Here is a 142,263-nt window from a genome sequence, read left to right as displayed (position 1 = left end):
TTGAAATGCTTATTAGTGTAATGCTTTACTATTTAATGCTTGTAGAATTATAAAAAAATATTAGAAAAGCAGATAGCTGTAATCCACTCAGCTCTGATGGGTAATTTGCTATAATCCACTCAGCTCTGATGGGTAATTTGCTATAATCCACCCAGCTCTGATGGGTACCTTGCTATAATCCACCCAGCTCTGATGGGTACCTTGCTATAATCCACCCAGCTCTGATGGGTACCTCGTTATAATCCACCCAGCTCTGATGGGTAGGTTGCTATAATCCACCCAGCTCTAATGGGTAGCTTGCTATAATCCACCCAGCTCTAATGGGTAGCTTGCTATAATCCACCCAGCTCTGATGGGTAGCTTGCTATAATCCACCCAGCTCTGATGGGTAGGTTGCTATAATCCACCCAGCTCTAATGGGTAGCTTGCTATAATCCACCCAGCTCTGATGGGTAGCTTGCTATAATCCACCCAGCTCTGATGGGTAGCTTGCTATAATCCACCCAGCTCTGATAGGTAGCTTGCTATAATCCACCCAGCTCTGATGGGTACCTAGTTATAATCCACCCAGCTCTGATGGGTAGGTTGCTATAACCCACCCAGCTCTGATTGGAACTAGTCTTTAGGAAGTAGGGAAACGTAAAGTTGTTTTAAAAATATAACCTCTCTGTTAAGATAACAGATAAACTATTCTTTCAGACGGTTACCATGGCGACCAATCAGATGCTACCCCCTCAGCGGTTACCATGGCTACTAACCAGATGCTACCCAATCAGGCGGTTACCGTGGCGACCAATCAGTTGCTACCCTTTCAGACGGTTACTATGGCGACCAATCAGATGCAACCCCCTCAGGCAGTTACCATGGCGACCAATCAGTTGCTACCCCCTCAGGCGGTTACCATGGCGACCAATCAGATGCTACCCCCTCAGGCGGTTACCATGGCGACCAATCAGATGCTACCCCCTCAGCGGTTACCATGGCTACTAACCAGATGCTACCCAATCAGGCGGTTACCATGGCGACCAATCAGTTGCTACACTCTCAGACGGTTACCATGGCGACCAATCAGATGCTACCCCCTCAGGCGGTTACCATGGCGACCAATCAGTTGCTACCCCCTCAGGCGGTTACCATGGCGACCAATCAGATGCAACCTTCTCAGGCGGTTACCATGGCGACCAATCAGATGCAACCCTTTCAGACGGTTACCATGGCGACCAATCAGATGCTACCCCATCAGACGGGTACCATGGCGACCAATCAGATGCAACCCCCTCAGACGGTTACCATGTCGACCAATCAGATGCTACCCCATCAGACGGGTACCATGGCGACCAATCAGTTGTTACCCCCTCAGACGGTTACCATGGCGACCAACCAGATGCTACCCCATCAGACGGTTACCATGGCGACCAACCAGACGCCACGTCCACGATTTAGCAGGTCGGAATACATTTTTGAATTGCACAACTGTGTGGATCTGGCGACATTTGTCTGGGCATCAACCGAAGATACTTCCGACGGAAGAATAAATATCATTCACTACGACTTGAACATTCCACTGCAAGTAACTGTATCGCCTTGTAAGTTTGACCAATGTCGACCATTGACTCTTCCTAAATGAGTATTAATCTGATAGTATTGTAATCTAAAGTTTAATTGTATGGTTAGAAATAATGGTTAGCGCTATGGAAGACAAGGGTTTGTGGTTAGGGAGAGGGATAGCATTAACATTAGCTAATCATATGGGTATTTAGTGAACGATCAGTAATCTAACACCCCTTTTTACCTACTCGTATATACGATGTATAGAGAAAGTCTCGTAATCGTGCAAAAAAAAAATCGAGTTTTTTGTAAATCTCGACGTTTTACAGCTCCCTGAGTCGGAAAAACATAGTTTTGCAATCTTGTCCGTATGTCTCTCTGTCTCTCTCTGTATGTCTATGTGTGCGTGTCTGTGTGTCTGTAAACACGATAACTTGAGTACCGTTACAGCTAGGTTGATGAAGTTTCATATAGATCTATAAGTATTATGTCAAATCGTAGATCCATATAAACTTTTGAGCGATTTTCGATAACCAGAAGTGGAACTTTTTCTACTTTCAATTTTTCAAAAGCCTGTAACTTGAGTACTATTTAAGATAGAGGAATGAAATTTCACAGGTAAGTAAAAAATCTAATTCTCTGCCTTCTGTCAAATTTTGAGTAATTTCCGTTGACCGGAAGTAGTAATTTTTACTATTTCCGATTGTTCAAAAAACTCATGTGAATTTATAAAGTACTAATAATATTCCACACTATTATGCACATTTTATTTGGCATTCACTTGGTGTGCAATTCTTTTCTACGAGATTTTCTTCTATTTTAAAAAGTTTAAGTATTTAAAATGGATTTAAATTCATATCTATATTCCGAGTTGCCATCCTCTGTTGTTACATATAACGTACCTTGAACAAACGAGAACCTAACGTTTGATTTAACCTTCTTATCCAAATATGAACAGTTAACAATGCTAAATGAGATTAGATGATTTTATAAACTACACACATCTTTGTTTGAGATTCATATTTTCAGCCTCGTCACTAACTACGTTTTCTTTTTTTTTTTTTTTTTTTTTTGGAATTACCCCTAGTGGCAAAAGATGAGACATCATTTGGAGTTTATTTCTTTTACGTTTCCAAACCTCAAGAGTACGGACACTTTTATAAACTCGGAGGACCCAACTTAGAAGAGACAACAGTTATTAGGTTTAAAGTCACTGTGAGTCAGCTGTTTTATTATCAACTAACTCATGCCTACATAATAATCGATATACTTAGAATACACACTTATTAAAACAGCATATTTTGTTAAAAAATAGTAGTCTAACTTAAACCTTCGTTAAAAATTATTTTTTTTCTGCAGTATTTATCATATTTCCCCGTTCGTATCTAAGACAAATTGGGCAGATGAAGTAGAGTTCATCTGTTTCAATGGATATGTCTTACATGGGGATAGTGTGGTCAGCACTATGTCCAGCCACCTAAGTGGTCAGCACTATGTCCAGCCAACTAAGTGGTCAGCACTATGTCCAGCCAACTAAGTGGTCAGCACTATGTCCAGCTACCTAAGTGGTCAGCACTATGTCCAGCCACCTAAGTGGTCAGCACTATGTCCAGCCACCTAAGTGGTCAGCCTTATGTCCAGCTACCTAAGTGGTCAGCACTATGTCCAGCCACCTAAGTGGTCAGCACTATGTCCAGCCACCTAAGTGGTCAGCCTTATGTCCAGCTACCTAAGTGGTCAGCACTATGTCCAGCCACCTAAGTGGTCAGCACTATGTCCAGCCACCTAAGTGGTCAGCCTTATGTCCAGCTACCTAAGTGGTCAGCACTATGTCCAGCCACCGAAGTGGTCAGCACTATGTCCAGCCACCTAAGTGGTCAGCACTATGTCCAGCCACCTAAGAGGTCAGCACTATGTCCAGCCACCTAAGTGGTCAGCACTATGTCCAGCCACCTAAGTGGTCAGCACTATGTCCAGCCACCTAAGTGGTCAGCACTATGTCCAGCCACCTAAGTGGTCAGCACTATGTCCAGCCACCTAAGTGGTCAGCACTATGTCCAGCCACCTAAGTGGTCAGCCTTATGTCCAGCTACCTAAGTGGTCAGCACTATGTCCAGCCAACTAAGTGGTCAGCACTATGTCCAGCCACCTAAGTGGTCAGCACTATGTCCAGCCACCTAAGTGGTCAGCACTATGTCCAGCCACCTAAGTGGTCAGCACTATGTCCAGCCAACTAAGTGGTCAGCACTATGTCCAGCCAACTAAGTGGTCAGCACTATGTCCAGCTACCTAAGTGGTCAGCACTATGTCCAGCCACCTAAGTGGTCAGCACTATGTCCAGCCACCTAAGTGGTCAGCCTTATGTCCAGCTACCTAAGTGGTCAGCACTATGTCCAGCCACCTAAGTGGTCAGCACTATGTCCAGCCACCTAAGTGGTCAGCCTTATGTCCAGCTACCTAAGTGGTCAGCACTATGTCCAGCCACCGAAGTGGTCAGCACTATGTCCAGCCACCTAAGTGGTCAGCACTATGTCCAGCCACCTAAGTGGTCAGCACTATGTCCAGCCACCTAAGTGGTCAGCCTTATGTCCAGCTACCTAAGTGGTCAGCACTATGTCCAGCCACCTAAGTGGTCAGCACTATGTCCAGCCACCTAAGTGGTCAGCCTTATGTCCAGCTACCTAAGTGGTCAGCACTATGTCCAGCCACCGAAGTGGTCAGCACTATGTCCAGCCACCTAAGTGGTCAGCACTATGTCCAGCCAACTAAGTGGTCAGCACTATGTCCAGCCACCTAAGTAGTCAGCACTATGTCCAGCCACCTAAGTGGTCAGCACTATGTCCAGCCACCTAAGTGGTCAGCACTATGTCCAGCCACCTAAGTGGTCAGCCTTATGTCCAGCCAACTAAGTGGTCAGCACTATGTCCAGCCACCTAAGTGGTCAACACTATATCCAGCCACCTAACTTAACGTGAGTCAGGTACCCATCAGACCTGGATGATTTCTGAGACTTCTATATGTTCATGCTGGGGATAACTCTAGACTTTCTTCTAGCAGTCTTGAGCATACCTTCCGTTAACAACATTAGCTAGACATTAAAAAAAAACATTTTTTTAAATTAACTAATACATTTTATTATAGCATATTAATTAGAAATAGTTGTTTGTCATACGTATAATTCAATATTAATTATTATCAATAATCAACAATAATACGGTTTTAAATGCAGTATTGAACTGTCCTTTTCTTTTTCATGAAGACATTTGCAACCGCATTATATTATACATATTGTATAATGGATGTCAACATAGTGGCAGAAGCGTAGCGATGGAGGGGCAGGGGGATACATATGTCCCCGGGCGCCGACCTTAGGGGGCGCCGAAATGGGTTGTAAAAACAAATTAAAATGTCATTTTAGCTGCATTTTTGCATTATAAATAGTTTGAGGGGGTGCAAATCGTAAGGTTTACGGGGGGGGGGGAGGGTGCAAATCGAAAATTTGCTCCCGAGGAGGGCGCCAAAATGAAAGTTTGTCCCCGGGCGCCGGGAAGGGTCGCTACGCCTCTGCATAGTGGTGCTTAGAAACACTAAACGGTGGTTATTTACGAATATGTGTTTGGATAAGGTTCGAGTTTGGTTTTATCTTTACATTCAGTTTCTTGTTACGCTCTATGATTAAGCTCAGATTGTGGATTACTGATAAGAATTAGTATCGAATAAGGGACAGAAAGACTGCGAAACATACAGCCAAACGAATGTGGTAGCGAATTTATAATAAAAAGTAGATAGAAAAACCAACCACACTCAGTGTTATATATGAGCAAAATATCTGTCGTTTGCTTCTCTACAACAAAGCACGGCCTAGCCAGTGTTTCTTCCAGACTTTTTTCTCCTGGGGGGCACTTGAAATCTTCGGGGGGGGGGCGGTAAACTTTCTTCGGGGGGCGGACACTGTTAAAAGTATATATTTTCTATATAAATTATATAAATTTCATTTCGTTCGGGGGGGGGGCGGTAAAAATTTTTAGGGGGGGCTTTGCCCCCCCGAAGAGATGCCTGGAAGAAACTCTGGGCCTAGCCCAGCTTAAACATAACATTACAAAAGCTGTTTCAACTAAATTTCTGCATATTAGGAGAAAATATCATTTCGTTCGGGGGGGGGGGGGGGGGCGGAGGTAGATTTTTTTCGGGGGTGGGGGGCTTAGCCCCTCCCCACCCCCTCCCCCCGAAGAGATGCCTGGAAGAAACTCTGGTATTATATTAAGAACCCTTTTCTGTATGCGTCATTATATTCAGCTTAGTTTCAATACGCAACATTTTTAGGGCTAAGCTTAGCTCACATACGTTCATTGTAAGAGCCAATGTATGCTTTCGTTAACCAAAACAAAGATCATTAAATTGTTTTGATAATTTACCGTTGTTAAAAAGATCTCTTTTTTTTTCAAAGATTGGAATCTTCGTTAAACTCAGGATCGTAAATGTTATCTAAAATATATTTATTTTCTAGGCGAGTGACGGGACATTAACTCGTTCAGCCTTGGTGACCTTTAAGAATTCGAAAAGACAGTGGTGTAAAGTGGAATACAGTGACGTAAAGCAGAACTCTTTAGCACAGATTGTCTGTCTATATACTGAGTTTGCGGTTACAATAGCTAATACAATAGTGTTTGGATCCAGCATTGATGGTTCGTAGTATTATTTTATATCTATTATTACTATTAAGTATTTAGGCCTAAATGAATTTATATATCAACACTTATTTAAAAATTATTTTTTTGTTAAATTAAAATCCAACATGATATTATTTATTAATATGCATACACATGTTTTTGTGTTACTCGTTTTATCGAATGAGTTATGCACAATAAAATAAATCTTGCAGACTACATCGTCGTTACAAAAGATGGAAAAATATCAACAAAAGAAAATATCGAAACGCTTGCGGCTGGGAAGTATAATTTCACCGTCCAAGTAAACTTTATCGTTCAGAGTCTTGGATATTTTGTATCGAACGTCACGGTTCAACTCGAAAGATCATCGAGCTCAGCGACAGTCTCAGATACTTTGTCCAAAGACACAAAAACCGCAACAACAATAACTCTTTCAGACATATCTCAGAATCACTCATTGACAGCATCCACAACTCAATCTACTGCAACAACACTCGCAATTTTCCCCTTGATTTCGACCAAGTCTCACATTGCATCCATCAGAACATCCAGCATTATTTTATCTGGATCAAAAACAGCTCCTCCCACACCAACCATCAAAACGTCCACTGTTTCTAATTCAGCAACCACACATTCTACATCAAACAACAATACATCCATGGTTTCTGATTCAATAACCACAAAACCTTCCACACCAACCATCAAAACGTCCACTGTTTCTAATTCAACAACTTCACCTTCCATATCAAACAACAATACATCCACTGTTTCTAATTCAGCAACCACACCTTCCACATCAAACAACAATACATCCTCGGTTTCTGATTCAATAACCATAAACCTTAAACACTAACCATCAAAACGTCCACTGTTTCTAATTCAACAACTTCACCTTCCATATCAAACAACAATACATCCACTGTTTCTAATTCAGCAACCACACCTTCCACATCAAACAACAATACATCCACGGTTTCTGATTCAATAACCACAAAACCTTCCACACCAACCATCAAAACGTCCACTGTTTCTATTTCAACAACTTCACCTTCCACATCAAACAACAATACATCTACGGTTTCTGATTCAATAACCACAAAACCTTCAAAACCAACCATAAAAAAGTCCACTGTTTCTGAATTAACAACTACAAAACCTTCCACATTAACCATCAAAACGTCCAATGTTTCTGATTCAACAACAGCATCTTCCACATCAACCATCAATACATCCACTGTTTCTGATGCAACAAACACAGAATATTCCACATCAACCATGAATACATCCACTGTTTCTAATTCAGCAACCACACCTTCCACATCAAACAACAATACATCCACGGTTTCTGATTCATTAACCACAAATTCTTCTACACCAACCACCAAAAGTTCCACTGTTTCTAATTCAACAACTTCACCTTCCACATCAAACAACAATACATCCACTGTTTCTAATTCAGCAACCACACCTTCCACATCAAACAACAATACATCCACGGTTTCTGATTCAATAACCACAAAACCTTCCACACCAACCATAAAAAAGTCCACTGTTTCTGAATTAACAACTACAAAACCTTCCACATCAGCCATCAATACATCCACTGTTAAGACGTCCACTCTTATTGAATCAAAAACAGCACTTTCCACATCAACCATCAATACAACCACCGCACCTCCCACAACATTCAAGTACTTCACTGAAACTTCCACAACACCTGCCAATACATATTTTGTCCTAGGTAAGTTATTAAGATCACAATTTGCTTTTTTGATTGATTATATTCTTTTCATTTATACCATTGGATACATTGTTGCTTACCTTTTAGCAGTGACTGATACTAACAAATATAAGTGTGTTACTTATGTTATTGTTAAAATATAAAAGTTTATATGTAGGCTCAAGTTTGTATTCATGAAAACATATTCATACAGGACAAAACATGTCTATAAAACAAAGCTGAAACGTAACAGAATTGACAGAAAATAAATATTGTATTTAATATCCATTGTATGTGGTGTTCATTGTCTTCCATTCAGAGTCTCTTCCAGGCATCTCTTCGGGGCGGCAAAGCCCCCCCCCCCGAAATTTTTTTACCGCCCCCCCCCCCCCCCCCCGAACGAAATGAAATGTATATAATTTATATAGAAAATATATACTTTTAACAGTGTCCGCCCCCCCCCCGAAGAAAGTTTACCGCCCCCCCCCCCCCCCCGAAAATTTCAAGTGCCCCCCCCCCCCGGAGAAAAAATTCTGGAAGAAACACTGCTTCCATTACATGGGCAATGTTAGGGTTGATTTTAAAACATATCAGACAATATGAATCTACTCCTGTAAGAGTTCATATTGCATTAATTTAATGAGAATATCATGCAATTAAAAGTTCAGGATGCGAGAGATAAATTGCCATTTTGTAGGATAGCGTATTTTTACTGCAAAAATTATTTCCGTCTTTCAATTACTAGTCCAGCAATGATTCGCCTTGCAAGATTGTCTTCTTTAACATCATCTAGTATAACATTATCTTTTCCAGCTGCATCTTGTATATCGCTACATGCACTTTTACAATATAATTTCCTATAACTATATATATATATATATATGCGTGCACTAACGTTTAACGTTGCTTTCCAGGTACAACAAAAACAGTTTTAATTGTCATCTTTTGCCTCATTGCAAATTGTTTGATTATTTACTTACTGTGTTGGTAGGTTTTAATGTTTGTTAAACTTTTTAAAATCTCACACACCTTAAGCATTCGTAATCAGTTACATTTTTTTAAAATCTATCTATCTATCTATATATATAATTCTCTCCTGTGAGCCGTTAGAAAACAAGCTGCAAGCGCCTCCTTGCAGTCCCCTCTCTTTCTCTCTATCACTATCACTACCACCCCACCCCACACATTTTCTGGTGAGCTGTGGTCACGCTTTTTGTTTACAAAGCTAAATGTTTACAAATCGTAGAGCCGTAGAGACGGGTTTCTATTAGGCCTTAGGGGCAGATAATTTAGTTCGATTTTAAACTTACAGGAGGTAACTAAGAAATAACTAAGAGGAGGCTGCTTTCACGGGGGGGGGGGGGGGGTGTAGGGTCGGGGTTAGGGGAAAGGGGGGGGGGTTAGTGTTTTAAAGCAAATATTTTCAGCGGCAGCATTGGTACTGTCGAATTCACAAATTATTAATTACTGAAAAGTAGAAAATAAAACAACTAAATAGCGGCGTATGATACGCTGCGGGTCGGCTCGTATATATAATTCTCTTCTGGGAGACGCTAGAAAACAAGCTGTAAATTCGCTCCCTACCACCCCCACCCCTACATGGTCTTAGTGAGCTGTGTTCACTCTAAATGTTTACAAGCAGAGCCGGGTTTAGTGACGACTATTAGGGGCAGATAATTTAGTTTGAAACGATTTTAAACGTAGGGGGGAGGGGGGGGAAGGAAGGGGGGAGGAAGGGGGGGTTATGGTCCTTAACATGCTACTTATAGTGTTTTAAAGAAATATTTTCAGTGGCAGCGTTGGTACCGTCGAATTCACAAATTATGAATTACTGAAAAGTAGAAAAAAAAAACAACTAAATAGTGGCGTATGTTATGCCGCGGGCCGGCTTGTACTAAATAAAGAGGAAGGGAGTTCCAATGACGTTTCTTTTATATTCTTATAGAGCAGTAACGGTTTTGAAGGCGTTTTCTGAAATATAGATTTTTGTTAGGAAAAAAAAACCTCTTTGTTGGAGAAAACAAATAAAGACGAAATATTCTTAGAACATGAGAACTTAATTATCGCATTTATGAGTATTTTGAAAAATCGAAATTAAAGTAACCTTTCCGTTTAACACAAATCTCTCAAAAGAGGACATAAATCTACGTTCAGCAGTTAATACCTAGTCTATATATTAAATTCCGTCCACTTTAGTCAGTTTTGATGCCATTGAACTAACGTAATAATTTTTCTCTTCATCAGTTGTCGAGTCAAGTGTTTGTTTCTTCCCGGCTCTAGGGAACGATCTGACAGTTCTAATGCTAGTGAGACAGGTGTAGCAAGAATAGAAATGGAAACACATATTTAAAGCTGAACAATTTATAGAAAGCTGTTTAAATAAAAGCAAAACTAACCAAAATTATTATAAGAAAATATGGATCAAGCCTAAATGAAATTTTAAATGTGTTATTAATTCGTTACAAATATATATAGGCACAAATACAACAGACCCGAGAATGTGTTAACAATTTGAGCGTATTTGTAGTATAGTAAATTCTACATCTACATTTGTATATCGTCAGTCAAATTGATGGTCATTTGCCTAATATTATGACATATGTCTTATTAGGCAGTTTAAAATTGAAATTGGGACATTTGTTCAATTTATTTTGAAATTGTTTGATTTGTTTTCGGAAAAATCTTTTTTGATATAAATACAGTTAGTGCATAATTTAGAACCTGATCAAATAAAATTACCTTTTCATCTTTTATTTGTGTATTTCGCACACACTCACTCACACACACACACACACACACACACACACACACACACATATATATATATATATATATATATATATATATATATATATATATATATATATATATATATATATATATATATATATATATATATATATATATATAATATGATGTAGGCCTACTTTAGTAAGAAATAACTACCACTAGTAGTCACCAACCAGGCGGTCTTAGGTGCTTTGACCATAGGTGCTTAGACCATAGAGGGTTTGACCATAGGGAGTTTGACCACAGAGGGGCTTTGAACATAGGGGATTTGGCCACAGCGGCCAACAGTATTTGTTGTTTAAGTGTTGGATTTTTAAACTAAAAATTATAAAAAATAATTGTAAACATTTTGAAATTTAGATTACAATTTAAAAAAAAAACAATAGCAACTATTGTAAAAACAAGGAAAACATTAATGTTATAAAGCTTGTTCGCTTTTTAAATATCACATTTTGCATCATGTTATAATATTACTAAAAGCATTAATTAAAATAAGTGACTTGATAAGTTAAAAATGTACAAAATTTGAAAGAAAAAAATCTATAGCGGTTCAATTATGCTAAAGATAGAAAATGAACTACTAGAAAAAAAAAGATTAGTAGGGGCCTATCTGATATTTTTTGTGTCGTTTTTATTTAATTTATATTCCTATGTGTACTTGTGTCTTTGCTTGAACTTATGTTTGCGCGTGTGTATTTAATACTGCAATTGGTAAATAAGATTTTTAAATTTCTATTCAAATATTGGTTTTAATCAATAATAGATTTCAATTTTGCGACTTTATAGGCGAATCGAAGATGAATGTTCATTTTGAAATGCTGCATGATTTCTGAAACTCTGTTACCTACAAGATTGTACAATAAAATTGTTTTAAAAAAAATTAAACTTTTAAAATACAGCATAATTATGCGAACATTTAGAATACAGAAAAGTTAACTAGTCACTAAAGAATTCGACACAAATATTAAAATTAAAGTATTTTATAAAAACAAACTCATGCAAAACAAAAATATTTAATGCATCAGACACACTGATTCAAACAAACCACGGTTGATGCATGTTTTTTTTAATTTAAAAATTTATTGATAACCATAAAAGGCATAATCAGCCGGAAAATTTGAAGCATAAACTGTGTTATTTACAAAGTATAAAACATAATAAAAGCCAGCGGTTTTTTTTTTTTTTAATACCGTACTTTATGGTTAGAAAATTTTAGTATAGTAACTTATTATTTTAGATAATTTTTTTTTGTATTTATTGTTGATAAAGTGTTTAATTATTTTTAAAAGTGAAGCCAATCATCGCAAGTGCGATTATAACAATTAACATATAAAGTAAGAATTAACTATAGTTTAAATTCAGGCGGCGCTATTCTTCCCACAGCTTTCATTGTTTCTTAGAACTTGACTAAAACATACGTGTAGCTAGACCAATGGCAAATACAGCTCCCATGTGTACAGACATTGAATCTGTTTTAGACATAAATAAAATAAGTGTCAATACAAATTTTTGATGTTCTTGGTGATGTCACTTGTCAAAAATAGATTACTGTTATGTACGAAAGCCTGGATCTTTAGGTTTGAACGCGGAGCTTTACTAAGCATTAATAATATCATTTTAATTGCACATCTTGAATTTTAAATTAAAATTATACACGTATTGTTATGGCTAGTGGAAGGCACACACAATTTTTTACTGGCTCGTGTATACTGGCTCGTGTATACTGGCTCGTGTATACAAACCAGTGGCGTAGCCAGGATCGTCTCATAGGGGAGGTGTTCAAATTTGTTCTAGCATTATATATATATATATATATATATATATATATATATATATATATATATATATATATATATATATATATATATATATATATATATATATATATATATATATATATATACTAGCTGTATGTCATTGCTTCGCTATGATGTAAAATAAATTGAAAGTAGTACTCTGAAGAAATAAGAATAAAAAACACAATGTAGGCCGTCAAAACAAAACAATTTATCACTCTAAACAAAACAAAACAATATATATATATACACAATACAACCAAAAACAACTTACGCAACATAATCTGTTTTGTAATCCATGTAAAAAAAACAATTTGACATAATGATTCCTAGAATATTAATAAAGACAAGCGAACTAGGGGAAATAATAACTCTCTTAAATATGTATATTTCTACAAATGTAATAGTAAATGTCAAAACAGATCAATAATTACTTAAGTATGTAATATAGTAGCTTTACAGTAGGCTATTCGTTTTTACAAAAAAAAATGTTGTCTACAATGAGAATTAAACATATTGTTATCATAAAGGCTAAAATATTACAGCGTAATGAAAGTTTTTGAAATCACAGTTTTTATAAAATCAAACTTTTCTATCTCTAAAAAAACTAAATCTAATAGGTAGAATATATAATAGTTAACGTAAAACTAAATTATTGGTCTTGTAGTTCCGATCACTCATTTTTATAATTAGCTACTGTATGTTGTGTTCTTTAAAGATCATTTTTAACATGATGATATGGTATGGGTTAGATTACTGTATTGATCACACACCTCTTTAATGGTAATTGCAAAAACAATATTTACAGAGTTTTATCTGTTTTAAAAGCTATGATTCTTGAGGCATGGTACTTTGGTACCTCATTACGCGATTTCCCAAATGTACTTAACAGATCAGTTCGGGTGGGCTTGGGGGGGGGGTGAACTTCAATCACCACTGTCCAGCCACTTTAGGTGAATTAACCTAACCAGCGTATACCTAGGTGTGACATTAATGTCGCTCTACACAATTGTGGTGGTGAGGTGGGGGGGGGGGGGGAATAACCTACTTAGAGTTATTATTGGTATTATGACAGTAAACATTTTTTACAGAGGGGTCCATGATGTGTGTGTGTGGGGGGGGGGTTTAACCCCCTAACCCCCACCCACCTGCCTACGCCACTGATACAAACAGTAATAGACTATCAGTTCTAGGTTGCTAGAGTTCATAGCAATATTTATTCTTATTAAAATAATAGAAAAATGAACAAGCTAAAAGGTATTACCTGCACGTAGGAGAGGGTTACCGTTTTTCGATGAAAAATGGCTATTCGGATCGAGGCTATCATAATAAGTAGGATTCCAGTCAGCTGTCAATATATATATATATATATATATATATATATATATATATATATATATATATATATATATATATATATATATATATATATATATATATATATAGATATATATATATATATATATATATATATATATATATATATATATATATATATATATATATATATATATATATATATATAGATATATATATATATATATAGATATATATATATATATATATAGATATATATATATAAATAAATAAATAAATAAATAAATATATATATATATATATATATATATATATATATATATATATATATATATATATATATATATATATATATATAATGTGTTTGTATGTGTATATATGTATGTATATACAATGTTTAAGCAAAATCTTTAATACAACCGTCACAGATTAACAAATACAAAATGATGAGATTTGTTACAACTATTTTAACCCCAGAGTTTATTTTAATCAAGGCGAAAGTGGGTTTCTATTTAATCAAGGCGAAAGTGGGTTTTTGTTCAATCAAGGCGAAAGTGGGTTTCTATTCAATCATGGCGAAAGTTAGTTTCTGTTCAATCAAGGCGAAAGTGGGTTTCTATTCAATCATGGCGAAAAGTGTGTTTTTGTTCAATCAAGGCGAAAGTGGGTTTCTATTCAATCATGGCGAAAGTTAGTTTGTGTTCAATCAAGGCGAAATTGGGTTTCTATTCAATCATGGCGAAAGTGGGTTTCTATTCAATAAAGGCGAAAGTGGGTTTCTATTTTATCATGGCGAAAGTTAGTTTCTGTTCAATCAAGGCGAAAAAGGGTTTCTATTCAATCATGGCGAAAGTGGGTTTCTGTTCAATCAAGGCGAAAGTGGGTTTCTATTCAATCGTGGCGAAAGTGTGTTTTTGTCCAATCAAGGCGAAAGTGTGTTTCTATTCAATCATGGCGAAAGTGGGTTTCTGTTCAATCAAGGCAAAAGTGGGTTTCTATTCAATCATGGCGAAAAAGGGTTACTATTCAATCAAGGCGAAAGTGGGTTTCTATTCAATCATGGCGAAAGTGTGTTTTTGTTCAATCAAGGCAAAAGTGGGTTTCTTCTCAATTATGTCGAAAGTGGGTTTCTGTTCCATTAAAGGCGAAAGTGGGTTTCTATTCAATCATGGAGAAAGTTTGTTTCTGTTCAATCAAGGCGAAAGTGGGTTTCTATTCAATAATGGCGAAAGTGGGTTTCTGTTCAAGCAAGGCGAAAGTGGTTTTCTATTCAATCATGGCGAAAGTGGGTTTCTATGTAATCAAGGCGAAAGTGGGTTTCTATTCAATCATTGCGAAAGTGGGTTTCTGTTCAATCAAGGTGAAAGTGGGATTGTATTCAATCATGGCGAAAGTGGGTTTCTGTTCAATTAAGGCGAAAGTGGGTTTCCATTCAAACATGGCAAAAGTGGGTTTTTGTTCCATTAAAGGCGAAAGTGGGTTTCTATTCAATCATGGCAAAAGTGGGTTTCTATTCAATCATGGCAAAAGTGGGTTTCTGTTCAATCAAGGCGAAAGTGGGTTTCTGTTCTATGAAGGCGAAAGTAGGTTTCTATTCAATCATGGCGAAAGTGGGTTTCTGTTCAATCAAGGCGAAAGTGGGTTTCCATTCAATCTAGGCGAAAGTGGGTTTCTGTTCAATCAAGGCGAAAGTGGGTTTCTATTCAATCATGGCGAAAGTGTGTTTCTGTTCATTCAAGGCGAAAGTGGGTTTCTATTCAATCGTTTAGTTATTTTATCGATAAGCAAAATCTTTGCTTTTAAACTATTTTTTATTTCTTGTTAAAGCATGCATGCATGATATTAATCCGTATTTAGGGATTAGGGAGAGTGTTAGGGAGAGTGTTAGGGAGAGTGTTAGGGATAGGAATAGGGATACATTTAATTCAAAAGGCAAGTCAGGGGCGTATACGGGTTTTTGGTTTAGGGGAGTCAAGCAAAAGCACTCTATCAGTGCTTTGCTATGGTCTAAAAAATTTAAGTGGTACTCTTTGAATAATAGAAAATAAGAAAACACAAATAATAAAGAACATTAAACGATACATCAGTCTATACAAAGTACAACACTAGACACACGAAACACAACACACAAAAAAAATAAACACCAAAAAGCAAACACAACCTGCCCTGTAATCTTCGTTAAAATATATGTACCTGCATATACTAATTATTACAATTTAATATTGATATGATTTTAAGAAAAGCTAATTGTTTTTGAAATTATCACTGTTTTATACAGATCTATGTAAAAATATAATTTTATCTTTCAAATTCTATTACATTAATAATTGGTTACCAAATATATTATAAAATAGTGTCTGCAATTACATTTTACACATTGTTCAATCAAAAACCAAAATATTATTTATTATTTACTAAATGCTAAAATATCAAAGCAATGTAGACATATGCATTGGTATAAAAATCCTTTGTATATATTTTAGGATGTATCGTTGTTCTAATTGGCTGAATGCATATTTGAAAATAAAGGAATAAATACAAGTCTCACTGCATACTTCTTATTTAAATTTTAAACGTGATCTTGTCTATCAGAACAGTATCGCATTTAACGTAGGAGTTTTAACTTTTGCATTCTTTGGAGATTGGGGTCTAACTACATAAGAGCTAAATCATTACGTTGTTTTCGCACCTCTTTATAATACTGACGGCTGCAAAAACAAATTTCAGAGTATCACCAACTCCAATGGTTTTGGTTTCTGATTGTAAAAATATTTTTTAGTTAGTTTTCACATTTTCCCCCCAATTTACTCTACTGTTTTAACTAAATCTACCCCATGTATTTTTATCTGAGATCACCTCTCCTCTTACTAACCACCTTTCATCCTCCAACAACAATAGTTTTAAATAAAGTGAATTGGGATTTACCTGGGCGACTCTTGAGGTCATAGACGTTGCTTAACGCAATTATTTCATCCGGTTTGTAATAGCCTTCGGCTAAAAAAGCCAAACGAAAGAAATAATTCCGTAGCCAGTCTTTGATAAAAGGATTCACCACAATGGTGTATGGAGAACCTTTCTTGCAATTACAGTAATATCCGTTGGGACAGAACTCTTCTCTCGGACAGACAGACCACATATTACACATCTGAAAGAGATGTGTTTGTCACTAAATACGTATTGCACATCTTTGCTATACCTTAAAGGAATAAGCAACATCACTACTCACATTTCGTGTTCAAAAAACTGATACACGTTCAAAATAGATAAAACAACTTGTATGTGATGGCTTCATGGGATCTCAAAATAAAATAACACAACTTGTCAGTGATGGTTTCATGGGATCTCAAAATAAAATAACACAACTTGTCAGTGATGGTTTCATGGGATCTCAAAATAAAATATCACAACTTGTCAGTGATGGTTTCATGGGATCTCAAAATAAAATAACACAACTTGTCAGTGATGGTTTCATGGGATCTCAAAATAAAATATCACAACTTGTCAGTGATGGTTTCATGGGATCTCAAAATAAAATAACACAACTTGTCAGTGATGGTTTCATGGGATCTCAAAATAAAATAACACAACTTGTCAGTGATGGTTTCATGGGATCTCAAAATAAAATAAAACAACTTGTATGTGATGGCTTCATGGGATCTCAAAATAAAATAACACAACTTGTCAGTGATGGTTTCATGGGATCTCAAAATAAAATAACACAACTTGTCAGTGATGGTTTCATGGGATCTCAAAATAAAATAACACAACTTGTCAGTGATGGTTTCATGGGATCTCAAAATAAAATATCACAACTTGTCAGTGATGGTTTCATGGGATCTCAAAATAAAATAACACAACTTGTCAGTGATGGTTTCATGGGATCTCAAAATAAAATAACACAACTTGTCAGTGATGGTTTCATGGGATCTCAAAATAAAATAACACAACTTGTCAGTGATGGTTTCATGGGATCTCAAAATAAAATAACACAACTTGTCAGTGATGGTTTCATGGGATCTCAAAATTAAATAACACAACTTGTCAGTGATGGTTTCATGGGATCTCAAAATAAAATATCACAACTTGTCAGTGATGGTTTCATGGGATCTCAAAATAAAATATCACAACTTGTCAGTGATGGTTTCATGGGATCTCAAAATAAAATAACACAACTTGTCAGTGATGGTTTCATGGGATCTCAAAATAAAATAACACAACTTGTCAGTGATGGTTTCATGGGATCTCAAAATAAAATATCACAACTTGTCAGTGATGGTTTCATGGGATCTCAAAATAAAATAACACAACTTGTCAGTGATGGTTTCATGGGATCTCAAAATAAAATATCACAACTTGTCAGTGATGGTTTCATGGGATCTCAAAATAAAATATCACAACTTGTCAGTGATGGTTTCATGGGATCTCAAAATAAAATAACACAACTTGTCAGTGATGGTTTCATGGGATCTCAAAATAAAATAACACAACTTGTCAGTGATGGTTTCATGGGATCTCAAAATAAAATAACACAACTTGTCAGTGATGGTTTCATGGGATCTCAAAATAAAATATCACAACTTGTCAGTGATGGTTTCATGGGATCTCAAAATAAAATAACACAACTTGTCAGTGATGGTTTCATGGGATCTCAAAATAAAATAACACAACTTGTCAGTGATGGTTTCATGGGATCTCAAAATTAAATAACACAACTTGTCAGTGATGGTTTCATGGGATCTCAAAATAAAATATCACAACTTGTCAGTGATGGTTTCATGGGATCTCAAAATAAAATAACACAACTTGTCAGTGATGGTTTCATGGGATCTCAAAATAAAATAAAACAACTTGTATGTGATGGCTTCATGGGATCTCAAAATAAAATATCACAACTTGTCAGTGATGGTTTCATGGGATCTCAAAATAAAATATCACAACTTGTCAGTGATGGTTTCATGGGATCTCAAAATAAAATAACACAACTTGTCAGTGATGGTTTCATGGGATCTCAAAATAAAATAACACAACTTGTCAGTGATGGTTTCATGGGATCTCAAAATTAAATAACACAACTTGTCAGTGATGGTTTCATGGGATCTCAAAATAAAATATCACAACTTGTCAGTGATGGTTTCATGGGATCTCAAAATAAAATAACACAACTTGTCAGTGATGGTTTCATGGGATCTCAAAATAAAATAACACAACTTGTCAGTGATGGTTTCATGGGATCTCAAAATTAAATAACACAACTTGTCAGTGATGGTTTCATGGGATCTCAAAATAAAATATCACAACTTGTCAGTGATGGTTTCATGGGATCTCAAAATAAAATATCACAACTTGTCAGTGATGGTTTCATGGGATCTCAAAATAAAATAACACAACTTGTCAGTGATGGTTTCATGGGATCTCAAAATAAAATAACACAACTTGTCAGTGATGGTTTCATGGGATCTCAAAATAAAATATCACAACTTGTCAGTGATGGTTTCATGGGATCTCAAAATAAAATAACACAACTTGTCAGTGATGGTTTCATGGGATCTCAAAATAAAATATCACAATTTGTCAGTGATGGTTTCATGGGATCTCAAAATAAAATAACACAACTTGTCAGTGATGGTTTCATGGGATCTCAAAATAAAATAACACAACTTGTCAGTGATGGTTTCATGGGATCTCAAAATAAAATAACACAACTTGTCAGTGATGGTTTCATGGGATCTCAAAATAAAATATCACAACTTGTCAGTGATGGTTTCATGGGATCTCAAAATAAAATAACACAACTTGTCAGTGATGGTTTCATGGGATCTCAAAATAAAATAACACAACTTGTCAGTGATGGTTTCATGGGATCTCAAAATTAAATAACACAACTTGTCAGTGATGGTTTCATGGGATCTCAAAATAAAATATCACAACTTGTCAGTGATGGTTTCATGGGATCTCAAAATAAAATAACACAACTTGTCAGTGATGGTTTCATGGGATCTCAAAATAAAATAAAACAACTTGTATGTGATGGCTTCATGGGATCTCAAAATAAAATATCACAACTTGTCAGTGATGGTTTCATGGGATCTCAAAATAAAATATCACAACTTGTCAGTGATGGTTTCATGGGATCTCAAAATAAAATAACACAACTTGTCAGTGATGGTTTCATGGGATCTCAAAATAAAATAACACAACTTGTCAGTGATGGTTTCATGGGATCTCAAAATTAAATAACACAACTTGTCAGTGATGGTTTCATGGGATCTCAAAATAAAATATCACAACTTGTCAGTGATGGTTTCATGGGATCTCAAAATAAAATAACACAACTTGTCAGTGATGGTTTCATGGGATCTCAAAATAAAATAACACAACTTGTCAGTGATGGTTTCATGGGATCTCAAAATTAAATAACACAACTTGTCAGTGATGGTTTCATGGGATCTCAAAATAAAATATCACAACTTGTCAGTGATGGTTTCATGGGATCTCAAAATAAAATAACACAACTTGTCAGTGATGGTTTCATGGGATCTCAAAATAAAATAAAACAACTTGTATGTGATGGCTTCATGGGATCTCAAAATAAAATATCACAACTTGTCAGTGATGGTTTCATGGGATCTCAAAATAAAATATCACAACTTGTCAGTGATGGTTTCATGGGATCTCAAAATAAAATAACACAACTTGTCAGTGATGGTTTCATGGGATCTCAAAATAAAATAACACAACTTGTCAGTGATGGTTTCATGGGATCTCAAAATTAAATAACACAACTTGTCAGTGATGGTTTCATGGGATCTCAAAATAAAATATCACAACTTGTCAGTGATGGTTTCATGGGATCTCAAAATAAAATAACACAACTTGTCAGTGATGGTTTCATGGGATTTCTACACGTGTTGACACAAAACCAGTTAATGAATTATACCAGTGTAGTGCCTCATGATCCCTTTATTCTAACACTAACAGCGCCAGCAGTATTTCTTCCAGACTTTTTTCTCCGAGAGAGGGGGGGGGGGGGGCGACGACGGACACTTGAAATTTTCGAAGGGAGGGGAGCGGACTAAAATAAAATTTTCGGAATATAAATTCCATTTCGTTCAGGGGGGGAGGGGTAGACTCTCTTCGGGGGGGGGGGGGCTGCGCCTTCCCCCGAAGAGATGCCTGGAAGAAACATTGAGCGCCAGTGTAATAGTTATCTTATTCCATGGAGTACATCCTGGTCGCTAATCCTAACCCTAATCCTAATCCTAACCCTAATCCTAACCTCACGTACATCTAATGACAATCACGTAACACTGTCACCCACAATCTCCGTCGCGTTCTTCCATTCGTCTCCATTGTACCCCTCTCAGCAGCACATGCGTAAGTGTAAGTACGAAATTCAGATTTTTATATTGTGAGCGCAGTTGGGCCTAGGCCTATATTGTCACTCCCATTCGGAATAACAGAAGTATTTAAACTGTTTCCAAAATTGATTACAAGATACTATGAAGACTTACCCATCTCCAATATTCTGGGTCTTCATTACATTCATCAAGAGTTTTTAACTGGCAATACTGAACTTGTAGAGTGACGCACGGTTTTATCTTCACAGCCGGGGGTAAGAACTTATAAGGATGCCAAAAATGGCCAGTCAAGTTCCCCGTGTAGCGGCAATAATAATTGATACAGTCCCTTTCCAGGCCCAGCATTACTGCTACAAACGAATTATTCTCACATGAGATGTCTGTAGAAGTCATGTAAACAAGAGCGTAAGAAATAGGCATACAGTGTTGGGATAAGATTTTTATCTGTAGAGGATTCCACCAGTAGCGTAGCGAGGGGGGGGGGGGGTACGGGGGGGACATATGTCCCCGGGCTCCGACCTTAGGGGGCGCCAAAATGGGTTGGAAAAATAAATTGAAATGTTGAGGGGGGGGGGGTGGAAGTCGAAAGTTTGAGGGGGGGGGGGTGAAAATCGAAATCGAGGTGGGGGGGGGGGGGTGCAAATCGAAATCTTGAAGGGGGGTGGGTGCAAATCGAAAAGTTTGTCCCCGGGCGCCGGGAAGAGTCGCTACGCCTCTGGGTTCCACACAGGAACCACCATTTCAGGTAAGCCAGAGAGAGAGAGAGAGAGAGAGAGAGAGAGAGAGAGAGAGAGAGAGAGAGAGAGAGAGGAAATTTTTGAAGTTAATTTCTGTTTAATAAAACCTGGTCAGTTTAAAAATTGCAACATCTTTTCTTTTAAACAATTTTACCCGTTGTACCCTCAACATAACACATGAAAAACTGAGTTTAGTTGAATGGAAGAGGCAAAATTTAAACCCGCATATGAAGATATCTGAGGTACAAAAAGCTTGATTTAAAAACGACTTCGTTATATCGTAATACAATATTGAAATGATGTTCACATATTAAAAGTAATGGTGTAAGTACAATAACACATCAGGAGAGAAATAAACGAAACAACTGAGGCAACAACTTACCAGGAAGAAATAGCAGACAAGCCAACAAGGGCAGCAGCCTCATATTGGACATGTCGATAATTTTGGCCTCTTGGTTGTGCTATCTGCGACAAAAATATAATCACTTAAATAAGCTTATTTTATCATTACATATTTGCCTTGTCTAACATATTGTTTATGTCCTGTAGACGTCTTAGTAAGCCGATCTAGATTCTAGCTAAACCTACCAACAAAATTATAAACCTACATTTAAGACTTTTGTTCGTTTGAGACGCTCGTAGAACAAAAACTAAAACGAAACTGGACTGGATCTAGATTCTAGATCTAGATTTAGATTTAGATTCCAGATATAGAATCTAGATCTAGATCTAGATAATTAGTAGTAGATCTACCTTCATTCTAAGTGTGAAGTACTTTGTTTTTTATTTAAAATAAATGCTTTAAAAAAACCTTTCACAGTTTACAATATAAGAGCCTACCGCTGGGTTGCCATGTCTACATTAGCAGCTCTTAACTAAATTTTCTTGTTGTACTACAGTACAGATGAACCGAATTTTACTGTAGTTCAATGGCAACAAAACTAACAATTTTCTAGGAGTTTAAAATTGGGAATTCTCGCGAACGATTTGGCGCGCATTTACACAACGCGAAGATTTATTGTTTTAATTTCTAAAAGATGTAGCTTTTCATGAATGCAGTGGCAGATAATGTTTTGGGCATCAACATGTCTTCGCTTCTTTTTGAGCATTCAAATTTCGGCGTTACACATATGTTTATTCAGGAGAAAACATGGTGTTGATAATAGTAATTAAAGTGGCATTAGATTTAAATGAATTAGTTAAATCCTTGCTTTTATTTGGAACATATGCTGCAACAAAACTCAGCCATGCCTCACATAAAAGATGTAAAAATGTGATATAATTATTTATATTGCATTTTAACTAAAAACGTTAGATAATGCTTTCTCGTTGTTTTTCTATAGTTAGGGGTCATCCATAAATGACGTCACGCTTTTTTGACGATTTTTACTTCCCCCCTCCCCTCCGTCACACGTCGTCACAAAAAGCCAGATCCCCCCTAAAATGACGTCACACCTCAACCTACAATCCCCCTCAAAATTGCAGTTGAATTTTTTTTAAACGTCGATATTTTTCCTAAATCTTGTCTAAACTATTACAATTTATTAAAAAAGTTATCTAAAACGCGAATAACGTCTAAAATTCGTTTTCTAACATTGCTTTTTTATAATGCAAAAATGTGACGCCGCAACAGCTGAACCCCCCCCCCCTCCCCCTCATCACACATCGTCACAAAATTACGGACCCCCCTCCCCCCTACGAGTTTGACGTCATTTATGGATGACCCCTTAGAATTGTAATGATATTTTTAAAGGAAAAAATACATTACTAATTATAAATTGCTTTTTTATGTTTGATCATCATCATCATCATACCTAATTTGGGTCGTTCGGGTTACAGTTCACCTAATAATTCACCCCGTTAAATCCTTGATGTCAGGAACCCATTCAGTGACGTCATTTTCTTCCCCTTCTTCTCCTTTCTGGCACAGTGCGTTTCAATACTGATTTGGATCAGTGTTTCTTTCAGACTTTTTTCTCCGAGGGGGGTGGGAGGCAGCACTTAAAAGTTTCAGGGGGAGGGCGGACACTGGTTAAAGTATATATGTTCTACATAAATTATATTTCTTTCGGGGATGTGGGGGTGCGGAGCTCCCCTAAAAAGATGCCTGAAAGAAACTCTATTTTGAATTGACCGTTAGTTCGTGTGTCATGCCCAATACAAACTCAATTTTCTTGTTTTGACTAGGCTGATTAGTTATGCGATCTCTTGTTTTAATGTTTATATTGTTTTAATTGCCAGATAAAATCTATTTTCAAAATTTGTGTCCGTTCAAAACACTTAACTTTGGGGAATTAAAACTGGTGTTTTGAACGGACACAAATTTTGAAAATTCATAAAAAATTAGTTTGAAGATATGCACTTAAAATTTTTAGCTGAGTGCCCCAAAATATGGAAGAAGATTATGAATTGATTGTTTATTGGGCTTAAAATGTAATATTTTATGAATGGTGGAAAACCTACGAAGGGGTTAATTTTTCAAGATGGCCGCCGTTGTCATAGTTACCATGATTTTTCTACCAATTTTTTTTTTTAGTGGAAATGCATATGCGGATGTATCTTAACAAAGCTGTAAAAATATAACTGTTTTCTAACGAGTATTAAAAGAGTTTTTTTTTCCGGAGCCTTCCCTTTTAAACCATTTAGCCTATTTTATTGCAAAGTAGCCTATATCTATATATATAAAGCAAAGTGGTCAAGTGCCCGATAGGGCACTTCCCGGCGCCGCAGGCGCGTCAAATTTGGCACGATGGTGCCTTCGGGCAATAGAACACGAAGGCCGGTGACGGTTGGCCGAAAAGTCTACGGAGAAGGGGTCAAAACTAGCTCGACTGACCGGCGCCTTATATGGGCTATATTACGAAAAAAAATTTCCTCCGACGACCCCCCTTGAAATTTTGTGAGATGGTAGGAGAACACCTTGGGGTGTCACAAAAAACTCGCCATGTCCGGGAAAAATCGGGAAATGGGTCAAAACTGACCAGTCGTATTTCCCTATATAATCTTTGTATTTTATGGGAAAAACAGAGGGTCATTTCAAAACGGATTTTAGGGCACTTACCCTGTTTACATCTGGCTAATTTTTGACATGTTTATAGGTAAATGGCTTGACCGTAGGGCTGACCTGTCGGTCTTACTCAAAGCCCTCGACGAGGGCTAAAAAGTGACCGCGAGTGAAATTCTCTTTATATGAGCTCTATTACGAAAAAAATTTTCCTCCGACGACCCCCCTTGATATTTTGTGAGGTGGTAGGAGAACGCCTTGGGGTGTCACAAAAAAACTCGCCATGTCCGGGAAAAATCGGGAAATGGGTAAAAACTGACCAGTCGTATTTCCCTATATAATCTTTGTATTTTATGGGAAAAACGGAGGGTCATTTCAAAACGGATTTTAGGGCACTTACCCTCTTTACATCTGGCTAATTTTTGGCATGTTTATAGGAAAATGGCTTGACCGTAGGGCAGACCTGTCGGTCTCACTCAAAGCCCTCGACGAGGGCTAAAAAGTGACCGCGAGTGAAATTCTCTTTATATGAGCTCTATTACGAAAAAAAATTTCCTCCGACGACCCCCCTTGATATTTTGTGAGGTGGTAGGAGAACGCCTTAGGGTGTCACAAAAAACTCGGCATATCTGGGAAAACTTCGTAAAGGGGTCAAAACTGACCAGTTGTATTTCCCTATATAATCTTTGTATTTTATGGGAAAAACAGAGGGTCATTTCAACGCAGACTTTAGGGTACTTAATCTCAGTATATCTGGCTAATTTTTTGCATGCTTCTAGGTCAATGGCTTGACCTTTAGGGAAAACTGTCGGTTACACTCAAAGCCCTCGAAGAGGGCTAAAAAGTGACCGCGAGTGAAATTCTCTTTATATGAGCTCTATTACGAAAAAAATTTTCCTCCGACGACCCCCTTTGATATTTTGTGAGGTGGTAGAAGAACACCTAGGAGTGTCACAAAAAACTCGGCATATCTGGGAAAACTTCGGAAAGCGGTCAAAACTGACCAGTTGTATTTCCCTATATAATCTTTGTATTTTATGGGAAAAACAGAGGGTCATTTCAACACAGACTTTAGGGTACTTAAGCTCAGTATATCTGGCTAATTTTTTGCATGCTCCTAGGACAATGGCTTGACCTTTAGGGAAAACTGTCGGTTACACTCAAAGCCCTCGAAGAGGGCTAAAAAGTGACCGCGAGTGAAATTCTCTTTATATGAGCTCTATTACGAAAAAAATTTTCCTCCGACGACCCCCCTTGATATTTTGTGAGGTGGTAGAAGAACACCTAGGAGTGTCACAAAAAACTCGGCATATCTGGGAAAACTTCGGAAAGCGGTCAAAACTGACCAGTTGTATTTCCCTATATAATCTTTGTATTTTATGGGAAAAACAGAGGGTCATTTCAACGCAGACTTTAGGGTACTTAAGCTCAGTATATCTGGCTAATTTTTTGCATGCTCCTTGGTCAATGGCTTGACCTTTAGGGAAAACTGTCGGTTACACTCAAAGCCCTCGAAGAGGGCTAAAAAGTGACCGCGAGTGAAATTCTCTTTATATGAGCTCTATTACGAAAAAAATTTTCCTCCGACGACCCCCCTTGATATTTTGTGAGGTGGTAGAAGAACACCTAGGAGTGTCACAAAAAACTCGGCATATCTGGGAAAACTTCGGAAAGCGGTCAAAACTGACCAGTTGTATTTCCCTATATAATCTTTGTATTTTATGGGAAAAACAGAGGGTCATTTCAACGCAGACTTTAGGGTACTTAAGCTCAGTATATCTGGCTAATTTTTTGCATGCTCCTTGGTCAATGGCTTGACCTTTAGGGAAAACTGTCGGTTACACTCAAAGCCCTCGAAGAGGGCTAAAAAGTGACCGCGAGTGAAATTCTCTTTATATGAGCTCTATTACGAAAAAATTTTTCCTCCGACGACCCCCCTTGATATTTTGTGAGGTGGTAGAAGAACACCTAGGAGTGTCACAAAAAACTCGGCATATCTGGGAAAACTTCGGAAAGCGGTCAAAACTGACCAGTTGTACTTCCCTATATAATCTTTGTATTTTATGGGAAAAACAGAGGGTCATTTCAACGCAGACTTTAGGGTACTTAATCTCAGTATATCTGGCTAATTTTTTGCATGCTCCTTGGTCAATGGCTTGACCTTTAGGGAAAACTGTCGGTTACACTCAAAGCCCTCGACGAGGGCTAAAAAGTGACCGCGAGTGAAATTCTCTTTATATGAGCTCTATTACGAAAAAAAATTTCCTCCGACGACCCCCCTTGATATTTTGTGAGGTGGTAGAAGAACACCTAGGAGTGTCACAAAAAACTCGGCATATCTGGGAAAACTTCGGAAAGCGGTCAAAACTGACCAGTTGTATTTCCCTATATAATCTTTGTATTTTATGGGAAAAACAGAGGGTCATTTCAACGCAGACTTTAGGGTACTTAAGCTCAGTATATCTGGCTAATTTTTTGCATGCTCCTAGGACAATGGCTTGACCTTTAGGGAAAACTGTCGGTTACACTCAAAGCCCTCGAAGAGGGCTAAAAAGTGACCGCGAGTGAAATTCTCTTTATATGAGCTCTATTACGAAAAAAATTTTCCTCCGACGACCCCCCTTGATATTTTGTGAGGTGGTAGAAGAACACCTAGGAGTGTCACAAAAAACTCGGCATATCTGGGAAAACTTCGGAAAGCGGTCAAAACTGACCAGTTGTATTTCCCTATATAATCTTTGTATTTTATGGGAAAAACAGAGGGTCATTTCAACGCAGACTTTAGGGTACTTAAGCTCAGTATATCTGGCTAATTTTTTGCATGCTCCTTGGTCAATGGCTTGACCTTTAGGGAAAACTGTCGGTTACACTCAAAGCCCTCGAAGAGGGCTAAAAAGTGACCGCGAGTGAAATTCTCTTTATATGAGCTCTATTACGAAAAAAATTTTCCTCCGACGACCCCCCTTGATATTTTGTGAGGTGGTAGAAGAACACCTAGGAGTGTCACAAAAAACTCGGCATATCTGGGAAAACTTCGGAAAGCGGTCAAAACTGACCAGTTGTACTTCCCTATATAATCTTTGTATTTTATGGGAAAAACAGAGGGTCATTTCAACGCAGACTTTAGGGTACTTAATCTCAGTATATCTGGCTAATTTTTTGCATGCTCCTTGGTCAATGGCTTGACCTTTAGGGAAAACTGTCGGTTACACTCAAAGCCCTCGACGAGGGCTAAAAAGTGACCGCGAGTGAAATTCTCTTTATATGAGCTCTATTACGAAAAAAAATTTCCTCCGACGACCCCCCCTTGATATTTTGTGAGGTGGTAGAAGAACACCTAGGAGTGTCACAAAAAACTCGGCATATCTGGGAAAACTTCGGAAAGCGGTCAAAACTGACCAGTTGTATTTCCCTATATAATCTTTGTATTTTATGGGAAAAACAGAGGGTCATTTCAACGCAGACTTTAGGGTACTTAAGCTCAGTATATCTGGCTAATTTTTTGCATGCTCCTTGGTCAATGGCTTGACCTTTAGGGAAAACTGTCGGTTACACTCAAAGCCCTCGACGAGGGCTAAAAAGTGACCGCGAGTGAAATTCTCTTTATATGAGCTCTATTACGAAAAAAAATTTCCTCCGACGACCCCCCTTGATATTTTGTGAGGTGGTAGAAGAACACCTAGGGGTTTCATAAAAAACTCGGCAATTCTGGGAAAACTTCGTAAAGCGGTCAAAACTGACCAGTTGTATTTCCCTATATAATCTTTGTATTTTATGGGAAAAACAGGGAAATTTTAACACAATTTTTAGGTTACTTAATGTCTGTACATCATGCTAAGTTTTTGCATACACTACTATAGATGACTAGGCCGTATGGAAAAACTGTTGGTCAGACTCAAAGCCCTCGACGAGGGCTAAAAGATGATCTTGAGTGAAATTCTCCTTATATGAGATATATATATATATATATATATATATATATATATATATATATATAAATAAATTGACGAACGATCCCCTTAATATTATGTGACGTCGTAGACCGACCATGGAGGGTAACAAAAAAACTTTATTCCCGTCGGAAACAGCTATTATAGTCGTTAAATAAGTTCATATAACGTAATTTCTTATATAAGCAAACAATATAAGTAAACAATGACATACGTCATACGTTCAGTTTTCAAGGGAGGTAACGTTTTTAAAATTATTATTTTTCAAATAATTGTATACTATTTTAAACAGAAACAGAAAATGACGAAGTATAGCATTTGTTTTAGTACAAAATTAAGTTGTTAATTAAGTTAAGTATGTTAATTAAATTAATTAATTAATTTCAAAAGGCAATGTAATATAAACTATGAGATATACTGTTCATGAAACCTGTGTAGTTTTAATTCCATTTTAGTTATACATTGCGTACTTTCCTAAAATTCGCTACGAATCTACATATAAATGACTAACAAAAACATTTTTTCTAAAGTTAGCATTACTGTTTAAATTAAACTTATTAAACTTATTAAAGCACTCCACACCCAATCCATCGCTAAATAATTAAGTATTCAAATTCTCAAATGCCTTTTAAAAACCTAAGCGAAGCTAGGCAGTATGCCTAGTCCACCATAAAACAGGGTATGCAACTATAGGCTCTCCGCCCAGTACCGGCGCCAGGTTATTTAGCGCCCTAGTCAAAACTTTTAAAACGCCCCCCCCCCCCCCCGCAATTTTTTTGGCTCCCAAATTATATATATATATATATATATATAATAGGGCCTATATATTTTAAACCATTTAGCTTATTTAATTGCAAAGTATATCCACCATAAAACAACACAGATATAGGCTGAAACTCATTTCTGGTCTGAAATAATCTAGTTTTGAAGTATCTCATTTATGTGTGTCGAAAATTGATCAATAATGTCATGCTAGTGGTTTAAAGGTTTGCCTATTTTTCGTATACAACTTGTGTAGTTTTTTTTCTCTACTCAACAGTGTGTGTTAGTTACTGTAGAACAATCGCTACTGTAGCTCTATTTGTTTTATGTTTTCACAAAACCACTAGTCCAGTGGTTCCCAACCTTTTTCGAGTGGCGACCCCCTTTTATAAAAATTAAGTGACCCGCGACCCCCATAGAATTAAAAAGCTGAAATTAGTATGGAAATTAATAAGCTAAAATAAGATTTTCTAGTAGACTTTCAATATGAACTACTCTTGATAACTGTTTTATAGCATGAGTAAAATTGCATACTATTCACTAAATCTTCATTATAATTTTCTTAATTTTGCTTTTAATCGAAGAATAGTAATGAAAATAAATATATTCTCGAAAAGTCAATCAATTTTACGCTTGGGTATGAATGGTGAATACTACACAAAAATTGTGTCTACAGTTTTTCATCTTACACGGAATCATTCTGCAAATCAAAGAATTCAAATTGTAATTCATCGGGAATGCTGGCAACATCAAGGGAAGAAGAGAATGGGTAATGCGTAAATGCAGATTCTTCTTTTTTCAGCTCAGAGAAATAGCGATGCAGTTCGTTTTCAAGAGATTCAAGATGCCCAGAAATCGCTTCTTTCAAAATTGTAATTATCTCACAATCAGATTCATCTACCACACCGCAGAGTTTCTCAAATTTACAGTATTTCCAAGATTTGTTTTTTTACCGATTTTGCAGCTTTGATAAAAATGCCCCGAGATTATCATGGAAAGTGATAATATTCGTTCATTTTCCCTGAAGCTTCAGATTAATCTTATCTTGATGTTCGAACACATCTGCTAGGTATGATACTCTCTCCAACCACTCTATGTCGTTTTAAGTATGCCAAAATGTCTTGTTTCCTTTGCACTTCCAAGAACAATTGGATTTCAGATTTCAATTCAAAAACACGATTCACAACATTTCGTTTGACAGCCAGCGTACTGTTGTGTAGAAGAGCAGAACCTCGTGATCTATATTAATGTTTTTGCTCAGTTCTTTGAAGGCTCCAGATTTTTTATAATTTACGACTTATACTAGTAATGGACTCTTGATGTCGATTGGTTAGGGCAGTGGTTAGGGAGCTAAATCTTTTCTGTTTTCTGAAAGCCCGATTTTGAGCTAAACATAGATGGCGCACCATCCGTACAAACCCCCACAGCCGTTCTAACCCAATTTAATCATCCAGTTTCAAAAAAGATATTTATCTTCTCCATGCTATCTTCACAAAAGAGCAACTCTTTTATCTTTGCTATCATCCGCGTGAATATAGACACAGACCAGCAACTGCGAACACGAACTCACGTCTGTTGATTTATCATCTTGAAAAGCAAACAATGGTGAAAGCTTAATTTCAATAAAAATGTTATTTAACATTTACGTACATGTAGCGTTTGATGGGATTCTCTCCTATTGTTTTTTTTTTTTTGTTTTTTTTTTGCTTGGCATTTTCTATCGCGACTTCATTTGATGCTTGCACTAATGCTGGTGAAAACTTCTTGTTCGATCAAGTCTCTGGCGTTTGCAACTAGCTTATTACCGACGAAAGAACTCCATATATTTTTTGGTGTGTTCCGAATGACTCGTCTCAAATGACGTTTTAGTTTTGAATCTTAGATTCGTGACTGAGAACAACTTTGTACAGTGCGCTGTGTTTCTTCTCTATTACATTTCCAGTGATGTTAATGAAGCCGAATTTCAAAAATTCTTCTAAATATTTATGTTTTGTTTCAAATTACTAAGGTTTAGTATACCAGTTGGCGACCCCCCAGAAAGACCTTCGCGACCCCCAGGGGGGTCGCGACCCCCAGGTTGGGAACCCGTGCACTAGTCTATCAAGGTACAAAAAATGTATTTTTTTGTGTCTGAAAATCTAAATCTCTCCCTGTCCAACGAGATTTCTAATTCAGAGTGAGAAAAAACGAGACTTACAAGCTCTATTAAAAATCAAAATTGCTCGTGTTTTACAACGTCGCGTCATGCGCTAGAGCGATCACTAAATCAACATCAAAATTAGATAATCATCTGAAATGTTCGGAATTAAAAGATTTAGATTAAACACACACATTTTTCTCATTATATTTACAGAGGAGTGGCTAGATGAGGGCATGGGGGGGGGGGGGGGCACCGACCTAAAGGGGCGCCAAACGTGGTAGATAAAAATATAAAAAAAAATCTCCTTACTGAATTATACATAGTCGAAATAAAGAATGTTAACTGCTACTTCGTATTACGGACTTGTTTAATTATTTTCGACATCAATTGTGTGACACCAAAATAAAAAAAAGCAAAGAGACTGGTGAAAATTGCCCCAAATGAGGGAGGTGGGGGCGCATTTTCTCCATCCCGAGCAACTATATTAAATAGGCCTAATTTGGCGCAAAATTGATAGTTCATCTTGGGCACTGAAATAGATTAATATTAAATGTTTTTTTTATTCGCTCCCATTAATTCCTTTTTTTTACTATTACTCACATAAAGGAAAAGTAAAATTCATTTGACAATGATTACAGGTAGATGGTATTATTAGTACAAATGTTACTTTAAGCTAGATATAGGGTATTTTTTTCTATTAGCAATCTTAATTATAAAAAAAAAACCCAGATATTTTGTCAGGTATTGTCAATTAGCATGTCTATCTTAACAAGAAATAAGAACAATGATATCAGCTGTAGTGGGTTATTCATTGTTTGTATTCATATTTACAAAATGCATCGTCATGATAAATTAATAAATAGTTACAATAGTTACATTTTGTACACTACTGAGTTTAAAAAGTGTAAAATAATATAAACAGTCCTAGCTACAATAACTGTAACAAATATCACTACCATAAGTGCAGTTTCACAACGTCACACAGCTAACTTACTCAAGCAGATATCTCATGTCATCTACCTCACACTAACACATCATTACTGTAGATACTAGTATTACTAGTGACAATATCAAGTCATCCAGGCATTACACCTTCATTCAAGTCATCTACACAGTGAAGTAAAAGTAAAGTACCCTTTTGAATCCATGTAGCAGGTGAAGTAGAGTTCACCAGTTTTAGTGATCTGATACTGGGATACTGTGATCACCAAAATGCCCAGTTACCTTCCTTGCCCTAATGGGATTCAGGTACCCTCTAGAGCTAGGTGGCTCAGGTACCCTCTAGAGCTAGGTGGCTCAGGTACCCTCTAGAGCTAGGTGGCTCAGGTACCCTCTAGAGCTAGGTGGCTCAGGTACCCTCTAGAGCTAGGTGGCTCAGGTACCCTCTAGAGCTAGGTGGCTCAGGTACCCTCTAGAGCTAGGTGGCTCAGGTACCCTCTAGAGCTAGGTGGCTCAGGTACCATCTAGAGCTAGGTGGCTCAGGTACCCTCTACAGCTAGGTGGCTCAGGGATGTTCTACTGACTCAAGGCCGGGATCTGAACCCAAGACTTTCAGCCACACCACCCCATCTACACAAAACCTCACATGTAAGTCATGAGTGCAGTACATCAGCTTACAAACAGTCTGTGATGCACAGAACCTAAAATTGCTTACATTTATTGATTTAATAGTAACATAAAAGCAAAATATTTATTTCCTGAAAAGGCACTTAAAAATGAAATTTTATAAATAGAAATAATTCTAGTATGTGTAACAATGAGAGAAAAGATAAACTACATATACAATGCAGTCACTTGAAGGCTAAATAGGTCAACTGTAGGTCAGACAGGTCCATTAGGTCAAATGTGGGCTGACCAGGTCCGACAGACCCATTAAATCAGATGTAGATGTATTGAATGTTGAACAGGTCAGCCGTAGGTCCAGTAGGTCAGCTGTAGGTCCAGTAGGTTAGGTGTAGGTCCAGTAGGTTAGGTGTAGGTCCAGTAGGTTAGGTGTAGGTCCCAGAGGTCAGCTGTAGGTCCAGTAGGTCAACTGTAAAAGGTCCCCGCTGGAAGTTTGACCCCCTGTCTCTGAAGGGCCTTTAAAACTTCCAGTATTGAGTCCAGTTCAGCTCGAAACACCTGCAGCTGTCAAACAATTAGAGTATCTGGGTTATCTGGCTTCAAATAAAATCATCAGGTTTTCTTTATCTTGTTTAAAACAAAATATTTATTTGGCTTATCTAGCTGAAAACAAAATATCTATTTGGCTTATCTAGCTGAAAACAAAATATCTATTTGGCTTATCTAGCTGAAAACAAAATTGGTCTAGCTGAAAATGAAATATCTACTTTGTCTAATCTAGTTTTAAAAAATATCTATATGTCTATCTACTTTAAAATAAACTATCAATTCATCTTCTCTAGTTTGTTACCTGCTGGTTCTTAGAGTCCACCAGATGTTTCCATTTCTCCACTTCCTCCTCCACCTCAGCCCTGCACAACTTCTGGTTTTGTTGCATCACAGCCTCCAGCTCCGCCTCCCTCTTGTGCTGGCGCTGAACCAACTCTGTCAGTTTCTGCTCCAGCGACTCAAAATGGCGCATCTCCTGTTGACAGCAGCCATATATTGTTTTATACATACTTTATAAATTAAATAAAACAATCACTTGACCTGCTAACCCAAAAGTCTCGAGTTCAGATCTCTGTTCTGACTTGAGCCTGTAGGACCACCCAGCTCTAATGGGTACCTGAATCATGTTGGGGAAAGTAAAGTCCACCGGAAATAGTGCCATCCACAACATCTCTTCATATGGGGAGGTCAAGAAACATGAACTCTAATTCATATGCCCTATCAATTCTTAGGTCGAAAAGGAGAACTTTACTACTTATGACAATTTATTTATAAAATGAAGTAAATGTAATGTAAAATACAGCCAGTCTGGCAAAAGATATTTTGTATTTCTGGCCAAATAATGCAGCTAAACAGTTCCAGTTAGGGCTATAATCATCATCTGTCAATGCCTAAGACACATGGGGCTGATAAAGTAAAGTTGATCTGTTTCAATGACTTTGTCTAGAATACCAAAATTATTTTTATAAGTCCTGCCAGCTATCAAAGAGGTCCCCAGAAAACTATGTGTTGAACTTACAGGTGCTTGACCCAGTTTGGCCGCCCTCAGTTTCTCCTCCAGTAGTTCCACCTGTGCCATGAGCTGGGCCTCGCTTGCCTTCAGCTTAGGGATCCTCTCCACCTCCAGGGATGTCTTGTGGAGTTGGGCCTGTAGGTGCCGGATCATCACCTGCACAATAGACATGGGTTTGTCACTAGTTCTTAAACAGCAATCCACAATGGGGGGATCCTAACAAAATACTAAGGCAGCATTTTATGAAGATTTTTCTTCTCTACCAGTATCAGGGTTAGGGTAAAGTAAGAGCTGAGGCCAGTTTAAATTAGGAATATGATGTTCTAAAGATGTTCCCTGTCATGTGTCTAGTTAACATGTCCTACAAATAGTCTGCTCATCCTGTGTGACTAATGAACATGACCCCCCCCCCAGGATGTTCCCTATCCTGTAGGTGACTAATAAACATGACCCCCAAGGTGTTCGCAATCCAGTGCCTTGCCTCCTGTGTGTCACATTTACTCTGCTCACCTCCCACGTGTCACATTTACTCTGCTCACCTCCCACGTGTCACATTTACTCTGCTCACCTCCTGTGTGTCACATTTACTCTGCTCACCTCCTGTGTGTCACATTTACTCTGCAGCTCTGTGACCCTGGATGTGGATGACTGAAGCGCCTGCTCTGACAGAACTCTCTGCATTTCTTTCTCGTGGCTGCTTCTCAGAGCCTCAATCTGAAACAAGCACAAGTCAACATTTATACACCATCCACAGTCAACATTTATACACCATCCACAGTCAACATTTCATACACCATCCAGTCAACATTTATACACCATCCACTGTCAACATTTATACAGTTGTATGGGTCAACATTTATACAGTTGTATGGGTCAACATTTATACAGTTGTATGGGTCAACATTTATACAGTTGTATGGGTCAACATTTATACAGTTGTATGGGTCCACATTTATACAGTTGTATGGGTCAACATTTATACAGTTGTATGGGTCAACATTTATACAGTTGTATGGGTCAACATTTATACAGTTGTATGGGTCAACATTTATACAGTTGTATGGGTCAACATTTATACAGTTGTATGGGTCAACATTTATACAGCTGTATGGGTCAACATTTATACAGTTGTATGGGTCAACATTTATACAGTTGTATGGGTCAACATTTATACAGTTTTATGGGTCCACATTTATACAGTTATATGGGTCCACATTTATAAAGTTGAATGGGTCCACATTTATACAGTTGTATAGGTCAACATTAGTATTGTGACTTTTAGGGTCACTGACCTGGTTCTCCAGCCTCTCTCTGGTCTGTCTGGCGCCAGACTCTGTCTCAGCCAGAGACCTCCTCAGGTCAACTCTCTGCTGGTCAAGTTCCAACTGTAGCTGGTCAATCTGTGGACAAGTTAGCTAGACTCATGGACAATTGGTGGACTCATGGACAACTGGTGGACACATGGACAAGATAGGTGAACACATGGACAAAATAGGTGGACACATGGACAATTGGTGGACACATGGACAATTGGTGGACACATGGACAATTGGTGGACACATGGACAATTGGTGGACACATGGACAATTGGTGGACACATGGACAAGATAGGTGGACACATGGACAAGATAGGTGGACACATGGACAATTGGTGGACACATGGACAATTGGTGGACACATGGACAATTAGAGGACACATGGACAATTGGAGGACACATGGACAATTGGTGGACTCAAGGACAATTGGTGGACTCATGGACAATTGGTGGACACATGGACAAGATAGGTGGACACATGGACAATTGGTGGACACATGGACAATTGGTGGACACATGGACAATTGGTGGACTCATGGACAATTGGTGGACTCATGGACAATTGGTGGACTCATGGACAATTGGTGGACACATGGACAAGATAGGTGGACACATGGACAATTGGTGGACACATGGACAATTGGTGGACACATGGACAATTGGTGGACACATGGACAATTGGTGGACACATGGACAATTGGTGGACACATGGACAATTGGTGGACACATGGTCAATTGGTGGACACATGGTCAATTGGTGGACACATGGACAAGATAGGTGGACACATGGACAATTGGTGGACACATGGACAATTGGTGGACACATGGACAATTGGTGGACACATGGACAATTGGATGACACATGGACAATTGGTGGACACATGGACAATTGGTGGACACATGGACAATTGGTGGACACATGGACAATTGGTGGACACATGGACAATTGGTGGACACATGGACAATTGGTGGACACATGGACAATTGGAGGACACATGGACAAGATAGGTGGATACTAATGTAGTATTACACTAAACCTTAACCCTTAGTCACAGGTAAAATAAGTATTTCCATCATAAGCAACAACTGACCTTTGACCTCAAGACCTGGTTTTCCTGTATTAAAGCTGACTTGTCGCTGTCAGCAAAAACATCAGGCTTGTACTCCTTGTTGTTTGAATGTGTAGGGAAGGATAACTCTGTCTCTGTGTTTACTTTCTGGCTGCCATTTTTCTTACCTCCTAAAGACATGTGACTTTGTTTTATTGCTTCATGAAATGGATGATATTTCAAGTGTGGAAATGGTCTAAATAAGGGATGGTATTTTAAGTGGATATGTATTATGTGGTGGTGTGAATAAAAAGGTATGGATGGTATGCTGGTATGGAATGGATAGTGCTAATGTTAATTTTCTTACAAACATCACCATTCAGGTTCAACCATAAAGCTGACCCTTCCATGTACCTGATTTAGCTCTCATTCTGTCCAGAGCCTGCTGCAGTATCTGGACATCATGTTCCCTGTCTTTGAGCTCTCTCTGTAGTGCCAGGATCTGTTGCTTCCACTCCACCTCAGACTGACGAGCATCATTTCTCATCATATCTGTACATGAGAAAATTTACTCATTTCTCAACATACCTCTACAATATGTTTTTTTCCAAAACAGTCTTTTGAAGTTTTACCAAACTTTTAACTTCTAAGCATCACATATAATTTAAAAATTGAAATAATTTACTAATTTATATTCTCATTTCATCAGTTAAAAAAAATATATTTAGCAAAGAAAGTAAAAATTGATCTGGCTCACTCTCTTGGTTCTTCTTGACCTTGTTCAGCTCTGCTGTCAGCCTGTCTGTCTCAGCCTGCATCTCGGCCACCTGTTTCCTGCACCTGTCCTTCACATTGTCCAGCTCCCTCTCCAGGGCCACCGCGTGGCTGTGTGGGTGGTCCCTGAATGTGGGTCCCTCGCCTGACGACCTGCAGTACAGTGACAGCTGCTGCTCCAGGTCTGAAATTCTTTCTTCAAACTGAAACTATACAAAGGGTGGGGTTGGTCAGTAAAAAGATTTAATATACATGGTTGGTTATTTATAAAAAAGATTAAATAGGAATATGGTTTTTTTGGGGTGTTTAAATAGACATATATTTATAAACATGACTTATTAAAAAACAAGTAATTAAAAAAAGTCTAGTGACAATTTTAGCGCAATTTCCGTGTGTTATCTAAAAATAGCTCTGTCGTAGCGTAAATCAAGAGCAGGGTTAGTAAAACCATTGGTTAGTTATTAAAACGTTTTTTATTAATTTTTTTTTCAGTATTTTACATGTTTTATTTACAATAGAGTAACATGACTAAAAACCATTGCGCGCCCAGCTACCGAACGTGACGTCGCAGCCATTGAACGTGATGACGCGTGTGGTGTGGTTGCATAAAATGCCTACTAATTCGGTCCAAATTTTAATTAATTAAAAAAAAATTTGTGACCAAACGAAAGGATATTTTTGAAAACTTTCTTCGGCAATATTGTTCTAAATTATGGCAGGAATCGATTGGTACATGTTTCAAGTCGCTAAGTGGTCTGGTTGCCGAGATATGGGCCAAAAACTGCATTTTTTCGAGGTTTTTTGGCTTTTCCGGGAAATCCATGAGAGAAACCCGGAATTTTTATGGCCTATGTTCATCCTCGTAACTTGCTAAACATAATTGCTTTTGGAACTAGTCCTCGATATTGCTTCGTTGAGGAGGAGATACGACTTAAAGCTGCGGACACACATCCATCCATTCATCCATCCATTCCCAGAAAAGACGAGTTAATAAACGCAATTCTCCAGAATGGAAATTGCGCTAAAAAGACTGTAAAGTACTATACTTTTGCTCCACTACTTTTATCTTGTATACTCCACCTTTCCATGACCTTGTTTTGCCCATGTTACCTTGACCTTTACCCCATCATACCTTTAAATTAATTGTACTTTCATCTTGTTTACCCACTCTTACCTTGACCTTGTTTACCCTATCTCACCTTGACTTTGTTTATCCCATTGTACCTTGAGCTTGATCAGCCCATCTTACCTTGACCTTGTTTACCCCATGTTACCATGACCTTGATGACCCCCAATCTTACAGTGACCTTGTTCACCCCCCCCCCCATGTTACCATGACCTCGATGAGCCCATCTTACCATGACCTTGTTTACCCTGTTACCTTGACCTTGTTTACACCATATTACCATGACCTTGATGACCCCCCATCTTACTTTGACCTTGTTTACCCCCATGTTACCATGACCTTGTTTACCCCCATGTTACCATGACCTTGATGACCCCCCATCTTACCTTGACCTGGTTGTACTTTTGTTCCATGGCCCTCAAGTCCTGCTGTGCCATCTCATCTTTAGTCTCCAGCTCCCTCTCCAGCTTCCTCACCCTGTTCTCCAGGACCTCGACACTGCGACCTTTAACCTGCGGCTGGTCCAGCGCAGAGTCAGGCACATTGGCCGCAACCATCATCATGGCAGGCAGGGAGTTGGGGTGACGCCTGCGTATGACCTGCTCCATTTCTTTCACCTGAATGCAAGGTATTTTATTATGGTTAAGTGCGTAACAACCCTCTATGGTATGGTGCTAATATGCTACCCGTTAGTATATGGCAGTACATAGGTCGGGTGAAGTAAAGTTAATCTGTTTCTGTGACATAAACATATAAAGGAATAATGTGGTCTGTTCAATTTCCAGGACCCTTAAAATTGCCTAACATAAGTCAGGTACCCATGACAGTTGGGTGAAGATGAGCTCAGAATTTGAACCTGAGACGTTCAAGATGGTAGTTGTGAGCTCTAACACCCAACTAAACCATCACATAATAGTATGTGATCAAGTGATAAGCCAACAATTGCTAACAGAAAATTATTAAAATACTAAATCTCAGTTCTCAGGTCAATATTTGAGTCTTGAAAAGTGTACACAGATCACCTAGATATAGTGATAAGTAGAGGAACTCTACTTTATCTACACTGTAAGGGCTACTTTACTTTTTATTTTCCCCATATACTCAACTTTACAGTGGAAACTTCTTTAAATAATTCAGTAAAAAAAAAGCCAGTACCTGTCTCTCCAAGTCTTGTATTCTCTTAGCATCAGCAGCTTTTTCCTTGGCCCTGAGTTTGTTTTCTTCAAGTTTTCTGCCAGCCTGAAACGGTTATTTACAATCATTTTACTTTTATTTTTTTATTTAGACCTTTACATTTTATATTGGAATTTTCTGCTACCTAGGTTTCCTTGGGCATAAAGCTAACAACATTATCCCCTTGTATGCTGAGGTAATTGAAACAGATGTGTCTAGGGCACGAACAGTCAGAAATGATGATGAAGTGCTTGTACTGTTGCTTTTACATTTTGTGACCTATAGCAACATTTTAGAATTAAAATAACTGGAAGTTGAGAGGGAAACTTTGCTACACCATTAGGTTGTACTCATGTTTCCTTAATAATGAATTTTCAAAGTGAAAACAGGCAAGACTTATCAAGCTGGTCTGGTCACATGTAGAATGGCAACATTGCCTTGAAAGAGTTCTAAAAATTAGAAGCTAACCAAAATAAATGCCAGCTGGATTGTGAGCCTAATAACAAGATGAAAACTAATGAGACCTCACTTAATACATTAATTGACTAGGGACCTACATAACAAGATGAAAACCAATGAGACCTCACTGAATAAATTCATAGACTAGGGACCTACATAACAAGATGAAAACCAATTTGATCTCACCTCAGACTTGAAGTCTTCCAGCCTCATCTTGAGTCTGTGAATCTCGTCATCTTTCAGCCTCAGCTTGGCGCTGCTCTTGTCCAAGAGTTCCTGGTTTTCTGCGTACCATTTGATTTTTTTCTCCAGTTTGTCAAGGTCCTCCCTGTGTTTCACCTCAATGGCCTGAGAATTTGTACACATTAACAGAAGACTAACTATAGCTTTACACAGTACTGTCTGTGACTATACATATTACCACATTACTAGACCATAAACCTTAGCTTTACATAGTACCATCTGAAACTACACACAAAGCACATAATGTAACAAGACATTATAGGAGCCTCGACCACTATGTAGACTACTTCAAAATACAAAAAACCTGTCTAATTTGTCTAAATTAATCAGCTGATGATCTTTATTTTTGTTTGATTACACATGTCTAGTTTTTATTAAATTAATATAGATAGACATTCACTAAATCAACAATCACACAACTTGTCATGGATGTTAAAGACAAATAAAATATTCTACTGGTCAACAATAACACACTAAAATACTAACACACTTAGACATTCACAAGACACAAGTCTTGACCCAATCAGTTATAAACAGGACCATATAAGTAAACGATGCAAATACTAGGCTTAACAAACCTAATACAACTAGACACATACACGACACATAACCTAGTCAGATAGATAATCTTGCCAGAACCACATACAACCAGACACAAACACCACATACAACTAGACACAAACATCCCATACAACTAGACACAAACACCACATACAACTAGACACAAACACCACATACAAGTAGAAACAAACACCACATACAACTAGATACAAACACCACATACAACTAGACACAAACACCACATACAACTAGACACAAACACCACATACAACTAGACACAAACACCACATACAACTAGACACATACAACTAGACACATACACCACATACTACTAGACACATACACCACATACAACTAGACACAAACACCACATACAACTAGACACAAACACCACATACAACTAGACACAAACACCACATACAACTAGACACATACAACTAGACACATACACCACATACTACTAGACACATACACCACATACAACTAGACACAAACACCACAAACAACTAGACACAAACACCACATACAACTAGACACAAACACCACATACAACTAGACACATACACCACATGCAACTAGACACAAACACCACATACAACTAGACACAAACACCACATACAACTAGACTACTAGACACTTACACCACATACAACTAGACACATACACCACATACAACTAGACACATACACCACATACAACTAGACACAAACACCACATACAACTAGACACAAACACCACATACAACTAGACACAAACACCACATACAACTAGACACAAACACCACATACAACTAGACACAAAAACCACATACAACTAGACACATACACCACATGCAACTAGACACAAACACCACATACAACTAGACACAAACACCACATACAACTAGACTACTAGACACTTACACCACATACAACTAGACACATACACCACATACAACTAGACTACTAGACACACCACATACAACTAGACACAAACACCACATACAACTAGACACATACACCACATACAACTAGACACATACACCACATACAACTAGACACATACACCACATACAACTAGACAGATACACCACATACAACTAGACACAAACACCACATACAACTAGACACGTACACCACATACAACTAGACTACTAGACACACCACATACAACTAGACACAAACACCACATACAACTAGACAGATACACCACATACAACTAGACACAAACACCACATACAACTAGACACAAACACCACATACAACTAGACACATACACCACATACAACAGGACACATACACCACATACAACTAGACTACTAGACACAAACACCACATATAACTAGACACATACACCACATACAACTAGACTACTAGACACACCACATACAACTAGACACAAATACCACATACAACTAGACACAAACACCACATACAACTAGACACATACACCACATACAACTAGACACAAACACCACATACAACTAGACACGTACACCACATACAACTAGACACAAACACCACATACAACTAGACACAAACACCACATACAACTAGACACATACACCACATACAACAGGACACATACACCACATACAACTAGACTACTAGACACAAACACCACATATAACTAGACACATACACCACATATAACTAGACTACTAGACACACCACATACAACTAGACACATACACCACATACAACTAGACACAAACACCACATACAACTAGACACGTACACCACATACAACTAGACACAAACACCACATACAACTAGACACAAACACCACATACAACTAGACACATACACCACATACAACAGGACACATACACCACATACAACTAGACTACTAGACACAAACACCACATATAACTAGACACATACACCACATATAACTAGACTACTAGACACACCACATACAACTAGACACAAACACCACATACAACTAGACACGTACACCACATACAACTAGACACATACATCACATACAACTAGACACAAACACCACATACAACTAGACACATACACCACATACAACAGGACACATACACCACATACAACTAGACTACTAGACACAAACACCACATATAACTAGACACATACACCACATATAACTAGACTACTAGACACACCACATACAACTAGACACAAACACCATTTACAACTAGACACATACACCACATACAACTAGACACATACATCACATACAACTAGACACAAACACCACATACAACTAGACACATACACCACATACAACAGGACACATACACCACATACAACTAGACTACTAGACACAAACACCACATATAACTAGACACATACACCACATATAACTAGACTACTAGACACACCACATACAACTAGACACATACACCACATACAACTAGACACAAACACCACATACAACTAGACACGTACACCACATACAACTAGACACAAACACCACATACAACTAGACACAAACACCACATACAACTAGACACATACACCACATACAACAGGACACATACACCACATACAACTAGACTACTAGACACAAACACCACATATAACTAGACACATACACCACATATAACTAGACTACTAGACACACCACATACAACTAGACACATACACCACATACAACTAGACACATACACCACATACAACTAGACACATACACCACATACAACTAGACACAAACACCACATACAACTAGACACGTACACCACATACAACTAGACACATACATCACATACAACTAGACACAAACACCACATACAACTAGACACATACACCACATACAACAGGACACATACACCACATACAACTAGACTACTAGACACAAACACCACATATAACTAGACACATACACCACATATAACTAGACTACTAGACACACCACATACAACTAGACACAAACACCACATACAACTAGACACGTACACCACATACAACTAGACACATACATCACATACAACTAGACACAAACACCACATACAACTAGACACATACACCACATACAACAGGACACATACACCACATACAACTAGACTACTAGACACAAACACCACATATAACTAGACACATACACCACATATAACTAGACTACTAGACACACCACATACAACTAGACACAAACACCATTTACAACTAGACACATACACCACATACAACTAGACACATACATCACATACAACTAGACACAAACACCACATACAACTAGACACATACACCACATACAACAGGACACATACACCACATACAACTAGACTACTAGACACAAACACCACATATAACTAGACACATACACCACATATAACTAGACTACTAGACACACCACATACAACTAGACACAAACACCACATACAACTAGACACGTACACCACATACAACTAGACACATACATCACATACAACTAGACACAAACACCACATACAACTAGACACATACACCACATACAACAGGACACATACACCACATACAACTAGACTACTAGACACAAACACCACATATAACTAGACACATACACCACATATAACTAGACTACTAGACACACCACATACAACTAGACACAAACACCATTTACAACTAGACACATACACCACATACAACTAGACACATACATCACATACAACTAGACACAAACACCACATACAACTAGACACATACACCACATACAACAGGACACATACACCACATACAACTAGACTACTAGACACAAACACCACATATAACTAGACACATACACCACATATAACTAGACTACTAGACACACCACATACAACTAGACACATACACCACATACAACTAGACACAAACACCACATACAACTAGACACGTACACCACATACAACTAGACACAAACACCACATACAACTAGACACAAACACCACATACAACTAGACACATACACCACATACAACAGGACACATACACCACATACAACTAGACTACTAGACACAAACACCACATATAACTAGACACATACACCACATATAACTAGACTACTAGACACACCACATACAACTAGACACATACACCACATACAACTAGACACATACACCACATACAACTAGACACATACACCACATACAACTAGACACAAACACCACATACAACTAGACACGTACACCACATACAACTAGACACATACATCACATACAACTAGACACAAACACCACATACAACTAGACACATACACCACATACAACAGGACACATACACCACATACAACTAGACTACTAGACACAAACACCACATATAACTAGACACATACACCACATATAACTAGACTACTAGACACACCACATACAACTAGACACAAACACCACATACAACTAGACACGTACACCACATACAACTAGACACATACATCACATACAACTAGACACAAACACCACATACAACTAGACACATACACCACATACAACAGGACACATACACCACATACAACTAGACTACTAGACACAAACACCACATATAACTAGACACATACACCACATATAACTAGACTACTAGACACACCACATACAACTAGACACAAACACCATTTACAACTAGACACATACACCACATACAACTAGACACATACATCACATACAACTAGACACAAACACCACATACAACTAGACACATACACCACATACAACAGGACACATACACCACATACAACTAGACTACTAGACACAAACACCACATATAACTAGACACATACACCACATATAACTAGACTACTAGACACACCACATACAACTAGACACAAACACCATTTACAACTAGACACATACACCACATATAACCTACCTTAGCCTGGTCAGCAGTCAGGGAATCTGCCAACTGTCTGGCCAGTGATTCCTTCTCTTTCAACATGGCCTCCAAATGTCTTTCTAGCTCAAACCTGTTTTGTTGAGCCATCTTTAGCTCTTTGCCCAGATTTTCTTGAACTCTCTGCCAGAATACAATTATTCATTTAACCAGTGTGGAAACTATCAACACAATTCGACCTTCCAAAAAATTATCCTTAAAAAATTCAATTCTTAATAAATAGATGAACAAACGTATTAGAATCATTAATTATTGTATTCAACCCTCAAGGTTAAGCTTGGTGTTAGGTTTGAGGTTTAATTAATGACATAAAAACTAAAAACTGCAACAAAAATAAAAAGCTGCATACATTAATAGATACAAAAACAATTCACAGCCTTACTTTAGCCTCAGTAAGCTCCCCTTCTAAGTGTGCAATGCGTGTAGCTCCTATCATGGCTTCTGTGTTGCCTGCTGCTATTTGTTGCTGGACTGCCATGCTTGTGATGATCCCCTTGTTCTGTAGCTCTGTGTTCTTCAGTTCCAGCTCTTGTCTGTGGACACATAAGAAAATTCTTATAAAGTGGAAATGACAGATCCTCAAAATAAGATGGCCAGACAAAATATCAAACAAAGACCTGTGGCAAAAGACAAAACAACAGCCAATAGATAAGGACATCAAAGCCCGTAAATGGGGATGGATTGGACATACCATGAGAAGGGAAGAAGATAATATTGCAAAGAAAGCTATGGATTGGAATCTCCAAGAGATCATGGAGGAGAATGTTAAAAGAAGAGGCAAAGGGCATTGGGCTCACCAGGGCACAGATAAGGAGAACAGCCCAAAACAGAGTCCGATGGAGAGGTGTAACTGCTGCCCTTTCCTCCCCAGGAGCCACTAAGGATTATGTCAAAGAGTAAACTATTTAAAAATTTACTTAAAAATTTCAAAAGATACGTAAAGCTGCTGATTATCTGCTTAATTAATGTTGATGCAGAAATCTTTAACTGATAAAAAAAAAATTTGAGGAAGATATCTCCATAAATACTATCAAAGTTTATGGAAAACAAAAAATCTAATTTATTTGAACATGTGTTTCTTATGACAAAAATTATGTCAAATGTTTTAATAGACCTTGCCGTAAATAACATTGGTGTTCTTTTACGCTTGTCACTTGATGCAAAAAGGCCTAACATCTAGAAAAACAAATCTGGTCAGCATATAAACAAACAGCTGGACCCACATGTAATCAAACAGCTGGACCCACAAGTAACCACCAACTTGTATCACCCACCTGACATTGCTTAGTTCTGTGGTCAGCCTCTGGTTTTCCTTGAACATGCTGCTCTCCGTGGCCTTGGCCTGGCGCTGGACGGCCTTGACCTCCTCGTACAACCTCTTGTTCTCAGCCTGGTACCCGGCCAGCAGGTTCTCTTGCTCCTGCACCTCCCTCTCCAGCTTGCTCACACGACCTATAAATAGATTACAGTATTTATATTTTAACAGCTTGCTCACACGACCTATAAATAGATTACAGTATTTATATTTTAACAGCTTGCTCACACAACCTATAAATAGATTATAGTATTTATATTTTACAGTTTGCTCACACGACCTATAAATATATTACAGTATTTATATTTTAACTGCTCGCTCACTCACTCACACGACCTATAAATGGAGTGTAGAATTTATATCCTTACTCAATGTTTTAATCTTTCTTCATAGATTTTTATTTTTATTTTCTTTCGTTTACGTAAATTATGAACTTACTTTCTTCAGATCACAACAAAGGATGTGACCAACAAAATATGAAAGTGATGTGTGATTATAAAGGGTTAGAATGTAATCACAGATTATGACAGTAATATGTGATCATAGAAGCAGAAAAAGTGATAACAAAATACTAAAGTGATGTGTAATGAGAAAAAAAAACATACTCTCAGCAGGATCGCCAGCCTCTGTCTCAGTGTCTGATTTCTTCAATCTGATGTCTTCCATCTCTTTCAACTTAAGACAAAAAATATTTTTTTTTAAATCTTTATGTCTTAGACAACAAACAAAATGTATTAAATAATAAATTATTATCAATCTATAACAATACATACACTTCTTAATTACTTAGTAAGTACTAACAACAAATTTTGGTTTATTAAAAATGCAAATTACATAGCCATCCAGTGTTTAACAAAACAATTTTTACCTTGGCAGTGAGGACAAAGTTATCTTGCTTGACAGCAAAGATCTCATCTTCAAATCTCATTTTTTGGGACTCCAGTTTTTTCTGGAAATCTTTTTCTTGGGCCAGGATATCAGCTGGAAGAAAAATAGTTCCAGAATTTGGTAACATAAAATATTTAATCTGAAGTTCATCATTTCTTTACACAGCGTAACCAACTGAAGAAAAGCTAGACAGATGAGAACTAGATACAAAGAAAATCCATTCTTTCATCCCAGGAACTAACCTGACTTCATCAACCTACAGATTCCAAACCTAATCCTAACTTATGACCTTATGTATGGAAGCAGACATGTTCTAGCATGTCAAACATTTCAAATTTTTTAACTAAACTAGTTACATATGTTAGTGTTTACCAGAGTCATTCATTAAAAAAAGCGAAAACATGCACTATGAGAAAAATATTTCACCTTTCAATTGGGCATTTATAATTTTCTCCGCGCTCAACTCTTCGTTTGTTTCTTTTAGTGCCAACATTAGAGCTGTCTCCCTCTCATGTCCAGATTTAGCAGGCAGCTCTTCCTTTTTCCTCTGGTCACCACTGTCATTTACCTGAAGCAAGTTTTACAAAGTTATCAAAACTTTGTACTGGAACAAAAATTTATTGATCACAAATTTTACTACAAAATATCTGACAAATGCCACATATATTTTGCAGTTCATGGTAATCATTTCCTTAGAATTTATGAAAAATGTGTACTGAAACTTTTTAAAAAACTTCTAGTTATTATGACAACATTTGCGAAACAAACTTGACAACCTGAGCAGCACTGGCAAAGTGTTCAGTCAGATATTTGGCAAAAACTTCCATGGAGTTCACAGAGTATCTGGCACTGTCTAAACCTTTGTCCACAGCTTTTTTCTTAAAAACACCAGGAGAGGTTTCAGCTTCTGAAGTTAAAACAAATTGTATTAGTATTTATGATAATAGTTTCTAGCTTTCAATAGTAAATTGTACATAATTAAGGCAAATTTTTTCTTTATGAATTTTTCGGTACCCAGCCACAAACTTATTGGAAATAAAACCCCAGTATAAGGATAAAAACTATAACACTGGCAAGAAAAAAATTTGTCTAGGTTTTTTGTCATGCTGGGTTTTTGTCCCTGAATTTGGCTAAAAACCAATCTATATATATTTCTCTTCTTGGAGACGTTAGAAAACACCAAGCTGTAAGCGCTCCTTGCAGTCCCCTCTCTTCCTCTCTAGGAAGTCTGGTGAGCTGTGGTTCACGCTAAATGTTTACAATCGTAGAGCCGGGTTTAGTGACGCCTTTTAGGGGCATATAATTTAGTTTGAAATGATTTTAAACTTAGGGGAGGTAACTAAGAGGAGGCTGCTTTCACGGGGGGGGGGGGGGTTTGGGGGAAAGGAGGGTTTTAGTGATTTAAAGCAAAAAATTTCAGTGACAGCATTGGTACTGTCGAATTCACAAATTATGAATTACTGAACAGTAGAAAATAAAACTAAATAGCAGCGTGTGATACGCCGCGGGTCAGCTCGTTTTTTATAATACAAAAACAATATTTGTTATAATAATTACACTTTCAATACAAATGGGAAAATAATTTTCTTTCAATGATAAAATAAAGCTAGTATCAAAGAATATTTTGTTAAGTCCCTTACTTTTTGTCAGCACTGCAGCGCCATCTGCCTGAGATGACCTCTGACCTTTTGGTGGAGATTTCCCCGCAGAGGCTGACCTGTGTTTTCTGCTGGCTGGTGGGGAGGTCGACCTGCCATAACCAGAGCTCTGGATGTGGGAGAACCTGTCCCTTGCTGGTGCAACTGCAACAACAAAAGGTAGCAACATTCAAGGATACAACTACAACAACAAAGGTAGCAACATCTTTTTCAAGGATACAACTTTGACAATAAAAGATGTAACATTCAAGTATACATCTTCAACAACAAAAGTTGCAACAATCAAGTATACAAATTCACAAGAACCCTAACTTCTTTAACACCAAAAGCTGCAACATTTAAGTTTCAGTATATGCTATATTAAGTAAACACAAAGATTTCCCAGAACTTACTTTTATCTATATTTTCTGGAACAGACACTGTCCTTGCCTCTTTCTTGTTGTTTTTTTTCTCCAACCTTTTTCTGTCCTTTACGCTCTGAATATTTTATATAGAAAGTATACTGGCTTTTGTAAAACTATATACTTAATAAGTTTGGGCTTTATCAATTAGCTATACCCCCATAGATAAAAATATTCAAACCTTAAGGTTAGTCATAAAGCTAGAGATAGTGTTAGATTAGGGCTAATCAACTTTACACATGTGGCTAATAAACAAGTACTCATGTGTAGCAGATGTGCACAGTTTCAGTGAATTAAAGGTTAATCTACTGGACAGAGAACTAAGAAGTAAAGGAGGACAACCTCATACTATCATTGTGAGTTGTGACAATACAATGTAAACAAATGATCTTTATAATGTTTAGAAGCTAATTCAAACTAAGCAGTTCAGAAGTGAGTGGCCAGGAAAGCTCTTGTCTGAAGCCTGTGTCTTAGAGGGGTGGCAGGCTAACTACTGTTATAAACTTAGGGTAGTTTATGAAAAAACTACAACACATATACTGAAGCAAGAAACTATAATTTTAAACAGGTTGATGGCAATGACAGACTAAACAGAATACTATGGGAGTTTAGAAATAATGTATGCACATAAATGCATTGATGTTTTTTATGATTATTTTAGACTTTTTTCAAAGCTCAACTTACGGCAGATGTAACTGGTCGGTAAATTTCTGTGTCTTCAGTGTGGGAATTGTCAAAACTGTCTGCGTCATAGGATGGTTTGCGGTGTAAGGCTGCTGTGTTAGACATGGAGACATTGTTACAATTAGCTCTAATAATACATTTTTGTATGGGGAAACATGTCCCACATCAAATGAAAGACGTAAAAGAAACTACATACAAGGAAAAATCAAGTTAAAATTTAGAAAAATAATTACCATATATAACCCTAATTCTACATGAGGTACAACAAATATTTTTAAGTACCATTTTTTTTAAATGGATTTCATATATATCGATACACATTGAGGTTCAAGCCAAAGATAAAATAGCCCCTCACCCCCTATAATGTCTATGAAAGTTTAAACCAGTCTCACCTTGGGAGCGTGGACTTTTATAATCAGATCTCAACTGGACATCTGCCTCACCCATGTCAATTCCTCTCCTCTCTATAGCGTCCATCTCTTTCAGAATGTCCCCAACACTCCTGGCCACTAAAGTAAAACAGTATCACAAACTGTCACAATAAAACAGTATCACAAACTGTCACAATAAAACAGTATCACAAACTGTCACAATAAATCAGTATCACAAACTGTCACAATAAATCAGTATCACAAACTGTCACAATAAAACAGTATCACAATTAACTGTCACAATAAAACAACATGTTACATCACAATTGAAATGCTCCATTCCACACAATAAAACAGTACACAATTAACCCTATAAGACAGCTGTACCTAATTTTGTGCCAATATAGAGCTAGCAGCTAATTTTCACCTTTTGACTTGTAAATGATGAGCCAATCATGGACAAACCTCATAGTTAACCATGGCAAAGGTTTTAATGTGATAAGCTTATTTAAAGCCAAAATGAAACAAAGCTCATCCGAGGATGAAATACCGAAGCCAGAAGAAAGGTAAAAACCTATTTTCTCCGATTCTCAGTTCCATCTTAGTTTAACCATTAGTTAGCATAGAACTAACATTTTTCAATATGTTTTTTTTTCTTCTATTTAATGCTCAGAGGCCCAGAAATATAGTGATCAGTTAGGTTCAGCTTATCAGGACTGATAGGCTTGAATTGAAAACAATATGACAATTAAAAATGAAACAGTACCACAAGCAAACTGCCCCACCTCCTAAGAATAAATCAGTACCATAATCAAAATGTACCATCCCCTCATTATGAAAAAATATCAAAATCATCATAAAATGTGAATAAAAATACAACTGTCCCATCACAGAATGAGGCCATGCCAAGTACTTCATCAGAGATTGACCACATATAAGAAATTAACCCAACTGTTTGTTGTGTACAACTCACCAGGTCTCTCCTCATTGAGTGGTGTGGAAGACATATTGGCAGCTTTAGCTGTAGAGGGTCTGGAGTCGATGCCATACAAGGTGGGAGACATCTCCGCCTCCTGCAGCACTCGCTGTAGTGCCTCCATTTCTCTGCTAGTGTTGGTGCCAATCTGGCCTGATGTTTTAATACACAACAGTGAATAATTTTAGACATTTAAATCACATTTTTTCATCTAAATATTTTAAATGTTTTTAATAAGATGAATATAAAAATAAAATCTCGACTGATTGATGACATAAATGAACATAAACTTGCCAGATAAGCCAGGGTATTTGAATGAATCGGGCAGTGTCTGGCCTAAGTGATCCGAGGTGGCTAATTGAGGGGAGGTTGCTGTGTTGAATGTTGACTCAAGGGAGTCCAGCAGTGCCACTATTTTGTGTGAAACAATTTTCAAACTAGTTATTCACTTTTTAATTTTAAAAAATATATATGGAATTAAAATATAAATATGTAACTTAAGAAAAATATGTTCACAATACTGCTATGAAACTGAAAACTGCTATAAACCTATATAATCTAAACACGATTTTTAAAATATATTCACCTCTTGAAAGCATACTTGGTTTTTGTTGAGGAGTCTCCTATAAAAAAAATGAATGTTGATATTTCTTATGTTTTTCTAAAATTGGATGTTTTCTTCACAAAATTTCTAGAAAATCTGGCCATTCAATGTTAAAAGAAAACAATTTTAAAATTACTAAGAAGCAAATCTGGCCAAGTCAAATGTTTATAGAAAATAATTTTAAAATTATTTCTGGTACTTTTTTTTTAATTGGTTCTTTTCTTTACACAATTTCTAGGGGCAAGACTGTCCATTCAAATGTTTACAAATGTTTAAAGAAAACAATTTTAAAATAACTAGGTTCAAATCTGGCCATTCAAAAGTTTAAAGAAAATAATTTTAAAAATGATCCTGACTCACTGGTGTATCTGCAACAGCTACTTTTGCTGGAGTCTCTGTGTCTTCTGATAACACTGAGGTATCAGCTGGGGTGTTGCCCAGATTAACAGCAGGTGAAGGCAGGGAGGTGGCGCCTGTTTGCATGGCAGGTGAAGGCAGGGAGGTGGCGCCTGACTGGACAGCAGGTGACAGCAGAGAGGTTCCACCTGTCTGACTGAGTTCCTGGTTTAGACGGCCGTAGTCTACAGTCCCATCTACATCCTTCTCTAGATTCTACAGCGACAAGACAAAAACAAAGCGATTGAACAATCGTCAACATTAATAAGTCAAGCTAATGTGAATAACTAATCAAATATATAATACAGGCCTACACAACTCATGCGGAATGTAGAGAAGTCACCTGGAAAAAGTGTTGTTTATCAGCAAGTTCATCAAGTGTGTCGAATCCAAGATTATCTTTGCTAAGGTTGGACTTGGCATGGTCATGATCATAGCTTGCTGTCAGTAAGGAAAATAAATACTGGTTGAATTGGGTACAAAATATAATGCTTAATTCCAAAATCACACACCATTTTTGCTATACTACTGTGTAAATTTGAATAGTTCAATCAACCATATAAAATGTGAATATCTTTTGTTTCAGACACAACTAACAATTACACCACACAAGACACTATTTAACTGAGAGAGTTTCAGTATAAACTAAATAATTTTTAGTTTGATACCAGTGGTAAAAGAGAGAATCTTACCTGTCCCTGAAGTGTCTAAACTTGAATCATTTACGGAGATCTTAACAGGAGAACTGTAAGACAAATGCAATATCATCTTAAGATAAACTACTTAAGATGAGTAGGGTCAAGCCTACATAGTAAGTTTAGGTAAGCCAACAACACAGACCATTACACTGTTACACCCAAATTTTATTTTACAGTTTTATATAGTTACAAGATGGACTAAACTACCTGACCATGACAACTTACACTGGTTTTCCTTTCCCTTGGCGATGGGAATCTATCTCCTCAGTTCTTTCTGATACTAAAAAAATGAACATTGTTTATTTTCATTGAGCATGTGCCTTTTTTTTAATTCTGTAGTTTTAAATAAAATGCTATTTATAATTGAATGTTTCATTTTTAAAAAAAGGTATAGATTAGTCAAAAATACTGGTTCATTTTCTTACAAAAGTAAAGTAAGCTCCCTTTTTGAACCTGGTGGCCCATGGGGAAAGTGAAGTAGAGTTTATGTGATCTAAGCATATGAAGGGATAGTGTGGTCAGCACTATGCGTAGCCACCTTTACCTTCCCTGATGTGAGTTAGGTACCTATCAGAGCTGGATGGAATCAGGGGCGTTCAACTGACTTGAACCAGGATTCGAACTCGAGATTTAGCAGTCTAGCACTCTACAGCTAGGTCACTTTCTTGCAAGTTTGAACCGATTTGTTGCCAATTTAATTTAAGAACAGTGTTGTATTTTTATAACATAAAGCCCAGATTTTTAAAAAAAATAGATTACAATATTTATTATATGCTATATTTATATTTTAAAATTTTTTATCCCTCAACAAGCACATCAACAATGATCAATGATTTTCTGTTTAACTAAACCCACCAACACTGTAGGCTACACAAGCATACCTTGTGAGCACAATTTAAATAGACCAACAATAATTTTTAGACATGTTCTGATGTCCACCCTACAGTCCTACAATACACAGAGACTTACTGTCTTCCAAGCTATCTTTACTCATGGCTACATCATTCTTGGATTTGGTAGTTCTTGTTTTAGCTGAGCTGGTCTATATTTTAAAAACATAAGTGTTTATTTAAGTTATCATATTCAGGTAATGTCTAAACATAAACAAAAACATAGGGTTATCCAATTGTACAGAACGTATGTTCTGGTTCATATAAAAGATACCTGTGATTTTAATTTCTGTTCATCTTTTTTGGTGAACTTTTTGTTGATAACCACTTGCTTGCTAGCATTGGCAGGTTTCACTGCTGTATTTTTTCCTTTCACATTCTGTTTGGTTTCAATTTTGTTCGTGCTAGACTTGGACCTCACAGGCGACTCTAAAGATTTCTTGGTTTTTATAAAACTTTTGCTTTTTTCTGAGAAAGGGATAGGCAAATTTAAACCTCAATATGTTTAACCCATTGAATGAAGTACATAATTTGAATGTCAAAATGAATAATTTTTTAGCTTATAATTTGAAGAAAATTTTAAAAAAAGTAAATTAAAGTTTAAAAAAAAATTGATACATTTTTCAAAAAAAGTATCTCAGAAAATAGATTTCATCTGTTTCTTAACCTTGCAGTACAGAGAAATAATGTGGTCAGCACTACAAGCAGCCACTTTTACTGTCAGTCAAAGACTAAATTTAAAAAAAATAGATTTACATAAAAGCAACAAATCCATGAGAAATACGACAAAAATCGCATAACACACCTTTGACATAGCTGTCATCCTCATCCAAGTCATTGGCCCACCACAAACTGCTAGAACTGGAATCTGCTTTCTTGGCCGGGTTTTTCAACAGCTGATTGATCTTCTCTGTATCATCCCCAGAAGAGACAGACTAAGTAGTGAAACAGATTGTGAAATCAACAATGAGAGATTTGTGTTCTCAAGGTAGGCAATGTTTATATTTTTAGAATAAATTGCAGCAAAAATGGCTCAGTCATTCTTAATATTATAACAACTTTATCAATCAAACAAACAAGATTTTTAAACTAAGTTTGATGATGGACATGCACATACAAAAAACAGATAACACATGAATTGAATTTAAACACATTAATCCTCACTAAATCAAACGTAACACAAGAGGACCATCATTTATCCTCAACTAATTTATTGACATGACTAGCTTAATCAAACTAAATATCATAACATACGATTTTTAGAAATTCTTCAAAAGTACTGTCCAATTCTTCTTTAGACCAGCGCTTGGATTTTGCCATTTCCTGAAAAAGAAAACGATGAATTATTAATTACAGTTAAAAAGAAATAGCAGTGACCCTATTGGCTGAGAGAAATCTGTTCACTACTGTTGACATGGAATAAAAAGTATTTTAAAACATTATGTCTTCTCACAGCCTTAAAAAAATATTTAAATATAAAAATTATTATTATTAGGAAGGACTGTTATAAGAGAGAACTGCCCGACATTTTAATCTGATGTTTTGCTTTTCTAAGGCAAACTTGATTGACTATTGTTTAATTAAGACTTAAGACTACCATTATTTTTGTTTTATAAACTGCCTTTCTCCTAGTAAAATGTTTTTAATGACATTTGTAAGAATTGTTAACACATCATGTTTTTAGGTGTTCTAATGCAATTAAAAAACTAAAACTTTGTGCATATTAATTGTACTTCCCTGTAATTAAAGAAGTTCAATATCATGAAGTGAAGAGAGCAAAAAAGAAAGAAATTTTTGGTCAAATTTTGATTAGTTACCAAAAAAAATTGTAACAAATTTCCCTTCTCTAGAAAATAATATTAATACAAAATCTATTCTAGAGACATTTACTATGTTGTTATGAACACAGAACTGCAAGTTAATAGTAAAAGTAAAACTACTTTATGATGGTGAAGCTCGTCAGATGATTTAAATTTAATTGCAATTAAATGGTCAAAACTTGTTTAAGTTTCTCCCATATAGATCTAGATCTAAATATTTAATATTAACCATGTTTAGTTTTTAGGTGTTTCAGCCATTGGCTGCATAATTTAAAATTTTGTTTTTTAGAAGTTAAACAGCTTTTTATTTTGGCTGATTCTAGCCGGAATAAGATACGCATGCCATAATGCCATACGCATGCGCAATGGAGAGAAACTAAGACTTGCCTTAGCGGCGATGTTTTCGATGGTACTGCGCATGCGTGTGTTTACAACCGCAGAACCCTAACACCAACCCTAATCCTATCCTTCCTATACCTAACCCTATCCCTATCCATATCCCTAATCCTACCCCTAACCCTCATTCTAGCCCTAACCCTAGCCATAGGTGACTGCGCATGCGCAGAGCTATCTTTTGCCGACTAAGTGGAGACGTTGGGGAGAAAAATCTTCTTCAGAGTAGACACTTCGTTTTATTTATTTAGGATTAGATTATCATTAGATAAACAGATCTAGGTATGATTTTTAATTGATGTACTACTCTATTTTGTTTACATTTTAACAGTATTTTAGCTTTACTCTTGTTATACTGCCCCTCCCCCCTCCCCTAACTAAAAATTCCCAATTCAACCAAAGAAAGCCAAAGCGCTGAAAAAATATTTTTAAAATTCATAAAATAAAAGATAATTTAAACATATATTTAAATATATAGGCCTATACCTTACAACTAATCTATGTAGTAAAACATTTCATTGTACTTTTGAAAACAGGTTGAATTTACTATATTATTCTATAAATTTCTGCGTTCTACATAAAATATTGGTTTCAGCATGTCACATATCCGCCATTTTTATACAAAACAACGGTGTATGGTAACTGAATAGCTCTAGATTTAGGTGAAGACAGTCTTTTCACTCCCATAAAATCTATCTCATACTTTTTATAAATTAATAAACACAGGCAAACAATATAAAAATAATTAGATCAACCTTATATGTTTCAGGCATATATGTGCGTATTTGCACTTTTTTTCTAGGTCCTTTACCAAAAGAAAGATTTAAGAGCCTATTTTCACTTAAAGTGTAGGCTTAGGTCAGCGTGAAGCCCATAAACTCAATCTGCGTATTATATAATCAAGCTCTTCAAAAGCACCCAGATTATATGATTTGTTTACTTTTTTAAACTTAAGAAATAAAATTAAAATACTGATTGAATGCAAGTAAGTTGCCATCTATATAGATCAAATTCCTAAATGGGAAAGGGCTCGGACCTATTCTGTTCATCCAATAATTCACAAATGTATAGTCGGGGAGGGGGGGGGGGAAGAAGAGAGAGAACGTGTAGTAATATCAGTTGTTGCTTTTTAGATAGTTAGTTTCTAACAGAATGTTAGCATTTAATTTGTCTGGGTAGAATATCGTTTGTCGTCATTTTTGGTAGGGGGTTTTGGCGTTTGTTGGAGGGACTAGAATGATGGAATAAATATTATATACATTTGGGGGTTTTATAAATAATTTCATATATATCTTATTAGGCCTATCATTTAGCATTTTTATGCTTTTGGGTATGTTAAGTTAAATAATATTATAAGAGTCCGAAATGTCTTATAAACCCTAAACAAAGGGCAATTTTCAATTTATATCTGTCTGTTGTACTATGTAGGCTAATTTTATATGTTTTTTGGTCAGTAAACTGCTGCATTTATTTATTCACTTTATTTCCTGTAGGCCTAGTCTATATACTAATATAGATCATACTAGATCTATATTGAATTGATGAGCCAATCAAAAGACGGGTATTGTTACTAGTATAATTAAGGGTTAACATTTTTAAAAACATTCTTAAATTCCATGACGTCATTTCCGTAAACAATATTGATCACCTCTTTGTTTACATTCAGGGTCATTCCAGATTATTCCTTATTGCTCATCGATATTCAGTTTCAGTTTGCTGGCAATCACTATAATTAAAAATGTAAAACACCTAAAACATTAGTAAGTACATTAGTGAGCTTTTAAAAAATTCTATTCACATAAAAATACCAAAATAGCGTTCTAGTTTAATTGTCGAGTACAAGCGTTGTTTTGAAGTTTTGTAGGTCAGCTGTTTCAGTTTGTGTCTGTTGCCAGTTGCATTTTTTACAGCCGATTAAAAAAAAATCTTTATTGTATATTAGCAATGCCAGCTTGATCGAAGTCGAGATCTTGACTCTAGATATAGATCTAGTTTTGGTCAAGTGAATAGTATACCTAATCTTAATCTAATTTTATAGTGATAAACAAATGGAAGGGAGGGTCTACTCAAGTCTACTGTGTCGAATTCACAACTAGTTGAACTAGCTCTAAGTTCTAGACTCTAGAATATCTAGATACTCTAGAATGCTCTAGAATAATAATACTTTATTTCTAGATCTATGAAGTACTGAAAATGAAAAGTAGAAAATAAAACAACTAATAAATTATGCAGCGGGTCAGCTCCTAATAATACAAATTTTTATATTTTAAAAATGTAGGCCTATGTGTTAATTATTTTTTTATGCTGCTGTAGACTAATTAAACATTTTTAAATATTAAATACCATAACATGATTTTTTTTTTTAAATGTTTCAGATCACCACATCTCCATTGTTCGTCCACATTTCACCCACAACAGAGCACATGCAAGCAAACAACTTTGTGACCTAAGAAATATTCAGGGACCCATATATATTCATATATTTAAAAAAACAACCACTTGTATCTGGGTTAAACAAAATGTCTGAACCCAACAAAGATGACAAGAAGTCCAACCCACCAACTGTTCCAATAGATGCTGGACCCCCATCATCCCCTAGATTGCCCAGCATTCCAGATGAGCTTCTCAACATGGTTGGAGGTAAATTAAATTGTACAAGTTACAATACATAAAAGATTCCTTTTCTAATATTAACACAATATACAACTTATCTTAAAATATGATTTTAAACTGCATAGTTAAGTTGTGGATAGCTCAAGACTACTATTCTTATCTTGATTCTTCACTAGTTCAATGTTTTATATTAGCTTGTACTGACAGTATTCTGTCTGGCAAGTTACTAAAACAAAATTCACTGACTTCTCACAGCACTCTTATGGGGCAATGCATTGAGAAAAACAACAGCTACTCTAGTTTCTAGACTAATTCACAGGGTTTCTTAAAATGTGTGACTAGCATCTTAGCATGCTTGAGCAGAAAAAAATGCATTAACACATCTCCACCCAACCATTTTGAATGCTTTTGGGCTCAATATAAACTAATAATCGTTAATGTTAATAATGTTGTTAAATTTGTATTGTAAAATATAGTTAATTTTTAAAGAAATATATAAAGGAGACTAAATATAAATATTTTATCTACAGCATCACCTCCAAGATTTGTGAATTTCGACCAGCTAATGTCAGCAGCAGATGGCATTAAAAATATGAAACTTGCTCATGAAATCGCAGTCAACAATGATTTTGAAATTCATAAAGAGGAGGTTCCATCAAATAGGTAGGATGTACTTTAAATTCATCCAAAGGTTGTTGTAAAATATAATTTTTTTTTAAAGCCATCAAGTATTATATGATCTATTTATGTTTTGAACACACTTAACATGTAATTATTATAAAAATATTTTTTAAACAGTATTGAAAAACAAGTTGCAGAGACTGTTAAACGAGCATTCTGGGATGCCTTCAAAGCAAAAATGGACCAAGATCCCCCTGACTACAGCATGGCTTATGCTACAATCAAAGAAGCCAAAGAGGTTTGACTTGCCACATTTGCATTACAGATTCAATGTTTGCACTATTGCTATCTGTTACATTTTTGTGTTATTTTATTAAAAATTGAGTTAATGTATTGATTATATTTTAATTTTACAGACTCTTTTAGGTATCCTCCTGCCTCAGCACCTGCGTCTTAAAGATCAGATTAATGAGGTTCTAGATTTGGATTTAATACATCAGCAAATGACAAATGGGGCATTTAACTTTGAATACTACTGCAAGTATGTGACAGACACTATGGCAAGGTTGTGTGCCCCAGCTAGAGATGAAAAAATTGCAGAGATCAGAGCCATCACTGATGTTGTGCCCAAGTTTAAGTAAGTCTTTTAAGTTTGTATCATATTTCTGAAGACGTAAATTTTAAAAGAATTCTTTGTACTGCAATTTAGCAAGTGGGAGTATAACTTCCTAGATCTTCCTTAATTGCGGATGTAGTTAAGTGGTAATCTTCCAATGATATCAGAACTCTATAGAAGAGACTTTTTTCAAGCACCATCCAAGTCCCATTTTGTACATTTTGGATGAATGATAAAAATGTAATGAAGAGAAGAAACTTAAAGATTTGAACCTTTTTTTAATAAAGCGTGTTAGCATTCTGGACAAGCCGATTAAAATCATAACTATGTTTAATTCTAAAGAAAATCATAATGAAATCTGATTTCAGTATAAAATGGACTTCAGCAGTCATTTTTTAAGCAATGCTTGCCAATTCGCTCATTTCATTTGCACTGTAATCATTTAGACATAGTAATAAAAAAATATTCCTGGGCAAATTTAGTGATAGGGGGGGGGGAGACAGAGAAGGAGGGAGAGAAATAGAATTATGTAGTTTGAATATGTTTGAGGTTTGATTTGTGCTAGATTTTGTTCTAATTATGTTAGTGCTATGGGGAGGTGAAGTTTGGGGGGGGGGGGGGGGGGTGTGGACAACTGTAACATTCAATTCCACCCAACCAGCAAAAAGTGCATTGAGATTTAAAGTGTTCTTGTTTGTACTCCAAATTTACTTTATTCACAATTTAAAACCAGCATAGTCTGTGAAAACTACTGTGGATGAAGATGTGGATTAATTTCCCTACTTTCAGGGCCATCATGGAAACACTGGAGTTGATGAGGAGAGACATGGCCAACTTCACCATCAAGCAGATCCGACCCTACATCCAACAAAACTCCATCGAATATGAGAGGAAAAAATTTTCTGAGTATTTTGAGACACAAAAAGGTAATTGTTTTGTATTTTTTAAAGTTGGATTTTCAACTGCATACACAGTATTTTTTTTTTTTTGAATTCTGGATATTTTGAGACCATAAAGGTAATTTCCTGTAATAAAAAAAATTGTATGTTTAATTGAATTGCCATGTTGTAGAAATTTTTTTTTTTTGTTCCTATGTATGTCTGTAGTTTATCACTTTCTCCACTTTATATCCAGCCATGGGTGTTAATGCCCTGCAGTATACAGAAGTCTGGTTGAAAAGAAACTATGATAAAATGGTCCTGAATGGAACAGCTCCCGGTGCTTCTGGTGCTAGTTCTGTGCCCACCCCCGCTAACATCATGAGCGAAGCTTACATGGAAGTATTTGACTGGCCTGATCCTAATAACTTCCCTGAGGTATTTTGTGGTTTTTATCAGTAAGGTGTTAAAACTGCATTTTAAGTATATTGTTGTGTACTTTTAAATATTTATGTGGATTTTAAAATTTGAAAAAAAAAAAAAACTAATAAGTTTGCTCTTTAGTTTGTTAAACATTATGTAAGAAATTTATCTTATTTATAGATTACGCTTAAATAATTATTATAAAGATATTTTATATTAATTCTAAGTGTTGCTCAACATGAATAGTAGGTTATATAATTCATCAAAGTAAAAAAGTACTTTTAACTACAGCAGTATAAGCTTAAAGAAGAGATACTGTAAGAAATGCCTCTCAAGTACTTTAATATGATGCATTGATGAAATGTCCAAAGAGTTAGTAACCAAACACTGAGCAACAATGTTGGTACTCAATCTAGACCATTATGATGGACCAGCTGTTTCATATATTGATGTTGGTACTCTATATAGACCCTTATGATAGACCAGCTGTTTCATATATTGATGTTGATATTCTATCTAGACCCTTATGATGGACCAGCTGTTTCATATATTGATGTTGATATTCTATCTAGACCCTTATGATAGACCAGCTGTTTCATATATTGATGTTGTTATTCTATCTAGACCCTTATGATAGACCAGCTGTTTCATTTATTGATGTTGTTATTCTATCTAGACCCTTATGATAGACCAGCTGTTTCATTTATTGATGTTGTTATTCTATCTAGACCCTTATGATAGACCAGCTGTTTCATATATTGATGTTGTTATTCTATCTAGACCCTTATGATGGACCAGCTGTTTCATATATTGATGTTGTTATTCTATCTAGACCCTTATGATAGACCAGCTGTTTCATATATTGATGTTGTTATTCTATCTAGACCCTTATGATAGACCAGCTGTTTCATTTATTGATGTTGTTATTCTATCTAGACCCTTATGATAGACCAGCTGTTTCATTTATTGATGTTGTTATTCTATCTAGACCCTTATGATAGACCAGCTGTTTCATATATTGATGTTGTTATTCTATCTAGACCCTTATGATGGACCAGCTCCGTTTCATGGCTCTGAGAGACAAGCTTCACACCCTGGCCTTGATAACCTCAGTCCAGCTGCTGACCTACAGTGTGGTGGGGCCGTCCATTGAAGGCGTGGAAGATCTCAAGCGACAGATGAAGGAACACGTGGAGCTGCTGCTACAGGATGTGGGACAGAAGTAAGTACAGAAGATGATCTGAGCCTTCATCTGGCCAATGATTGGGGTTATGCCATAAGGAGTTCTGTCTTGGTTGTCAATGAATAAATATTTTAAGAAAAATAGAATATATGAACAAGTTAAACTTTGAGCAAAAAAAAAAAATTTTTTAAACTTTTTTTCTATCAATTTGTAACATTAAGTTAGATTTGAAAATTTTAAATGTTGCGGCTATAGGTAGTTCATAGTTAAAACAGCTGTTATAGGTAAAAACTATTAAGTATCACAGCACCCATCAAGAATTATTAAACAAACTTGCTTGACATGCTTGCTTCTCAAGTATCTCTAGGGGAAAGGCTTAAAAAGGGCGGCATTATTCATTACTTTGATTTGTCGGTGTACTGATAGATTTTGATTATCTGATTGGCCAGTGCACAAATAGCCTTGGACAGCCGCTGAAGCTGTTCAAAGTTCTGTACAAATAGCCATCAGAAGGCTTTTCATAGCGAACTACTAATACACTAATATAATTTTTGTACAATGTCTATGATTTTTTAAAAATCTATTTAGTTATTGTAAAATGTCTATAATTTTTGTGTATCATCTATAATTTTTGTAAAAAAAAATTTGTTTATAAATTTAAAAAAAAATCTATTATTTATGTATCTACTGTAATTTTTGTACTTCAGGGGCATCAAGCCAGTGCTAGAGTCTATAGCAGAGCAGGTGGTGAAAGATGTGGGCACTAGCCTGGCTAATCGTAGCTTACCTCCCCTGCCAGAGTCCTCAAAACAGGCCTTGAAAGGACAGATAATGAGCCTTGGCTCAAGGGACAACACTGTCAGAAAAATTATGAGTAAGTCAAATCTTTTTTAACAATTTCTCGTCAAGGGACAACACTCTCAGTAAAGTAATGACCAACAATGCGAGATGATTTCATGTTGGTTCAAATTTCTCATTTTAAAGAGTATGTGAAAAACTTCTTCTAAATTTGAACCAATCTTCTAATTTGTCAAATATTTTATTCTCAAAATAAGCTGAAATGAACCTTGGATTTTTTTTTTTTTTTTGCTGACCCTTTAGTATAGCTGGTTTTGTTTGCTCTTCCTGTTATCTAATAAAAGTAACACTAGCAATCTCTTATTTATTCATAGTTGACATTTTCAAGCTTAAGTATATTTGGGTTAGTTGGTTATAGAAAATTTTGCTGATCTTACATGGTCCACTGACATCTATTGTGATGGTATAACCTAACTGCTTAGTTTTCTTCTTTAAATGCTTTCTTAGAGTTGTTTTATTTTTTAATTCATAATTTCTTTTTAATTAACAAAATGTCTTTTTCAAAACCTTTCTTAGATCTTCTTGATATTTAATAAAGAACAAACTGTTTTTTAATGTGATGACATTGTCTAGTGGTAAAAAAGTGTTGTTTGAATCACTAAGTTCAATCTGATGGACTTAACTGATTCAACCCAGAACTGATGGGTACCTGACCCGAGTTTGTGAAAGTAAATATGTCTGGGTATATATTGCTGACCTCTGTCTCTGTCCTGAGCTCAGAAATACAGATGAGCTCTGCTTCATCTGCCCTATGGATAAAATTGCTTAAACTAAAAAGGCAATGTCTCTACTTAATTTATTAATTGTTTGAATAAATGTTTTATTAAAGTGAACTCTGAACTACGTAAATAAATTTCAGGCACTCGGCTTATGGAGTTTATCCGAGATGGGATGCTGGGTAAACACGTCAACAACCTGAGGGTCCCCAAAGGGTGCACGGCTGTACAGCAGGAGCTCTCCCAGATCCTGGGAAACTTCCTGCGACTCACGTCCCACAACCGCTCAGTATTTGGAGAACAGTACTCTCAGATTCTGGAGAAATTCATGCACAGGGCCGGCAATGGAATCTCTCCCAGTGTTAGCCCAAGGGACATTGATGCCTAGGTGATCAGGCAGCATCATGTCAGCTATCCTAGTGGCATGTGCAGGGTAAGTTGTGGCAGCTTAACATTGTCATACAGCAGTCATCCAGTGGCCAGATTAAATTCTAAATAAATTGCCAAAATGGCATATTTAATCATTTCCACATTATTTTATGCCCTGGATAGAAGAAAAATTTGAAATCCCTCTTTTTTAAGAAACCTCCTGTGCATGATTACTTAAATTTCAATTTACATGTAAATTTTAATTATTCTTTAAAAAAAAAGCTGCTTGCATTTGTTTTATGACTTACAGCAATGTGAATCTACTGCTAAATGATACTGTTGGCAATCTCTTTCTAACTGTAAATTTATTACACTAAAATATTTTATTTTAACTTAAGCTGAGTTAAATTTAAAGACTGAATTTTTTGCCAAATTTTTAAAACAGTCACTAAGAAGGTCATCATATAATTTGTATGACTTAATATATATGTTTGTTTTAGATTTGAATACTTCACATGGGCATCTTATGTTGTGCAAATTGTTTTCACAAAGATATGATTAAAGTTATTTGAAATCTCATTTTTTATTGCAAATATTTTAACCAATCATAATTTTTTATTGCATTTGTTGCTTTACTTTAAAACAGAAAAGTCTTGGTTTTTATAACACCAAAACCTATGTGCTTTCTCTATGTAAAGTTGCATTGTTAATGTTTGTACAAAGATTTTTGCAAGTTTTGCAAAAATATAGCTTTAACTGTATCAGTTTCTATAAAAATGACTGCTTCAATGAAACCCCTATACCAAGTGATAAATTAAACCAAACATAAAAACTTGTAACACCGCCATTCTTTCATCTTCTTCAACCAAGTGGCGTTGGTTTAATCCCCAATAAAACTTGTGACGTTTTGTATTTTTCATTTTTAAAAAAGAAATGGTATAATCGTCAAATGTTGTAAAAGTCAAAGAATGGTGTCAGGTGAAAGGACAGCATCAAATGTTGTTAAAGAACAGCATTATTATAAAGTTATTGCATTTCAGTCCTTGCAAATAATTCAGAATTTTCAAAGAAATTAACATTTTGCAACTGTGTATTTGTTATGTCTATTTACAAATCAGATGTATATTATAATCTTCATGTTTTTAAGTATAAGTTCATGGTAAGAAATATAGCCAGCAATAATGAAAACAAATTGATATAAAAATCTGCCATTGAAATGCATTTTAAGTTGTTTTTTTTCACCTACATGTCTTTTAGATGGTTGGATAACATTCTAAATGTAGTCATGTTACATTTTTCAGTTTTAGTCATTACTGTATTGTTCTTAAATTCATTTCTGGTAAAATTTCTTAAGTTTGGCATTTTAAAATTTTATTTAAATACAGTAAACCATAAAATTAACCACTAATGGCAGTCTAACCACTAATAACAAGTGTGTGAAAAGGACATTACAAATGAACAGTTTGTTAACCACATAAGAAAGCCTTTTATTAGCTGCTGATTTACATTGATAATTGAACATTGTATCAAGTTAAAGGGAAACAATTGTAGTAGCTTTATAGGCCAAAATCTTTTTAAAAATTTGTGAATATAAAAATGTCTTATGGCACCTAACTAAATTTGTGTTTATATAGGGGCATATATTATATGTATCAATATGTTATAAACAAGATGACTAAAATTTAATTTTCAATTCATATATTTCAGTATTTGTTATATTTTAAGTTTTTTCTCTTGTAAAAAACTGTATTCTGATTTATAACATGATCATTAATTTTTACATACACTATTTTTTTTTCAAACACCCACCAATGTTACAAAATGGTGTTTTTTTGTTTTATAAACAGTTAAAGAAGTTATTTATCCCACTCAGGAAGATTATATCCAATTTAAGAAATTTTTAAGTCTATTATTTAATTTTTTTTTTAATTCTAAAAGCTGGCCATTTTTATTCTCATTCTAAAGTGGCCATTTTATTCAAATTGGCCACTTAACTCTAAAGCTAGTCAGCTGAGGCTAGCCTATGTAAGGAACATAGTTCAGCCATACACATACGTCCACTATTGTTTAATACAACATTTATTTATGTATCTATAGGTCCTACATAAAGCCATTTTTTTCTTGTATTTATTTTTTTAAAGACCAACTATGCCTCCTATTGAAAGAAAATTTTGTTAATGCTTCTCTTTATATCAATCATTAGTTCCCATTGTAGTTTTTTTTTTTTTTTTTGCTTCTAGCATTACACTCTAGAATATAGATAAATGGAAAACCAGAGCAGTAAAAATTTTAACTATTTTCCTTGAGATCAAATTGTTAGGTTTCTTAAAGTCAAGCACTGGCACACTACATCATCATCATAATTTTAAGAGAAAAGTGCAACGGTTTTAAAATAAAATGTAAATTAGTTTATAAAACCCATTGACCAACGTTATTTTTTTAGAAGATGTTTCGGTGATTGTGTAAATATAGTTTGTGTTGTGTGTGGTTAGGATTTAATTATTAGATTGTTGTATTCACTAATTGCTATCACATTACAATGGCTTGATGCTTACTCATAATTAATGATTTCCCATAATGAAATGTATAATTGTCATTAAAACCAGAGGACTTGAGCTATTATTTACTTTTCAGTCAATGAAACAATGAGTTGAAATACTTTATGTAGTTGGGAGAATGTTCTTTATACTTGTTTTGTACTAATGTGCATGGGTTGAAGTATATAATTAAGATTGAATGTCAATGTCATATCAAACAACCAATTCTGAACTATCATAATTTTTAAAACTAGACCTTGACCTACTAACTGTTTCAGACTGTGATATTCCTATTCAAATATCCTTTTTAAAATTAAAATAAACAAAAAATTATTTTCCTGGCCTATGTTTGTTTTGATATGCTAAAAGTTATTTTCTTGTCCAATGTTTGTTTTGTTTTTATAGTGGCTACAGTTGATTGGTTTCTTGTTACTTTCTTATATACAAGGCCGGCGCTACCTATAAGGCAAACTAGGCGGTCGCCTAGGGCGCCATCCCTAGAGGGGGAGCGTAAAAGCTTTAATCGCTATTATCAGAAAGTACCTAATAATTAATAACTGATTATTTTTTTATAAACTATGGATGGTAGCAATCTATTTCGGCGCCCAGGACGAACTATCGATTTTGCACCGCCACCTCAATAGTAGGTCTATATATGCCTATATTTATTAGCGATGGCGTAAATGCAACCCCACCTCACTAAATTGGAAAGGTTGGGGAGCTTTGTTTTTAATTTTGTTTTGATGTCTCATAATTGATGTAAAACCGATAAAATAAGTTTGTAACATTAGATGATTTCAATTCAGTAAGGAACACATTACTAAGAAAGGTAGGCATTCTCTAGCTGAAAAATCTTTAGTTTTTTTTAGGAATCTAGATCTATATTACCATGCTTAAAGTATTAATATATAATATTATTTAGGCTGGAATTTATAACCAACTGTAAACATTGTTTTTTCAAATTAAAATTTTTTCATATAGGCGTCCGCAAAAATTTTGTCGAATAATCTCTTCAATGGTAGTAAATATATAATGATTAAAGTATGTCATCAAAATTGACTAGAAGTATGTTATAATAAAGCTACCGTGTTGAGACTTTCAAACAAAACCTGCAGTTAAGTATTCAATTATTAAAATATATTGTTTTGACACGGTAACGTAGCTAATATAAAAGATTTGTTTTAATTATTACGTAATGAAATTTAAAGCGTTTTATCGTGGTTTTTTTTCACGCATGTCTTAGTTACACTTGGTTAATTTAGCTATTCTTGTGAAAGTTATTTCCCTTTGATAAAATTTTGATATTTGGATTTCCAAATGGGAGATAATTCGTTGCTTAGCTTTACATTCCTTTCAAATTCCTGCACATTAGTTTGACCGCTTACTTATAAATACAACTTTCAGTTATTATTTGCTATTGTAAAAATTATATAGAGCAGAAGTTCAAAACAAAAAAGTTTGGTAGGTTTTTTAGCCTTATCAAGTTGAAAAACAAATACATTAGTATTGCGATACATAATGTTAGTAGACATACATTATGAAAACCAATGCGTCAAATCATGCAACAAATGCGTCTAAAATCGTCTAAGTCGCAAATTAATCATCCAATTAACCCAGTATCTTTTTCATATTTTTCACCCTCTTCTAAAGGATTCAAATGTAACAATTGTAGGCTGGAATCTATAACTATAATTTATAACCTTTTATTTATCAAAAAAAAAATTCGTTACATAATCACACAATATAGACATTTTTCAGTCAAGCTTAAAACAGGTAAGTTCCGTTCTGGAACTCACCTTGTGAGGTCTGCGGAGAGCCCAACACCACACGAACTGTGGGGTGTTTTTTTCAGTGTTTTTTTTTTTTTTCCAGACTTTTTTCTCCCGGGAGTGGGGGAGAGGGGGGGGGGGGTTGTAATCACTTGAAATTTTTCTCGTGGACTTGGCATCAATTTCAATAGAATGTGATTACGCTTGCAAACTGGCATTGAAGAAAGTAGTACAAACTTTTGCGACGAAGGAGGCAAGTAAAATTTGATTTTGATGTCTACTTATAACATGTATGCAAATGATAATAATTAATATTTCACTTTTAATGAATTGTTTTCTTATACATATGTTTTAGTAATTAATTTCTGTGAAAGGGGGCGTTTTAATAAGTTTTGTCTAGGGCGCTCAATAACCTGGCGCCGGCACTGCGCGTATACGGAGTATAGAGAAAGTATTGTAATTGTGAGAAAAAAAAAATCGAGATTTTTGCAAAACGCGACGTTTTACACTTCCCTGGGTCGGAAAAACATAGTTTTGCAATCTTGTCCGTATGTCTGTGTGTGTATGTGTCTGTGAACACGATAACTGCAGTACCGTTACAGCTATGTTGAAGACATTTCATATATAAGTATTATATCGAATTTGTAGATCTGTTTCAACTTTTCAGCGATATCCGATAACCGGAAATGGAACTTTTTCTATTTTCAATTTTTATCAAATTTTGAGTAATTTCCATTGACCAGAAGTAGTAATTTACGCTATTTCCGATTTCTCAAAAAACGCATGTGAATTTATAAAGTACTAATAATACTCCGCACTATTATAGACATTTTGTTTGGCTTTCACTTGGTGTGCAATTCTTTTTTTCTACGAGATTTATTCTATTTTTAAAAGTTTAAGTAATTAAAAATGGATTAGAAATATTGTTTATATCCCGAGTTGCCTTCCCCCGTAGTGTTATATAAGAATAAGTCTAGGGGAGATAACTCCCGGTTTATTTTTAATTTTGGGTACGAATGTGTTTTTGTACTCAGCAATGGTTACTGTTATAGGATGTCTTGTTTTCACTTGGCTATTTTTACGGTAGACAACATCCTGTTTCTCTACGTGCTATGTGCACGAGATAACATTGGAGGGTTAACATTTTAAATGTAAAATTGAGCTTAATAAAAAAAATCGCCTAAATGTAAAAAAGAAAATACACACTTTCATTTTACACACTATCCTCCGTTCATCAACACTAAATATGTGTATTTATTAAGGGGGCATCCATAAATGAGGTCACATTTAGCAAGGGGGGGGGGGGTCCTAACTTTGTGGAGAGTTCGGATTGTGTTATTTTGCGTTAAAGAAAATTGTTTTGATAAATTGTTATAGAAATTGATTAAAATACTCTATGTGACGGAGCCCAATCAGTATTTTAGAAAGAAATCGATGGTAAATAAACCGGGAGTGATCTCCCCTAAACTTTCTCGAATATTCTTATATAAAATAACAGTGGATGGGAACTCGGGCTATAGACATGATTTTTAATCCATTTTAAATACTTAAAGTTTTAAAAATAGAATAAAACCTCGTAGACAAATTGATTGCACGCCAAGTGAACGCCAAATAAAAAATGCGCATAATAGTGCGCAATATTATTAGTACTTTTAAAATTTACATTAGTTTTTGAGAAATCGGAAGTAGCGTAAATTACTACTTCCAGTAAAGGGAAATTACTCAAAATTTCACAGAAGGTAGAGAATTAGATTTTTTACTTACATGTGAAATTTCATTTATCTATTTGAAATAGTACTCAAGTTATAGGCCTTTGAAAAATTCAAAGTAGGAAAAGTACCACTTCCGGTTATCGGAAATCGCTCAAAAGTTGATACGGATCTACGATTTTGATAAAATACTTATATATGAAATTTCATCAACCAAGCTGTAACGGTACTCAAGTTATCGTGTTTACACACGGACAGACAGACAGACAGACAGACAGACAGACAGACAGACAGACACACAGACATACGGACAAAATTACAAAATTATGTTTTTCCGTATCAGTGAGGTGTAAAACGTCGAGATTTGTAAAAATCTCGATTTTTGTTTTTTGCACGATTACAAGACTTTCTCTATACTTCGTATATACGAGAAAGTAAAAAATGCGAAGCTGCAATTTTGAGATGGGTTGTAGGCTGAGGTCATTTTAGAGTGGGGGATTTGGTTGGCTTTTGGTGATAATGTCTGTGAGGGAGGTGGGAGGTTCTGTGAGGGAGGTGGGAGGTTCTGTGAGGGAGGTGGGAGGTTCTGTGAGGGAGGTGGGAGGTAAAAGTCGTCAAAAAAGAGTGAAGTAAAAAGGATTGCGTAGACTAAACACAGATCCTGGACCAGAGTATCGGGCCTTACCAAGTCAAGATCCAGCCCTGTCTATACCATAGACATGACTGCATTTGAATCACAACACGTCCATCGGAACGAGTTGTTTAAACACCCAAACACACCTGCACCGGACAAATTTACGCCTGTAGGTGTTGTAGAATTTTTTACTCATCGTCACGTAGATGACGAAATTGATGGAAGCGTTGACGACGTACAACAGATCGTTGACGATCTCTAACAAAATGGCGATATTCTTCAACGTGCCATCAGGGTTGATTGAACTCTCGGGGTACACGTAGTACATGATATAAGGAACTGATAGTGGAATCCCGATGACGGCATAAACTGACGTCACAACCAATAGCATTTTGACGACTCTGACGTCACGGTTGCTGCGGGGTAAACTTTGACCTTTTGACATTTTTCTTGTCGTTATGTAGAGTCGGAAAGAAATGGCGAGAGAGCTGATGATGATGAGGGACACGGATACCGGACCTCTGATAACGGCTAGCGTGACGTTTAGTATGTTGAAACTTTCAGGGTCTTTGCTGATGAAGTCAGCTAAAACTATAGTAGGTAGCGTCAAGTTCGACGCGGGGTCTTGCATCCATTCGATGCTGTACAGCGCGAAGAACGGCCCCGATAACAAAGCCCAAAATAGAAACAAGGAAACCACAGCGGATAGCGTCCTTCCGGGTGTGATGATTCTCGAGACACGCAAGGGAAAATGTACAGCGATGAATCGTTCAAGGGAAATAAACGTGACGAGACCGGATGAAACTAGACCACAGAATCGATTCGGCATCCAGATAGATGTCGTCACGTAGGAGTTTAACACCAGGGACTGGTAGAGGTCGAATTTAGACAGGATGCAGACGAATCTTTTGGGGATGCTGGTGACGAGAAAAACGAGGTCAACAGACGACATGGCGAGAAGGAGGATGTTGGTGCTGTCGCCGAAGCCGTGGTGGGACAAAACGATGACGTTGATGACGTTTCCGATGGAGCCGAGTACGGCGAGCACATTGACGAGAACACAGGAGAACAGCGTGTCGATGATGGTCAGCGTTGACTTGTCTATGATGGTCAGTTCTGCCTTGTCAATGACGGTCAACGTTGCTTGGTCAATGACGGTCAACGTGTTTAAGGTGGTCAGCACCACCGTGTTGAAAGTCTCCGCTGTGGTGTCGCTTAGAGAACTACTTTCATCCGTCAAGTTCATCATTGTGTAGTTTATACATATGTGGCTAACGACTGGTCTGAGTTCTCTGTAATTGTATAAATAATGTTAATTAACTTATTGGTATCTTAAACACGTGACCGACCGCTGAATCTGGATAAATCGTGAATCTGGTAAAAGGTACACTAAATACATTTTAAGTTTAACTTACTAAAAAAACATTATTTCTTAGCAAAATTATTCAGCATAACAGAATGTGCAAGACTGAAGTGAACCGAAAGAAGGGAATATTTACCCTACAATTTTTTTATGGTCAAACAATAAACATCTCATCCTAAATATTTTCTCGTTCGTTATACAACCTCATTGCTGGATATAACTACAGAAAGAACGGAACACTACGCCATTTAGCCTTACTTATTTAAAAAACCTTAGGCATATCTAGCCGCGTTCAACAAAAAAACCCACTGAGAATCACTAAATTCAACCGGGTTTAGCGTGTATGGCTGTAAACAAGAAAATATAAACAAACAAGCCACAATGACTTTTTAATGGTCTTCGACACAGTGTGGTAAAGAAACACTTAAAAAACTGAGTAGTTATTAACCTGGGTTCGATTGAACCCCGGGGTTCGATGAGTCAGTCTCAAGGCTTGGCGGAGGTCAAGACACATCAGACGATTCACGATCAGATTTTTGTCAGTGCAGACGATACAACTATTACAAGGGTTCGCTTGGATGCGCATTTAAAACTGCTGGGGTTCGGTACCTCCAACTGGACTAACAACTTTAATAAAGTAACGACCATTTAAAAATAGATTGAAATCAGAATTATTTTTTTTTTTGCATTAAAATAAGACTCATAACCATACAATATCCGCAAGAAAAAAAATGTTTAGCTTTTTATATTTACATTTTAAGTTTATAACCTAGTTAATTAAAGCATCTATGACTTCTGATCAACTCTACTTCAAATGTGTAATGCGATGTATTTATTAAAAGCTAATCGATTATAGTCTATTTTTATTAAAGCAATGACTTCACAAATTGTAACATAGCTATAATTAGACAGTATTCATCTTTTCAAATAAAGAAGTTTTTACTAACGTTACCGTGTAATTGACTTGGGTTAAAATTACATGGGTATCAAATCCCGCGACACGGTATTTACCTTAAAAGCAAGGTCTTTGACTTGCGACTACATCTGTAGTTTAAAAATTCTGAAGCTATTATTTAGTTACTTAAACAGCTTATCTTGCTGCCTTGTTGATCAAAGGGTTTGATGTATAATTATGGTAGACTCGGTAAAATTACACATTGGCTCCTATCTCTGTCTTTGACTATTTAGTTCTATATGCCTACGGCCTAGTGAAACATTTTGTAGGTTAAAGTTTGTAGGGGAAAATGAAGTCTTTTACGGTCACCAAACACTTGATAAGAGATCAAACGGTCTACTAACCTACCGTTTATTGAACATTTGTTTAAGTTCAGAGTAAGGAAATACGAGATGTTTTTGTTTTAAATCTTTAACGGGGCCAATAACTTGTATGTGAACAAAAAATCGTCTACAATCGTTAAGATTAGCTAAGGGATATGTTTAGGGAGAGAATCTGTTTTATATATATATATATATATATATATATATATATATATATATATATATATATATATATATATATTGGCCACATATTAAAAGAAGATATGACATTTTTTTTAATATTAAAAAGCTCAACTCTTATTCAAAGGTGAGTATTTATTTTGTTTTTTGGGAGTAGTTTCAAAATAAAATAATTTCATAGCTGAATGGTGAAACAAAGTTTACCTCAGTCTAAGCAGTAATTAAATTCTTTACTAGTTTAAACTATTACCATGTTTTTTAGGAGCATCATACTGAGATGACACCTTTCCAAAAACAAAACTTGACTGGTAGCTATTTTCTTCACCTCTAGTCGTGTCATCCATCTTCCCCTACTTCCTACTCAAAATATCTCCCTCAAATATTATCTATTTCATCTTCCCCTTTGAGGGTGTATTCATTCCTGTGTTTGCATACTTATGTTCTTTTGGCTTTTCCTGTAGTCTGCACTATCCATACCAACACTTTCTCAGAGTGTCCTTTTATTTTAACAAACTGTAAATTGTTGCACAGCATTAAAAAAATTTACTTTAAGAAAATGTGGAGATCGCTTTAGTGTTGTTTTTAAAATCCAAGTAGAGAAGTTTAAAAATCATATTAGAACTGTCACTAAAAATAGAAATATCAGGTACAAAGAATTCACTTTGGCCTACTAATGCATTTTGTAGAAGTTATAGGCCCCATTAAGATAACGAAATATTGTAAAAGAAAATTACATAAGTTAATGCATCGTTTAAAAGGATATTCTATTTCTGTGAAAAATAAAATATTTAAATAATTTAACAGCAGACAGTATAGTTTCAAAGTTTCAGGCAATTTATTACAAAATCGTAAAGGCAACTCAGATTAGAACAATTCAATGAAAAACAAGACATTATACATTAGTATGTTAACATTTCTCATATAACATGGTGTATATGTACATTTTTTTTCCTTTAAAAATGGTGGTATATGGGAACAGGGGAGCAAGTTGCACAGGTGAATAGTGCAACGGTTTTAAGACCAGTGTGTGTGTGTGTGTGTGTGTAGTGTGTGTGTGTGTCATATTGGTGAGGTAAATGTATCAATGTCAGTGACACTGTCAGTGTGTCGGTGAGTCACGTGTGTCAACGTCAGTGAGACAACGTCATTGTGTCACTGAGATATACAGTAATGTCATTAATACTGTGTCAAGACACGATGTTATGCCAATAGAAAGGTAGTAGTTTTAGGATAGTGTGGTTTTAGAAACATAGTTAAAGAATGTGGCTTTGGTATCAAACACGATACATAGTGACAAACAGATATCTTGGCAAGGATACAAGTCATTGTGATAGAATACAAAATGATAAAATTTACCTTTCTGTATTACAGCGTTTAATAGTTTCAAAACATAAATAAATAATTTGGTTTTTAGCTTGAGAATGTGGAGGTAACCGGCTCTGTGGTATGGGAGGGCGTAAGTCCGTCCTGAACGAACCTCTATTCATGTGACCGTTTTGTCCGTAATGAACTTTAAGTACACTGAAACACTGAAATGGTACCCAGCATTCTTTAACAGCAACCTGCACCATGCAATCTTCACCCTGCATATTGCACCCTGCAATGAGCACCCTGTAACCAGCACACTGCATCCCTGCATACAACACCCTTGAAATCAGCACACCTTGGATATGTCCCATCTTAGCCTAACATATTTATGTACTTCTGACACTGGGCGTGTTTTGGAGCTTTGATCTCCGTGATCGAGGTGTGTTGTATTTGCTGAGGTTAAATTTGTGTCCGCTGCTTCGTTTGGGCTGGGGTCGGCCTATGTTGAAGTCGTACAGTCTGATGGTGTGGTCACTAGAGGCACTGGCGATACACAGGTCGTCCACGTGCAGGTTGTTGATTGGTTCGCTGTGGGCTCGGTACGTTTGGACGCTCTCCTCCCTGGGGAGGGGACATGGATTTAGTGTGGGTATTAGATGTTTAGATGAGTCAGATACTTGACTTATAGGTCCAGTGAGAAACTTGGCAAGTCGGTCAAGTGAGATATACTTGACTTATAGGTTAAGTCAGATACTCGGCATATAGGTCAAGTCAGATATACTTGACAAATAGGTTAAGTCAGATACGTGGCATACCACTTTATCGGTTGGTGTGAGACTTGATGTATAGATTCGAGACCAGCCATCAGAGGCGTAGAAGGGGGTGGGGGCGGGGTACATATGTCCCCGGGCGCCGACCCTAGCGGGCGCCAAAATGACTTGGAAAAAAATTAAAAGCTCAATTTAGCTGCAGTTTTGAATTATAAATATAAAAAATATATGGGGGGGGGGGAGGGGCGCCAAATTGAAAGTTTGTCCCCGGGGTGGGGGGGGGGGGGGGGGCGCCAAATTGAAAGTTTGTCCCCGGGCGCCGGGAAGGGTCGCTACGCCTCTGCTAGCCATTTGGTTTGGTAAGAATGTGTTGAGGCGACCCAGGACCTGGTGCTTGAGACAGGTAGCAACAAGACCTGGTGCTTGAGACAGGTGGCTACAACACCTGGTGCGTTAAACAGGTGCTGCGACTTACTGTTGAATGTTCCAGTACTTGATGAGACCGTCTTGTCCGGCAGTGACGAAATAACCTTCACCTTTCTCAGGGTCTGTTATCTTTAGCTTCACACTTTCCACTCTAGAACAGACATTTGACAACAGACATTTGACAATAGACATTTGGAAACAGACATTCAACAAAGGACATTTGAAAACAGACATTCGAAAACAGACAATTGAAAACAGATATTTAGCAACAGACATTTGAAAACAGAAATTTGAAAACAGAGATTTGAAAACAGACATTCAACAACGGACATTTGAAAACTGACATTTGGCAACAAACATTTGGCAACAGACGTTTGAAAACAGACATTTGAAAAGAGAAATTTGGTAACATACATTTGAAAACAGACTTGTGAAAACAGACATTTAAAAACAGACATTTGACAACAGAAATTCTACAACAGTCATTCGACAATAAACATTTGATCATAGACATTTGAGACCATATAGTTAAGAACAAACTTTGATATATCACACATAAATGTAAGATAATTCAGCAACACGAGACGTATTACAGATACCATGACCATGCTCGACCCACCGAATACCCACTCTAGTTGTATGGTTCTATCCCTAATGTTACCTTTTCCTGTGTTCCTCGAATGTTCCCAGCAGGTTCCCGTCCTTGTACAAGCAGACGAAGCGATCATAAGCGCAGACGAAGTACCTGTGGCTGTAGCTGACCGACATGATGGAGTGCTTGAGGTCGACCCACACGCTTTTCATCGACTGCCCAGTCGCTCTGTTCCACAGCCGGACAGACTGAACAGTTAACACATGGTTAATTAAAGAATTGCTTGTGTTGGGGGTAAACAGAGCAATTTATTAGCATAGTCTACAACAGAGGCGTAGCGACCCTTCCCGGCGCCCGGGGACAAACTTTCGAGTTGCACCCCCCTCGAACTTTTGATTTGCACCCCTCCCTCAAACTTTCGATTTGCACCTACCCCCTCGAACTTTTCATTTGCACCCCCCCCCGCCCTCAAACATTCAATTTGTTTTTCCAACCCATTTTGGCGCCATCCCCTAAGGTCGGCGCCCGGGGACATATCGCCCCCCTCGCTACGCCTCTGGTCTACAAAGTAGTTAGATTTAGTGAAATCAATCTGATTCTACACAATCCTTCGTTCATTACGACCGAGCAGACAGTTTGTCTGCCTCATAATACTCCATATGGGATGACGTGGCCTATCAGTAGAGCGCTAGACTGATAACCCGAACGTCTCGAGTTCGAATCCGTTAAAAGTCAGTACACCTCGGTTAGGAAAATGTAATGGCGGCTGGGCATAGTGCTGGCCACACTGTCCCTTCATATGCCGATGTCACAGAAACAGGTGAACTCTACTTCACTTGCCCCATGAACCGTCCGGTTTCGAAAATAGAATTTTAACATACACCAAGCTAGTCCTTAATTCTCAGATCAAGTTTGTTTACGCACAGGTTAAACTGTTGAAAACTAGTCATGGGGTCGTGGGTCATAGCAGTTTCAGCGAAATTCATTCCCACCCCCCCCCCCCCCCCCACCTTTTTGAAGATTCTATGATGGTAATTATTTTACTCTAATAAAATGCTTTTTTGTATCGCAATTAAGTAAAAGTTTATGGTTCAACTATTTGCGCTATTTTGAAAACACTACGGCCCTTTAATTAAACACCATATCCCGGTGTTTAGTTTAATGATCATCCTCTAAAATTTACCCCATCCCCAGATGACGTGATGACGATTTGACTGTCCTCTGAGATATCCACACCAAATACGACACCGCTGTGGCCTTTAAAGGTCTGAAGCAACAAACTCCTCCCAATGTTCCATAGCTTGGCCTGTACAGGGGGAAACGGAGTTATTTAAACGAACGGATGAAAACAAATAGAATAAAACTAAAGGACATTTTAAAATTATTTTTAAATGCGTTGAAAGATTTTATTTTGTCAGTCGGCTGTTGAAAATTGTGTTTGCGTTTAGAAATAAAATAATGTCCCGAATGAAACGTACCTATCATGTTTTTTTTTAAAAAATCACCTTAACTTCTCTCCCCCCCCCACCCCCGAAAACAGAAAAAAAAACATGTAATGGCGTTGGTCATGTGATGTAGTTCCAGACTAACCGTCTTGTCTTGAGACCCGGATGCTAGCAGGTTGCCTCGTACTTTCAGGCACCAAATCTGGTTGTCATGGGCGAGAATTGTACGAGTAGCTTCCCCTGTTCTCAGGTTCCAGATCTAAACATATAAATCTATCTTTATATACATACGTATATGTTTAGATATAGGCATTATATATATATATATATATATATATATATATATATATATATATATATATATATATATATATATATATATCTAATATATAAAGCTCAATTCTGTATGTAAAAATAAGATTGTTTGTCGTTGACATACTTCCATGGATTTAAGTGTTAGACTATTATCGTGCTCATAGTCTAAATTTATGAGTTAAAAAATTACTATTGAAAGTGTTGGGAAATAATTTTCATTTTTCAAACTGATAGTAATAATTGTCGGCATGTTCATTAAACACAATTTTAAAAAAATAACAAAAATTCTAATTATGTCTGAAAATTATTTATATTTAGTCCTTTAGCACTTACTTCCCTTTGATAAATTAGGAAAACACAATTACTTCCCTTTATAAAACCATTGCATTAGTGGAAAAGAATTTACTTTTTATTACTTTGTTTTGGTGTTGGGAAAAAAAAATAATTACATAATTAGCGGGGATTGATCAAGTGCAAATGTTGTAGGTATTTTACAGATAAGCTTGGAGTATTATAATTGTTCATTAAATTGAAACAGGCGCGTTCGTTTAAGTGAGTGCAAAGACTATGAATAAGTTGGGGTACAAAAGTCGTTCATTAAGCTAAAACAGGTGATTCCGCCCCGGGCGTTTATGTTCGCGTTAGTGTTTTCTTTGTGTTTAGGTGGGTTTGCGTTAGTGGTTGCGTTTTGATTTGGTTCGTTTTTGTTCTTTCTTTTTTCGTTTTTGTTTGTGTTTTTATCTTTGGGTTTGTATTTGTGTTTTTGGTTGGTTTTGCGTTTGGATTTGGTTTGTTTTCGTTTGCTTTTTCGTTGTTTTTTTGTGTTGGTATTGGTGTTTGTGGTTGTGGTTGGGTTTGTTGTTAGGTTTTTGTTTTCGTTTGCTTTTTTGTTTGTTTTTTCTTTGTGTTTGTATTGGTGTTTGTGGTTGTGGTTGGGTTTGTTGTTAAGTTTTTGTTTTCGTTTGTATTTGTAATTGTGTTAGCGTTATGTTTGCGTTTTGTTGTTTTGGTTTTGGTTGGTTGTGGTTTGGGTGGGCAATGCCGGGTTTATTATGATTACTAAACACACAGGTAATGGTCTTTAACAGAAAGGTTTTTCACAGAAGCCAGAGCAGGGCCTGGCCGGGACGGCTAGTATATATATATATATATATATATATATATATATATATATATATATATATATATATATATATATATATATATATATATATATATATATATATAATGTGTGTCTGTGTTTGTGTATGGGGGTATGTATTACTAAGAATGTTGGTATTCGACATTTCTGTTGGAAATAAGCTAAATATAAAGCACTTGGTAGTGACGGCGTGGTCTAGTGGTAGAGCGCTCGTCTGCTATCCCGAAGATCTCGACTTCAAATCCTGGTTCAAGTCAGTAAAACGTCCCTGAATCCACCGAGCTCTGATGGGCACCTAACTCACGGTAGGGACAAAAAGGCGGCTGGGCATAGTGCTGACCACACTATCCCTTCACTATAACTCTACTTCATCTGCATTCTGCCTCATGTGTCTTGGGCACGAATGTTAAGCATAAGTGCCAATGAACCACACGCCCTGCTGGACCTACTTTGATGGTGTTGTCAAACGAGCCGCTGACGACGAGGATCTTGGTGTAGAACTGGACGCAGAAGACCGTCTTGGTGTGCCCAGTCAACGTCTGCTGGAGCTGACCAGTCCGGATGTCCCACACCCTCAGGGTCTTGTCTGCTGAGCCGCTGACCACGTGATCTAGGTCGCACGCAACACACTGGACGCTGAGCAGTAGTGACAAAAACAACACGTTTATATTTGTGTTGGTGTGTGAAAAAAAAAACTTAACTAATCCAATTATGTATTGCTTAAAGTCGCAGATTGAAGATAAAGAATAAAAATAGAGCTTAAAGTTTGAAAAAAAATCATTACAATATAGATTCGAGGTAATACGTTTATAAATAATCTGAAGCAGGTAAAGCATAGGTCTAATAGTTGCAACAATTATGTTCGTTTTATCTCAGTTATTCGTAGGTGCATATACAAATTGTTAGCCTAGCATTAGCAATATCTTACTCCTCTTTAGTCAAAACAAATTGTATCGTGAGTATTTGGTCGGATGGTAGAGCTCACGACTGCTAACCCGCAAGTCTCGAGCTCGGATTCAGGGTTCGAGTCTGCAGTATGTCTCTGAGTCCACCCAGCTCTGATGGGTACCCAGACCACGTTAGAAAAACAAACGCGGCTGGGCATGGAACTGATCAAAATATCCCTTTGTATACCGAGGTAATTAAAACATGTGAACTCTACTTCATCTGCCTTATGTGTCTTGGACACAAACTGGAAAAGACGATGATAATTTACTTGATAATGAAACTATTGGTCATTTTTTAAACAAAAGACATCCTTACATGGTGCTTTGAACGTAGCAAGTAGCACTCTATACCAGTGGCGTAGCGAGGTCGGGTGTCACCCGGTGCGGCACTTAATGGTGTCACCCCCCAGAGGCATACAGACCCTTCCCAGGGACAAACTTTCAAATTTTCGATTTGCACCCCCTCCCCTCAAACTTTCGATTTGCACCCCCCCCCCTCAAGTTTTCGATTTGCACCTTCCCCTCAAACTTTCGATTTGCACCCCCCCTCGAGTTTTTCTCTATATATTTTGCTATTTTTTGCCTTGGTGTCACCCCCCTAAATGGTGTCACCCGGTCCGCACCCTCCGCCCCCCCCCCCCCTCGCTACGTCCCTGCTCTATACAAACAGCGGTAACATGAACAAAAGTTCCGGTAAGATAAACACACGTGTAGGTAACATGAACAAAAGTTCCGGTAAGATAAACACACGTGTAGGTAACATGAACAAAAGTTCCGGTAAGATAAACACACGTGTAGGTAACATGAACAAAAGTCCCGGTAAGATAAACACACGTGTAGGTAACATGAACAAAAGTTCCGGTAAGATAAACACACGTGTAGGTAACATGAACAAAAGTCCCGGTAAGATAAAGTCTAGGTAACATGAACAAAAGTCCCGGTAACATAAAGTCTAGGTAACATGAACACAAGACCATGAACGAAACCACCTCGTACCTCTGTGTGTGACCCAGAAATTCTGACGTCTTACAGCGACCGTTGTCCCAGTTACGTCTGAGAAAATAGTTATCCCTGTAGACGTCCTTCCAAGATGGTTTCGAACCCACGGGGATCTCGATTTTTGTGTTTTGACAGATAGACTTCCACAAATCGTTGTTGCTGGCTAGATGGTTCCACCTCTTGCAGACCTGAACATCATGGAAGTCATGTTTTTTAAAGTCACGTTTTAAAAAATCATGTTTTAAAAAGTCATTTTTTTAGAAGCCCTGCCTATGACAGCTGGAATTTTAGTCATGATTTTAATCGTGTTTTAAAGTCGTTTAAAAAGTCATGTTTTAAAGTCGTTTAAAAAGTCATGTTTTAAAGTCATTTTTTAAAAGTCATGTTTAAAAAAGTCATGTTTTAAAAAGTCCTGTTTTAAAATGTCTTGTTTTAAAAAGTCATGTTTTAAAAAGTCATGTTTTAAAAGTCATGTTTTAAAAAGTCATGTTTTAAAAAAAAGTAATGTTTTGAAAAGTCATGTTTTTAAAGTCATGTTTTAAAATGTAATGTTTTTTAGAAGTCCTGCCTATGACATCTGGAGCTTGAGTTTGACACGTCTTGTGGTACCACTGACAGAACTGGGACTCCTGAATGGAGTCTTGTCGTTTTGGCAGGTGCCAGTACCTTGTAGGGTCAGACAGGGAACCACAAGACAACACCCAGACCTGGCCGATACAAGCAAGGTGGACCTAACATGGCTGATGTTTAGCTTACCATAGCTGCAGCTAGCAGGTCACGTGGGCTGAGGTGAGACAGCACGCGCAGGGCTGTTGTCTCTGGCAGGAGACTGACGATGTCTTTGTTCAGCTTGACCTGTCAGGTGGGAGAGGGAATCTTGTCAGGTGGGAGAGAGTATCTTGTCAGGTGGGAGAGGCAATCTTGTCAGGTGGGAGAGGCAATCTTGTCAGGTGGGAGAGGGTATCTTGTCAGGTGGGAGAGGCAATCTTGTCAGGTGGGAGAGGGAATCTTGTCAGGTGGGAGAGGCAATCTTGTCAGGTGGGAGAGGGTATCTTGTCAGGTGGGAGAGGCAATCTTGTCAGGTGGGAGAGGGAATCTTGTCAGGTGGGAGAGGCAATCTTGTCAGGTGGGAGAGGGTATCTTGTCAGGTGGGAGAGGCAATCTTGTCAGATGGGAGAGGGAATCTTGTCAGGTGGGAGAGGCAATCTTGTCAGGTGGGAGAGGCAATCTTGTCAGGTGGGAGAGGGAAGGGAATCTTGTCAGGTGGGAGAGAGTATCTTGTCAGGTGGGAGAGGGAAGGGAATCTTGTCAGGTGGGAGAGGCAATCTTGTCAGGTGGGAGAGGGAAGGGAATCTTGTCAGGTGGGAGAGAGTATCTTGTCAGGTGGGAGAGGCAATCTTGTCAGATGGGAGAGGGAATCTTGTCAGGTGGGAGAGTGAAGGGAATCTTGTCAGGTGGGAGAGGGAATCTTGTCAGGTGGGAGAGGGAATCTTGTCAGGTGGGAGAGGGAATCTTGTCAGGTGGGAGAGGGAATCTTGTCAGGTGGGAGAGGCAATCTTGTCAGGTGGGAGAGGCAATCTTGTCAGGTGGGAGAGGCAATCTTGTCAGGTGGGAGAGGGTATCTTGTCAGGTGGGAGAGGGAATCTTGTCAGGTGGGAGAGGCAATCTTGTTAGGTGGGAGAGGGTATCTTGTCAGGTGGGAGAGGCAATCTTGTCAGATGGGAGAGGGAATCTTGTCAGGTGGGAGAGGCAATCTTGTCAGGTGGGAGAGGGAATCTTGTCAGGTGGGAGAGAGTATCTTGTCAGGTGGGAGAGGCAATCTTGTCAGATGGGAGAGGGAATCTTGTCAGGTGGGAGAGGGAAAGGAATCTTGTCAGGTGGGAGAGGCAATCTTGTCAGGTGGGAGAGGGAATCTTGTCAGGTGGGAGAGAGTATCTTGTCAGGTGGGAGAGGCAATCTTGTCAGATGGGAGAGGGAATCTTGTCAGGTGGGAGAGGGAAGGGAATCTTGTCAGGTGGGAGAGGGAATCTTGTCAGGTGGGAGAGGGAATCTTGTCAGGTGGGAGAGGGAATCTTGTCAGGTGGGAGAGGGAATCTTGTCAGGTGGGAGAGGCAATCTTGTCAGGTGGGAGAGGCAATCTTGTCAGGTGGGAGAGGCAATCTTGTCAGATGGGAGAGAGCACCTTTTTAATAGTAAAGTGAGGGGGGGGGGGGGTCGAATTGATGAGTTTTTGCATAGGTCTGAAAGTTGAGACTGAAGTGTGAGTCTGTGTGTGAGAGAGAAATATAGTATTCGTGTGTGTAGTGTTTCTTTCAGACCTTTTTCTCTGCGGTGGGGGGTGACTTAAAAATTTCGGGGGGGGGGGGGGGAACTGATAAAAGTATAAAGCACCCCACCACCCCCCCCCCCCCACACACACACACACTGAAGAGATGCCTCTAAAAGAGACACTGGAGTGTGTTAAGTAGTGGGGTGGGGCTAACTGTTACTAAAACTATTGAACTAAAGATTCCTGAACGATTCCGTAAATGTCAATATTTGCAGGTAACCGTAGAGTCCTGGTGTTAGCCAGATGGTCAAGTTAGCGAGACCTACCGCCAGGAACCTGGAGATGAAATACATCTGTCGTGGGTCCAGGCTCAAGACCAGCTTGTGGAGGAATTCAGTTCTCTGTCCGTCTGGGGAGAGATGTCAAGGTGAGCAGTTGTTTAGTTCGTCAAGCTTTATAGATCTGATGCATTGTTTAAACACAGGATACTATGTTATCGTATATCACATGAGGCGTTCTTCTACTTGTATATCACACTATCCACACACACACATTTGGCGAGATGTATAAACTCAACAATCGAATTGCTATATATTCCCACAGTTGTATGTTTCGCTATTTACACAATAGTTGTACTGCTCAATATTCATAGTTACTATTAGCTATTCACACACCAGTTTATTTTAACAATCTACACAAACAGTTTGATGATAACTATTTTCAGAACAATTTACTGCTGACTATTCACACACCAGTTTATTGCTGACTATTCACACGATACTTTGATGATGACTATCACACTACAGTTTGATGATGACAATTGACACAACAGTTAACTGTTAACTATTCATGCAACAGTTGTACGGCTCGTTATTCTTACAATTTCTTTGTAGTCAACAGCCCACAGTTTCTCGTTAAACTGCTTCAATATTCTAGCATTATATGCAATTAGCGTCAGACGTGTACACACATTTTAATTAAGGTGACCCAATAATTAACAAGCAACAATTTCTCACCACTCCAGTTGAGTGAGTACCACATCAATATCTGCTCGGCCTGCTCCGGTAAACCAACGAATGTCAGGTTATCTGTGCTTTGGGAAAGTTCCGATGTTTTCTGTAGACGAACAGCAAAGAAATAAAACAATAAAAACACACCATTTGTTTAATAGTATCACATGTGCGAATGTTTTTATTTTACACAAGTGCATCCCAATCTTTATATCTGCATGCTTCCCAAAATTTTTGTTGATATATTATAGGGGAGAAAAGTTGTACCCATCACCGTTAAAAAAATCCATAATTTTAACGAAATTAATGGGTATTTTTCAGTTTAGTCATTTTAAAAAATGAATACTTTGTCACCCCTTTTACCCCCTCCCCATAATAATCTTCGTCTATCATTAAAAAAGTCCAAATGGTGATTGTTTTAAAACTAGGAACAAATACGAAACAAACTTTTGCTGGGCTGTTGATTGATTTAAAACTAGAATCTCCGTGCCAAGAGCTCCTTAATCCCTGTGGAAAAAAATGCAGACCTATGTGAATAAAACAATTACAGTAAATGGTATACACAAGTAGTTTGAATAAATAACAAAAACTAATTAACTTTAATTAAAAGAAAAATAAGTAACAAAGTTGTATGCGTTAATTAAATAACACTCAGACGTAAGTAGGCTGATAATAAAAAAAAAATTAAATAGCCGCTCACCCCAACAGATCGGTAAAACGATGACGTAGATGATTCACTAAACTGCTGATGAGAATTACTGGCTAATGAATGCTTGCTCCTGTTTAGGTTGGCTCTTGTGACTTGTGACTCTTCTATTTGTATGTGTCGACGAATGGGTAGACGATGAAACCTAAACAAAACGACATATGTCTTGATTTACTAAGAAACTACTTTGTATCAATTTATTGTTAAATCTTGATCTCAAATGCCAATTACGAAACGCCCTCTGTTAACCTTATTTTAACCATGAATTCACCTCAACAACAACACCTCAGATCGTAATTGACCAAACGAACATGTACGTTCATCATTGCGTTAAACGTATTCACATTTTTGATACGCCTATATTAATGTATGCTTATTATTTCTGTTATACGAGATTTAGAAATCACAGTAAACGTATGAGCAGTGTTAAAATAATATGAAACTGATTGTTACAGAGCACGAAAGGCTTTGTGACCCAGAAAAGAAGAGCCATTCTCGTCATCTTTGGTAGGAAACTGACATAGAAGAACTGAATTTTACCCAGATAGGGTCTGTGTAACGGTATGGTCGAAGGAGAGAGCGTATGACTGCCACCCCGAAATTCCAATCCAGAATGTTCGTGTATCCACCCAGCTCTAATGGGAAAGTAAAGGCGGCTGGACATAGTGTTGACCACACCATCCCTTCATATGCCGAGGTCACAGAAACAATGGACCCGACTTCACTTGCCCCATGTGCCGTCAGGTTTGAAAGGGAACTTCAAAGGGTCCGTGTTAATTCTTAAACAGTGTTTCTTTCAGGTATATCTTCGGATGGCGGGCACTGCATTCCACCACCCACCCCCTTCCCCAAGATGCTCGACTACCGCCCCACCCCACCCCCGAACAAAATAGAATCTATATTGAAAATATACTTTTAGTAGTGTCCGCACCCGGGAAATTTAGTCCACTCCCCCCCCCCCCCCCGAAATTTTCCTGTACCCCATCCTAAATTCACATAAACATAACCTGTAAGAGATGTGAACCTGACCTGTCCTGTGTATGGTCGACCACGTCCACGTCCCTACTGGTCTGTCTGATGACGTCATGGTGTCTGTGTTGAACATCTTTTGGTTCCTGGTTGTCGTTCTGTGGTCTAGTCAGTAGGCCGTTACTTGAACTGTTGATGGTGATGTTTGAGTACTTTCTTGTATGATGGTGATGTTTGCGTACTTTCTTGTATGGATGGTGATGTTTGGTTACTTTGTTGTATGGAGGGTGATGTTTGGGTACTTTGTTGTATGGAGGGTGATGTTTGGGTACTTTGTTGTATGGATGGTGATGTTTGAGTACTCTCTTGTATGATACACAATTACTTTGGTACTTCAGCAATGGAGACTTACTTTGGTAGTGCAGTAATCTAGACTTACTTTGGTAGTGCAGAAATCTAGACTTACTTGGGTAGTGCAATAACATAGACTTACTTTGGTTGTGTATGAAAGGACGTGTGCAGAAGGGGCGGGAACTTGACAGGCTCCGCCTCCTCATCTTTCTGCATGTAGGCACTTTGTTCACGATAGAAGCCATCAGCTAGCTTGAGGCCCCTCAGACGATCCTATGGAGGGAGAACATTAACATTAGAAAGTTACACAAATACTGATGGCAGTGATGGTCTATTGCAGTGATTTAGGCTTAGTCAGGACTCGCTAATCTAAGTAAGTATAATAAAATATTCCATACGAGCTAAGTGAGGGCTGTGTTTCTTTATAGGCCTACTTGTGATTTTAGATACACAAAATTAAAAGTATTAATAGCGAGTACAAAGCTCTATCCAAGTTACCAAACATAATTTAATTATTTCAGCTGTCGTAAATCAAGGGTTTTGTTTTTTATTTAGAAAGACAAGACTTCTCCTTATCAAGGATCGGCTAATTCCATTTCACTACCCAAAAATAAAAATACCAAGGGACGGAAATCTAGTTTACTTATTTCCAAGCTAAATTCCACTGTTATCTCCCTTCCGTCATGTCCCTTTGACGGATATCATTTATATTCACTTCAACACACTGTGCTAATGCACTGACCTTTAGTTCCCGTGTGACGTACGTGCTGACGGGAGAGAACTCAATCTCCGGGAAACGTGACCGTACGGTGTACATAAAGTCACGGTGTAACGAGGGCTGCAGCGCCGTGTGCACGAACTGGAGGCTGGGGTAGGGGCTGTGACGTAACAGTTTTTCTAGGAAGCGGCACCTCTGTGGAAGCAATGCGTGGATGAAAATATAAAATATAAGCTGAGCACAAGAGGAAAGGTAAAAGACAGCTGAGTTAATGCTTCTCCGAAAAAAAAAATCATCTTAGTGTAAAATATTTTTTTCAATTATAATTCAAGAAATGGGAGATGTATGAAATGTAAAGGGAAGTGATGGGGGGAATTAGAATGGATACACGCGTAACAAGGTTAATTTAAAAATATGAAGTAGATTTTGGGGTCAATGCAATAGATGAAAAAAATCATCCCCTGGGCCGTAGCAGATAAACTGATAGTAATAGAGTAAATGGTTTGGTATCTCAAACTGACCCATAATCCTAACCGAAACCCGCGTCGTTATGTACCCGCGGAGTCAGCTACACCCAGCTTGTCATGGTGCGTCTGAAACAAATTCCTCGAACACTTTTTTACGACTGACTATCAGGACATAGCACAGCTACAGGGAACCGCTGTTCCGTGTCTTTGGTAGTTTCATCACGAGGGTACCTGGCTTAGCTGGTGTGGACCTCTGTTCCAAGTCTTTGATAATTTCATCAGGAGGGTATCTAGCTTAGCAATTGGGACCACTGTTCCATGTCTTTGATAATATTACCAGGAGGGGACCTGGCACAGCTATTGGGAAACACTGTTCAAAACCTTTGATTATTTCTATCGGTGGGGGTGGGGGTTGTGTGGGCATTAGCACATCAACTGGGAACCACGGATCAAAGCCTCTTTTCAACGGGGCATTTCAATGTGGCTGACCGCACTTCCGTGCCATGATGACGTCACGGCCGCGGCGGCTGTTCTAAGAATGATTAGATTATCAAGATATTAAGTCTGGTCACTGATCTACCCCTTGAATGCGCTGATCAATACGCCGATAATCGATCTGATTAAACCTGAGACGCACCCGTATCGAATGTTAAATACCGTAAGCAAGAAAAAAAAAAACACGTCTGGCGTCTCTACGTCAAGCCCCCTCGAACACAATGTTTAAACAGAAGAAAAAATGTGTTTTGTGCAAGCAAGTTTATATTTCCTTGTGGTGAGGAAATCTATGAGTTCAAGTGTGCAACAGCACCTATGGCGTTGTTCGTTATGTGGCATTACGTGTCGTTTGACTAGTACAATACTTGTTATGTGGTATTACGGGTCGTTTGACTAGTATAATACTTGTTATGTGGTAGTACGGGTCGTTTGACTAGTACAATACGTGTTATGTGGTATTACGGGTCGTTTGACTAGTACAATACTTGTTATGTGGTATTACGGGTCGTTTGACTAGTATAATACTTGTTATGTGGTAGTACGGGTCGTTTGACTAGTACAATACGTGTTATGTGGTATTACGGGTCGTTTGACTAGTACAATACTTGTTATGTGGTATTACGGGTCGTTTGACTAGTATAATACTTGTTATGTGGTAGTACGGGTCGTTTGACTAGTACAATACTTGTTATGTGGTAGTACGGGTCGTTTGACTAGTACAATACTTGTTATGTGGCAGTACGGGTCGTTTGACTAGTACAATACTTGTTATGTGGTAGTACGGGTCGTTCGACTAGTACAATACTTGTTATGTGGCAGGTGGCAGTACGGGTCGTTTGACTAGTACAATACTTGTTATGTGGAAGTACGGGTCGTTTGACTAGTACAATACTTGTTATGTGGCAGTACGGGTCGTTCGACTAGTACAATACTTGTTATGTGGCAGTACGGGTCGTTTGACTAGTACAATACTTGTTATGTGTCGTTACGGGTCGTTTGACTAGTACAATACTTGTTATGTGGCATTACGGGTCGTTTAACTAGTACAATACTTGAACCAACACAGCGGCTAGGTTTAGAAATCAGCACGTACAAGATAATGATATCAAATTAAATGCCTTGTGTCTAGACCTAGAATTTTAACACATGGAACTTCTTCTTTTGCCTATAGTCTGCTGTAAACCTAAATGTACAAAATAAAAAAAAACAACTGTCGAGCAAAAATGTGTTATTTTAATAAATTTTAACATCAAAATAATTTAAAAATCGTTTTACAATTTAAAAAGGTATGAATTTATATGTTTATACTTAAATAAAATAAACATAAACAGAACATAAAAGAGGACTGATATTTTATTGCATGTTTAATGTTCTTTTTTTCAAATAAACTAGTGGGTTAATTTTAAGTAAAGGTGCTAGGTGGCAACAAATTTCGTTGACCCTTAGCTTTCAATAACATCACAAATTGATCGATTTATCCGATTTATCTCACAAGAATCACTTTTATACTACAATTATCTGCCCCTGATCAACTTAACTGTCGCCTCTACTATATGTAAACAAAACGTGAACTGCAGCTTACTGGAGCGAGCGAATGATATATCTACCGCCACCAAGTTTTTTTACCACCAGACTGAACATCTTACAACCAGTGGTTTCTTTCAGACTTTTTTCTCCCGGGAGGGGGGGGGGGGGTTGATGGGGGAAGATGCACTTGGAGCTTTCGGGGGTGGGGGCTAAATTTTCTGGGGTGGGGCGAACAATGTTAAAAATATATATTCCGTTGGGGGGGGGGGGTAGACTTGCTTTTTTTTGGTGGTGGATGGGGGTAGAGGGGGAGGGGCAGTTCCTGATCTTTCTCTAAAACTGTCCCCACAACCTTAGCAATGTGGCCTGTTGCATTTCCTTTACACTCGTATATACGAAATGTATCTGGTATAATCTAGGAGTACCAACTCTTTCCTCAACTCCTGGAATAGTTTTGCCTCTAAGACCAAACCTCTAACTTAAAACAGCCGCTGGAGCATATTATTATTTAACTTGAGATATGAAGAATGAGCCAATTGGACTGTTAAGTTACTCTGTATTACTCTTTTTTCCCCAATAATTTTATTCTCAGTATAAAACAAGTATATCTACTTGTGTCTGAGTGCATTAGTCTGCAGTAACATTAAAAAGTTTTACAGCAACAAAATTTACGTTAAAGTACATAAGAGAGTGTACATTTACAAAATACTGTGCATATGGTGAAGCTAATTTGATCTGAACAGCGTGCATAAATTTAAGTGAAGATTTTTTTTTTTTGCCTCAGACATGTACTTAACAGCGTCAGTTTGCCTTGAATGTTCGCTTTAGTATTACAGTTTTCATCATCGGCTTGTGAGGACTGATTCAGATTTACAATAGTAATACTTCTTTCCTACATGTAGCCTACTTTCATTCATGAAGATGGTTTACTCATAGGCTACATATATCTAATACAAAGAGGCTAATTCCGCTTTAAAATGTCAAATGTATCAATCAATCGGTTTACAAATTTTTATCGATGAAAAATACCTTATGTGAATGATTAGCCAAGTAAATTCACTATTATACAAAAATTGCATGTCTGAAAATCTAATGTTTAATACAGTTAAAGGTTTTCTATTTTTATGCAAGCCAAGTGATAATTCTAAATACGAATGTTTTTAGCAGAGAGTGATTTAAATATTAATGTTAAAAAAAATAATACACAATTGTATATTGTATTATTTTGTTAGTAGTTATGTCTCTGTAGTTTTTATATTTTGTTGGCGAAATAGTATTAGGTTGTTTCCCTTGTTTATTATGAAATTGTAAATGCAAATTAACTAACAAACAATATTTATCCCCCACCCCTCCCACACGCACACGGACAAATATATATCTAAAACATGTATATATATATATATATATATATATATATATATATATATATATATATATATATATATATATATATATATATATAATGTAGAAAATATGTACTGCAACCCACCCCGGAAATTTTAAGTGCCCTCTACCTAGAAGAAAAATGACTGAAAAAGCCCTGGTTACAGAGATCACTTAGATAATTCTGGTGTTAGGCTAGTGATTCATTTTATCACCTAGATATCACTTTTTTTTCCAATTACCCCTAACGTAGTGTTTTTGTACAAGACTTTCATAGAGCTCTGTTGGTTCTAACAGTCCATCCATTTTCATCCTATATCTTTACCCTTGTTCCATGGCCCCGAATAATGCAGAGCACGTCCCACAGGATTGACCCTTGTACAGCAAGGCGCGATCCAAACATAGGTCCCTATACACCGCGTATATTGTATTTTTTGTATTGTATCTTCTTTAAAGACTAATCCATGCCTTCCCCAGTGAGACACGCCACCTAGCTAGGAAACCGCTACCGTAAGATACCAAGACAATGGGCGTACAAAACAAGACGTCAGGTTGTGAGAAAATCAATTGACGACCTGTTGCAATAACAGAGCTCAAGTGTCTTTTAATGTGTTTAGTAGCAATTGATTTTAACCCTAATAATTAACCCCCTACCCCGTCTCCCCACCCCAACCGTCTATCTTGTAGGTACAGTGCTAGAGATCATCCAACCGAGACAGAGGGCATTGATCTAATCTTAGAATGTTTAATACCATTTGAGTTTTGGTAATTTGATTTGATTACTAAATAGGTATGTGAGTGATTACTAGTTAGGTGTGGGGTCAAATAACATGACGCATTATCTAAGTAGTCACTGACATAGTCTGCTGTCATGTCGGCTGTCACAGTGACATTGCTGTCCTGTCAGTTATCAGGGCGTCATCGTCCTGTCGTGTCAGTTATCAGGGTGTCATTGTTTTCGTTTTGTCAGTTGTCATTGTGACATTATCTACCGTCATGTCAGCTATTTAATATAATTTGTCTTTCCTGTCTGCCCATACCATCGTTACATTAAATCATTGTATATAGAAATATTAGATAAACGCTTTACAGTTAACTCTAGTACATATTGGGCTTTGAAACGTTCGTACATTTCTTTGCTGTGTGGAATGTTTGGACAATAAAGAATAAGCTATTGTTTTTTCAATAAAATATAGATTTTCAATTCAATCTAATCAGGAAATATCACCAAACGATTGTCAAAAGATATCCATACAATCCCAACGATATCACTATGGTATCCATTCGATATCTCTATGATACTCATACGACATCCACATTTTATCCATACGATATCCCTATAATATCCTTACAGTCCCAACAATATCCCTACAATTCCAACAATATCCCTACAATTCCAACAATATCCCTACAATACTAAAGATATCCCTATGATTCTACACACACCATACATGACAACATGCCTACACACGACATGACCTTAAAGTGAACACACCAAATGAACTACCCCCCCCCCCCCCCCTCTCTTATAACACAAGACGGAATGTGAACCAGGCATTTGTCTTGTCGCAGACACGTGACCAACTCTCAGACATTCACGCATCAGGTGATCCAACCACCCACCCACACATTTGATCACTCAAGCGAAACGGATTCGAACTCCACACGTCAAGATTCCGATACTCCTCAAAGCGCGACTGAGTGAGATATCATAATAGAAAAAATGGTTAAAATCCTGTTCAAAGGTTAGTTGACTAATGAAAAACACATATGCCCCCTGCTGAAAAGGTTTAATAAACGCCAACCCCGGTCTGTTAAATAGTCAGGACCATGAAAGCTATTTGAAAAACGACAACCTTAGGGCCCATACAAAACGGCTGGCGTTCTGTGTAGTGTTAATCCCCGCTATAAAAATATTGGCGCAGATATCGAACAGCTGATCAATCAGTCGTTTATTCCCGACCCAAGCCGTTCATTTTCTAAGCTGGTCTGGGATTAAGAATATTAACCGGGTGATTTCGGTATTTAGAATACACGTCATGTTAGTCTTATAAGGTGGTGCGGGTGAACACTGAATTAAAACCCCGTGGTTATGCTGTCTCAAAAGAGTGTACCATATTGAGTCCAACACCCCCCCCCCTTCACACCCCTAATCCGAACTGACACATAAAATGAGTTTTTCAAAGATCAAAAGAATTTAATTAAATATTTATTTTCTATTCGTTATGTTAAGAGTTAACACAATGTAGAAACCGGGAATATGTTTTGACCTTTTAAAACTCTAGGGACAGGATATTTATAAGTATAGAGACACACATTTACTCACTGGTGTAGAGACATAGACACACAACACATGCATAACTTTTCTCTCTTAGATAGATTGACACCAGAGTTTCTTCCAGGCATCTCTTCTGGAGTCTACCGCCCCCCCCCCCGATAGAAATGGAATTTTTATAGGAAATATATACTTTTTACAGTGTCCGCCCCCCCACCCCGGAAATTTTAGTCCGCCCCCCCCCCCCCCCGAAAACTTCAAGTGCACCCCCGGAGAAAAAAGTCTGGAAGAAACACTGATTGACACTTGCGCATGAAGACCCGTGCACTTAGGCAGACCCCTGCTGTTAGACTGGTCAACCCCGACACTATAATATAGACCCCTGCCTTTAAACATGTATACTGCCCATGGGAACTCCCGACACTATTATGTAGACCCCTGCTGTTAGACTGCCCATGGGAACCCCCGACACTATTATGTAGACCCCTGCTGTTAGACTGCCCTTGAGAAACCCCGGCACTATTATGTAGACCCCTGCTGTTAGACTGCCCATGGGAACCCCCGACACTATTATGTAGACCCCTGCTGTTAGACTGCCCTTGAGAAACCCCGGCACTATTATGTAGACCCCTGCTGTTAGACTGCCCTTGAGAAACCCCGGCACTATTATGTAGACCCCTGCTGTTAGACTGCCCTTGAGAAAACCCGGTACTGAAACAGAATGGACTAGGTCTACTAGCTTCAAACAAGATCAATCCGTCTGTCATTTTAAACATCCCCCTATGTCAAACAAGCAGACATTTATATTTAACGTACAGTCACTTGTACATATAACACAGCACAAGCAAATATCTTCAATACCTTGCTAGCTCCAAGTGATTTTAGCTACAAGAAAAGTATAGAACTAATAATTCAACTTAGTGGAATTTAGGGTTGAAGTAACTTAGAACCCATTTACTTCTCAAGTAGGGTCTAGATATCATGTTTGAACCCAAAATTTAACAGAGCCGGGCTTATTCTAAACATAAGTTCAATTTAAACATTACACCCAACCCCCGGATCAATTACCCCTCTGTACATTACCCCCAGCCTCCCGCCCCCAGCCCTAAAAAAACCCACCTGAAGTAGGACATTGCCCTCTTGTCGATTACAGCCCAGTCAATTAGAGATATGCACGGATAGGGATTAGTTTTAAGGATACGTAAGGAATAGGGTTAAGGATAGGGATAGGTTTTAGGATAGGATTAAGGGTATGCGTTGCGATAGGGTTATATATTTGGGTTATCGTTAAGCATAATATGTATTCTAAAGAGGGGAGTAATGGCCAGAGGTTGGGATTTGACTGTGTGTGTGTGAGGGGGGGGGGGGGGGGGGTAATGTCCTAGATCTAATTGAACAAAGCTGGGCTATCCTAAAAATATCAGCAAGAAAACTTTACACCCCGTGGACTGGTCTACGGTTTCACGAATGACTGGAGGAAAAAAAAAATCTAGCCGTAAAGATTTTCCAAGACTCGACCAGCGAGCGAGAGCCAAGATTGATCATTAAAACTAATCAGCCGTACATAGACGCAAAATCGCAATATGCGTTGCACATCTCGTCGGCCAGCTAATTTGTTTTAGTTTTATTTTATTTCATAATCTAATATATAAAGCTCAGTTCTGTAACGTGTGGCAAAAAAAAAAAAGTTTGTCGTTGACACTTCTACGGATTTAAGTGTTAGATTTTTTATCGTGCTCAAAGTCTAAATGTACGAGTCCAAAAATTACCATTGAAAGTCTTTAAAAACAATTTTCATTCTATTTACTTAGAAGAATAATTTTCAATTATGAACGCGACATAAAATTTTTAAAAAGTGTATCGACGTTTATAAAATTTCTAAAATTGTGTCGGAAATGTATTGACTGCAAAGTTACTTCCCTTTAATGAAAAATAAATCCTTAAGAAGAGAGAATTATCATTTTATTACTTTGTTTTTGGTGTTAAGAAAAAAAAAAATAATTACACAATTAGCGGGGATTGATTAAGTGCAATGTCGTTAGGTATTTTTAACACTGCCTTTTATTTATTCTATACACTGAACATACTGTTCAATAATTATTATTTTTTTTTAAAATCAATAACATTTAATAAGCCAGGTCCTACAAATCATATACGTTTATTTCTTTCCATTTACGGATAAGCTTGGAGTATTATCATTTTTGTTCACTAAATTGAAACAGGCGCGTCCGCCGGCGCCCCTGCACGGTTCGATTTGGCACCCTGGGCTATCATGTGAGCGCTATGCTGCATAATTTTGTTTTAAACAGTGCGATAGACTATGGATAAGAAAGGTTACTATAGTCTTTAAGTGAATCAAATCCGGGCGTCCTCCGGCACCCCGACAGGGTGCTATTTGGCGCCCCGGGCCTTCCGGTGTACGCTATGGTATCTACGTTCGCGTGAGTTCAAAAGACTATAAATAAGTTATGCACTATAGGCGTTTACTAAGTTCAATCAGGCGGTGACGTCATGGTGCGTCCTCTGGCGCCCAGACAGGGTGCTTTTTGGGGTCCCGGGCCTCCCGTGTTCGGTTTCGCGCCTACGTTCATTAAAGTGAGTGCAAAAGACTATGAATAAGTTGGGGTACTATAGTCGTTTATTAAGTTGAAGTAGGCGATTCAGCCCCGTGAGCACTTTGCGTTTATATTCGCGTTAGTGTTTTCTTTGTGTTTAGGTTGGGTTTGCGTTAGTGGTTGCGTTTTGATTTGGTTCGTTTTTGTTCTTTCTTTTTTCGTTTTCGTTTGTGTTTTATTTTCATTGGGTTTGTGTTTGTATTTGTGTTTGAGGTTGGTTTTGCGTTTGGATTTGGTTTGTTTTCGTTTGTTTTTTCTTTTGTGTTTTTTTTCTTTGGGTTTGTGGTTGGTTTTGCGTTTGTATTTGGTTTGTTTTCGTTTGCTTTTTCGTTTGTTTTTTTCTTTGGGTTTGTGTTTGTGGTTGGTTTTGTGTTTGGATTTGGTTTGTTTTCGTTTGCTTTTTTCTTTGTGTTCGTATTGGTGTTTGTGGTTGTGGTTGGTTTGTTGTAAGTTTTTGTTTTCGTTTGTATTTGTAATTGTGTTAGCGTTATGTTTGCGTTTTGTTGTTTTGGTTTTGGTTGGTTGTGGTTTGGGTGGGCAATGCCGGGTTTATGATGATTACTAAACACACAGGTGATGGTCTTTAACAGAAGGGTTTTTCACAGAAGCCAGAGCAGGGCCTGGCCGGGACGGCTAGTCTAATATATAAAGCTCAGTTCTGTAACGTGTGGCAAAAAACAAAAAAGTTTGTCGTTGACACTTCTACGGATTTAAGTGTTAGATTTTTTATCGTGCTCATAGTCTAAATTTACGAGTCAAAAAATTACCATTGAAAGTCTTTAAAAACAATTTTCACTCTATTTACTTAGAAGAATAATTTTCAATTATGAACGCGACATAAAATTTTTAAAAAGTGTATCGACGTTTATAAAATTTCTAAAATTGTGTCGGAAATGTATTGACTGCACAGTTACTTCCCTTTAATAAAAAAAAAATTCTTGAGAAGAAAGAATTTACATTTTATTATTACTTTGTTTTTGGTGTTAAGAAAAAAAAATAATTACATAATTAGCGGGGATTGATTAAGTGCAATGTCGTTAGGTATTTTTAACACTGCCTTTTATTTATTCTATACACTGAACATACTGTTCAATAATTTTTTTTTAAATCAATAACATTTAATAAGCCAGGTCCTACAAATCCTATATGTTTATTTCTTTCCATTTACGGATAAGCTTGGAGTATTATCATTTTTGTTCACTAAATTGAAACAGGCGCGTCCGCCGGCGCCCCTGCACGGTTTGATTTGGCACCCTGGGCTATCATGTGAGCGCTATGCTGCATAATTTTGTTTTAAACAGTGCGATAGACTATGGATAAGAAAGGTTACTATAGTCTTTAAGTGAATCAAATCCGGGCGTCCTCCGGCACCCCGACAGGGTGCTATTTGGCGCCCCGGGCCTTCCGGTGTACGCTATGGTATCTACGTTCGCGTGAGTTCAAAAGACTATAAATAAGTTATGCACTATAGGCGTTTACTAAGTTCAATCAGGCGGTGACGTCATGGTGCGTCCTCTGGCGCCCAGACAGGGTGCTTTTTGGGGTCCCGGGCCTCCCGTGTTCGGTTTCGCGCCTACGTTCATTAAAGTGAGTGCAAAAGACTATGAATAAGTTGGGGTACTATAGTCGTTTATTAAGTTGAAGTAGGCGATTCAGCCCCGTGAGCACTTTGCGTTTATATTCGCGTTAGTGTTTTCTTTGTGTTTAGGTTGGGTTTGCGTTAGTGGTTGCGTTTTGATTTGGTTCGTTTTTGTTCTTTCTTTTTTCGTTTTCGTTTGTGTTTTATTTTCATTGGGTTTGTGTTTGTATTTGTGTTTGAGGTTGGTTTTGCGTTTGGATTTGGTTTGTTTTCGTTTGTTTTTTCTTTTGTGTTTTTTTTCTTTGGGTTTGTGGTTGGTTTTGCGTTTGTATTTGGTTTGTTTTCGTTTGCTTTTTCGTTTGTTTTTTTCTTTGGGTTTGTGTTTGTGGTTGGTTTTGTGTTTGGATTTGGTTTGTTTTCGTTTGCTTTTTTCTTTGTGTTCGTATTGGTGTTTGTGGTTGTGGTTGGTTTGTTGTAAGTTTTTGTTTTCGTTTGTATTTGTAATTGTGTTAGCGTTATGTTTGCGTTTTGTTGTTTTGGTTTTGGTTGGTTGTGGTTTGGGTGGGCAATGCCGGGTTTATGATGATTACTAAACACACAGGTGATGGTCTTTAACAGAAGGGTTTTTCACAGAAGCCAGAGCAGGGCCTGGCCGGGACGGCTAGTTATTATTACAATATGCATTCTGGTATAAAATTGTATTGTCACGTTATTCTACATTTAAAAAAAAAAACATTTCTTAAATGAGGTGGATTGTAATGACTGACGAGAAGCCGCGTTGGTTGTTAACAGCCTTTATTATGTACAGACGCCATGATGCAAAGAGAGAGAGAGAAATGGCGAGAGAGAACTATTTATAGATAACAACATGTAAGGGACATCACTCAAGATAACAATATAAATATAATACTAATACAGAGAGTGAGTTCCCTTGACCTCACAATTATTTCAATCTATTACATCCCTTTACCCTTAGAACACAATAACACATCTCTCAATAGAACAATTGATAGTATCCTAAAATCACCAATTATATTGTAACATGAACACTATGGTAGATTACATCCTTACAAACAATGCACAATATGCCACAACATAATCAAAATACAAAACAATAATGTCAAAGTCCTTTTGACCTTTAGAATCATAGGTCTAACTTATTTGGGACTTTGATTGTCCTGCTTGACCTTCTCAGTGGCTTCTGATTTGGTGACTCACGATTCTGACCATCTGGATTCTCTATCTCAGGAGGTCTAGGATTTAAATCATTAACTCCAGAATTTACATTTTCTGACTCCAGACAACTTGGTTCACTCATATCAACAGAACTTGGTTGTGGAACAAACTGAGTTGGTGTAAACTGATCAGACTTGGTGGGATTGACAGATTCACACTTATTATCTGCACAAGTTATTTTTAACTTTATAAGGCACAGGTCCTGTAGATTGAACAATTTGACCTGGTATCCATTTTTCCTTTCTCCCATAATTTCTTAGATACACATTCTTATTAACACCCAATTCTCTTTCAATGAATGTTTGTCATGATCTAATGGAACTATTTTTTGAATTGGCATCTGAAAGTATTATGCTATTATTCAGATCCTTAATTGACATAGATTTCTTTGATTGATCAATTTTCTCAGGTAATCTGATAGTGCTTTCCTGGTAACCAAAAATACTGTTTACAAGTAATATCCTGGACCATATCACTTTGCAACTGTCATTTAGTATTTGAAGTGGGTGTATTAAATGGCAAAAATCTTTTTTTTTTCTTTTGATGTTACCCTTTTAGTTTCTGTAAGTGCTAATGATGTTAGCAAAGTTGTTTGATGATCACATTCCTTCTTACTAATGTATTCTCTTTAAAACATTTGAAATTGCCATATCACCATAATCATTTATTAAGTTACAAATACTTTGTTTAGGCAACTCTGACTGATAATGGACTGCATCTTCTCCATCTTTTATATTATCTTCACAAAGGTTTTTATTTCTTATTTAATATGGCTTTAAGTCATCATTCACAGACTCTTCAGGCCAACCATTCTTACAGTACTCATATACTTTTATTAAGCACTCATCTTTTTGTGTTTCTCTTTTAATATCATTCACATTTATATTGGAGTTATCCATGATAGTGAAGAGAACAAATACATCTTCTGGTACATAGCTCAGGCTTTGGTTTTTTAAAGGTAATCTACTCAGACTATCTGCACTATTCTCAGATCCAGGTTTGTATTTCAATTCATAATTGTATGCAGTTAGTGTGATAGCCCATCTTTGAATTCTTGGTGAGGCATGCTCAGGTAGGGTTTTGTTTTCTCCAAATAAACCTAGCAATGGTTTATGATCTGTAAAGATGGTGAACTTCCTACCAAACAGAAACTTATGAAATTTCTTAACACCAAAAATGATGCCTAAGCCTTCCCTATCTAACTGAGAATAATTTTTCTCAGCCTGATTCAAAGATCTACTGGCAAAAGCAATGGGTCTGTCACCCTTCTCATCCATGTGGGACAAGACTGCTCCTACACCATCTGGTGAAGCATCACATGTTAATATAAGTCTTTTCCCTGGGTCATAGTGAGTTAGTAAGGTGTCAGAAGACAAAGCCTCTTTTGCTGTATTAAAAGCAGCTTCTTGTTGTTTACCCCAGTGCCAAGTTGCATTTTTCTGCAGCAGCTTGTACAGTGGTGATAGTTTACCAGACAGATTCCCTATGAACTTTGCATAGTAATTTATCAAGCCCAAAAAAGCTCTTAGTTGTTGGGTATTTTCAGGTTTGGGTGCTTCTTTAATGGCTTTTGTTTTCTCAGGTTGAGGTCTGATGCCTTGTTTGCTCAATATATAACCAAGAAAACTAATTTCTGTCAGCATGAATTGACATTTATCTTTGTTTATCTTTAAACCTTTTTCACCAACAATTTTCAATACTTTATCAAGTGTTTTAAGATGTTCAGTGTCATTCTTACCAGTTATGTACACATTGTCAAAGTACACACAAACATTTGGAATGTCCTTAAAAATACTGTCCATGACAGCTTGGAAAATTCCAGGGCTAGATGATATGCCAAAACATAGTCTTTCATATTGGTAGAGTCCTTTATGTGTGTTTATTGTCGTATAGACTTTTGAATCTGGATGCAGTTCTAGTTGAGTGTAAGCATGACTAAAGTCTAATTCAGTGAATTTGTCTCCTCCTGCCAAATTCAAAGAAATTTCCTCAATGTTAGGTATAGGGTACCTATTTAGCTCTATTTGCTTATTCAGTGTAGTTTTATAATCTCCACAAATTCTTATAGAACCATCCTTCTTTAACACTGGCACAATGGGTGTCGCCCAATCGGAATAGACTACCTTCTTTATAATGCCATTAGATTCCAATCTACTTAGCTCATTTTCAATTTTATTCCTCATTGCATAAGGTGGAACTCTAGCTTTGCAGTATCTTGGATTTGTATCTTTAATGCTTAACTTCACTGTTCTATCATTTAGTAATCCAGAGTTACCAAAAACACATTTATTTTCAGATATAACTTTATCTAGTGAAGTAAGATTAGATTCTTTTACATTCTTCAATGAACAAATACTCTCCCAATTTAACTTAAGATCACTTAACCAGTTCCTACCTAGTAATGGCGGTCCATTTCCTTCAACCACAAGAAGAGGAAGTTTAACACTTTGACCATTATAATTTACATGAACCATACACTCTCCTATTACCGGAACGTTGTCACCAGTGTATGTTGTTAGGCACTTGTGACATGGCTGTAGAGGCACTGATCCTCCAGTGACAGCGTCAAAATCTTTCTTTGTTATGACTGTTAGAGATGCTCCAGTGTCAAGTTGGAAGCTGATGCTCGTACCGTTGATATTAACTGGTACATTGATGGGAGCATGACTTATTGATTTCACAGAGAATAGGTTGAAATCCGGCTGCAAATCAGTTTGAGCATTTTCACAGGTAGAGTGGTTCATTGGTTGGGTTAGGTAGTCTTGGTGAGAGTTAACATAGTGCTGCCTTTGGTTGCGGTACTGTCTTGACTGGCTAGATTTAGCAACAGACGAAGACTTTGCAAAGCAGGCCTTGGCAATGTGACCTTGCTTACCGCACTTATAACAAGTTGCTAACTTGAACTTGCACCGATGAGATGCATGGGGACCTTTGCATCGATGACATATTTGATAATTATTACTAGATTTAGATCTAGGCTTTGAACGTGCAGGCTGTTTAGCATAAGTTGGAATGCTCTGATGGGGTTGATGTTTATTGACTAACCTGCTGTTTACTGCATGGATCTCTGAAGGTGCTAAAGATCTCGCCGCATCTGATGACTGCTGGAATGACATTGCAAGTTGTATTGCTTTTTCCAATTTTAGATCTGACTCGAGCAGCAACTTTCTTTGAATATCAGGGCTGTTTACACCTGTCACAAACTTTTCACATAATCTGTCAGACAGCGTGTCTCCGAATTCACAAAATTCACTTAGATGACGTAAAGCAGCAACATATTCTGATATTGACTCGTTTGGTTGACGAGTCCTACTGTCAAATCTAGCTCTACATAGAAACTTTGATGGTACAGGCGCATGGTGGTCTGTTAGCAATTTGCTCAGCTCGTTAAAGCTCTTGGTAGTTAGACTAGCTGGTGCGCAGAAGTCTTTTAGTAGCCTGAATTGTTGAGGCCCTATGACTGTTAACAAAACAGCTCTCTTTTTGGCTTCTATCGTCACGTCGTTAGCTTCTAGGTAAAAGCTTAACCTCTCTAGGTAATCTTGAATGATTTCATCATTCGCATCAAATTCTTTTATTTGGCCATACAGCGCCATAATTCTAGAAATAATTAGCTAATAAGCTCTAGCAAACCTCTTTTTTGCGTAATTAGGTGCTCTTTCTAGTAGATGTTTATCCTTCGTCGCCAAATGAGGTGGATTGTAATGACTGACGAGAAGCCGCGTTGGTTGTTAACAGCCTTTATTATGTACAGACGCCATGATGCAAAGAGAGAGAGAGAAATGGCGAGAGAGAACTATTTATAGATAACAACATGTAAGGGACATCACTCAAGATAACAATATAAATATAATACTAATACAGAGAGTGAGTTCCCTTGACCTCACAATTATTTCAATCTATTACATTAAAAATTTGAAATATTATGTTAACTTGATTTTCGAGAGCTTACAGTCTTACAGTCTTAACATAACATTGTATTTAACAAGATAGTTGTCAAGTTTTTAACATGTAAGGTACACCACCTCAAGTGGTGCCATAAAATCTGAACTTGAAAAATCAATCACGGACAAAAGCTCATAAAATCTGCACTCGGGCGGCTGTTTTTATGGCTCTGGAAGCGAACGTAGACTTAAACATACTGAGGCGAACAACAATATTTTGTTTGTCAGCAGAAAAGGTATTGTTATGCACATAATTTATATCTAGTCTAGAAAAAATAAGAGGCGAGTTATAGCTTTAGCCATCTGTTTTATCCAAGTTTATTATATGAAGTAGTGCAGGGTAATCATTCAATGGCTAACACCATATCAAATGATAGACTACTAGATCTAGGAGAGATGGAAACGGAAGCAGTTTCTGAGATAATCGAAAAAAAGATGGCGCTGGATGGGGCTAGTCCTTAGAATGAGTGATGACGTCACAGCAGGAATAGCGCTTAACTGGACGCCTCAAGGAAAAAGAAAGCAAGGAAGGAAGGCCAAGGGACACGTGGGGGTGGAGGGGGGGTGGCAGCTGACAGAGGCAGGACTGTTATGGGGGACTGCCAGAAAGCAGCTGACAAAGGCAGGACTGTCTTGTGGGACTGCCAGGAAAATTGCTGGTGACAGACACAAGAAGAGGAAGCTTTTTGTGGCGACCCCATGTGCCCGGGGGGGGGGGCACTTGAAACTTTCCAGGGGGGGGTAGGGGGGAGGCGGACTAAAATTTCCGGGGGAGGGGAGCGGACACTGTTAAAAATTATATGTTGTCTAATAAATTCCATTTCGTTCGGGGGGAGGGGGGGGGGGAGGGGCGGCGGTAGACTTTCTTCGAGGGGGGGGGGGGGTCGGAGCCTGGAAGAGATGCCTGGAAGAAGCTCTGCCCATGCGTCTTGGGCACCAAAGTGAAAAGATGAGAGTTAAACCCGAGTAGTGGTTTCAAGTCCATCTTTAAATTTATATTTAAAGTATGAAACAATATTGTCGTGTTGCTAAAAATATTAGACCAAGTAGCCATAAAGGCGTCTAATTGATCCCCTGAGTCTATCCAGCTCTGATGGGTACCTAACTCACGTTAGGGAAAGTAAAGGCAGCTGGGCACACTATCCCTTTATATGCCGAGGTCTCTGAAAAACTTTACTTAATCTGCTTCACGTGTCTTGGGCACGAACGGGAAAATATGATGGGATGAACCCAAGAGCGACACCGGTTAAAATATATATTCGTTGCTGTATTGAAATGCATCTCTTAAACATATCTAATCTCTACAGCCTTCCACTCACCTGTTGGTGCGACCACCCTTCCAACCACAACAAAATTTTATCCATCTGTTGATCAAACTCCACCTCACTGGCTGACGTTAAAACCCCGCCCATCCCCCTCCATGGCACCATCTTGCGACTGTCTCCCTTGTGCAAGATGTCAAGGTAGGACTGGACAGCCATGTCGGTCAGCGGGGGCAGGACCCCATCTTTGTGCTCCAGCTTTCGGTGGCTGGTTAAAAAGTCGATTGCGTTCATCTTTCAAGTATCTACCTAGATTTGGACAAAAAAAAAATCGTTTATATTTGCGGAGGGTAGTTAAAGATTTTCATTTAGGGTATCTCATTGGTAGCCTATTATTTTAACTATGTATACACACATACATACATACATACATACATATATATATATATATATATATATATATATATATATATATATATATATATATATATATATATATATATACTTTTATCATTATTAGCCACAAAATAAAAAACAAAAACAACAACAGAGTTTAACTTATGCTTACCTTAAAGTTCTTAACACACTCTTACAATTAATATCACTGTGGGAACACGGGCAACATGTATGCAAAAACACTAAATATTCGATTACGCAAAATAAAGTTATAATATTATACGTAGGATATAAAAAAGATATATCACGTCATAATTTCACAAATAACAAATTGAATATTGATCGAAAAAATAGACTTGTTAAAATATCTTTATGAATATAATACACGACATTTTAATTCCACGTTTGAAATAAACGAAATCGAGCAAACGTCTAAGATTATTAGAATCTATTACTATTCCTTAACTATTATCTATTTCTTTCATGTCCACTAGACAGCCTATCTGTCAAAACCGAATGTCACCAAAGATTTTACAAGCCTGGCCTACAGTGTCTAATAACCTGGCAACCATCAGCTGGTTGAAGAATGATGTCGTAATAGTAAACAAGGCATGTTTTACAATATACGATTTAAAATATAAGTTAGATTCTAGTATTGAAAAACAAACAAAAATATAAAGACATTATCTTCATAATTACTGTTTCAAAGTACAAACTAAAATAATGTATAATGTGATATATTTTGCGACGCATTATCAGAAACAGAAATGGCCCCTGGTTTATAATCATCATGGCGACTTTAGTGCTAGATAACGGAGCGGGAAGCGCAAAAATTGGGTTTACTACAGATTCAGAGCCAAAGTAAGTAGAACTAAGTATTATTTTAAATAAATGATATTTAGTATAGTGATATAAATAAATAAACGGACTTGTTCTTGTACCACTACGATTGTTTTTCAACTAGATTCCATATCTATTATCTATTATCTAATCTCAGGCCTAGATCTAGCTAGTTCAGTAGCTACTACTACTACTACTACTACTAATAGTAGTAGTAGACTTAGAGTCTTAGAGTTAGAGTGACTTAGACTAGTTAGTGGTAGTTACTAGTTTAGTTATTAGTTAGAATCTAGATTTTTAAAAATTTTCTACAATTTCTAGAATAGTACTCTGGTCTGTGTAGTTCTTGCCTGTAACATTAAGTTGCATAATTTTATTTAGTGCTAACAATTTAGAGTAATCTATCGTTTTGGGTACGTAAAATCGCCCGCGACTAGTAATGTGAAAAACAGGTGACTCCTTAAATTTTAATAATTATTTCACATTTTGAGGAGGATTTGTGTTTTGAAAAATACAAAAATGTTTCCTTGTTTCATTTATGTAGGCCTACCTGTTTTCAAACAATTGAATTAAAACTTTTCAATAATAAATGAATACTAGCGATGTTTCCAACAGATGCAACCATGCTCATTTACTCTAGCAGCCATCTTGTTTAAGTTCTTTCTTTGTTAATTTATAGCGAGAGATCAGGGGAAGGCAACTCTATTTTACAAATGGCTGCTGTTTATATAGGAAATCCTGCTCGCAAACACTGCTGTTAAAAGTTAATTTCTTGCCTATATTGATATATTTAGCTATTGATTTAGGTTATTTATTCATATATCTATAATATTTGACACAAATATATCAAAATATACTTCTATTAAAGCCTTGACAATGAGGTAACTTTTTCGTACATTACTAGCCGCGGGCGATTTTACGTACCCAAAACGATAGATTACCCAATTTAGAATTTAGACATTTCATTTTAAAAAATGAAATTATCCCTCAGCCAGGCAGTTTTGAGTAAAAATTATTGTCAATAATTTTTACCCCTTTTACGCCTACCTAAACCTACAACAATAGATTATCAACAATTTATTGATAATCTATTGTTTTAGGTTTAAGTTTAGGTAGGGGTAAATTCACCAGCGATTAGTAATGTACAAAAAAGTTACCGCTTTGTCAAGGCTTTAATAGAAGTATATTATCATATATCATAATATTATTATGATATATTTGTATCAAATATTATAGATAATGATAAATGAATAATAAACCTAAATCAATGGCTAAATAATAAATATATCAATAGGCCTATAGGCAAGAAATTTAACTTTAAACAGCAGTGTTTGTGAGCAGGATTTGCTATATAAAAAGCGGCACTCTGTAAGTTAGAGTGGCTTCCCCTGAATCTTGCGCTATAAGTTTACAGTAAAAAAAAATAAACAAGATGGCTGCTATAGTAAATTAGCATGGTTGCATCTGTTGGGAACATCGCTAGTCTTCATTTATTACTGAAAAGTTTTAACTCAGTTGTTTAAAAACATATACATAAATGAAACAAGGAAACATTTTTGTATTTTTCAAAACATAAATCCTCCTCAAAATGTGAAATAACTATTCAAATTTAAGGAGTCACTTGTTTTTCACATAACTAGTCGCGGGCGATTTTACATACCTAAAATGATAGATTACCAAATTATTTTCTGAAGGATTAGTATAAAATTTCATAAAGACCAATAGGGGCCTGATTTGTAGATACTATATCCGGGTGATTTTAGTAAATGTTCACTTGAGAAGTTGGTGTACAATAAAAACTCTGCAGTATCCTCTATACTGGAAATTTTAAGTGTGTTCCCCCCCCCCCCCCCCAAGAAGTTTCATGTGCTTTTAAAACTTTATGTGGGGGGGGGGGGGGGCGCACTAAAAGTTTCCAGTGGAGGGGATAAAATTATGTAACTTAATGTTTTGTTAACCCTACATCCTACATTTGATTAGAAATAGAATCTGTCAAAATTATTTTTACATATGTATTTAACGTGAATTATTCTCAGAATCATTCCTAACTGTGTTACCAAGGCAAAAAATGTCAGAACCAGAATTTTCATTGGAGATCAGATTGATGAATGTAAAGATTTGTCTAGTCTTTATTACCTGCTCCCTTTTCAAAAGGTAAGACTTACACATTTCTAAGTACGTTTTCTTGGTGTCTAAAATCTGTTTAACTAAAACATAAAATAACTACTCTGAAAAAATTCAATGAAAATATTGAAAGTTGTCCATTTTTTATTTATGTAGGGATTTCTCGTGAACTGGGAGATAGAAAAGCAAGTGTGGGATCATATGTTTAGCAAGGATGTGTGCCAGGTATGTCACTAATAGCAGTTTGGAAAAACAGCCAAAATCTTTGTTCTTTACAATCAAGTCAGTTGGTTTTCTATTGTTGTCAGACATCATGTTTTACTCTGTCAGGTTATTTTTATTCAGTAAGTAATGTTGTTTGCTGTTCTGTTAATATATAAAATAAATTTAAAAAAAATTGTGGATCCTCGTGAATAATAAACTATTATCTTGGAAAAATAAAGCTTTCAATATGTTTTTAAGATCTTTTTGTCAGTAAACTATATTTTTTATATTTTAGTAAAAACACTGTAGATTGTAGAGTGTTCACGACCTACTCTGGTATATTTCAGGTTGACTTCAATGAAACAACTGTGGTGGTTACCGAGCCATTCTTTAACTTTCCCTCTGTTGGTGAGGCTATCAATGAAGTCATATTTGAGGAATACCAGTTTCAAGCTCTGCATCGAACACAAGGTAATTCAGTCAGTTGTTTGCACAAAATAATTATAATTTTGTCAGTTAGGTAACTGGGTGACTCACTGTCATCTGGTTAGTTTTAGTCCTAACACAAGTCAGTCAGTCATGAATATAAGCAAGTCATAGGCAAGCTCTTAATCTTTGGGCTCTTGAATTATGACCTAAACATTAAGATCATAGGCTTTAGTCTGTGCCACATCTCTGAGTCCACCCAGCTTTGATGAGTACCTGACTCACATTGGTGAAAGTAAAGACAGCTGAGCAGTGAAATAGAGATTGGTCTGTTTCCCTTCCCTTGTAAACCTGGCTATGCTCTTGATGAATAGCCATGTTATTTAGCAGGTTCTGGCCCAACTGGATAATATAATTAAGTTAATATTTATAAACTAAATACTTGCTTTGAAAAAGTAAACTTACTGTTTTGCTGTTATGTGATAGTGATTTCTATTTCCCCAGCTCCCTGCCTGACCTGCTACAAACACCAGACCGATAAAGAAACCAGTGGGAGTTTATTTGGCACCCTGGTCATTGACTCTGGCTACTCCTTCTCACACATTGTTCCATTCTACAAAAACAAACCTATCAAAGAAGCAATTATACGGTACAACTCTCCTATTCCCCTGAAACAAATTTATTTAAAAAATAAGATTCACTACATTTTTTTTACATGTTCCATATTTTATTTGCATTGGAGAGATGTCCAGTTTGTTTAAAATATATTAAGTTTGTGTTATTTATTTATTTCAGTGTCAATGTTGGAGGTAAAATCTTGACCAACCACTTGAAAGAAGTTATTTCATACAGGTGAGCTTGGCAGTGCTTTTTTTAAACTCAACTTTGAAAGGATCACTAACATATGACCCATTAGTTGTCTGGTAGTTTAGGAATTCTTTCCATCATTGCTACTCATGAGCAGCTGTATAACTGGTTAGAGACTGTTGCATCAGGTTTTTGTGTTTAAAATATTTAGTAATGTCACTAGCACAGATAATATGGTCATGTTTTAGTGATTTCTATTTCTGCTTATGTAGAGACTCTGTGGTCAGCAATAAGTCTAGCTGTCCTAACCTGCAAGGACTAGAGGAATTTTTCACACTTTGATACATAAAGGGATTGTGTGCTAAGCTCTATGCAGTTACATTTATCTCTAGCAATAATCTTCACACTTTAATGGATGGGTATTTAATTTGGATGGGATGATGTGGTCGAATACCAGAGCACACTACGCTAACCTGAAAGTCTCAATCGCAACTGTAGTTGGTAGAACGTCCCTCAGTGCACCCAGCTCCAGTGGGGAACTGACTTTCTGGCCACACTATCTTTACCTATGCAGGGATCACAGAAATAGGTTGATTCCACTTCACTTGCCCCAATGCATAAAGTCAGGTTTGAAAAAGAACTTACAGAACATTGAGAGTTTTTTATTGAGAGTTATTGTAAGTGATTATTTTCTAAAGTGTTTTCCATCATGTTTGATGTCCTTCAGGCAGCTGATGGTGATGGATGAAACATACGTTATAAATCAAATGAAAGAAGATGTTTGTTATGTTTCTACACAGTTTGATATAGATATGAAGATTGCCAAGTAAGTTATTTGGAAAACTTGATTGCATAATTAATTAGTTTTTACTTTTGTCCAAACATGTTAGAACGAATGGTTGAAGATAACAATGATAGAAAGTTGTAATTTAATTCAACTTGTGCTTGAACAGATTAAAATGGCCAGAAAATACAATAGGCAGAGACTACATTCTTCCAGATTACACTCACATCAAAAGGGGATATGTTAGATCACCTGAAGAAACCGCTAAAGCCAAGGGAGATGAACAGGTATGTAAAAGATTTATTTTTGAATTAATTGAGTTACCTCCCATAGTACACAATTTGTTCGCATAACATTCTGTTATCAAGGTCCAAGTTTTTTAATACTAAGCTATTTATTTATGTTTAGTTTAAGGAAAGGGAAATTATTATAATAAGGTCATGTTATAATTTAGTGAAGTCAATGAAGAATTTGATTAGTCGACTTAACATTTGTAATTTGTGTATGATCTGCCAGATGATCCGTATGAACAATGAAAGGTTTGCCATCCCAGAGCTTTTGTTCAGACCATCTGATGTTGGCATCCAGGAGATGGGCATTAGTGAGAGCATCATGCACTGCTTGACACTGGTGGAGAAAGGTCTGTTCATTTTCTTAGTGATATAAAACTTTTGTCTCATGAATATGTTGTTTTTTAATTTTTCCTACTTAACTGGTATTAAATGTTAAATAATTTATAAGTAGTATTTATCAAACATGAATTTGTACAAATTGAGAAAGGTCTATTCAATTTCTAAGTGAAAATAAAATATTACAAGTCAAGTTTTTGTCATATAAATGTTTTGTTTTTTCTTACTGTAACTAGTACTATTTGTAAAATAATTGTAGAAATGATTTGAGTAATATTTAGATAGTTAATAAAACATAAATGTCTACATTTGTTCTGGTGGTTGATATTTGTTGTATAAATATTCCAGAGCTGAGACCACATTTACTAAACAACATTGTCTTGACTGGAGGCAACGCACTGCTCCCAGGCTTTCAGGATAGAATGTAAGCTCACATGTTTATTCTTTCTTACAAACCTACTTTTTAAAACTCAGTTCCTTTTAGTCTTATTATAAAACTAGCTCACAAAAATTATATTTAAAATTTTGTATTCTGTTTCATGTTTTCTTATTGATTGTGATTATAAACTTAAAAATAAATTAAATCTAGAGCAAATTTGACAAATATAGCTTGAGTGTAGATGTTAGCTGTACATTTTGTCTGCAGATTCCAGGATGTGCGGAGTCTGGCAGGAGATGATATGGATGTGGGCATCTCTACACCAAAGAAGTAAGAAACTCAGTTTTATTTTCTCATGTTGGATTAGGTGGAAGTGTATTGTTTTAAGCTTACTTTTTGTCTGCCCAAATGCACCAAGATTGGCTGGTAACACAATCAAGGAGATACCTATGGAAACTAAAACACAATAAAATGCCTCTGCTGGTGAATCATGTTTAATTTATAACACAGGTTCCCAATTCTTTTGCGAGACCCCTCTGATGGGAACTCATGATTTATAATCTAACTAAAGGGATATCAGAAGAGGAATTGTTCAATTGATTAAAATAAATGCTTTTTCAATTAAAATATGAAAAAAAATTGTATCAGTCATAATGCTTTCTCTTTTATTTTTTATAATTTTTTTGGTATTTCTAATTAATTTTTAAAAAAGTGTGGTGGGTAAAAAATGTTTCATCATTTATGTCTGAATAGTAAATTGTGAACCAGATTTGTTTACATTTCTCTAGAAAACCATTTCTCTATAACCAAAATGATGCCATCCCTGAGCTCACTGTTGTGTCTATTTCAGCCCTATCACGTACCCATGGCAAGCTGGCTGTGACTTTGCATTAGATCCCAGTTTCCCTTCTCTGTGTGTCTCACGTCACGAGTATGAGGAACACGGACACGTAGCCTGTACAAACAAATTTAATTTGTGACATCTGTATGTTCCTCTCATTGTTGTATAAATTATGAATTAAGAATTGTTGTCATCTTCATTGTTAAATAGCCATCATACTAATGTAAAATAATTTCATGTAATAAAACAGAAAACAATGGTCACCCTGTTGTTCTTTTTTTTTTGTAGCTTCAGGGTTGATGTTTTAGTTGTTGTGATATTGATTGTTTTATCTTTAAGTCTTATCTTAGTATTCTTAGTATAAGTAAAAAAAGTTTCCCTTTCAAACCTGACGGGCTATGGGGCAAGTGAAGTAGAGTTCACTTGTTTCTGTGACCTCGACATATGAAGAGATAGTGTGGTCAGCACCATGCCCAGCCGCCTTTACTTTCCCTAACGTGAGTTAGGTTCCCATCACAGTTGGGTGAACTCAGGGACGGTTTACTGACTTGAACCCGGATTTGAACTCGAGACTTACGGGTTTAGCAGTCCAGCTCTCTACCGCTAGACCGCTCCGTCCATAGTATTCTTAGTATTATTGAGTAAAGTTTGTCAGATAAATACCAGACAAACTCAAACCAAAATAAACAGAATTGGAACTTAAGGGGTGTGTGAATTTGTATGTATGTGTACTTTATATGTGTCCATGTATTGGGGTGTATGTATTTTTTATATACAAACATTTGTATTATTTAAACAAAGTTACATACTTGTGTAGGCTATATGGATAAATAAATATTTTTGTGACAGGGAAGCCAAAATATTACCTGAGTGTTACCAAGATGGGGTATGTGAACCAAAAATATACAGCTAGGCATAGTGTCTAAGTCCAGTGTGGGAAATCTAATCCAATCAAATAAATTCATCTAAAAGATATCAACTCTGCATGTTGTGACCACAGTTAGTTATATAGTGGCGCTGTTACCATCTGTGAAAGATGGTCAAAGCATGCAGCTGTCAAAAGATGTCATGACATGTTTGAAAATATGGAAGACAAGATTGATTTGTTTATACACATTGACATGTAACTCATCCTGGTCAGAACAGTGACAACTTAAAGCTAGTAAAGAAAGGTGTCATTTTAGACACAGGCAGGCTAAAATAATAAGCTGAATAAACAAGACCTGAGTGAAGTTGGTGAAATAGTCTGGTAATTTTTGCCCGTAATTAATTGTTAGATCAGGAATGATTTATGAGCTTATGCTGTTAAGGCATCCGATCTGTGGTGAAATCCAACAGAATTGAAGCTATGAGCATATATAAGAACTTCATCAAACAGTTCAGCTCTACATCAGTTATATAGGGAAACAATAATACTGTTACCTCAAGGTAATGTTGATGTTTTGCCATGCAGAAAGTGCAAATATGTTAATAAAACGAAAATAAAAAGGTAAATAATTTTCATATCTTAATCTTATATTTCTTTTTAAAAATAATAATTATTATTTATTTGGTATTTTTACAGTTTCAAAGACTTGAACATCAATTGTATATATAGTTATTAAATAGATAAAGAAAAATGGCATAGGAACTAGACTAAAAAGGTGTCTGCAACTCGGTTGCTTTTGACTTCTTAGTTTACTGTGCTCGATCCTCAGCTGCGAAGTCAAAAATTGACATTGTAATTGTAGCTACCCATGGCCAGAAACGATATTAGTTTTTATTTATTTATTTTAAAAAAAAAAATCTTAGTCTTATAAATTTTTGTGGAGGGAATGAACGTTTGCACATCTGGTCTTCAGTTATAAGAGTTTTGATCTTAGTTCTCTGAAATGATGGCGAGGTCATTAGGTAAAGGTCCCTTTCAAACCTGACAGTCTATGGGGCGGGTGAAGTAGAGTTCACCTCTGTCCGTGACCAGGGCATATGAAGAGTGTGATCAGCATGAAGTAGTGCTAACCACTGTATGGCTTCATGAGCCGAGGTCACAGAAACGTGAGCTCTACTTCCTCTGCCCTATGTTTCAAAAAGGTACTATTTTTTTATTGCAACTTCTGGGCTACAATAAAAATGTACTTTATGCATCTGCAGCTAACACAGGAAACAGTGTGCCTATTATATTCAGCGATCCTGTAAATCTTTACAAAGCCAGTCGATTTGTGGTCAGCCTCGATTTAAACACGAGGGGGAAGACGTTCAGAAAAACTTTAATTTTTTTAGTAAGGGAGGCAAGCAGTTAATAAAGGGAAGTAATCGATTTAAAAAAATCTGCGTCTTGTAAAATCGTCGAATAATTTGATCAGAGATCGATGAACAGCACGTACTATCACACTTGAGAGGTCTTGAATGTCCTCAAGTTTAGTTGAAGCGGGTCCTGCAGCATCGCGTTCACCATCATTAAAACATGATATTTCATCGGTTACCTCCCTTAGACTACTGCGGCGTAGGCTATGTAAAGGATATTTTTGTTGTTTTGCAAGATGCGTAATTGTTGGTACTGTTGTTGTATTTTAACATTTCAATTCAATTAATATTCTGTTAGCGGGGGCTGCAGTGACTGTATATTGTTATATTATTTATTGAATATTGACATTAACCGTGTTACTAGGCTTAGTTTTGAGAGATGAGTCGTTAATATGTTAATTCACAAAATATTTATTGTTTAACTTTAAGCGGTGGTTTTTATTTTCCCGAGTGATACTTTTTCCTACATGAATTTATATCACTATGTGATGGGTAGAGAAAGGGGTTTGGATTCCAGATGATTTCTTCCTAAGGGGGATTCAATATATTTAGATATTGGTGGGGGGGGGGGTGGGGGTCACACTTTAAACTCTGACGTATTTTTCTCACGTTGCGGTAGAGGGCTACATGACTCATCTAACTCACTGTGGTGATCGCAGTAGTTTTTGCTTGGGGAAAAATAAGATTTATACAAAGTTAATTCAAGAGAGCTTTATATAATTTTTATTCACACTTACAGTGATAAAGGCATCGGATATGGGGGGGGGGGGGAAGAGGAGGGTGAATTTTAATTTAGTCACAATAAAAAATAAGTATAAACTTTATTGGTGTGTGAGGGCTGGATGCAAAATGTAAATAATTAACTACCAATAAAGATCGAGGGATGTGTGTTTGGGTGTTGACATTTTTTGTCGTATTTGTACAGGTTGTCAAAGTCAATGCACTATGTCACTGCATTTTAGGCCTAGATTGGGCTAAAAATAACTTTCGAAAGATTTATAAAAAAGTACCTTAGCTACTGCATATGATCCAATAATATTATTTTGACAAGACAAATCTTTATAAAAGAAAGGGCATGATTACCCCAGCTGTTGGATCAACAAAATTAAGTTTCATAAAAAAATGATTCGACTGTTTACAATGGTGAAACAGTAAGCCCATCGGGTTGAGGGGGGAAGGGAGTCATGGCGGGGCGGTTTCCTTCCGTGTTCTAAAAGTAGTCGGTCGTTTAGGTTTCTATATTGGGAAGTTTAAGAAAAAATGTTTTCTTTCAGTTTTTAACAATTGAGAATTCAATGTTTGTGTACTCAGTGCCCTGTCTAATAGAGTTGTGTATTTGATGAAATAAATTTTAAGGTACGCCAGCTGTGTATGTTTGTGTGTGTATCATGCCTATATATATATATATATATATATATATATATATATATATATATATATATATATATATATATATATATATATATATATATATATATATATATATATATATATATATATATATATATATATGTGTGTGTGTACGTGTGTGAGTGTGTGTGTGTGGTTGAAAGTGTGTATTTGGTTTATTATTTGTGTTAAGTTTTAATTTAGACCGAGCAGATAAAAATCAATGATGATGAGGAATAGTCATTATTTTTCTATAATTTCTAAAGTTGAGTTTTATTAGGGGACGGTTTTCTTTGTAAATGGCGTCACGCCCGGGGAGGGAATGGAAGGTGATTTGATTTTTATGTTATGTGGGACGCAGGGAGGGGCATGGACTACGAAAGTTCAAGTTGTAGTAAGTATTTTTAAAAACATTATATTCATTGTTAATTTTTTTTTTACCCAGGTCGGTTAATATTGTAAAAATAAATAGTTAAATTACTTTGGGTGGGAGTGGGGGGGGGGGGAGATTCTGAAGTATAAAGTTTATTTTAAGTAGGAGTTATGACTTTTATTGGGGGGGGGATGTGGAAGTGTGAAATTATTTATGGACGACGTCATCATTTATAGATTCTTTGTAAGTGACAGCTTATCAAGGTGTGATTGTTTACAAGCAGCTATACTTGGGGTCAACCACCGATAGCAAGCAGCTGAACTTTGTGTCAACGACCAATTGTGATAAATGTATTTATTTTCTACTTTTTAATTTTGAAAAAAAAAATGCATACTTTTTAAAGGCTCAGTCTTGAAATTCCACACGTTTCGTTTTACAAAAAAAATAAATCATGTTTTCTGATACGCTAACTAATATCTAAGTTGAAATTACCATTAATATAATATTTATGATTATCTAATTTATTATTTAACTGAAGCTGATATTAGTGTATGATATTAAAAACTGTTCATTAATTATTACTAGATTTGTGATCCCACGCGCTAGCCTTATACTTTTTCTAATTACGACTTTCCAGAACCGCAATTGTAATGTAGTAGGCGTTCAAAGCAAAACTCTTTGTTTTATGAAGACGCCGTTGCTCGAGTATCTGATAGGCATATCTGAATTATGATATTATGAAATAAATAAGGCTATACTTGGCGATGTCCATGAAGTACTGAAACATCAACAGTTAAATTATAAACCAGTACAAATTAAAACATTGTACATTTTTATTTACTATTTTGTCCATGTGCATATCTACGCTTTATCAGTGTGTTTTATATAAACGAGCCGACCCGCGGCGTATCATTTAGTTGTTTTATTTTCTACTTTTCATTAATTCATAATTTGTGAATTCGAAGTACCAATGCTGCCACTGAAAATATTTGCTTTAAAACACTAACCCCCCCCCCCCCCCATTTCCCCCAACCCATACCCTACATTCCCCCCCTCCCCCCCCCCCCCACCCGTGAAAGTAGCCTCCTCTTAGTTACCTCCTGTAAGTTTAAAATCGTTTCAAACTAAATTATCTGCCCCTAATAGCCGTCACTAAACCCGGCTCTACGATTTGTAAACATATTTAGCGTGACCACAGCTCACCAGACTATGTGGGGGTGGGGTGGGGGTGGTAGTGATAGTGATAGAGAGAAAGAGAGGGGACTGCAAGGCGCGCTTGCAGCTTGTTTTCTCACGGCTCCCAGAAGAGAATTATATATATAGATAAATATACAAACAACTATATCTAAAAATAAAGCGGGAGTGATCTCCTGTAAATTTTCTCGTAGGCCTGTACTAGGCCTATATTATACAATCTGTGTATAATAGAGCGATAAAGTACCACTTTATCAAGAAAAGAATTGATTCATTAAAAAAAACATCAAACATCTAATTACGTCACATTTTATGTCACAATGCATTGTTATCTAGTCTTGACCTACGTGAACAGTCTGAAAGAAATCGGTCCGGTAGAAGTGATACAGACATATACAAAGACATACATGTTACATTACTTGATTCCTCTCACTTAGAATATCAAGAGACCTCTCCAATTAAACCTCAGTACTTTATAATTCACATACGAAAGCTCAGACGACGCGTCTAGTCTCTAGCTTCATGTTTGTTAACACACAACACAGCTACACATCAGCACGGTAAACAGACTGAACATTCAAGGGACGTAACTGTGATATGTATATATAATACAAGGGACGTAATAATAACTAACAAGCCTTAACGTTATAATAATACAAACACAATTTCTGAGTTTTTCCGACCCAGGGAGGTGGAAAATTTAGATTGTTTGCACGATTACAATTTTCCCTTTATACTTAATATGTGAGAAAGTAAAAAAAAATGCCCCTAATAAATCCTAAATGTGCTTATGACGTACAAACTTTTTTCTCCTGGGGGGGGGGGGGGGGCACTTGATATTTTCGGGGCGGCGGACACTGTTAAAAGTATGTTTTCTATATAAATTCCTTTTTGTTCAAAGGGGGGGGGGGGGGGGGGGGGGGAAACCGTCGACTAAAATAAAAAAAAAAAATCACCCACCAGCAAGTGCCCTCTTGGTATTCTGAGACGACCCCCCCCCCTCTCCCGAAAAATAAAAAAAACAACTGAAATAAAAAATCAAACCCACACTAAACTAATTAGTTTTTCGCCTGCCCAACAGTGCTAAAATTAAATATAAAAAACCTGTGCGCCATTCAGCGGACGATAAAACAAAATGGCGGCGCTTGATTGTCTTAGAAGGATAAATCAGGTTAGACAACTCAAAAGGTCGATTGTGCGATAACATCTTGGAAAAGGGGGCATGGTGGGCTGGTTAACATGGCTAGACTTGGGTGAGTTAATGAAATAAATGACAAAAAAGTTATTTGTATTGGTTTGGATCTTTCCACGCTTGATAAAATGAAAATTTTGTATACATACCAGTTTGCTTTATTTGCCGTGACTTGGGACTGCCTACCAGCTAGAACCTCGGCACCCCTGTTAGAAAAGGAGAGCTGTTTTGTAAGAATTAGGTCAGCGTCGTAGGTACCTAATTTTTATACTTTTTTTTCGATTTTATTGTAATATTGAAAAGTACTTTCTCCATTGTAAAAAAGTATCATCTGTCAACATGTTATCAGCCATATGACCTGTTGCCCCCGACTTCAGTCTGCTTTTCTTTCTTGCTTTTGTCCATCCATGTGTCAAGCTAACGCGCCTCATCTGGTCGGGATTCGAACTCGTACTTTTAGAGTTAGCAATCGTGAGCTCTCGCGCCCGACCAGGCCTTATACCCACTATATCAGAAAAACGTTATCTTCATAGTTATGAGGGGTGCACTCAACTGTAAAACACATTAATGATGCACTTAACATTATACACAAAATGTATAGCAAATCAGTGACGTACTATACATTATATAAAAGTAAAGAATCCACTTTAGACCTAGCGATCCATTGGGCAGTAGAGTTCATCTGTTTCTGTTACCTCGCATTTGAACTCAAGTATCGATTAGAGCTGCGGTGGACTCTTGCCCGTGATTCGAACTCGAGACTTTCAGGCTAGTAGTCGAATCCTCTACCTCCAGGCCAGGCACATATGGTATTTGCAATACGCTGAAGTAAAGTACATATTCAACATACACGAATGATACACGAATGGTACCAGTGCTGGCCTCTCAAAGTACGACATGAAACGTGTAAACAGTTTACATTCACTTGAGCAGTACATGTACATTAAAATATCACTGTTGGTAAAAAAAGTTTGGTTATTCTAATGTCAACTTTGATATGGACATGGTTCAATTAGTTTCATGCACGTCCGCTCATTTAAAGTACGTTCATTTAAATAATTTAAAACACTGACGATTCTTTCTTTTACATTTTGTTCATTAAAAATTCGTACATTAGGATTTGGAACATTTAAAATTAGTTTGTTATGGATTTCACGTATTCTAAAATTCGTTAGGTTGAATTTTAAACATTTGAAAATCATTAATCAGATTTTGTTTCGTTACAATCTTTCCTTTTAGAACTTTTCCTTAGTGATTATTAAGTTCTGTTCGAGTTGAGTTCAAAATCAAGCGCTGACATGCCGAATATTGTACAATTTTTGGGTGTTTAGTACTTCACATTGTTTTATATAGTACTTTCCATTGTTTTAAATCGTCCTTCCTGTTGCGAATTGTATTTTCCCTCAAAGTGTACTTTCTTCTGGTCTGTGCGTAAAAAAAAATTAGACAATAACATTAAAATGTTACCATTTCGCACCGGGCGGTGTATAGTACAGATGAAGTAGAGTTACCTGTTTCTGTGACCACAGTATATGTAGGTGTGTGATAAAAAGCAAAAACTTTTCCTAACGTGAGTCAGGTACCCATAAGAGCTGAGTGGACAAAATTATTCTAGTCCTTGTTTCCTCTCATAGTGTTTGTGTTTTTCTTGTTATTTGTGGTCCAATTCAAATATATTTATTATTCTTTCGTGTTGTAGATTTAGGTTTTATACTTTTCAATATTGTAATGTACTATATTGAACCGTAATGTATTGGTAATGTTACGCACTATGTTACATTTTATTGTTATCTATTTTACTGTTATACGAACTCTTATACAGTGCACTCTTGTATAACGTGAAACGATCATTGATATTCTTGCCCACTTGTCTTGTTCCCATCTGGCCAATTATAGCAAACATTCTGACCATTTCATGACCAGTGGCCAGTTAATCCAATCAGTCGCTTACAGGGTGTGTGTGGGAGGTGTGTGGGAGTCTGAACATGTGTGTGTGTGCGTGAGTGGTTGGGGAGGTGAGCGGTAGTTAGGTTTTTTAGAGACATTTTTCTTCTAGGGGTGGGGAGGGTACTTGAAACTTCCGGCTTATAGCGAAAGAAAATATTTTTTGTATACATTTTATACCTCATTGATGGACGGGGGGGGGGGGGGGGAGGGGTAGACGTGCTTGAAAGCTTCGGAGTGCATTGAGAGATACCTGAAAGAAACACTGATGGTTGTTTACATCAGAGATATCGCCAAAACAATAAAATTGTAATTACTTTATAGGTATTCAAATCCAGTAGATAAACCTACTTAACAAAAGTCTCACGTTCGTCCTGGATTTTTTCTTCTTTGCTATCATATTAGAGGGGGTACGGCTTAGCCTAGCAGTAGAATGCCAGACTGCTAACCCGAAAGTCTCGAGTTCGAATCCGCTGACCACACTACCACTCATATACCTATGTCCAAGAAGCAGGTGAACTCTACTTCAATAGCCCCATGGACCGTCATTTCGAAAAGGGAACTTCTCTTTTTAATACTATAACAAAGTGCATAGCGTTGGATCATTAGGGTTTAACATGCCCAACATTCAGAAATTACTTTCCCACATCAAAGGTTGTGTACTCACTGCATAGTGCGACACTCATTTAAAAAAAAAATCTGTTTAAAAAAAATTCATTTCTATTTCATTCAATTTCTCTCTCTTTTTTTTTTACACAACAGCAAGACGTACCAGCAAGACGTACCACTTCCTGTCCGACCTGTCTAATCCCAGAGGACCACTTCCGGTCCACACGTCTGCTGCAAAGTTAACGACTGCTGAACGTCTGCTAAAAAGTTATGGAAAAGTTAACGACCATCTGAACAAGGTGGCTGCCTCATTAGCGGGGTGTTGTTTTTTTTTTAACTTTTCGTCATCGACTCGCCAGACGCTAGAACAGTACTTCTTAACAGGGGTTTGGTCGAACCCCAGGGTTTTGGTTAGTCAGTCTTAGGGGTTCGGCGGAGGTCAAGACATACACCCGACTCATTTGATTAACGATCGGATTTTGTCAGTGCGATGAAAGAACTATTACGAAGGGTTCGGTTTATGCCCATATGAAACTGAGGGGTGTTCGGTTCCTCCATAGAGGACAAGAACCCATGCGCGTATATAGAATCTATATATATAGAGGAGGGGGGTGGACTTGAAACTTCCGTCGAGGAGGACTTATATTTTTGGGGTTGCGGGCGGGGGGGGGTATAAATTAAAAAGATTTTCTATTTCGTACGGTTAGTAAAGAGCCATTGAGATGCCGGAAAGAAACTTTGGCAACAAGGAACACAAAGACGGTATTGATAGATCACACATTCGTCTAAATGTTGTTACGGCGAAATGGTGGTTGTGATGGTGTGTGTGTGTGAATAACTGGTCAATGTTAAATTATAAAACACACCCAACCACTCGAATAGCAAACACATAGTTGGCGGTGTGGTTTGAAATGTGGTTGGTTATATTAGGACACAAGTTTTGTGTTTTTCCCTGTTGTCTAACGGGCCCGACAACGAACGAATGGGAAAAAAAACTGACTATGTTTCAGCTCTCGTCGTAAATAGGTTAAATTATTAGACAAATGTCCAGGCCCAGTCTAGTTGTACGAAAACATCCGCTGGTTCCTCGCGCTCCGGCCCAATCTCTCCCTTACGTGACCGGCAGTGCGGCGGGGAATATCGCCGGATCCGGTCGGCGGCCGGGCCAATATTGCCAGCAAATGGCTCTATTCATCAGACTTTATCGCGGGTCGAGTTATGTCCCTTACATCCTGGGCGTGGCCAGTTAGTTTCCGGTAATTCGCTTTGTCTCCGGGTTGGGTGGGGGAGCAGGGGAGGGCATTTTTGAATTGGGGGGGGGGGATTTGATGGGGTGGGGGGGGGGAACTGTGGAAGTTTCGGGAAAAGGTGGTTGGTCTAACAACGGAATTAGTTTTGTTTCCATTTTTTTTTTCATCAGATTGCTGTCAGTATCCGGTCCTGTTTCACCAGCCAGGTGATAGACGCCATTAACTGCCTAAATTAGATGCGTGCTAAAAGGTGTGAACCCCTTGTAATAACTATTTTTAAAAAAAAAGTATGAACCAACTAAATGTACATATATGTCACGAGAAAAGCTATAGGTATACTAACTTTATCTTGTGCCAGAATACTTATCTTGTATCCGTGCTGGGTATATGTATCTGAAGCAAAATAATTATACAAGTAGAGGTTACATTCATTTACATTCATTATCGATACAAAGTAGAGTCTACTGGATATAAGTACTGGATACACGCACATCCACCCTTTCCCCACGGAAGAAAAAAAAAATAAAATTAATAGGGGAAATGATATACTTTAACCAATGCCCCCCCCCCCCCCACTTGGAAATGTTACGTACGCCCAAAAAGTCTCAAGGCTCAAGTACCCCTACCTCGCGGTGAAAGAAAAACTGTGTCGGGCACAAGTTATTACGACATTTGTCGAGACAAATCTCTTGTGCAGCATGTGAGTGTCCTACGCCACAACAATAACTTCCGTACAGTTTCAGCTCGGTTGACGAAATTTCATATATAAGAATTATATTAAAATTGTTGTTTTTATCATCTTTTGAGTGAATTTCGGTATATATATATATATATATATACATATATATATATATATATATATATGTTATATATATATATATATATATATTGTATATATATATATATATATATATATATATATATATATATATATATAGATATATATATATACACACACACACATATATATATATATATATATATATATATATATATATATATATATATATATTATATATATATATATATATATATATATATATATATATATATAACCACTGTAGTTATAACGTTTATTAGTTACCTACATAACTTTTGTCTATAGAAATTACAACACCTATTAATCGAACAATTGTAAATATACAAATTAGATTTGTTCAGAAATAATTATATGACGCTACTGTTCCTCATAGTGATTCCAACTACAGTTTATTTATTTTGAAACTCTTTTGATTTATGTAGGTGATAAAGCACATACTTGCTAATTTGAAATATATACTTGCTAATTTGAAGCACATACCTGCTAATTTGAAACATATACTTGCTAATTTGAAGCACATACTTGCTAATTTGAAACATATACTTGCTAATTTGAAACACATACTTGCTAATTTAAAACATAAACTTGCTAATTTGAAACATATAATTGCTAATTTGATTGAAGCACAAACTTGATAATTTAAACCTTATATTTGAGTATTCAAAACAAATACTTGCTAGTTTAAAAAACTTACTAACGAAACACTCCGCCATATCCTGGACATAAAGACACATCTCAATGCGTGGTTGTTGTGATCCCTAGAACAATCACCATTCTTTCCTTGATTGAACAATCACCATTCCTTCCTTGATTGAACAATCACCATTCCTTCCTTGATTGAACAATCACCATTCATTCCTTGATTGAACAATCACCATTCATTCCTTGATTGAACAATCACCATTCCTACTTTGATTGAACAATCACCATTCATTCCTTGATTGAACAATCACCATTCTTTCCTTGATTGAACAATCACCATTCCTTCCTTAATTGAACAATCACCATTCCTTCCTTAATTGAACAATCGCCATTCCTTCCTTGATTGAACAATCACCATTCCTTCCTTCATTGAACAATCACCATTCCTTCCTTGATTGAACAATCACCATTCCTTCCTTGATTGAACAATCACCATTCCTTCCTTGATAAAAATAATAGTAGCCTCGTACGTGGAATATAATTCCGAGGGAATAGTTTCATTTTTTTTTTAGAAATTTAAGAATTTATTTTGAAGCATTTTTTTCAGATTTATTTCTATTTTCGATTCACCTCACATAATTGGGATTTAAACAATCGTTCTTGGTTTATACTTTAAAAAAAAACACTTTTTTTCTCCTCTTTGGGGTTTTTAATCTACATGAATTGTGTGGCATTGTGTCTGATAAAAACAGAAACACAAAAACACAAGTTTAACAAAAGGTACGGTCACGCTGACCTCAAGATGAATGGCTGATGTTCTTTTTTTAAGACACAGAGGCGTGACGTTTTTTTTTTAATAGAAACATTTTAATTTGCTTGTTAGGAAGGTTTTAATGATGTCAGATATTCAAAGATGTTTGCGTGAACATCATGATGTCGTGACCACATCAGTGTTTATAATTGGTTCAGCGGCGTCGGATATGGTAAAACTTTAGATATATAAGTGGGGCCCGAAAATATTGTTTGCTATGGGGGGGGGGGGGGGGTGGGTTCTAGCTCCGCCACTTCATTAATTGTATCCAATCTTTAGTAAAGTCCAATAAAAAGACCAATAAAAATTAAAAAAAAAAATCAAACAGTCATATTTGTATAACTATATTTACTTTAATAACAACGTACATGATTTTAAAAATATTTAATGGACCTTTCGAACAATTTAGAGACTTTTGTCGGTTGAGTTCATTATAGCAGTATGTTAGTTTATGTGTTTTTGTATGAGACCTTATTACTCTCTAAGTATCTTATATATATGTATATATATATATATATATATATATATATATATATATATATATATATATATATATATATATATATATATATATATATATATATATATATATATATATATGAATATGTAATTGTTTGAGGGCCTTTTTGTTGTTATAGATAGGTGTTCTGTTTTACTAGTGTTGTCTTCACGCAATCAAGCGACAAATGCTAATCAACTGAATAATAATAGTACACTTTAATGAATCATACAATGAAGAAAGACCTGAAATTTTGACTGATTTTTAAGAGGTCTTGTGACTATTGTATGGGGTGGGGGTGGGTAGTCGTGAAGTAGAGGGCTATTTGTCAAGTAAGCGGGCTATTTGTCGCGATGGGTTGTTTTATAGTGATCTATGCTTTGAAATTATTTTTTTAAATAAAATCTAGTTAAAGTAGCAGTTACTGTCGCCGTACTGCAATGACAAAGATTTTTTACTCTATACAACTAAATTAATTTAAAAAAACTAAGGTTTCTTTCATTTAAACTAAATACAATATAACAAAAGTTGTATGAAGTAAAAACAATACGAAACAACACAAAAGAGCCCTCTGTTAGTTATACTTTTAAAAATTCAAATCAAATAATTATAGATTTTCTTTATTTTTTTTTTTTAGAATTTCAGTGAGCTTTAAAGGTGCGATTTAACAAATGTATAGATTGTCTCCCATGGCTCTGTAAAAAACACGTACGCGCATACGTGGTTATAAAGATGTATTCGAATATGTACATAAATATGAATGTACGAGAAAAATGGCCCGTTGAGGAAGGATACAACGGGCGCTAGGCTGATAGTGCTGTCTCTTTTCTCTAAACTAAAACCACCCCACCCCCCCACACACCCCCCACCCGCCCCCCCCCACACACACCACCCCACACAGTAATATGACGTCATTGATTCTCGAGTAAACATTGAATAAAAAGGAAATTGTGTCTAATCTAAGTGGTTTGCGTGAAGAGTTTCTTTCATACAATTCTTCGGGTAGGGGCGAAGCCCCACCCCCGCGTAAGAACGTCTGAGCCCCCCCCCCCCCTCCCTAACTCAAAAGAAATTTCTTCATCGATACTCTATAATAAAATTACCGCCTAATTAATGTGTCTAATCTAAAAAGTGGTTTTCTTGCAATTTCTTTAATGCAATTCTTCGGGTAGTGGCAAAGCGCGACACCAGTGTTTCTTTCAGACTTTTTCTTCCCCGGAGAGGGGTGGGGGTACTTGAAATTTTCGGGGGCGGGGGTAGAATTTTCGGGGAAAAAGTATATAATTATATTTCGTTGAATGGGACGGTATACATGTTTTTTTGGGGGGGTGGGGGGGGGGGTGGGGGGGGGGTGGGGGTGGGGGGTGGTGTGTGATTGGGGTGGTTTTAGTTTAGAGATAAGAGACAGCACTATCAGCCTAGCGCCCGTTGTATCCTTCCTCAACGGGCCATTTTTCTCGTATATATATATTACGCTATTTGCTTTACTACACGTTTAACGATATTAGTGACAAGGCAAAGAAATTACCAAACAGCTAAAAATCCGTCACATTTAAAAGAACATAGGCTACCAATACCTATTAGAAAAATTAAAACCAAATTATATACATTAGTAGTCAACACAACACCATATTAAATTCATACACTGATTAAGAGACTTAAAGGATTCCGTTAAAAACCCAGCTGTTCAATGGTCATTATGTTTTTTTAAAAAAGTAATTTAGTAGTTTGACCGAGAAAATGTATACATTTTATAGCGTACATTTTGATAAGTAGATTTACAGAATCTAGATCTAAATAACAAATGAATGAAATAGTTCATTTCTTCATATTCTAAATTTGGAAGATGACGCCATTAGTGTTATGTTCTTTCCTTATGTGACGTCATCGTTAATTGCGTTCTTGTCCCAACCATAAACACTTTTCCGTTTGCATAATAAAAAATGTGTTTTTACATTCGAATATGCATTGATTTTTATTTTCCTTCTGTAGATAAAATTTAGTTTATACATTAAAACATCCAACATATTATTTTCAACTTAAGTCCGTATTTTTAAGCTCTACATGCTGATCACAATAGCCTCAAAAATGTTGCGGACAGAGAGACAGAGAGACAGACAGAGAGAGAGAGAGAGAGAGAGAGAGAGAGAGAGAGAGAAATAGAGAAGTGCGCACATAGGCTTTTATATATTAGGATGTAACAGCGAAACTCCTTACATATGTCCTACTATCATCCATATATAGGAATTCTATAAATACAAAGTCCATGTAATCATGTTAGCTGATGGAGATCGTCTCCCTTTTTCAGCTTTAGAAAACAAACTTGTAAAAAGTCAGCTGTCAGTGAAGCAGACAGAGCCGGAATGTCGAGGGCCGAACTTGGAAGACTCGTCCAGAACTGAGTACGATATTTGTTTGCGTCCCTATGCTCCACCAGGAATGAAGATGAAGATGAGACTACAGAATATACATTTACCGTATATATATATATATATATATATATATATATATATATATATATATATATATATGTATATATATATATTTATATATTTTTAGTTTGTTTGTTGGGGGGGGGGGGTTGACACCACGAAGTGTCGCACCGGGTGATACCCGACCCAGCGACACCACTGGGCATGCCTACAACTTTGAATTCCATCCGTCATCCCACGAGCTTCATCCCACATCCAACTTGCCATTCCTCCCTCGTCTTCTCGTTTAGCTTCCCTCCCAGCCTTAGATAAATGAAGGCGGCCCTACTTTCGCTATTTCAGATAATATGGGACCTTTGATGAGAAAATATTTGCAGAATTCGTAAAAGCCCGACGGAAATTAAAAACTTTTTTTCCTTTCATATTTTTTTCGGTCCCATTTATTCAAGGAACCCACGTCATTATAAGATGACGTCATGAACCAAATATTTCTCAAGGAGAAACATCACGCATGGTTTTTATCATGCAATCCACAATTTAAGATTTTGACGTCATTAAGGGATCTGTTCTTTTGTTTCTTTTGAGCATGGGAACAAGGGTAGGTATTTACATGATTTGAAAAGGGGGAGGTAATTATGCATTATAACGTAAAAACGCAAGGAAGAAATCCTTTTTTCCCTTTGTTTGTGTGTGTGTGTGTGCTGTTGCGTCGACCAACTGGATGTGTAGAGAGTTGAAATTGAGTGACAAAAGTGTGATCCCGCCCTAATTAGGCCCACGTCTCTTTTATTATCCATTAAAAGGTAATTGTTAAATGTGTTGCTAAGCTCCTAAACGGATGTTTCATCTTCATCTTTTAACTTTCTGCCCATGACACATGGGGCATGTGAAGTAGAGTTACTCTGCTTTAGAAACCTGGGTATATGACGGGATAGTGTGGTTAGCACTAGAGTTTAAGCGGAAGTGTTGTCGGAGATTAGTAAGTATCGCCAGATAACCAAGTATCGCCCGGCAACCAAGTATCACCCGTCAACCAAGTATCGCCCGGCAACCAAGTATCGCCCGGCAACCAAGTATCGCCCGTCAACCAAGTATCGCCAGGCAACCAAGTATCGCCCGGCAACCAAGTATCGCCAGGCAACCAAGTATCGCCAGGCAACCAAGTATCGCCTGGTAACCAAGTATCGCCCGGCAACCAAGTATCGTCCGGCAACCAAGTATCGCCCGGCAACCAAGTATCGCCAGGTAATCAAGTATCGCCCGGTAACCAAGTATCGCCCGGCAACCAAGTATCGCCAGGTAATCAAGTATCACCTGGCAACCAAGTATCGCCCAGCAACCAAGTATCCTCACACAATACTAATCGTTTGGTACCAGGAGTTTACATTAGCACTGGACTCCAAAGATCTCCTGACCGTCTACTGTCTGACCAGCTCTAGCTTCCTAAGTAGACAAGGAGACAACATAAGGATGAAGAATCGGCCTTCAAGTCATTTCCTCACTCCCCCCCTGCACCCATTCCCAGTGGATAACTTTAGTTTGGATATTGGGGTGGGGTTTTCGGGAACGTTCTACGATCTAATGCCGGGGTGCGGAACTCGTAACTCACTCGTGACTTCCGGGTTGCAAAGCGCGAGTTCAACCGCTAGACCACCAGTGTTTCTTCCAGACTTTTTTCCCCGGGGGGGGGGGGGGGGGGGTAGACTTTCTTCGGGGGGGGGGGGGGAAAGGGGGGCGGATACTGTTAAAAGTATATATATTCTATATAAATTATAAAAATTTCATTTCGTTCGGGGGGCGGTAGAATTTTTTCGGAGAGATGCCTGGAAGAAACCCTGTAGACCACCAATTTTCTCACTGTGTATTATTCGAGGGCTAAAACGTGTTCAGGAAGATTTGATTTGATTAACAGATAACAAAGTAAAAAAATCGTCTGGGGTTTAAGTTTAAGGGAACATCAGTGGCACTTGTGGCAGAAAAAATAGGACATGGGTTGGGTCAGAAGCGCTAGAGAGTCAGTAGGCGTGGGTTCGTGTCCTTCTCCTGTTTATTTATTGATTGCTCTCATCCGAGGTTTTTCAAAATATTAAACGCTCGCAATTAGTTTAAATACATCGTTTACGACATCCAAAAAGTATTTAAAAAACAAATTGTGTGAGAAACTACGCTTTTCCTTAAAAATGTTTAATGAATTTTCGGAGAATAATATTTGCTGTAAAACTTAAGTGCCCTAAAATAATATAAAAAATCCCCTAGACAAATTAAAAACTTAGCATTTTTAGCTCCCTCATTACAGCATGTATCTTTAATCAGGCAGTATTATGTCCGACAACTCGGTGCAATCCTATTAATTCTCTCCCCCTTTTTTTTCATCCAAGGGACCTAACTCGACAACTGCAGGAATCTATCGCCATTACGGATCTAAGCAGAGACGATTCTAGTGCCCTTTCCCAGCCATTACCGGCACCGCCCCTGTCTATTAAATCTTCCTTTTAAACAGGAACTGATTTCCATACCAGAGCAATTAGTTGGAGGCAAGTGTAGAGGCTCCGTCAGGGGCTGCTGGCGATAGTTAAATAAACACACACACACATTTTCGCACTTTAGGTTCATTTGGCCGGAAGTGACGTAGAAGGTTGAACTCTACAGGAATAGCTGGAGCAAGGGGGACAAGAAAGGGCAGCATTAAAATAAAACACGATTGTTTTTCTTTAACATTGCACTGTAAGTTTAATGTATTGTAATGTAACCAAATAAAATAAACCAAAATTAACAACCCCCCGCCCCCCCCCCCCCCCCAAATAAAAATAAAATAAAATAAAAATAAAATAAAATAAACAACAAGTAAACAACAAAAAAATACACACACACACACACACACACACAAAGAATAACAACACACATCAACGACTAACTCGATTAATCACTTCAACAAAACAAAAGCCTAGCTTAGAGGAGTTGCCTAGATTAGCCTTCAGATAGCGTTCGTGTATGACGTCACGCCATTTGAAATAACTTTTTGTGTTCAAGATTTAGCATTCGTTCATAAAATAATTTAAAAAAAAAATTTAGACCTTGATCTTAATAACTGTTGCATAGGGTTGCCAGATACCTTTTCCGAAAATACTGGACACCTTTCCATCCTTCCCTTCTCAGGTATGCCGCAAAGCAGAAGAAGGGGGGTAACAGAGTACTATTCATATACTTGTCCAGTATTTATATTTATTTTATCCTGGACAGTCTGCTCAAATACTGGACTGTCCAGTTCAAAACTGGACACCTGGCAACCCTACTGTTGCATGTTGAAGTAAAAATATTTCGTGCTGAAACAAATACTATACCTTGATACTTCCATGCCGATTAAAACCGACCACAATATTTCTACTACTGTAGTACAAATTAGAACTCTTTGTTGAAGTGTAAGTATATTTATCGGAAAACGTCGCACTTAAAATAATTAGTCCAAGAATAACCTACGCGTTTGTCTTACTTAATTATTAACTAGCAATTCACTGTTAATTTAGGTCTACTATATAATTTGGTTAGCCGGTTAAGTGGCTAAAACTAATTGAATCCAGTTGAGAAAAAGGGTAGGGGTAGGTTCGTGGGTGGGGAGATGTGCGGATGTGGGGGATTGGGGTGGGGGTGATGCGGTGTGGAGGGGTAATGTGTGTGATATATGGAGGGGTGTAGCGGGGGTATGTGTATGCGGTGTTGAGCGGGTATATGTGTGTGAGGGATGGAGGTGGTATGCTTGTTTGAGGTGTGGAGGGGGTATGTGTGTGAGTTGTAGAGAGGTGTGGAGGGGTATGAGGGGTGGTGGAGTGGTGTGGAGGTGGTATGTGGAAGGTGTGGAGGGTTGTGGAGGTGGTATGTGTGAGGTGTGGAGAGGTGTGGAGGGGTATGGGTGAGGTGTAGAGAGGTGTGGATGAGGTATATGTGTGTGAGGTGTGGAGGGGTCTGTGGGGGATGTGGTGTGGGCAATTAAACAACGTGTGAGTACATTAGCTGGGCTGGCCCGGCCGGTCATGTTCCTTGTGTGGCCACGCCCATTTCGTGCTCACCCGGGACATTAGCTCACCCAGGCCACAGTACAGGTGCTAGGTCAAGGCCATCGCTGGCAGGCAATTTGACGTTGTACTAGAGAGGGGAGGGAACAGTAGGCTGATTTTAGAGGGTGTCGTATGATCGATTTGGTGTGTGGATGAGGTTGTATGGTTAATAATGTGGATGATATTGATGTAGCCAAAATGTTCACTACAGAGTAGATGGGGTTTTTTAAAAATATTGTGTCGAAATTATTTTAAATAATATTTTGAAAAAGGATGACCACTACATCACCAGGAAAATCAAGCTATTCTCACTTTCACCAAAACGATATTTAAACAAGTTAATAAAAAGTCTAGTGACAATTTAAGCGCAATTTCCGTAATTAAATTTTTGTGACCGAACGAAAGGATATTTTTGAAAACTTTCTTCGGCAATATTGTTCTAAATTATGGCAGGAATCGATTGGTAAATGTTTCAAGTCGCTAAGTGGTCTGGTTGCCGAGATATGGGCCAAAAACTGCATTTTTTCGAGGTTTTTTTTGGCTTTTCCGGGAAATCCAGGAAAGAATTCCGGGAATTTTTTTTTGGCCCACAATCATCCTCGGAACTTGCTTAACATATTTGCTTTGGAACTAGTCCTCGATATTGCTTCGTTGAGGAGGAGATACGACTTAAACCTGCGGACACACATCAGACACACATCCATCCTTGACGAGTTAATAATCGCAATTGTCAGTATGGAAATTGCGCTAAAAAAAATGTTTACTCGTTTCAAAATATCACATCATAAAATATACATATCCGCAGCTTCGATAAGGCTAAAATAAAAACTAATTTAACAGCCAAAAAAAATAACTAAACAAAAAACAATCGGAATGCTTCAACTTATGAATCGCAAGAAAAGTTATACTGTAGTTTTAAGTCTTACTTTATTAAAAAAATAATACCTAGCAGTTGTTTTACAAAATAAAATGTTAATAAAGAGCTCTGCATTAGTTTGGTCTAGCAGGAATTATTCAAGCAATACTTTTGCAACATGTTTATTAGAAGTTTACTATGCCAGAGGCGTAGCGACCCTTCCCGGCGCCCGGGGACAAACTTTCAATTTGGCGCCCCCCTCAGGAGCAAATTTTTAATTTGCACCCCCCCCCTCGAACTTTCGATTTGCACCCCCCCCCCTTTCAAACTAATGCAAAAATGCAGCTAAAATAACATTTTAATTTGTTTTTTCAACCCATTTTGGCGCCCCCTAAGGTCTGCGCCCGGGGACATATTTAGCCCCCTGCCCCCTCCCCCCCCCCATCGCTACGCCTCTATACTTTGCATGTAACCATGGAAATGGAATATTTAAGGATTAAAAATATTCATAGCTAGAGGTTTATACTCTCAATTCAATCCAGACATTCATTTTGGTTTAATTTCCCAGGATTCCAATTTCCATTTAAAAAAACCCACCATATGCATAATGTCAAGACATTAAAAAGCTAAAAAAAAAAGAGAACGACAAATATAGTATGAATTTTATAAGAACTATGAATATATATATATATATATATATATATATATATATATATATATATATATATATATATATATATATATATATATATATATATATATATATATATATATATTACATAAGAAATATAAAGTACTAACATGAAGTATAAATTTCGTAAGCATAAGTGCGAACACTATTTTAATGTGTTGAGTAGAGAGGTGTATTTTCGCAAGTTATATTTTTGTACAAGTTCCCAAGCCGTATGCACTAGTTTCTTCCTTTCCGTTTAAATCAACAAAATGCTGATCGAACATCGAACTGAACGAATTAACCTGAAGTTAAATATTCAAGGTGATTTGGGAAATCGATATTTTTTTTCTAAGAAGTAATTATTCTTATCTATTATAACAGTGGGCCGTATTTAAGATCTAAATACTTCTGATATTGCATGCTGGGAGATTCCAATTTCCTTCTCTTCTCCCTCCCAAGTTCTAGAGATAAAAAAAAAATAGATATACATTTTCATTCAAGGGCATTAATCACATTCATCGTTCCTCGCTTGTACCGTAATCTTATCTGTCTGAACGCTTCCTCGCTTTGAAATTTACGAAAGTTTATTAATAAGCTTCTTCTTCAAGCACGTTCGATTTTGTGTTTCACAGCGTGATGCGCATGCGCCTAAGGGAGGAGGGGGGAGTAGCGATGCAGGGCTATTAATAGACAAGCGGATATTTCCGCATGGGTAATTAGCACCGGTTGACCGGCTGTTGATTGGGTGAAACTGTTAAAAAAAAAAACAGGGTTATCTTTCATTTTTCCTGGCTGCTAGCAAGAATTGCTTGATTACAAAAAAAAGTTGCCATTACAAGGCCGTTTATGGGGCAGATGAAGTAGATTTCACCTGTTTCTGTAACCTTGGCTTATCAAGAGATAGTGTGGTCAGCCATTACTTTCCTAACGTAATTATATACCTGTTAGAGGTGGGTGGACCCTAGAACGTCCAACGGAATTAAATCCAGGATGCGATCTCGTGACTTTATATATATATATATATATATATATATATATATATATATATATATATATATATATATATATATATATATATATATATTGCACAACTATAACATTTTTTTTAAAAGTTATTTGTGCATTAGACATTTGCGTAAAATGTTATATAAATAAGACAAATCAGACATTTGAGTGAGTTAACTGAAATCTAAGTATAATTACCTACACAAACGCTGAAAGATCACCACGCTTGAAATCACATCAGAAAACAGACAGACCGAGAACATAGAGAAAAAAAAAACACAAGAAAAACATTTAAAAATATTTTAAGTCAAACGTCAATAGGAGTAAAGTAAAATTAAGTGCTCTTTCGAGCTTTACGGTCCATAAGGCAGGTGAAGTAGAGTTCAAAAGAGTAGATGCGATTAAGAGTTATTCAATGTACCCAACTGTTTCTGACCCGTTAATCAGATAATGAATGAATACATGTAAATCCAAGTCTTCATGAAAAGCCACACAGCGTACGAATAATCCTACACATATATTGTATAGTTTTTTGTACTCCAAGTTTTGTACTCCCCAAACCTCCCTTAACGGAACAGTTTCAGGTCAGTGACCCCAAATCCCATTAGAGATGAGTACATACATGCAGTGTTTGCACTCTTGATGCACACGATTCGCCTGCGGTGGTACACGTCACCTCGTTCACGCTTTAATTAAAGTACAGCTCTAATCAATCACCAATTTTTGTCTGTCAATTTGTCATTTCCGTCCGTCCTTTCGTCCGCCCACTGTCCTGTCTGTCAGTCTGTCTGTTGTTCTGTCTGTCTGTTGTTCTGTTTGCCTGGTTGTCTGGTAGGGTGACTGACTGGGAGTCTGGCAGAAATTTTTAAAAATCTGGTCATGTTTTAAAGAACTTTGAATGCTGGAATATCCGACACATTCCAAAATAATTCTATCTTCCTCGCAGAGTTCAGTTATAAAAGTAAAAAAAAAAAAGAGAGAGAGAATTAAAATAATACAAATAATAAAAAAAAACTACTAAGATCACCAAAAATATTTCATTAGATGGTGAAAACATGACCGTCATAAATAAAACTGACGTCCATAGAACCTAAGAAATCATCTGCTGAACTTCTGAACTTTAAACCAAGTTATTTTTATATTTCCGGAGGGTCGAAGATATTTTGAAAAAAAAAAAGAAGCAAATATTGCTGGATCAAATATTTACAAACTATTTCCATCTACATAGACTATATAGAACAGCAGGATTGGTAGAATAGTTTTGGTGGGTTGACCTAGAGGTCAAAACCCGCACCCCCCCCCTCCCCCCCCCCCCCTCATCAGAGGCAAAAGGAAGGCGTGAAGATGGTTTCTTTTGTGGCATTGCGGTTTTCGTTTGGGAACCCTTGTGAAAGCTTTGCTATTATAAGCCTGAACCTATTGTACTCAAGTTGTATTGGCTTCTATACAGACTTTATAAATGGTGTGGGTGGAACTAGATAGACAATTAGGCAGGCAATTTCTGATTTTAATTTTTTTTTATAGAAGGGAGTGACCTCGCTAACGGTTTTCAGCTAACAATATTAACTTTAAACAATTAAAAAGTCTTTTGTTTTTTTTTTTGTTTTTCGACTTAAACCTGATAATTTTAAAGTAGTACCTTCCGTAGCTTTTGTCCAACCATGAAAAATCTACCAGGCTGCTGTTTGATCTCGGAGCTAAAGAGTCTCATCTTCCCGTAGGTTCAAACTCGTTACTTACTGAGTCAGCTAACGTGTGTTCTCCAGTCTGACCACGCCTTTCCCAATTGAAATATCGCATTCTCAACAGGTTTTTTTCTACACTTAGTCTAAAAGTAAGTTAAGCTAACTTCCTTAATTCTTAATAAATCTTCCATTAGTTATACTTTAGGTATACTTTATACTACCCTATTTAGGTTAAAGCTACCCCCAAAATGAGTTTAGCAGTGCCGAGGTGAAACGACTTACAGACACTTAACCAAAGCTTACAGTCAGTATGTAGCTTCACCGAGAAATCGTCTAGCACGCACCGTCCGCCAACCTCACACAAACTCCATCTATTGGCCCGTGCAAACATTGACTTACAATACCAAGATTCCCCCAGTACCTCATTTATTCACTGGAGGAGGCAATTATGGGATGTTGGCCATCACGCTTTCACTAAAAAACGGTTGGCCATTGAATAGTCGAATGTAGTCTATGCATAAACAGTGGAGAGGGAGGAGGAAAGGCCTTTTGAAATAATGTTTATCAAGGGGGGGGGCAATAGATAAGGACGAGTAACTATTCGGGGAGTGTGAAAGATGCTCTTGGCTATGATGTTATAGTATAGTTTGTATGTTGGGGTTGTTATAGTCTTTTTGTGGGGGTCGTTATTGTTTGTATGTGGGGGTTGTTATATTTTTTATGTGAGAGTTGTTTTAGGCTTTATGTGGGGGTTGTTATATTTTGTATGTGGGGGTTGTTTTAGGCTTTAGACAATTATTGAGGCGGAGGAAACCAGGATAAGTACTGAACTAGATGCGCTAGGAAACACTTAGCTAGGACACAGTAGACTTCATGAGGAAGGGACAGGGAAGTCAAGTCTTGCTAGATTTGGTGAAAATCACGCTACAATCTCGTTGATCTTAAAAACAAAATCAAGAGGATCATGTTTCACCAGCTACCATAAGCTTGCATGAGCTGCTCATTAGGAATGGCCTTGTAACACAGACATCGCAAAAAAAAAATAATTCTCGGTTTTTTTCTTTTCTCAGGAAATGGTTCTAATAAAACCAGTTTCCATCGCTCATTATGCTTAAAATAGCACTTAATCCACCAGCTTCTGTATTGGCAATAATAACGTGTGACACACCAATTTATATATTACTGGGTACACACGTTTAATGACTGACCACTAGTCTAACAGCACATTGCTGGCCAATTGTAAAACAGACAGCCAAACACAGGCCAACTGTCTTGGTTACATGTGTCAGTTTACACGGATACTTGATTTTTTTGTCGGTGTATCGCATTGCTCGTACCACGTCACACTCCTGTTTAATGAAGTAAGTTTTCTTAACGAACTTGGCAGGTGAAGTAGAGTTATCTGTTTATGTGACCACGGCATATTAAGAGATCGTGTGGTCAAAACTATGCCCAGCTGCCTTTACTTTCCCTAATCTACGTCAGATACCCATCAGAGTTGGGTGGACTTAAGGACGTGCTATAACTCTAGGAAGGGACCCAAAATTGAGACTTCCGTGTTAGCAGCCGAACGCTCTACCATTCGACCAAGTCGTCCCATATTCAATGAATAGAAGATTCGTTTTTTTATTGATACATTATATCGGGGTCTTGAGGCTTTTAAAATTATTTATTGAAATCTGCTGTGTTTCCATTATGCTAATACCCTGCCGGTACTTGGTCTACCAGAGCGCTTCAAGTTTTCTCTGTACAGCTCCGGCACCGCCCCGACTCTAATGGCACCGTTGACCAAACTTGACCTGCCCTACTTCCGTGACCCCGCCCTAAAGCGGAGCGGCTGTAGCGAGATCTTATTTAGGGAATCACTTAGAGTTGCCGGCCCTGGAATGGGGAGACGAGATGAAAAATTTTCGGGTAATTTAAAGCTCGAATCTTATTCCCTATCCTGTGATGTTCCGTTTGGGAATATTCACTGCTCATTTCAGCGACCCGCGCTTTTCTGGAGGAAATGTTAACGTTGTTGGTGTATTGCCATCCATCCTAATTCTGCTCAATAACTCAGGCGACTAAACAGGCATGTCCAAGCCAAGGAAATTGCACAGTCTAGGAATCATGCCCGGTATGCGAATTTGATCTGGCCAGTTTGCAAAAAAAAATAAGATTGCGATAAATTCTCAGTTTTCAATTAGTTCTCAAATTGAGAATAACGTTGAACTTCCATTAATGCCCTGAGAAAGAACAATGTCCAGTTTAAGAATAATTCCATTTTAATCCCATTTTGTCTGGGAAGCCATGTCTTTGAATAATCAGTCGCCGTTAACTCTCCAGGACCAGAGTTTTATGGCGCCATTTGTTTTCTTCCATCTTGTTGGCAGGCCTGAGCTGGAAAATGCCAGTCGATGACCCCTCCATCCCACCCCTCTCCCTCCCTCCCACCCAACCCCCCCCCCTCACACCGGCTAATTAACATGCAAATCTCTTCCTTAACACCAGCCTCTTTTGTCACTAAGCTGTGACTTCTCTACGTTAAGCCACCATCAGTGTTTCTTTCAGACATTTTTTTTTACCTGGAAAGGGGGGGGTGCATTTAAAAATTTCTGGGATGGGGCAGAGGGCACAATTATTCTTAATACAAGTAAAGAAAAAATACAGTTGAAAATAAAATTTGTTTCAAAAGAAAGGTGTTAATCCTCCTACACAATTAAGTATTACGTGTCAAATTGTTATGACCCGTTGACTCTGATTTCAGCCTGCTTTGTTTTTTGGATTTGCTTCCATAGCCTTTGTCCAAACAAGTACAAACTACAAGGGCAGCAGTTGTTTGATTTTGGAGTTATCTCTCCTAGAAGGGTGGCTGTCCCCAGCTAGTGAGCCTCATCTGGACGGAACTAAACTTCTGATCAGCTCATATTTGGTATAGTCCATACAGTTATGGATGACTTTCACTCCCCACCTCCCACCAGCTTCATCACACAGATCATCACAAAACGCCAGATCCTCACTCATCTATAATTACCAAATTCAGCATTTGCCCTGTTCGTTAATTAAAAGAGCAATGCCCTTCTAACATACTAGATTTCGGTGGAAATTAGGCAAATTGATTCATGTTTGTATTATTTAAAAATAAATATCTGTTAAATAAGTAATAATTGACATTATACAATTTAAAAGAAAATTCTGAAAACTAGAAATTATAATATTACACTTTTTGAGTTGCCCCCCCCCCCCCCCCCCCCCATCCCCACCCCCACCCAACTCTTTTCATTGCTACACAATTTGGATGTCCACTAATAAGATTACTAGTAGTCACCTAATCAAATGTTGAAAATTCGGCCTGAACTAGCTAATTAAGCCGATTTTTTGGTTGTGTTTCTTTCACTCACTTGTGTTTAAAAGAAAGTAATATAAAAAAAGGACAAAAACATACACGAAATCTCGATTAGGCTTTTCTTTCCTTGCTTTTATCTGGCCAGTCACGAGTAGCCCAATCCCATCAGTCGATGACAATAACAAGGTGTCACGCGCAGGCTACACGAGTTGGGGGTGAGTACACGTCCAGAGCCTTCTCTTTGACCCTCTTGCAGTCGACATTCTTCGCCTCACGCGCGCACGCTGGATGGGAATCAGAGGTACTCACGTTTGGTCAGGTTCTAGGGTCTGTCGTGTGACTAGAGCTTAAGATGGGATAAGTGGTTTTGTGAGCTGGGGGCCGTGAGAGTTATCCTGCTGGTGAGTTGGGGGGCGGGGGGGAGTCTTATGGGTGGGGGTCGTGAAGAGGTCATGAGGTTGGGATGGGTATGCAGAGGTCATGGTTGGTGGTGGTCATTGAAAGGAAATTGTGATGGGAGTGGGGTTGAGAAGGTCATTATGCTGGCGGAAAGGGGTTGTTAAGGAGTCACGAAAAGGTCATTATGTTGGTTGGTGGGGTGGTTTATGAGTCATGGTGGTGGGGGTCACGATGTGGTCAAGGTGGTGTCATGAAAAGGTCATTATGTTGGTTGGTGGGCTGGTTTATGAAGGTCATGTTTATGGGAGCGGGGTCAATGGGTTGATATTCGTCATCATATTGAAGAGGTCATGTTTTCAAAGGTCATGGTACTGTTCGGTTCCTGTAGGGTTCGTGGCTCGCGAAAGACGAGGGCGGGGTTTATGAAGATCAAAGTTTTGGTGGGAGTTGTGAAGGTCATCTTGTAGTTTGGGGGGGGGGGGGGAGCGGATCTTGAAGTTACAATTCGTCAAAAAAAAACGTGCCTTCATTATGGATGACCCATTATGTAAAGCTACCAAATCCCTCTTCGGATTGACGGACTTCTACCCTATTACATTCTAAACTGACGCGACCATTCTCTAAATGACAGGTTACATGATCAGCCTCATCGGAATGCAGGTGAAGTAGAGTTGACCACGGGCTTGAGAGGCCGGTGACACCCCTCGAGCGTCACCCCTTGTCAGTGATAGAATCACGTAAAGCTGCCTCGTGTAAATCAGTAAATCCCCGAGTGTAAATCAATCTTGACATAATACGCAGCGCCCAAAAATAGCTTGTTTATCGAGGAACTTTCTAGAATAACAGGGGTTAATGTGTTGACGTCTGGCGAGGGGCCGGGATTCCAGTCATTATCTATCGTCTCAATCAACATCGGTGATTAGCCACATCCACATGTGGGCTTTGACAGGGCTTCTGGTGAGGTATCTCAGCACAGACCCGGGTCTTACCTCACCGTGAGATATATCTGGGGCATTGGTTTTCTGACCGTGTCCATTTATGAAATTTTTTTGTAATATCACGTTGGCCCTAACCTTTTTTTTTTTTACATACAAAACAATAATTATTAACCATTAACATATAAAAACAATAACTTGCTGTATTTTTTTTTAGAAAAGCCGAAAAATAATTGAATATGTTAATTTATTGCATTTTTTTTTGCATTAGCGACGTAGAAGGTAGACTAGATTGGTCTTTCAGTAGCTCAGTGTTGAAATTTTCGTGGGGGGGGGGGGGGGGGGGTTGGCGGACAACAATTTCCGGGGGTGGGGCGGACACTGTCAAAAGTATATATTTTCTATATTAATTCCATTTCGTTCGGGGGGGGGGGGGGGAGGCGGTAGACTTTCTTCAGGGGCGAGGGGCGG

General features: G+C 37.2%; 6 protein-coding genes and 1 long non-coding RNA gene across 10 annotated transcripts; 2 read left to right on the top strand and 5 right to left on the bottom strand.

The window, feature by feature from the left end:
• Nucleotides 1-11,678: 11,678 nt before the first annotated feature.
• LOC131930649 (uncharacterized) lies at nt 11,679-22,867 on the bottom strand. 4 transcript variants are annotated; one of them, XM_059287244.1, is made up of 6 exons: nt 22,777-22,867; nt 22,319-22,401; nt 21,353-21,579; nt 16,767-16,986; nt 13,789-13,844; nt 11,679-12,197 (listed from the first exon to the last, which is right to left on the bottom strand). In XM_059287244.1, the coding sequence occupies exons 2-6, from the start codon at nt 22,368-22,370 to the stop codon at nt 12,153-12,155; spliced, it is 600 nt and encodes a 199-aa protein (XP_059143227.1). In that variant the 5' UTR covers nt 22,371-22,401; nt 22,777-22,867; the 3' UTR covers nt 11,679-12,152. The 4 variants fall into 4 exon arrangements, 3 of the variants coding, with proteins under 3 accessions (XP_059143227.1, XP_059143234.1, XP_059143220.1); XM_059287237.1 differs by having other exon boundaries at nt 11,682-12,197; nt 13,789-13,872; XR_009384151.1 differs by lacking the exon at nt 22,319-22,401 and having other exon boundaries at nt 13,789-13,872.
• Nucleotides 22,868-32,599: 9,732 nt separating this feature from the next.
• LOC131930476 (centrosomal protein of 162 kDa) lies at nt 32,600-58,111 on the bottom strand. The gene is made up of 34 exons (XM_059286986.1): nt 57,982-58,111; nt 56,537-56,605; nt 56,088-56,217; nt 55,557-55,750; nt 55,362-55,434; nt 54,618-54,672; nt 54,387-54,439; nt 54,038-54,135; nt 53,659-53,910; nt 53,281-53,317; nt 52,989-53,105; nt 52,692-52,847; nt 51,740-51,856; nt 51,348-51,439; nt 50,655-50,739; nt 50,245-50,406; nt 49,381-49,511; nt 49,031-49,172; nt 48,585-48,697; nt 48,322-48,391; nt 47,676-47,853; nt 46,784-46,934; nt 46,381-46,524; nt 41,000-41,161; nt 40,337-40,420; nt 39,568-39,798; nt 38,039-38,264; nt 37,696-37,833; nt 37,324-37,469; nt 36,209-36,316; nt 35,514-35,630; nt 34,923-35,072; nt 34,206-34,379; nt 32,600-33,919 (listed from the first exon to the last, which is right to left on the bottom strand). Exons 2-34 carry the CDS (start codon nt 56,600-56,602, stop codon nt 33,821-33,823), a joined length of 4,251 nt encoding a protein of 1,416 aa, XP_059142969.1. The 5' UTR covers nt 56,603-56,605; nt 57,982-58,111; the 3' UTR covers nt 32,600-33,820.
• Nucleotides 58,112-59,133: 1,022 nt separating this feature from the next.
• LOC131930608 (T-complex protein 11-like protein 1) lies at nt 59,134-66,125 on the top strand. Its single transcript, XM_059287179.1, has 10 exons — nt 59,134-59,255; nt 59,871-60,135; nt 60,639-60,771; nt 60,907-61,027; nt 61,146-61,366; nt 62,135-62,271; nt 62,480-62,661; nt 63,687-63,868; nt 64,537-64,703; nt 65,547-66,125. Exons 2-10 carry the CDS (start codon nt 60,015-60,017, stop codon nt 65,789-65,791), a joined length of 1,509 nt encoding a protein of 502 aa, XP_059143162.1. The 5' UTR covers nt 59,134-59,255; nt 59,871-60,014; the 3' UTR covers nt 65,792-66,125.
• Nucleotides 66,126-72,521: 6,396 nt separating this feature from the next.
• Nucleotides 72,522-73,670, bottom strand: LOC131930467 (growth hormone secretagogue receptor type 1-like). The gene has a single exon (XM_059286972.1). It carries the CDS (start codon nt 73,668-73,670, stop codon nt 72,522-72,524), a length of 1,149 nt encoding a protein of 382 aa, XP_059142955.1.
• A 2,494-nt stretch (nt 73,671-76,164) lies between these two features.
• On the bottom strand, nt 76,165-106,293 carry LOC131930627 (F-box/WD repeat-containing protein 7-like). The gene is made up of 15 exons (XM_059287203.1): nt 106,049-106,293; nt 89,233-89,403; nt 88,633-88,763; nt 87,165-87,315; nt 86,912-86,971; nt 86,471-86,570; nt 85,781-85,863; nt 83,942-84,040; nt 83,183-83,373; nt 81,689-81,875; nt 79,929-80,042; nt 79,522-79,644; nt 78,408-78,586; nt 77,796-77,897; nt 76,165-77,171 (listed from the first exon to the last, which is right to left on the bottom strand). The coding sequence occupies exons 1-15, from the start codon at nt 106,283-106,285 to the stop codon at nt 76,937-76,939; spliced, it is 2,163 nt and encodes a 720-aa protein (XP_059143186.1). The 5' UTR covers nt 106,286-106,293; the 3' UTR covers nt 76,165-76,936.
• LOC131930640 (uncharacterized) lies at nt 86,471-87,306 on the bottom strand. Its single transcript, XR_009384148.1, has 3 exons — nt 87,165-87,306; nt 86,912-86,971; nt 86,471-86,570 (listed from the first exon to the last, which is right to left on the bottom strand). It is a non-coding gene; the product is annotated as an uncharacterized LOC131930640 (long non-coding RNA).
• Nucleotides 106,294-107,170: 877 nt separating the features above from the next.
• On the top strand, nt 107,171-113,672 carry LOC131930619 (actin-related protein 6). The gene is made up of 12 exons (XM_059287190.1): nt 107,171-107,248; nt 109,264-109,381; nt 109,508-109,576; nt 109,903-110,026; nt 110,486-110,630; nt 110,777-110,833; nt 111,516-111,614; nt 111,742-111,859; nt 112,089-112,212; nt 112,550-112,625; nt 112,848-112,910; nt 113,431-113,672. Exons 1-12 carry the CDS (start codon nt 107,178-107,180, stop codon nt 113,558-113,560), a joined length of 1,194 nt encoding a protein of 397 aa, XP_059143173.1. The 5' UTR covers nt 107,171-107,177; the 3' UTR covers nt 113,561-113,672.
• Nucleotides 113,673-142,263: the final 28,591 nt, after the last annotated feature.

The sequence above is a fragment of the Physella acuta genome, unplaced genomic scaffold, assembly GCF_028476545.2.
Source record: "Physella acuta isolate Inbredline_101_S28 unplaced genomic scaffold, ASM2847654v3 ptg000099l, whole genome shotgun sequence".
Lineage (NCBI taxonomy): Eukaryota > Metazoa > Mollusca > Gastropoda > Physidae > Physella > Physella acuta.
The sequence above is the reverse complement of the archived record's forward strand: the minus strand, read 5'-3'. Positions and strand labels throughout refer to the sequence as shown.

What these genes read in the sequence shown, in the direction of transcription:
- LOC131930608 (XM_059287179.1), top strand. Translation starts at nt 60,015, where the DNA reads ATGTCTGAACCCAACAAAGATGACAAGAAGTCCAACCCACCAACTGTT. An exon ending in ATCCTAATAACTTCCCTGAG is followed by an intron (nt 62,662 to 63,686) that starts GTATTTTGTGGT and finishes TATTCTATCTAG; the next exon opens with ACCCTTATGATGGACCAGCT. An exon ending in CACTGTCAGAAAAATTATGA is followed by an intron (nt 64,704 to 65,546) that starts GTAAGTCAAATC and finishes AATAAATTTCAG; the next exon opens with GCACTCGGCTTATGGAGTTT.
- LOC131930619 (XM_059287190.1), top strand. Translation starts at nt 107,178, where the DNA reads ATGGCGACTTTAGTGCTAGATAACGGAGCGGGAAGCGCAAAAATTGGG. An exon ending in ATAGATATGAAGATTGCCAA is followed by an intron (nt 111,615 to 111,741) that starts GTAAGTTATTTG and finishes GTGCTTGAACAG; the next exon opens with ATTAAAATGGCCAGAAAATA. An exon ending in AAGCCAAGGGAGATGAACAG is followed by an intron (nt 111,860 to 112,088) that starts GTATGTAAAAGA and finishes ATGATCTGCCAG; the next exon opens with ATGATCCGTATGAACAATGA.
- LOC131930627 (XM_059287203.1), bottom strand. Translation starts at nt 106,285, where the DNA reads ATGAACGCAATCGACTTTTTAACCAGCCACCGAAAGCTGGAGCACAAA. An exon ending in TTTCTGGGTCACACACAGAG is followed by an intron (nt 81,876 to 83,182) that starts GTACGAGGTGGT and finishes ACTACTGCTCAG; the next exon opens with CGTCCAGTGTGTTGCGTGCG. An exon ending in CGTTTGACAACACCATCAAA is followed by an intron (nt 80,043 to 81,688) that starts GTAGGTCCAGCA and finishes TTATATGTTTAG; the next exon opens with ATCTGGAACCTGAGAACAGG.
- LOC131930476 (XM_059286986.1), bottom strand. Translation starts at nt 56,602, where the DNA reads ATGGCAAAATCCAAGCGCTGGTCTAAAGAAGAATTGGACAGTACTTTT. An exon ending in GGCTGGCGATCCTGCTGAGA is followed by an intron (nt 47,854 to 48,321) that starts GTATGTTTTTTT and finishes ATCTATTTATAG; the next exon opens with GTCGTGTGAGCAAGCTGGAG. An exon ending in AAAAGTACAACCAGGTCAAG is followed by an intron (nt 38,265 to 39,567) that starts GTAAGATGGGGG and finishes CCCTTTGTATAG; the next exon opens with TTTCAGTTTGAAGAAAGAAT.
- LOC131930649 (XM_059287237.1), bottom strand. Translation starts at nt 22,370, where the DNA reads ATGTCCAATATGAGGCTGCTGCCCTTGTTGGCTTGTCTGCTATTTCTT. An exon ending in TTGTCTGCTATTTCTTCCTG is followed by an intron (nt 21,580 to 22,318) that starts GTAAGTTGTTGC and finishes TGACTTCTACAG; the next exon opens with ACATCTCATGTGAGAATAAT. An exon ending in TAACCCTCTCCTACGTGCAG is followed by an intron (nt 12,198 to 13,788) that starts GTAATACCTTTT and finishes TGTCTAAAACAG; the next exon opens with ATTCAATGTCTGTACACATG.
- LOC131930467 (XM_059286972.1), bottom strand. Translation starts at nt 73,670, where the DNA reads ATGATGAACTTGACGGATGAAAGTAGTTCTCTAAGCGACACCACAGCG.